The sequence below is a fragment of the Delphinapterus leucas genome, chromosome 1 (assembly GCF_059928025.1).
Source record: "Delphinapterus leucas isolate spDelLeu-1000000601 "Yukka" chromosome 1, BTC_Dleu_Yukka2, whole genome shotgun sequence".
NCBI classification, from domain to species: Eukaryota; Metazoa; Chordata; class Mammalia; order Artiodactyla; family Monodontidae; genus Delphinapterus; species Delphinapterus leucas.
In genome coordinates this window covers 146,470,672-146,614,850 of record NC_143129.1, presented here as the reverse complement: position 1 = coordinate 146,614,850, position 144,179 = coordinate 146,470,672, and the positions used below count along the sequence as shown (strand labels likewise).

General features: G+C 40.5%; 2 protein-coding genes and 1 non-coding gene across 5 annotated transcripts; 2 read left to right on the top strand and 1 right to left on the bottom strand.

Annotated features, from left to right (window-relative positions):
* Positions 1–13,996: 13,996 nt before the first annotated feature.
* Positions 13,997–31,856, bottom strand: COA7 (cytochrome c oxidase assembly factor 7). Its single transcript, XM_022575701.2, has 3 exons — positions 31,415–31,856; positions 27,303–27,443; positions 13,997–15,989 (listed from the first exon to the last, which is right to left on the bottom strand). Exons 1-3 carry the CDS (start codon positions 31,518–31,520, stop codon positions 15,541–15,543), a joined length of 696 nt encoding a protein of 231 aa, XP_022431409.1. The 5' UTR covers positions 31,521–31,856; the 3' UTR covers positions 13,997–15,540.
* A 7,726-nt stretch (positions 31,857–39,582) lies between these two features.
* Positions 39,583–39,689, top strand: LOC115801885 (U6 spliceosomal RNA). The gene has a single exon (XR_004022243.1). It is a non-coding gene; the product is annotated as a U6 spliceosomal RNA (small nuclear RNA).
* Positions 39,690–58,522: 18,833 nt separating this feature from the next.
* Positions 58,523–136,606, top strand: ZYG11B (zyg-11 family member B, cell cycle regulator). 3 transcript variants are annotated; one of them, XM_022575703.2, is made up of 15 exons: positions 58,523–58,651; positions 79,880–79,942; positions 81,976–82,141; positions 87,984–88,738; positions 99,092–99,232; positions 101,811–101,987; positions 103,112–103,176; positions 105,830–105,929; positions 106,179–106,229; positions 108,544–108,705; positions 108,816–108,863; positions 116,944–117,141; positions 117,267–117,319; positions 118,422–118,519; positions 131,708–136,606. In XM_022575703.2, exons 1-15 carry the CDS (start codon positions 58,622–58,624, stop codon positions 131,896–131,898), a joined length of 2,298 nt encoding a protein of 765 aa, XP_022431411.1. In that variant the 5' UTR covers positions 58,523–58,621; the 3' UTR covers positions 131,899–136,606. The 3 variants fall into 3 exon arrangements, with proteins under 3 accessions (XP_022431411.1, XP_022431412.1, XP_089778661.1); XM_022575704.2 differs by lacking the exon at positions 79,880–79,942; XM_089922535.1 differs by lacking the exon at positions 118,422–118,519 and having other exon boundaries at positions 131,708–131,842.
* The last annotated feature ends 7,573 nt before the right edge of the window (positions 136,607–144,179 follow it).

Here is a 144,179-nt window from a genome sequence, read left to right as displayed (position 1 = left end):
CCTCACCACAACCGTCTCTCTGTGTGGCCTTATGTGCTCCTAATCAGGGAGGTTTGTTTTCCCTTTTTTCCTCTTTCTGCATTTTTGGTAGTTTAACTTTTTATTCTAAGGAGATCAGAACGTGTTCTGACTAAACCTAGAGTGATTTGAAGTTCAGTCTTTACATTAGTGACTTTAAATCTATTCTTGGATATGTTGTTTAAGTCCTTTGTTCACTGAAAATAGTGCTGGATGATAAAAGCTGCCAAAAAGCTATCGCAGAATGTACCAGCCCTGATTATGCTGATGCAACAAGGATAATCACATTTAGAGCACTGCAGCATGCCAGAATGCATTAAGAAAAATGGTACATGACCGTGCAGAATTTACACAACAAACATCCAAAAATTTGGACACATTATACCAAGTAGTTAAAAGTGTTTTCACAGCTCTGGAAGACAAGGGTATCAAAACTTTGGCATATGAAAAATAGAATTTTCTCTGCAAAGCTGGGTTCCAGTCCCAACTGGCTCGTTTTGATCTTCTGCACGTTACTTAATCTGAAGGTAGAATACCACCCACTCCAGTGTGATGCAGTGATGTGAAAGGACTTTGGAAGTTGTGATATGTTCAACAGATGTTATTGTTACTAAAAGAAGGTTGGAGAAGGATCTCCTAAATTCTTCCCAAGGGTCTCCAATTGTCAAACGATTAGGTTCCAAAATTTTCTATGACTAACATATGTGATGCTAAAGTGTGTGATTCTAGAATCCTGAGCCTGATTCTAATCCCAGAACCCCGTGAGTCTGACATTTTCTGATTCCATACAAGTGTGAAGTCAAGGTCTGAAGGCCAGGGCAGGATGGAGACCCAGGTGAGCAGTATGGTCCTAGGCCCCTGGGGCAGAGCAGCTGTCCCTGCTGTTCACCTTCTGGGCTCACCCATGGAGCCTTAGGCTAATTCCCATCAGACCTGTCTTCAGTTCATCAGCCTTCCTCTAGCCAGCTTTTGTTGGGGCCTCATTTCCTGTATTATCCATATGCATCACACATTTTCTCCCATTAGGTCCAATTAAGCCATTCCGCCAACACTGCAGGAATCAAAACCCCTGGAGTAGGAGGCCCAGCAGAGGAGGCCCCAGTTCAGGATGATTCCACCACCCACCTCCCCACCCCCACCCTGTACCCCAAACACCCTTATTCCCTCACACCCCAGATCAGCATAGTGGCTTAAGGAGCATTCCTTTCTGTAGGTTCTGGCGCATGATGTTCCCTCCCTGCTGGCCTCACAGGCAGCTTCTGACTCACCCCAAGTCTCTAATGTACCAGGGATCGACGTATTCAGATGGGTCTGCTTCACAGGAGGCAGCAGCATAGGTACCTGTGACCTCACATGCGTGGACACCACCAGAGCACCAGTGCTGGGCTGCAAACTTGAGACCCGAGTTCCAGGCTACTACTGTTTACAGGGTTACCTTGAGGTAGTACCTTCCTCTCTATCTAAAGAAAGGATTCTGGTCCTATGGGCCTCATGGGGTGTTTTGAGGCTTTTGAACCAGCGTATCAACAATGAACTGTTCAACAACAATGTGTGATGGAAAGTGATATATAAATGCACTGTACTACTACAATGTTCATGGTCAGTCCCACATCAGCACCGCAGCCTTGCTGTGTGACCTCGGGCAGATTACTTTACTTCTGTTTTTTTTTTTTTTTTTTTTGGCCGCGCCATGTGGCTTGTGGGATCTTAGTTCCCCAACCAGGGATCGAACCCGTGCCCCTCTGCAGTGGAAGCGTGGAGTCCTAACCACTGGACCGCCAGGGAATTTTCTTATTTTACTTTTCTGAACCTTAGTTTCTGTGTGCGTATGCGTGTGTGTGTGTGTAGTTTTTTTGAGTGCTTACTATATGCTAGGCACTGTGTCTGGCATGTTACATGATTTACTCCATACCAGTTAAGATTCGCAGTTGCAAACAATTGAAACCATCTCTGGCAAAACTAAACAAAAAAGAGCTTTATCAGAAGGCTACTGGATGGCTCACTGAAATGTGGGGAGACTGGAGAACTAGTCATGAATCGGGGCAGCTGGGCACAGCCAAAGTTCTGCCTTAGGAACTGTTTAGGACAGACTCCACCTCAAGCCACACAGCCTCTTGCTGCTCGCCACTGCAATGTTGGGCTCTGGTCCCCACTGCAGCCTCCTCCTGAAGTAATCTCTGACCGTCTTCACCCCTCTAACTCCCACCAGATTCAAGGCCCAGCTGGGGCACCAACCTGGCCCAGCCCAGACCCTCAGGGATCAGGTGAAGAGCAGCTGCCCCCTTCAGCTTCCATGTAGCTTGGAATTCCTCCAGGTAGGCAAAGTGTTTGGATTGGAGTAGCCAAAAGTAGGCAGTGTCCACTACAGGTGTCAGCAATCTTGAGTCAGGTAATATTACACTTTACACATGAAGAGACTGAGTCTCTGAAGGGTTTATCTACTGGTCACCCAGCTAATAAGTGGGTACACCAACACCCACCTCATAGGAATGGGAAAAAAATATGGATGTGGGTAGTTAGCAAAGATTAATCCCCCTTTCCTCCTCAGTAATAGCTCAGCCACGGGGAAGGCTTTTTTTTTTTTTCTTTTTATTATTTATTTATTTTGGCTGCACTGAGTCGTAGTTGTGGCACGCACGTGGGATCTAGTTCCCAGACCAGGGATTGAACCCGGGCCCCCTGCCTTGGGAGCGCAGAGTCTTACCCACTGGACCACCAGGGAAGTCCCAGGGAAGGATTTTAAAACCTTGTTCATATTCCCTATGACTCTGGAGCTCTCCCCAAACTTTCTGGCTATGTGCACAATTGTAATTTATTCCAAGAGATTGACTGCCATGCAGACAGATCATCGTCACCATCCTCATCGTCACCGCTACCACCACCATCACCGTCATAGTCCTTTTAGCTCATTGGAGCCTCACAAAACCCTGTGAAGTAGGTATTACCTCAGTTTACCAAATGAGAAAACTGGGGCTCAGAGAGGTTTAGTGATTGTCCCAAGCTCACAAAGCAAGTCAGAACCCAAATCATGTCTAGGTCTCCTGTCTCCAGAGTCTGCTCTGTCACACGGCCTTTATTTCAAAGGAGCAGGCTGATAGCAGGACATCCAGGATTCAACAGAGACACAGAATGTCAGGGCAGGAAGGGGTCTAAGCAATCTTCGCATCCTTTCCCTCTTTTCACTGATGGCAAAGCCGAGGCCTAGAGAGAGGAAGTGCCCTCCCCAACCTCACACATTGCCATCTATGAAGCCTCATTCAAGAGCCAGGGTTTGAATGCAGTTCCCTTGCCTCCCTGTTTACTGAGCATTCCCCACACCACTCTGGAGCTCATTTTAAAGTTGCTGTAACTGAGATGGACAGCAGGAGAATATGTGGCCCACCCAGCTATTGGGATGAGGGCCTGGCTAAGGTGTGGGCCAGGAAGAAAGGGCATGGCAGCAGGATGGCTGGGCGGTAGGAGGCTTTGCACCTCCAGAACATCCTGTTCTCTCGTAACCAGGAAATGTCTCCAGACATTAGAGCCAATTATTTTCTCCTGGTTGGAAATGATTGCAAGAGACTTAAATTTGTCCGTTATTGGAATAGCTGGGGAGAGGGGTCTGAAGGCGATTATATTAGACCTGGACAGATCAAACTCGTGGGCCCAAAGAACTGGACAGTCTGCAATCGTTAGCACCTTGATCTGAGGCTCCCACCTAGATGCTAGGGATTTTCCACGTGCTTTGGCCCTTGAGGCGGCCTTCCCACCACACACGTGTTCCCCGACTGCATCCTGATTCCAGAGTCAGCTCAGACAGCATTCCTCTAGGAACATTTTTGAACTTCCGCAGCCCCTACAACTTCCCTACATCGCAGCCCTCACCACGCTGGGTTGTCAGTGTCCGCGGTCACTGGTCCGAGACCACTCCGTGGTCTCTTCCGTTACAGACTGTCAACTGCAGGGCATGGAGCTGATGTGGTCTGCCACTGAGGGGCCTCAGCGAATGTTAGCTAATTGAATGAATGGATGGAGAAAAGGAGGAGAGAACATCCAAGAAGCCAGCCCTCACCCCAACTCCTTCTCCATTTCCAGTCTAAACTCCAGGCTAAGGGCAGCAGTCTCTGTCCTAATCCAACTCCTGAATTTGGCCTTTAGATCAGGTTCCTCTGGTAATGAAGCCTCAACTCCCCCGCTACTTATTCTGACCTGGCTTCCCCTTCTCATGACCAACTCCAAGGATCCTGAGTTGCCTTCAGCCTAACATCCCCAGAAGCTGAACTCCAGCCCTGAGAGCCCCATCTGCAGGTGCCCCGATGGCCAGCAGCTTGGCATGCCCTAGAGTAGCCATAAACTGGGCATGCCCTCTGGGCAGACCCTGAGACAAGCACTGAAGACAGAGAAATGGACAAGGTGGTCTCCTGGGGTCCTGAGTCTGCAAGGTATTTGAGATATACCTCAAAGAAGAATAGGCAAAGTCAGAAAGGAATAGGCATCTCAGTGTGAAACTGACAGAAGCCCGTAGGCCAGCCTGGTGCCCATTGGCACAAGGCTCCAGCAACCAATCTTCGCTGGGCTCTTAATAGGACACTGAGTAGGAGATGTGGAAGATATAGAGGCTGAATCAGATAGAAGCCCAACCCTAAGGTAAAACTAAGCAAGGAGGATGCCAGGACGTCTAGAAGGAGGTGTTCTAGGAACCCAGTCACATCAACATTCCAGAAATACTAATATTCTAACACAATAATATCCCAGCACACCACATTCTTTCACCTTGCCATTCCATTATGGGGGGCCACTCCACCCCACCAGCCTTCCTCTCTCTGCCATTCCCATGTTCTGCCCTACTAACATTCCTCCATACCATCACTCCAACATTTTAAAAGACCATTATGTACTACAATTGAAACTTTCAACCTTCCAACTTCCTTCGACTAAAAGCATTTATTTGTTTTTTGGTTCACTTATACCAATGGCTCTTAATATTTTGGGGAATACAGACTCCTTTGAAAAATTAAAATCCATGGCCCCTTCTCCCCAGAAAAACAAAGTATGTGCACATAAATTTTGCAGATTATTGCAGATTTTCAATGACTATGGGCAAGATAGTCTAGACTCTAAATTAAGAACTGTTTACTTTTACCCTATCTTAATCCAGAAAGGCATTTAAGTAAAACAAGATCATTAAGTTTAAGACAGGACAAGATAAGTTTGAGAAAAACAAAATAGGGACAAAGTGGAGCCTGGAATGATGCAAAAAGTGCAGAACATAGTGACGGGCACAGCTAAATTTGCGTCCCACAGTTTTAGCTCTAAGACTTCCAGCAGCCAAGGCAAAAAGGGAAAGCTGTTTACTTACACAGTTCACTGTGTACATGAGATAAAAACAAAGCACTTACTCCTCAGGAGACACACAACTATTCTTGGTATGAAGATCAGACAAGAATTTCTCCTGAGAGCCTCACAAAGAAGGACAGAATGGACCATGATGACCTCGATAGGGCTCTCACGCAGCCCCAGAGATGTGTTATGCAATAGAGAGAACAACTCATTCCGGTTTGCCTGGGACTTGCTCAGTTTTAGCACTGAAAGTCTCGCGTCCCAGGAACCCTTTAGTCCCAGGCAAACTGAGATTGGTTGGTCACCTTATTTGTGAGTTAAAGGTCAGTCAAAGCTTACCTGGGCTAAGGTTCTACAGAACTGTGTGTAGTCAAGATTATCCTTGGAAAGCCTTTCAATCACCCATCAGGTAGGAGTATAGAACCACCTCTCAACAGCACAGCCAATTTGTCCTCTAGCAATGGAACAGGTTGCTGTTTCTTTGGGGAGGTTTCTGACGAAGAGATTGGCTTGCTTGGGGGCAAGAAATACGAGAATCGCACTCAGTGTGGTGAAATGTGCACACACCGTGGATTGTACGAGGCATGTAGGAACTGATACCAACAGAAGGAACAGCAGATTTACCTCTCCCGTGACACACTCATCCTGAGGCATATGCTGAGTGGGTGAAATATTTAATTTATTATTGGGCTTTCTCTTTCCATCTCTCTTTTTATTAACAGCAAGTAAAGTTGAATTTCTGTAAGTTAAATAAAAACAGTACCCACCCCATGGGGTTTGTGTGAGAATTAAAAGAGTTAATATTTACAAAGCACTGAGAACAGTCCCTGACACAGAGTGTTTGCTCTTATTATTAATATAGATACGGTGGCACTTCACTGTATGTCCTACAGCAATCCTGGATATAGGTTGATAGCAATTTGGGAAAAAGATATTCTGTGGCAGGGACCAGTTTTAGGGCCCCAGCCCTCTGTAGTTGGAACTTCATGAAGGGATAATTTAAACTTCTAGAGGAGCTGAGGACTGCCTGCCTTCAGACAATCTGCCCTGAGCACTGGTTCTGAATCCAAGATCTTAAGCGTGAGTGACGGTGAACACTGGTGAGGGCCTTGCCCCTTTCAGTCCACTCCTTGCCTTAGAAGATCCCCAAATAACCACCCAGAGAGCAGGAACTCACCAAGCTCCCCCCATGGTCCAGACTGCACACTGCTCTCATGCAGTCTGCTCTGGTCCTAGGGCAGGTAGCCCTGGCTGTCTGAGATCTGTTCAGAGGCCTGAACAATGCGAAATGCTATGCAGATGTGAGAGACCAGGGTTAATATACAGTGGTGCTAAGTTCAGAGTCCAGACGGATAATGAGACTGGAGCTTGGGCAATGCCCATAGGGAGGAAAGGACGGAACACCTAGGCAATTAATTCAGAAGGCGTAGCGTGGGTCATACTTGATATTTAATTATGTGGAGGTCAACAATTGGTAAGAAATCCCAAGAGAGCTGGGTTCCTGAATCCTCCTCCAGCAGAGCACACATTTCCCAGAGGCTTCGCATCTCAGAGATGAAAGAAATAATGACTAACTGATTAATTTAACAAAGGGTAGATGCTTACTCTGGTCTAAACAATGAGCTAATTGTTATGAAGTCTGACCTAAGTCCTAAGGTGGAAGGTGACACTTCCTTGACTGCTGGCCAAATCCCAGCTCCACCACTTACCAACTCTGTGATTAGCAAATACTGACCTTTTCTAAGGCTCAGTTTATGTATCTATTAAATGGGAATAATGCTAAATAATAGCTACACCACAGGATTGTCTTGAAGATTAAATAAAACAATAACTAACAAACACTTAGATACAAGTATATGTCAAACACTGTTCTAAGTGTTTTCCATATGTAAACTCATTTTTTTTTTTTTAGAAAAATGAATCTTTTTACCCTTTATTGTTAATTGAAGTGTAGTTGATTTACAATGTTGTGTTAGTTTCAGGTGTACAGCAAAGTGATTCAGTTATACATACATATATATACATATATTACATATATATGTATGTGTGTGTGTGTATATATATATATATAAATTTATTTTTTTCAGATTCTTTTTTGTTTTTTGGGGGGATATTTTTTTATTCAAACTGTAAACTCATTTAATAACAATAATGCTAGGACGTTGGTACCATTCTTATCACCATTTTCCAGATGATGAAACGGAGGCACAGAGAGTTCAATTAAGTTACTCCAAGTCACACAGCTAATAAGTGGTGGAGCCAGGACTGAAAGAAGGCAGTATGGCTCCAGAGCCTGCGTTCACGACCACTCTGCTGTCCTCTATGTTTTCAGTGGAGTGCTTAGCACAACTCCTTGCACACTGTAAGCACCCAGTCAATGTTAGCTGCCAGTATTATGATTATATTTTTAACAGTTTTATTGAGGTATGCTTTATATATTGGGGTTATATTTTGACTATTAGAAAAGCCCTTCTCACACTGAGCAGAAACCCCCCCTCAGATCATGCCTCTTCTCTGTGGGTTCCTGCTGTATCCCCAGAACCTCCTTAGAGCCTGTCTTTCCCTTGCCTGGTTATAGCCTCTTAGAGATTTGCAGTCACAGGTCAGACCCGTTACGGTGGGACTTGGTCTGGCTTCTTTCCTGTCTGTTGGTGACTCAGCCATTGGCCCATAGGATTTGATGAGCCTCTGACAAGTCCCAGGACCACAGCAGGTTGGGGGCAGCTGCCTCCCACCCCAGAGCACAGCACCTACACAAATAAACTACAAAATGTGTGGGGTCCAGTGGAATAAAAATGAAAATGCAGGGTCCCTTGTTCAAAAATTATTAAGAATTTCAAGACGGTGATGGCAGAGCATTAAACTGAGCATGGGGCCCTGTGCAAATGCATGGGTGGCACATCCATGAAGCCGGCCCTGAAAAGCACCCTGCATCTTCAGCTCTTCATCGCCCCACCCCAACCTCAGCCCGTCCTACCATATGCCCATGTGGAGACAGGGCCTGGGAAGCTCCCGGCACACCTGAGAAACACAGGAAGAATTTGGCACCAAGAGAGTTAAAGCCCACTTGGGCTCTGGAGTCTATCAGTTAGTTAAACGCCTACCTTGAACCTTACTGGCTATAAGACTCAGTCTTCCCCCCTCCCTCCTTGGCTCCCTTTGTCAGAGACAGCCCTCTGGGTTTAGTGGATGGTGGTACAAACACCAGACTAGGAGTTGGGAACTTACCATTGCCTTGCTAGACCACTGGAGGCATTTCATGCCCTCTCTGGTGTCAGTTTCTTTACCTATTAAATTAAATGGTTAAATTCAGTATCAAATGAAATGTTTTTTCACTGAGCACTGACCAGGCAAGTTCGCATTATAATAATCATATCATTAAACTAACTACTTATTATTTGCCAGACACCATTACATTACTAGACATATGACACCACTGTACATTTCTCCATTTAATCTCCATGACAATCCGGAGGTATTTTCCAGAACTCTAAATTATAAACTTGACAGGGGTAGTGATTTTTGTCTGCTTTTTTCATTGATGTATGCCCAGCTACTAGAACAATGCCTGGCACACAGTAGGTGCTCAAAAGCTATTTGTGGAACAAATGAATGAAGAAACAGGCTCAGAGAGGCAGTGATGTGATTTGTCTAAGGTCTTATCATTAGGAAACGCCAGAGACAGGACTCTAATCCTGCTTAAGTCTATGCTTATGCTTATTCACCTGACATGTGGGTGTGATTCTCATTTTATAGATGACGAAATAGGCTCAAGTGAATGGGGATCTCTGCTGTCTCTCAAATCTTGTGTTTCTAAGCACACGACCCCACTTTGCAGTAATAACATCAATTTGAAAGCTGATGTCATTTGCCCCTTCTGCCTGGGACTCTTCAGGGGTCTAGAGAGTACTCTTCTCTTCTCACAGAAGCAGGGTCAGTGGCAAAGGCACACCAGGCTCAAATCCTGCTCTGCTACATACTCACTGTGACCTTGGGCAATTCTCAACATTTGTGAGCCACAACATCTTCATCTGTAAAATGGGTTCCATACTTCCTAGACCTTCCTCCAAGGGTGTCCCCTCCTCCAGGAGGTGCCCTGCACACAGTGGGCCCTTAATAAACATGGCTGTTATTACCCCACCCCAGAGCAGCTTCAAGGTCAAAGCTTGCTGCCACTGATGGCTAGAGTCCGCTGGGGCCTCCTGGAACCTGATCAGAGGCCACCGGCTTGGGGAGAGTAGGGTCAGCTGCTATTCTTGGAGTTGATGGAGCCCAGCCAGGTTTCAAGTTCCCTCAAGGAGCCCTGACCTGGGCGGCTCAGCTGGTCATGTGAGCCGTGAGCTCTGACCTCAGCATGTTCTCCCCGGCCCTCCACATGGCCCAGGCTGGAGAGAACCCTGGGGCAGAGCATGCTGCAGGGAGACCACATCCCCCTGAAGCTGACCTCAGCCTTTAACTATGTTCATTAGCATCTACTTGGTGCCCAGAAGGGTGCTGTTTGGGGAATCTCCCAGAGACTGCAAAGAATTTTCAACATCTGGATGACAAGGAGGCTTAGACAGAGGAAAGAGGGATTAGGAGACAGGCAGGACTAAATTTTAACCCCAGCTGCACTGCTTTCTGGGTCTGTGTGTCTCTTTGCAAGCCACTTTTTCTGTCTGGGCTTCAGTTGTCTGAAAAATGGTGAGAATAAAAACTTCCTTAGAGAGTTGTTGAGAGGATGAGAGCATCTGGCACATAGTAGATGCTCAGTAAATGATCTTTAGACTGTGAGCTCCTAAATAATGGGGAACTTGTCAGATTCAGCTATGTCTCCAGTGCCCAACCTAGGGCCCAGCCAAGAGGACACTCTCAGTGTTGGTTGAATGAATAATGAGTTACAGAGGCACGGAATGGCAATGCCTCATGGGGATCCCATCTTTCACCACACTCAAACCCACCCCCACCCCAAACCTCACGTAGAATCAGTCATCTCTGCATCAGCCCTGACAGGTGAGCATCCACCCTCGGCTTGCACACGCCTATGATGGGAAGTTCACCTCTTCCCATGTCTTTACATTCTGTCAAGTAAAAAGTTCTTCCTTCTATTCAGACCTCTATGAACTGAAGTCTGTCTCCTTGCAGCTTCCATCCACTGGGCCTAGTTTTGCTCTCTGGAGCTGTACGGAGTAAGCCTAGTTCTACTTCCAGAAGAGAGTCCCTCAGCGACTTATTACACAATTAGAATGTTCCAGGCATTGAGCTAAGCACCTCACTTACTTTATCTCATTTAACCCTTTAACACACTCATTAGCCCTGAAAAGTAAATATTATCCCTACCTCAAAGATGAGAAAAATGAGGCTCAGAGACGTAACGTAACACATTTGTATGTGGCAGAGAAATGATTTAAATCCAGATCCTTCTCCAAAGCACTACCTTTTCAATACTCAATGGACCCACTGGAAAATAAGATTCCCAGAATCCCTTCCCTTCCCTTTCCTTCAATAAAGATTTATTTAGTACCTTATCTGTGAGGTCCTGAGCTAGGCCCTGGGAATAGAGATAAGTCAGACATAATCCATGTGCTTGACACACTTACAGCCTACTCCAAACCATGTGAAAAGAACTAGAGTCAGAAGCACAAGGACTGTCAGAGCATCACAGACATTGGAAGCCCAGGAGGGCTTCCTGGAGGATGTGACATCTGGGCTGAGTTTTGAAGGGCTATTAGCATTTGGCCAGGCTTGTCCCAAATAGGGCAAGAAAGCAGGATGTTTTGGTGGAACTACTGTGCAAAGAGCTGAAGCTGTGGAGTCCAGACTGCGCGGGGGGACCTGATGCCAAGAAGCTCAGACTATATACCACTTGATTGGGTGCATAAGAATCTCCTGGGATTTGCTTATTTAGAATCCTGATTTTCGGGAATTCCCTGGTGGTCCAGTGGTTAAGACTCTGCACTTCCACTGCAGGGGGCCTGGGTCTGATCCCTGGTCAGGGAACTAAGATCCCACAAGCCACGTGGTGCAGCCAAAAAAAAAAAAATCCTGATTTTCTTTTAGTACGTCTAAGTGGACCCAAGAATCTCTGTTTTAAGTAGGTGCCCCAAGAGATTGAGGAGTAGGGGGTCACCACTGCTGTAAGGGCCAAAAAGTCTTTGAAGGATTTCAAAGAGGACAGAATTCTTGGTCCCTATCTTTGGAACCTCATAGACTAACCAGGGAGACAAACAGGAAAATAAGTAATTATAATGAGGAGCAAAGACCATTAATTCTTAGAATTTCAAGAAAGAGATTCTTAGTATTCCAAGAGAAAAGTATGGCATACTTGGACTTGTGATTCTTTAGCCATGAGGATATTAATATTGGTTTGCTGGCATTAAGTTACTGAGCATGTACTTTAGGGTGCCAGGGTGGCCCTGTGTTGGGTCCTTTTCCTTCATTGTTTCAAAAACATTCTTTTTTTAAAAGACATCTTCCTGAATAGAATCCAAGAAAAAGTACCGATCCGTTCACGTGCCACCTCCGGCTTAGACAGGAGCTTTACTTGATGAGCAGTTACTTTCAAACCCAGTACAGTCCTGCAGCCTACACCGGTTCTTGGATGTGCAGAGAGGAGCCTGAGCCTGATTTATCTCGAGCTGGTTGGCTAAGATGCCACTCTGTGCTCTTCATCTCAGCAAGCAGCAACTGTTGGCCTAGCATGTACCCAGGCTCAAGTCCCTGTTCTCCAGGAACTCCACGTCTTGCTGGACGTGGAGACCATAAATACACAAATAACACAACTCGGGGCACTATAGAAAACCTCTATCCTGGCCTGGGGGATGAAGGGAATGCTTCCAGAACCTTAAAAGATGAAAGGCATTCTACTTAAAAGGTAGAAGGGCATTCCAGACAGAGGAACCAGCAAAACAAAAAGCAGGGAAGTAAAAAAACCAGCCTGGGTGTTTTTGTTATTACTTTTTTTTTGGCTGCGGGGGGTGGGGGGGTGGCCGTGGGGAGGGACCGGGGGTGGGGGGCGGAGTGCAGAAAGTACAAGCAGTTCGCTGTTGCAGAAGCCTGTTAGGAACAAGATGGGGCTAAATACAGAGGAGGGACTGTATCATGGGGGTGGGGATACGTGTTGGGGAAAGAATTTTGGCCTTTCCCCTTTAGACAGTGGGGAGGCCTGATTTATAAACTGTAACACAATCACCATTCCTCAAGCCTGGGGAGGGGCACCAGCTGGGAATAGTTTCCACTCTGGGCCCCCAGCAGGTGCAAGTCTTCTCAGGGACTCTCTCTCCACTGGGGCAGCAAGAGAAGGGAGGAGGCAAGGCAGGGCCCACCCCAGCCCCTCATCAGGCCTGCCTCCTGCAGCTGTTTGATGCCTGCACACCCCTAGAGAGCTGAGGCCCATCAGCTCCCTGGATGTGAAAAGAATGGCAGCAAAGGCAGCCTGTTTTAGAAGCTAGACTACCTCACAAGCAAACATTGCCACTTGGAGAGAAAACAATTATCTAATTGTAAAATCTGGTCCCATAAAAATCTTTCTAAAGGAACAGTTATCATTCTGTGATGGGAGCTACTATTTAATCTTAACAACCCTAGTAGAAGGGTTATCTCACATGTTATCCCCATGTGAGAGGTGACAAAATTGAGTTGGGTAACTTGCCCAGGATGGCACAGCCAATAAAAGGCAAAACCCACATTAGTACCCAGGTTAAGACCTTCAGACCTAGGAACTGGAGAGTCTGGTGCCACCAACCTCAATGTAGAATTCAAAATAAGAGATCTAAACTGCAAAACGAATGTCAGGAAGCCAAGGCAGTTTTGATTTTTTTTTCCCCAGTGATTACTTAATGCTTTTTAAATACATAAAATTATTTTTTAATTTGTATTTTCTCATTCTTTAACACTCGCACTCAGTAATTCTTTGACTAAGCCAGAGTTGCCCACATCTGTAGGGCCTGAAGTCTAGGCCTTTTTCCTCTGCCATGCTGCCTCTCACAAAATTTTTCAAGCAATTTCATAAAACTTTGACAAACTAAAATGTAAAGTATTTCTAAATTTAAAAAAAAATTAACAGCTCAAAAAAGTTTTTTTGTTCCCCTTGATCTCAAGGGCTCCAAATCAATACGGGTGGCTCCCCTATCCATCCATGTGCCCAGGCTAGAAATCCGGGTTTTTTTTTAACCCCATGCTTAACTCCACCCTCCTCCTACTCCCACAGGCTCTTTAATCCATTTTCCACACTACAGTGATCTAATTTCCAAATGTCATCATTTCATTCTTCCGCTCAAAACCCATCAGTGACTCTGTATGACAAAACCCAAATCTCGAGACCCCCCAGCCTCCTCCTCTCTCTCTGGGACTCCTGATTCCCTTTCTCACAGCCCTGAGTACTACACTGAGATTTTAGCGAGAACACTAACGAGAACACAAACCACTGGTCAATTATGAAACTTCTTCCCCATTACACCATCCAGCTCAAGCCTGGGATGGAGGAAAAATGTTGGATATAGTTGCCTGCTGCCCAGAAGACGGAGTAATGATCTTGTTTGCTGAGACCAGAGTGTGAAAACCCATTTTCAAACCTTACCTCAAAGGTTGCACAGAAGTGAGAAACTCAACCATGCTGGCTCTTATCAACCTATTCCTTCCCATAGCAACCTGCATATGAAATGGCCTAGGACCCTGCTGGACAATATATTATTATTCTTTGCATTAAAAAAAAATAAATTTATTTATTTTTGGCTGCATTGGGTCTTCGTTGCTGCGCACGGGCTTTCTCTAGTTGCGGCAAGCAGGGGCTACTCTTCATTGTGGTGCACGGGCTTCTCATTGCAGTGGCTTCTCTTGCTGCGGAGCACAGGCTCTAGGTGCGCAGGCTTCAGTAGTTGTGGCATGCGGGCTTAGCTGCTCCGCGGCACGTGGGATCTTCCTGGACCAGGGCTCGAACCCGTGTCCCCTACACTGGTAGGTGGAATCTTAACCACTGTGCCACCAGGGAAGTCCCTGTTTCCACCTTCTGGCTTTTGTGAATGCTATGAACATGGGTGTACAAATACTTCTTGGAGACCCTGCTATCAATTCTTTTGGATATATACCCCAAAGTAGAATTACTAGACCATATGGTAATTCTGTGTTTAATTTTTTGAGGAATCACCATATTGTTTTCCATAGTGGCTACACCATTTTACATTCCCACCAACAATGTATAAGGCTTTCAATTTCTCCACATCCTCTCCAATACACTTTGCAAAACTGAAAGCCCGAAAACATTGTGATGACAGAAATAATGATCATGTCATCAGCAGGCAAATGACAAGCTCGCCCCCTAGTGTCAAGTAAGGAAGATAACAGAAAAAGCAAACATTCTTAAAAGGCACAACCACCACAAAGAACATAATCTCTACCTTACCAAGAATCTGGAGCAAACACTAATAACACAAACTACTAATAAATCAAAATAGTTTATTCACAGGGACAATTAAAAAGGTTCAGTTCTGAGGGACAAAACGTTCACCAACCCTTGCGTACAAATCCCTAGCTGAAGTTACCTTATTAGCTGTGCCAGATGAGTAGCCTGGGGATGTTAATTTTTAACGTGTGAATGTCTCCACTAAAGGAAGGCTTACGTTGTATCCTCTTTAGCAACCCTGAAGCATAATGGCCTTTAACTGTTACGTCACACATAACTCCCAATCTCTGAATTTGCTGAAAGATCTGACTCTAAAGGCAAAAAGGAAGCCCACACCAATGATTAAGTCAGAGGGTGGCAGTCATGACTATTTAACTGTTCTTAGCTCCGTAAACCCACTATTATGTAAATCAAGATACTTTCTGATTTTTTAAGCCCTCCCAACTAAAATAATGATGATAATGATGATGTCTGATTCTTTCATGCCCTGTGGCTGCTAATTTTTCCAACTCCCTGCTCTGTCTCTCCTGCCCACCCCTCCAATCTCTATGGCTCACTGGTTTGCTGTTTTTCACAGAGCTGCAAGAGTTTGAGAACCAAAATCCCATAAATGTGGATGACACCAGATAAAGGAATACTGATTGAAATACACATTTCAGACTACATCCCCGTAGGTGACACTCTGGGGCAATGGGTCTATACAATCAGAGTTATTGATATTAAATCCCAAGTCTTTCTGCTCCGGCAGGTCGACCTCCAAGGGCTGCATCAGAAATAGGAGGTGCCAGCCTCAAGCTGACTGTTGCCTAGGAGGGCGGGCCACACTACCCAAACGTTAAAGGCTGGACATTTTTCTGCTGCTCTTTGTGCAGCTGTCGGGCCCGATTTTTTAGCTCTTCAGCCTTAGCTTCGTCCTTATCGACACCATCCCCCAGCTTGTACATGCGGCTGGCATTGGCACAGGCCCAGACATGGCCTAGGTCACAGGCTTTCATTGAGTATTTGCATGCCAGGCCCATGTCCTTGGGAAAGCCGGGGGCGCCCTGCAGGAACATGGTACTGAGGTTGAAGCAGCTAGAGGCATAGCTGCCATCACAGGCCCTTGTGTAGTAGTCTCTGGCCCTCTCCAGATCGGGCTGGCCATCCTCATTGACCTGTCCATCATGTGCCAGGAGACCAACGTTGTGGCATGCCTCCAAGGACTTCTTTCCCGGCTTCTCACATGCCATCAGAAAGCAGCTGGAGGCAGCTTTCAGATCCTGGGTTAGTCCACCTGGGAGGAAGGAAAAAAAAGTCAACCTAAGCCAGGGCAGAACCTGAATGTCTCAGGCCAAAGTCAGGGAGCAATTCCTGAATACAGTTTATAAACTTTGAACTAAGGCAGCATGAAAAGAAGATGGCCTGGTATACTGCACAGACTTTCCAGCTTTTTTAGCCATGGAATCTTCTGTTCAAATGGTATCTTATAAGGAAGCTTAAACAGGTAAAAAGGGTGAAATGATAATATCTACCTCTGGGGGTAACAACAAGATCATAGCATCTTATAAGCACTTCATTAAACGCTTAATTTTAATATATACTGAATGTGTGTTATTTGCCAATTAATATGCTAGGTTCTAAGGAACAGATACTGTCACTGCCTTTGTGAATCCTGTGGTCTAATGAGACAGACATTAAACAAGCACACAAGTAAATGTATGATTATAAGTGTGACAAGCATATGGAGAAAAAGTACAGAATGCTATGAGAATGTATCAGGGCTCTGAACTAGGAGGCAAGGTCAAGGAAAGCTTCCCCAGGGACTTCCCTGGTGGCGCAGTAGTTAAGAATCCGCCTGCCAATGCAGGGGACACGGTTCAAGCCCTGGTCTGGGAAGATCCCACATGCCTCCGAGCAACTAAGCCCATGCACCACAACTACTGAGCCTGTGCTCTAGAGCCCGTGAGCCACAACTACTGAGCCCGTGTGACGCAACTACTGAAGCCCACGTGCCTAGAGCCCGTGCTCCGCAACAAGAGAAGCCACTGCAATGAGAAGCCCGCGCACCGCAATGAAGAGTAGCCCCCGCTCGCCACAACTAGAGAAAGCCCGCGTGCAGCAACGAAGGCCCAACGCAGCCAAAAATAAAGTAAAATAAAATTTAATTTAAAAAAAGGAAAGCTTCCCCAAAGAAGGGACATTTGAGCTGTGATATAATGGGAAAAAGAAGGAAGAGAAAATAAAATATGTAGTGGGAAAAAAAAGAAAAGAAAAAGGCAAAGAAAATTGTTCCAGGCAGCAGGAATAGGATACAAACAGAAAAGGAGCCCATGTGGCTAGAACCCAGAAATCGCTAAGGAAGGGAGGCTGGAGAGGCAGGCAGGGGCCAGATCATGGAGTGTCTGATGGGTCTCCTTAAGGACCTTGCACTTAATCCTAGGAGCAATGGGAAACTGTTAATGGATCATTTTAAGGAGAGGTGGTGACCGGGCTCACTTTTTCTTTGTTTTGTTTTTTAATGGAACATTTCAAATCTCCATTCTCAAAAAGAGAAACATTTTAAGTATCTCAACGTTTAGTTTTTAAAGTCATTCCAAACATACCACCTAGAGGTAACCATCATTATCATTAAGAGGACACCATTCCAGTCATCTTTATAGCATGTGTTCGAATTAAATGTCGGCTGGCTGAATGGACAGCTAGACAGAAGCAGAGTTGACCCTTGAATGATATGAGGGTTAGGGGCGCCCACACAACCAAAAATCCAAGAATAACTCCTAAATGTGGCTCCTCCACATTGGCAGACTCAACCAACAGAGGATTGTGTAGTACTACTATAGTATTAATTATTGAAAAAAAATATACCTGTAAGTGGACCTGCATAGTTCAAACCCATGTTGTTCAAGGATCAGGTGTATTCTGAAAAACTGGATTACACATGCTACTTGTAAATAAAAAATTTAACTTTGATTTTACTTGTATTTATCGTTAAGACAACCAAACTGAAGTGAAACCGAAGAAACTGCTAACTTCAAATGAATATTTAAACAGAGAAATTTCCTAAATGAGCCCCTAGAGTTATAGATTATTAAAAGGTTAGCATCACTGTTTTGTTTTTTTTTTTAACCAAATTTCAGACAGTATTGACTCATGAGGATGTTGTCACCTCTCACTTCTCCCTACCTCTCTTGCCCTGCCTTCTATTTTTTGTTAGATATGTTATTTCAACTTCGCGAGACACAGAGCACAGTGGTTACCAAAGCCTGGGCTCTGCAGCCAGAAAACCTAGGCACCAGTCCTGGCTCCGTTACTTGCTGGCAGTGTGACCTTAGACAAGTTACTTAAACTCTACAAAGCCTCAGTTTTCCTCATCTGTAAAATAAGGACAATAGTATCTACTTCATATTCTGGAAGCTTAAATGTGTCATTACAAAGAGCCTAGTACATAACAAGTGCTCAGTAAATGCTGTAGCATTTTTATGCCATAAAGGTTTATATTATTTACATTCTATTCAGTAACCCTAATTAGCCCAACATTCATTCTAAATGGGATTCTGCTCATCACCAGTCTTTTCATCAGAGCTCCTCCATTTCTGAATTATTTCTCTTGATTCACCTACTTACTGATTATCAGATAGATTTTTCTAGAAAAGCATATAGCTTTTACAGCCTCTGAGTTCTTTCAGTTTTGAGAATGCATTCTTGCCACCTTTCTATTTAAACAGTATATAATTAGGTCTTGCTTTTATATCCAGCCTGATAAATCTATGCCTTTTACTGGAATGTTTACTTAGATTTAATGCAATTCTTGATATAGCTGGGTTTAAGTCTACAACCTTATTTGTTTCCCATTTGTCCCAAATGTTTTTTGTTCCTTTTTTCCCTTTCTTACAATTCTTTTGAATTGTATATTTCTAATAGTCCATTTCATTCTCATCATTGGTTTTTTAGTAATACTTCTTTTATCAGTGGTTTACCTAGTGAAAATACTATGTATACTTAATCACAATCTACCAAGAATTAATATCACAGCACTTCACATATAATGTAAGAACCTTACAATAGTACACTTTCATTTACCACATTTCTATCCTTTGTACTACTGCTGTCATGTTTTACTTCTAAATATATTACTTATTTGTTTGACTTCTATATAGTGTAAGCCCCATAACATATAACTATTATTTTTTTAAGTCAAGCATTTTTTTTTTTTTTTTTTTTTGCGGCACGCAGGCCTCTCACTGTTGTGGCCTCTCCTGTTGCGGAGCACAGGCTCCGGACGCGCAGGCTCAGCGGCCACGGCTCACGGGCCCAGCCGCTCCACGGCATGTGGGATCTTCCTGGACCGGGGCGCAAACCCGTGTCCCCTGCATCGGCAGGTGGACTCTCAACCACTGCGCCATCAGGGAAGCCCATAACTATTATTTTTGCTTCAGTTTTTTAAAGACATTAAGAAATGAGGAAAAAATTCTTACATTTACATGTATATTCCAGTGTGCTTTCTTCTTTTGTATGGATCCTAGTGTCCACCTTTTTATCATTTTCCTTCTACCCAAACAGCTTTTCTTAACTTTTCTTGTAGTGTAGGTCTGCCAGCGACTCATTCACTCAGCTTTTGTTTATCTGAAAATGAATTTATTTCATTTCATTTATTTATTTATCTTTTTGGCTGTGCCACGCAGCTTGTGGGATTTAGTTCCCTGATTGGGGACTGAACCTGGGCCCTTGGCAGTGAGAGCATGGAGTCCTAACCCTTGGACTGCCAGGGAATTCCCCATCTTCATTTTAAAAAATATTTTCAGGGGTGGGATAGGGAGGGTGGGAGGGAGGGAGACGCAAGAGGGAAGAGATATGGGAACATATGTATAACTGATTCACTTCGTTATAAAGCAGAAACTAACACACCATTGTAAAGCAATTATACTCCAATAAAGATGTAAAAAAAATATTTTCAATAAAGTAGAATTCAAGTTTGACAGTTTTTTTCTTTCAGCATTTAAAAGATGTTCTTTTGTTTTCTGGCTTACATTACTTCTGATGAGAAGTCAGTGATTATTCTCACCAATGTTCCCCTCAATGTGTCTTTTTCTCTGACTGCTTTTAAGATTTTCTCTTTACCTTTGGCTTTCAGCAAATGGTAATAATGTGTCTAGGTATGATTTCATTGGTTATCCTGTTGGGATCCAGTAAGCTTCATGGATCTGTGGAGTGATATTTTTCATCAAATTTGGAAATTTTATACTGTTATTTCTTCAAATACTTTTTTCTGCCCCAATCTCTTCTCTTTCTGGACTCCAATATACGTTATGTTAGATTAAGGGATAGTGAACCCCACAGAATGAGACTCTGTGTTTTGCTTTTTCTCTCTCAGTGCTTCAGTTTACATAACATCTTCAATCCTGTCTTCAAGTTCACCGATCTTTCAAATTCACTGATTATTTCCTTCTGATGTGTCCAATTTGCTATTAAGCCTGTCCAGTGAATTTTTCACTTCAAATATTATGTTTTTCAATTGCAGGATTTCATTTGGTTCTTTTTAATAGTTTCAATTTCTGTGATGAGACTTCCCATCTGTTCATTCATTGTGTCCATCTTTTATTTAAACCCTTTAATAAATTTATTTTCCTTGTTTCAAAATATTTGACTGCTAATTCCAACATCCCTGTCACATTTGGGTCTGTTTCTATTGACTGCTTTTTTTCTGTTAAGCAATTTCTTACTTTATGCTGGACATTGTAGATGCTACTTTGTTCACTCTGGTTTTGTTGTATTCATTTAAAGACTGTTATACTCTGGTTTCTCTTCAGATCATATAAATCTTTCACCTTTTACTAAAGACTGTTGAGTTTTGTTCTCACAAGTAACTAATTCACTGGTGAATCAGCCTGATCCTTTTGAGGCTTGTTTCTAAGTTTTGGAACCTTTCTGCAGTCTGTACTCAATGAGGTCTCTCCACTCTGGCTGGTGGAATTCAAACAACTCCCAACACTGTGAAACCTCTGGAGTCTCTTTTCAGTTCACACCTCCCCAGTAGCTTTTCACTGCAAGGTCTCTCAGAGTCTCCTCCTATGCATGTGCAGCTTAACACTGAGCCAAAGACTTAAGAGCACCCCTATGTGGCTATCTGGAGCTCCTTCTCTGTGTAGCTCCTTCTTCTCTGGTATCCTGTCCTGCAAACTCTGGCAGCCTCAGTGGCCAGAAACTCTGACCTCTGCCTCATCGGTTCAGCAAGACTATCATACTCTACTTGGCTTCCACCTCTTTGTGCCTAGTCCGAAAAGTACCTCCAGGCAAAAAGCCAAAGCAATCATTCATGGGGCTCATCCTGTGTGTTTCCCTTTTCTCAGGGATCACTGTACTGCACTGCCTATTTTCCAATGTCTGAAAATAGTTGCTTCATATATTTTATTGAATCCATGGTTTATATCCTTAAAAGTTCATTTTAGTTGCCTTATGGAAAGATTAGATACCTGCATTAATGAAGCAGGAGACGAAGGTGGCTTGGATAAATATGGTAGCAGGAAAGGGAGAGACAGGACAGATCTGAAACATATTTTAGAGCTAAACTGGCCACAAGCTACTAGGTAGGGAGAGATACCACTTGCTAAACTGGAAGACAAAAGGGGTGCAATATGTGGGAGGAAAAGAAAACAATTAAGATTTCTATATTGGATTTGTTAAGTTTGCGATGCCTGTAAGAACTCCAAGTCAAATTTTCCAGTAAACAGTCAACTATATGCAGTCTGGAGTGGTTTTGCCTAGAGATAAAGGTTTGTTTGCAATTATCATCACTAACTTATTCACTGCCACATCCTAGAGACCACCACTATTAATTTTTGGTGTATTTCCTCCTACTACCTTTTCAATGTAGTTTGGTCTTGTTTTTACATGTTGTAATCATGTGTTTGTTCTTCACTCCCCATTAGAAACCCATCTTCATATGTTTTATTAAGAACATTTCATCAAAGAGATGTATCAGAATTACTTTCCACTTCCTTTTAAATGGCTTCACAAAAATAGTTCAAAGCTGATTTCACTGATGAAAACACCTGGGCAAAATACCTTGGGACACTCTGAGTGTCCCATCCAAGGTAACTTCTGCAGCAGCCAGCACAAACCAGACCTGTTCACACTGATAGAATGTTTTGCAGTTTAACAAAGCAGTCACGTGTGAGTTCATTTGATGCTTAGAAAAATCCTATGAATAAGGTGTGAGCTGACCTTATTACTCCAATCTTGTCATTGAGGTATTTGTAGCTCAGGGAAGGAAAATGCCTCGCCTGATACCACACCAGTCAATTAGTGCTCAGGATGAAAAGTGACCTCCCACTCTTCCCCCCTGCCCCAAGCTATCCTTGATAAAAGGAGAGTTATTAACCAGTCTTTGTCAAGAAAGGACACTGGGTGTGTTTTCAGAACAGAGGGCAAATTCTTAGGCTCAGAACTAGGCAGGGGGGTCAACAGTATTGGCTTTTAGACGTGGCAGGGCCCAAGGTCTCCTAACTAACAATCCAAAAGAGTCTGAGTAGCAAAGATCAGCTAATGGGATCTCCTGTGACACCCGACCTCGAGGAAATTATTTAACAACGTCAGCTTAACAGAGGATTAAGTATTATTCTCTAAACACTCTTGTGTTCTTTCACCTGCTTACCTGCTCTCTATTCTGAAGAGAAGACATAACTCTATTCTACCTCCAGCAAATAAAATCTGCTCTGTCCTTTAAGAACCAGTTTCAATGCCTCCTCCTCTCAGCACCCCCTGATGACGACATGCTCCCAGAACTGAACCCCAAAAGTACTTTACATGTCTCTCTATAAAGATACTTATCGGGGCTTCCCTGGTGGCGCAGTGGTTGAGAGTCTGCCTGCTGATGTGGGGGACACTGGTTTGTGCCCCGATCTGGGAGGATCCCACATGCCACGGAGTGGCTGGGCTCGTGGGCCGTGGCTGCTGGGCCTGCACGTCCAAAGCCTGTGCTCAGCGGCAGGAGAGGCCCGTGTACCGCAAAAACAACAACAACAAAAAGATACTTATCAAGCTCTCCCAGGTTAACAGGTATTAGTATAAATACTTCTTCCCTGGGGAGGGGGTAAAACAAAAGATTTCTTCCCCCACACTGGTCCATCTTTGCTTCACTGTACAGAGTAAATACTAAAAATTTGCTCAACAAAGGAGCACTTAAGAAAGAAAAAAGTCTCAGTGCACAATCATTAATCATATAAGTTTGTCAAAGAGAAGGGAAAATAATTTCACAACCTCCACAACCTCTTTTGTTCTCCTTAATTCAATAAGGAACTAAAAGTCCCTGTGGAAAATGTAGTAAAATATGATATAAAGACAAAAGGAACCCAAAACTTTACCAAGACACAAATTCAGAGACTAAACAACTAGGAACATTTTTATTTTTGCACAGTATATTATATAGCTGAGTTCACATCATACTTAACTTTGTGCTCCGCTTTCTTCACTGAACATTGTATCATAAACCTTTCCTGATGTCAACAAAAATTATTTTAAAATATTATTTTTTTTCTTTTTTCACATCTTTATCGGAGTATAATTGCTTTACAATGTTGTGTTGGTTTCTGCTGTACAACAAAGTGAATCAGCTATACATATACATATATCCCCATATCCCCTCCCTCTTGAGCCTCCCTCCCACCCTGCCTATCCCACACCTCTAGGTTGTCACAAAGCATCAAGTTGATCTCCTTGTGCTATGCAGCAGCTTCCCACTAGCCATTCATTTTACATTTGGTTGTGTACATATGTCAATGCTACTCTCTCACTTCATCCCAGCTTCCCCTTTCCCACTGTGTCCTCAAGTCCATTCTCTACGTCTGCATCTTTTTTTTTTTTTTTTTAACGTCTGCATCTTTATTCCTGTCCTGCCACTAGGTTCAGCAGTACCACGTTGTAGATTCCATATATACGTGTTAGCATATGATATTTGTTTTGCTCTGACTTACTTCACTCTGTATGACAGATTCTGGGTCCATCCACCTCACTGAAAATAACTCAATTTCATTCCTTTTTATGGCTGAGTAATATTCCATTGTATGTATGCGCCACATCTTCTTTATCCATTCATCTGTTGATGGACATTTTGGTTGCTTCCATGTCCTGGCTGTTGTAAACAGTGCTGCAATGAACATCATGGTATATGTCTCTCTCTCTCTTTTTTTTTTTTTTGCGGTACGTGGGCCTCTCACTCTTGTGGCCTCTCCCGTTGCGGAGCACAGGCTCCGGACACACAGGCTCAGCGGCCATGGCTCACGGGCCTAGCTGCTCCGCGGCATGTGGGATCCTCCTGGACCGGGGCACGAACCTGCATCCCCTGCATTGGCAGGCGGACTTCCAACCACTGCGCCACCAGGGAAGCCCATGTCTTTTTTTGAATTATGGTTTTCTCAGGGTATATGCCCAGTAGTGGGATTGCTGGGTCATATGGTAGTTCTATTTTTAGTTTTTTAAGGAACCTCCATACTGTTCTCCATAGTGGCTGTATCAATTTACATTCCCACCAACAGTGCAAGAGGGTTCCCTTTTCTCCACACCCTCTCCAGCATTTATTGTTTCTAGATTTTTTGATGATGGCCATTCTGACCAGTGTGAGGTGATACTTCACTGTGGTTTTGATCTGCATTTCTCTAATGATTAGTGATGTTGAGCATATTTTCATGTATTTGTTGGCAATCTGTATATCTTCTTTGGAGAAATGTCTATTTAGGTCTTCTGCCCATTTTTGGATTGGATTGTTTGCTTTTTTGATATTGAGCTGCATGAGCTGCTTGTATATTTTGGAGATTAATCCTTTGTCGGTCGTTTTGTTTGCAAATATTTTCTCCCATTCTGAGGGTTGTCTTTTCTTCTTGTTTATGGTTTCCTTTGCTGTGCAAAAACTTTTAACTTTCATTAGGTCCTATTTGTTTATTTTTGCTTTTATTTCCCTTACTCTAGGAGGTGGGTCAGAAAGGATCTCGCTGTGATTTACGTCAGCAGAGTGTTCTGCTTATGTAGAAACATTATTTATTTATTTTAAATAAATTTATTTTTAAAATAAATTTATCTATTTTTAAAATAAATTTATTTATTTTTTAAATAAATAAATAAATTTATTTATTTTTAAAATATATTTATTTATTTTCCGCTGCATTGGGTCTTCATTGCTGCACACAGGCTTTCTCTAGTTGCGGCGAGTAGGGGCTACGCTTTGTTGAGGTGCGTGGGCTTCTCAATGCGGTGGCTTCTCTTGTTGTGGAGCACAGACTCTAGGCGTGCAGGTTCAGTAGTTGTGGCACGTGGGCTCAGCAGTTGTGGCTTGCAGGCTCTAGAGCACAGGCTCAGTAGTTGTGGTGCACAGGCTTAGTTGCTCCGCGGCATGTGGGATCTTCCCAGACCAGGGCTCAACCTGTGTTCCCTGCATCAGCAGGCAGATTCTTAACCACTGCGCCACAAGGTAAGTCCCAAAACATTATTTTTTAATGGGCTAAATAACATTCCAGCTGCTGGAAGTAACATTATTTATTTAACTAAACAGCTACTGTTGGCACATAGATTTTTTTTTTTTTTGCGGTACGTGGGCCTCTCACTGTTGTGGCCTCTCCCATTGCGGAGCACAGGCTCCAGACGCGCAGGCTCTGCGGCCATGGCTCATGGGCCCAGCCGCTCTGCGGCATGTGGGATCTTCCCAGACCGGGGCACGAACTTGTGTCCCCTGCATCGGCAGGTGGACTCCCAACCAATGCGCCACCAGGGAAGCCCAGATTTTTTAAAAAAATAATTAATATAATGTAGTTATATATTACTTATAAATTATAAATTAATGAAAATAAAATTCTGCCAGATAGATAATGCTCGGGTGAGAATCTTTGCATATAATCTTTATTTGCATTTCCAGTTATTTCCTTAGGAAAAGATACTAGGAGAGTTACTAGGCCAAAGAAATGCTCCTCTGTTCAAGCAAGGGAACCTGATATTCCTATTAATGCTAAACTTTCTTCAACTTTGAGACTACCACAGACCCCAAGTCCCATGTGAAGGGAGAAATAGCCCACATAGCTCCAGAGATTTAAAAAGACATCCTCTTGATCAAACTTTCACTGAACATCCTTCTAACCAGGCTTCACTGGGTACTGGGAACAAGGGATCATCCTCAAGAAGCTCATGATCTAGTGAGCAAAAAAAGAATTGCCTGTCTAAAGTCATATTCCCTATTTGTGGTGGTTTTAAAATATGCCCATAAATTCTTTTTTTTTTAATTTATTTAATTCATTTATTTAAATAAATTTATTTTTGGCTGCATTGGGTCTTCGTTGCTGTGCGCGGGCTTTCTCTAGTTGTGGTGGCGAGCAGGGTCTACTCTTCGTTGTGGCATGCAGGCCTCTCATTGCGGTGGCTTCTCTTGCTGCGGAACACGGGATCTAGTCGTGTGGGCTTCAGTAGTTGTGGCACGCAGGTTCAGTAGTTGTGGCATGCAGGTTCAGTAGTTGTAGCTCATAGGCCCTAGAGCACAGGCTCAGTAGTTGTGGAGCAAGGCTTAGTTGCTCCACAGCACATGGGATCTTCCTGGACCAGGGCTTGAACCCGTGTCCCCTGCACTGGCAGGCCGATTCTTAACCACTGCGCCACCAGGGAAGTCCCAGCCCATAAATTCTTGATATTCCTTCTTTCAACAGGTGGAATTTAAGTTTTCTCCAATTAGTGTAAGCTAAACTTACTGACTCATTTCTAATAAACAGAGTGGAATAGAAATGAAAAGTGTGTGACTTCCAAGGGTATAGTATAAAAGACACTGTGGATTCCATCTTGCTCCCTCTTTGGATCACTCACTCTGGAGGAAGCCAGATGCCATGTCACCAGGACATACAAGTAGCCCATGAAGAGATCCATGTGACAAGGAACTGAGGTCTCCTGACAACAGCTGGCAAGGAACAGAAGCTTTAACCAACAGCCGTGTGAGTGAGCCAGCTTAGGATTGGAAACTCTGGTTCCAGTCAAACCTTCAAAGGACTACAGCCCTGGCTCCCTGGCTAATGTCTTGGCTGCAACCTCACTGAGAGACCCTGAGGCACACAGCTCAGCCACTCCCAAATTCCTGACCCACAGAAACTACGTGAAATGATAGGTTTGTTGGGATAATCTGTTATTTAGCAATAGATAACTTAAACACTACTGAATACCAACTGCAATTAGGTCATGAGGAGAAAAGCAGATGGAAAGGAATTAATTATTGGTCCCTTCCTCTGTGCCAGGCACATGCTGATGCCTTTACCTACGTTACCTTATTTAATCCTCACAACAACCCTATGAAGCAAGTACTATTTTTTTCTCCATTTTACAGGTGATATAACTGACGCACAGAGTTAACGTGACCGGCTCAAGGTCCCACTACTTGCAAACAGCATTCCTTAAGGTCTGCCTGACTTGAAAGGCTGTGCTCGTCCCTCCATCACTTTGCTAAACTCTTGACTCCAAATTTTCCTACAACATGCTTCCCCAATGCCTGTGAGGACCCTTCTGTAAAGAGGGCTCAGTATGAGCCTCAGGATGTGATGTCAGCACTACCATCAATGATAAGGACCAAAGAAAGCAGGCCCCTCCTTACCTTTCCCAGTCACATAATAGGCCCCCAGTTTGTAGCAGCTATCACTGTGTTTGTTCTCTTCACAGTTGAACTTCAACACCTTGGCAGCCTCATCAAAATTCTTCTGGATCCCTTCCAAATAGTCCACCAGCCGATAGCAACCTGTGAGGGAAGGGCAAAAGCCGCTGTTCAAGTCTGGGGCAGTGGGGAGGGTCCAGGTGTGGCAGGCCAGAAGTGCCTTTTATTTAGGACCAGCCTCTCTCCTAAAGAGCGCAGGTAGTGTTCAGCCACTCCTACAAATGGCACTGTCCGCCCTCAGCCTAGGACTGAGCAATGTACAGACTGTGCAGACCTTGGCCCCACACTGGCTCCACCACTCACCGGCCCTCTGTTCCCTGTCAGCAAGGCCCAAAGATGCACTGGCTTCCATAATGAAACTCTGCTAGCTTTGGAACTTCTCAGGAAGTTTAGCAGTAAAACACTGAGAACCAACAGGGTCCATGGGCTAGTCTTCACAGCTGCAAGAAAGGGATGCTTTGATGACTATACCTTAATCCTTGGCCAGGCTGGGTACATTAAGAAGAAAGAGTCGAAATGGCAGCTACCAAAGGAGTTGGAAGCAGACTCCCTCTCCTTGGCAGTCTCTGGTCCCTCCTTAACATCTCTCTCCTCTGTCCCTTTTTTTTCATCCACAATAACACCCATCTCTTGTTCATTTTCATTCAACAAATATTTGAGCATCTTTCTGCATCAATGTACAAGACACTGCTTTAGTTGCTGGGAATACAGTCACTTGCCTGCCTAAAAATTACATTGTAGAGGAGGAAATACAATAAATAAGTAAATAGGTTAGCAAGATGCATTCAAACCTTAATAAACAAATATGACTGAACTATAACAGGATGATAAGATAGTTCATTGTGCATGTTGGGGGAATGGTTAACACAGACTGGGCAAGATCAGGGAGGGCCTTATTGGGGACTTCGATGCGTGAGCTGAGATGTGAATAACATGAATGAACTAGCTATTTAAAGACAATGAAATGGGAAGGAGGCAGAAAGTCTCAGGCACACGGAACAGTAAATAAAAAGACCCAAAAGAGGGAATAAGCTTGGCACAAATAAGGTATAATGTGGCTGGATCCAGGAAGAAAGAAGCAGGAAGTGAGGAGAAGGTAGGGACCAATCACAGGGCCTTGTAGAAGATAGGAAGAAATTGGGATTTTACTCCAAGTCAATGGCAAACCACTGGAGCATTTTAAGAAGGGAAGCAATATGATTCGATTTGCTTTTTTTTTTTGCCGTACGCGGGCCTCTCACTGTTGTGGCCTCTCCCATTGTAGAGTACAGGCTCTGGACGTGCAGGCTCAGCGGCCATGGCTCACGGGCCCAGCCGCTCCTCGGCATGTGGGATCTTCCCGGACTGGGGCACGAACACGTGTCCCCTGCATCGGCAGGCGGATCCTGAACCACTGCGCCACCAGGGAAGCCCCCGATTTGCATTTTTAAAAGGTCATTCTAATATATGTTTGTATGTGTCTGGATGAATATGGAGGAAGTTAAGTGTGAAGGGACACACTCCAACACTGATAATAACAAAAATGTGTTATTTTGTCATTTAAAAAACTAATAAACATTTAAAATAACAAAATAAAAATTTAAACATCAGTCTGTGAGTTGAGAATAGATCTTAAGGGAGTGACGGTGCAAATGGAGAGCCAAGTTAGAAGGCTATTTCAGTAATCCAGGTGAGAAATGATGATTTTGAAGACTAATATAGAAGTAGCTATAGTAACTACAGCCTCCTCTCAGGCTCTCCTTCTAAAGTGCCGCAGCCTGCCCTTCTTATATGCCCACCCTCCCCTACTTCACTGCTCCGTACATCTCCAGAGTACATGTATGGCTCTCCACTGCCTACAGAATAAAGTCTAAATGCCTTTCCGTAGCATTCAAGGTCTGAAACACTCCATAAACAAGACGAAAAGACAACCCTCAGAATGGGAGAAAATATTTGCAAATGAAGCAACTGACAAAGGATTAATCTCCAAAATTTACAAGCAGCTCATGCAGCTCAATATCAAAAAAACAAACAACCCAATCCAAAAATGGGCAGAAGACCTAAATAGACATTTCTCCAAACAAGATATACAGATTGCCAACAAAAACATGAAACGATGCTCAACATCACTAATCATTAGAGAAATGCAAATCAAAACTACAATGAGGCATCACCTCACACCAGTCAGAATGGCCATCATCAAAAAATCTAGAAACAATAAATGCTGGAGAGGGTGTGGAGAAAAGGGAACCCTCTTGCACTGTTGGTGGGAATGTAAATTGATACAGCCACTATGGAGAACAGTATGGAGGTTCCTTAGAAAACTAAACTTAGAACTACCACATGACCCAGCAATCCCACTACTGGGCATATACCCTGAGAAAACAATAATTCAGAAAGAGTCATGTACCACAATGTTCATTGCAGCACTATTTACAATAGCCAGGACATTGAAGCAACTTAAGTATCCATCGACAGATGAATGGACACAGAAGATGTGGCACATATATACAATGGAATATTACTCAGCCATAAAAAGAAACGAAATTGAGTTATTTGTAGTGAGGTGGATGGACCTAGAGTCTGTCATACAGAGTGAAGTAAGTCAGAAAGAGAAAAACAAATACCGTATGCTAACACATGTATATGGAATCTTAGAAAAAAAAAATGGTGCTGAAGAACCTAGGGGCAAGACAGGAATAAAGACACAGATGTAGAGAATGGACTTGAGGACATGGGGAGGGGGAAGGGTAAGCTGGGACGAAGTGAGAGACTGGCATGGACTTATATACACTACCAAATGTAAAAGAGCTAGCGGGAAGCAGCCGCATAGCACAGGGAGATCAGCTGGGTGCTTTGTGACCACCTAGAGGGGTGGGATAGGGAGGGTGGGAGGGAGACGCAAGGGGGAGGAGATGTGGGGGATATTTGTATATGTATAGCTGATTCACCTTGTTATAAAGCAGAAACTAACACACCATTGTAAAGCAATTACACTCCAATAAAGATGTTAAAAAAAAAAAAAAAAAAGGTCTGACACACTGTGGCCCAGGGTTCCCGTCAATCTTATTTCTGACTACATTCTGACTTCAACCTTTCAAAAGAGCATTTTCTTCTCTTCCTCTGCTCCATTTTATCAACACTACTTGCCTATCCCTCCTGACCTCTTCCAGAAGTCTTCCCCAACCATTCTGCTCCTCAGTGACTCCAACTCCTGTTAAATCTCCCTACACTCAGGGCATAGACCAGCCCTCAAAGAACAACCCTGGGTTCTTTTTAAGCCATCTTACACTGCAGAGCAACTCTGTGTAGTTGGTCAGCTTCAAGCTAGACTGCAAGCTATTTGAAGGTAGGGCCAGTGCCATTTTTTTCCCCCTTTATAAAAATGAAGTAAGAAGAAGAAAACCACCCAAAGGTACTGGCTGCTCTGGGTGGCCCCTTCTGGACATCACCATCCACCCACACACTGAAGTCAACTCAATGTTCCCAGAACACACGGGGCACATTCACGCCTCAGAGCCTTTTCACTAGCTGTTAACTCTGCCTGGCATGATTCTCCCTTACCTTCTTCAACACTGTTCAAATGCCACTCTCCCAATGATTCTCCCTGACGTCTCAATTTAAAATTGCCCTCCTGAACTCCTGATACCTCTCAGTCAGTTCTTCTTCCCATTGCACTTACTACCTTCTAACACACTATCTCATTTATTTTCTTATGTTTCTTGTCCAATACCCCCCACTAGAATGTAAGCTCCACGAGGACAGGACGTTTTATCAGTTCACTGATGTAGCCCCAGTCCCTCTACTCCAAACGCCCGCGCGCTTCTCTTCCTTCCAGCCCGGCCTCAGGCTCGGTGCCGGCAGAGTAAGCCCCGGCTGCGAGCCCGGCAAGTCACGTGGAACCCATCGTGCCCCTCCCCAACACACAAAGAGCCGTCCGCGTCCTACAGACCCCGCGTGTCCGGCCCGCGGCCCCTTCCAGATCCTCTCAGAGGTCGCTCGCGCAACCCGTCCAGCCCCCCGCCCCTGCGCACCGAGCCCTCACGTGTCCTTAAGGCCGTGCAGGCGGCGCTCACCGTCCGGGTTCTTCTCACGGTAGCACTGGTAGTTGCACTCCACCTCCATGTTCTCCAGAAAGGACTTCACCTGCTCCTCGTCCTGGAAGTCTACCACGCCCGCCATCGCTCTTGCTCGCCCAGCCAAAATCACCCAGCCACTCTGCCCCTGGCCACGCCGCCCGCCCCCCCCCACCCCGCCTCACGGTCACGTGAGCCGGCGGAGGGGCGGGGCCTGGGAGGGGCGTGCCGCCGAGGTCCGCGGTCACCCGGGCGCCCGGAAAGCACTGTTCCCGGAGCCTAGGCTCTCCTCTGTCCTCATGCTGTTAGTCTTTGGCCGTCCCATCTTTCCCTCTGGTCAGCCCACTCCTGAAAGTGGTAGCAGTCTTTCTGCAGCACTTTGTCCCAGCCTTGTGGTCTGAATGCTTCTCTGCCTGCAGTCATTTATTCCATTCATTCGTTAATTCGGTGTTCCCTAAGCGCCTCTGTGTGCGTCACCAAGTGCTTGGTTTTAGTAATACAACAGCTAGGAAGTATGGCCCCTGCCTTTAAATAGCTTGCAGTTTAGTAGGAAGGCATTTGTTTATTCATTCAGCAAGTATTTTGAGCACCTACTATGTGCCAGGTGTAGCTAGACAAACCAGTGTTCATAAGTCTGTACAAGTGCAATGAAAAATCTGGTTCATCTCTGCTTTCCTCCCAGACCTACCCCGTGCCTCCAACATGAATGACCTAAGGAATGAATGGCTATGGAAGATGATAACTGGAACACAGTAGCTGTACTGGTTGCAGTAATAATACTGTTATAATAGCTAATGCTTAAACAGTGCTGAACTTTGTTCCAGATTCTATTCTAAGAGCTTTATACTAATTCTCATGGCACTCATTGTGACCCTATGGGGTAGGAATTATTGTTATCCCCATTCCCCCAATGAGGAATCTGAGGTACAGAGAGGTTAACTTGTCCAGGGTCACACAGGAAGTGAGAGAGTTGTGCTGTAAATCTTTTTTAAATAAAAGAATGAGGTACAAGAGGAACATGTCAAAGACATGGGAAAGAGGAGAGGAACTTCAGCTGGTTTTTGCTTTTTCTCCTGCTCAGAATCATTGGTTCCATAGAGCCTAGACTGAAAGCTCTCCAAAGACAGTCAGTTCCTATTCATCTTTGAGTCCCAGCCATTCCTCCTCTAGAGCCCTCAGTGGAGCTCAATCCATGGTTTCCCATCACCTATAGCAATGCTTCCCAAATGGCTTCATTATTAACCTATCCCTAATGGCATCAGAGAGTGGACTACTTCCAACCACGTCCTTATTGTAGAGCAGCTTACTGTACATGGGAAACGTCTTTGAAATCCCAGTTTTATTTTAAAAGTTCATTTGTTTTTACATTCAATTCCATAATACATCCTTCGTAGCATAACACATTCCAGTTGCTATGCCACATTTACTAGTGGTTTCTCAAACCCCCAATCACCTTGGGAGATTCCCTCAGTACACATGTCTCAGATAGAGAAGCCCTGACCTTTGATTTTGAGTTCACCTTCCTTTGGCTGGCCTCCAAAGCCCTGTACAATCTGATTCTAGCCTCATCTCCTGCCTCTCCTCCCCCATATCCCGCCCAACTTTCTGTTCTCTGGATGGGTCCCAGGTTTGTGTCCCTGTTTACTATTGCTCTTGATGCATAGACTACCCTTCTCAAATCAGAGAACTTCTCCTCTGTAATGTCTTCCCAGATGCAACAACTGTACACTCCTAGAGTAGTTTTATATCCTCTAACTTCAGTGTTCCACCCCACTTGGTCTATTCTGATATAATGTAGTAGGGGATGACTGACTGGCTTTGGAGGGCAGACAGATCTCACTCAGAGTCTATGTCCTATGTTTACTAAGTTGTGACCTTGACCCAATCACATTTGTGAGCCTGATTCCTCTTCTGTAAATGAAGATCCCTTGTGGGCTTCCCTGGTGGTGCAGTGGTTAAGAATCCACCTACCAATGTAGGGGAAGATCCCACATGCTGCAGACCAACTAAGCCCTTGTGCCACAACTACTGAGCCTGCACTCTAGAGCCCGTGAGCCACAACTACTGAGCCCACGTGCCTAGAGCCCATGCTCTGCAACAAGAGAAGCCACCACAATGAGAAGCCTGTGCACTGCAACAAAGAGTAGCCCCTGCTCACCACAATTAGAGAAAGCCCACACACAGCAATGAAGACCCAACGCAGCCAAAAATAAATAAATTTAAAGAAAAAGAAGATCCCTTGTATGGCTGTCAGTAGGACTAAAATTGCATGTATGCAGTATACTTAGCACAGTGCCTAGCTCAGAGTCATTCCTGTTCTAGAAATGTTTCTTGTCAAGCCCCAAAAGTCATGAAAGTCTGTGTCCCAACCAGACTGTGAGCTCTATATCTGTTGTGCTGGACACGGGACCAAAAATAGAGCAGAACTTGGTTGAGGGTAATGTAGATAACTAAAGTCAGGGACTGGGCCACAAATACGTAATATTTTTTCCTTAATCATATTTGCTGAGTTGAACTGCATTGAAATGAGACAGCCTAAGCAGTAGAGGGCGATAGAGAGTTGGAGAAAAGATGGAAGAGAGGCTGGGCCAAGTTGGTCACATATTTTTAAATGAAATATAACGTCATCAAAAGGGCAGCTAGCTTCTTTTTTAGGCCTGTCCTTATCTCTGTAGTTTTATTCCCCTATATTCTTATAAATGCTTGCACTTACTTTTAAAAATATTTATTTTAATTATTCAAGTGATACATGAATATATGTTTATTGTAAATTAATCTTATGTTTTTCACCTAATAACCCTTTTTGATAAGCATGATACAGCTTGTAGACTGTTGCAGAGAAACTGAAGGTCCGAGAAGTTAAGTGATTTACCCTAAAACACACAGTGAGAGGACCAGGAGAAACCAGGCCTCTTGGAATCCTAGCAACCATCCCAGATCCTAGAAGAAAGAATTCAAGGGCATTATAGTTCTCACTTCCTGACTCCAGACTTAGATTCAACTAATAATATTAATTGGTCACTAATTATGAGTTTAGTACTTTAGATATATTATCTCATTTATTCTTCACAACATTACACTTCATTCGTTCAACAAACATTCCCTGGATGTTTAATAATATAATGACTAGGGCTTAAGGGATGCAAAATTGAAGAATGCAAGATTTCAACAAGAACATGCAATTCTTAGAAGAGCAAAAGCACTTGTCAACAAATATATGGTGAGATGCTCCTCGTAATCATTAAAGGAAGGCAAAGTTAAAACGGTGCAATATTTTTCATTTCATATTAACAAAGATTGGCATCCTGTGTTTGTGATGGTGCTGAGAAACCAGCGTTGCCATACGCTGTTGGTGGGAATATAAACTGATGCCTCCTCTTTGGAGAGCAATTTGGTAATATTTATTAACATTTAAAATGTGATTATAGGACTTCCCTGGTGGTGCAGTGGATGAGAATCTGCCTGCCAATGCAGGAGACACAGATTTGATCCCTGGTCCTGGAAGATCCCACATGCCGTGGAGCAACTAAGCCCGTGCACCACAACTACTGAGCCTGCGCTCTAGAGCCCACGCTCTAGAGCCCGCGAGCCATAACTACTGAAGGCTTAGCTCCCTAGAGCCTGTGCACCGCAACTACTGAGCCCGTGTGCTGCAATTACTGAAGCCCGTGTGTCTAGAGCCCGTGTTCTGCAGCAAGAGAAGCCACCGCAATGAGAAGCCTGCACACCACAATGAAGACCCAATGCCACCAAAAATAAAATAAAATGTTAAAAAAATAAAAAAATAAAACGTGCTTATATATTTTGGGAAGGGTGGGAGAAAATATTTGCAAGCCGTCTTTACCACAATGGACTTGTATCCAGAACATATAGGGAACACCTACAGCTCAACAATAAGAAGATAACATTTAAGAAAATAGGCAATGTATTTGAGTAGACATTTCACCAAAGAAGACATATGGATAGGTAACGAGCACGCAAAAAGACACCCAGCACGGGGAAATGCAAATAAAAATCCACAATGAGATACCACTATAAAATTACTAGAATGGCTGTAATCAACAAGACAAACAGTAGCAAGTGTTGATGAGGATGCAAAAAAAACTGGAACCCTTATACGTTTCTGGTCAGAATGTAAAATGCTGCAGTCACTTTGTATTTTTGTTTGTTTGAATTTCACTTTGTTTAAGGACGCTTAAAATGAGATCTATCCTCTTAACAATTTTTTTTTTTTTTTTTTGCGGTACGCGGGCCTCTCACTGTTGTGGCGTCTCCCGTTCCGGAGCGCAGGCTCCGGACCCGCAGGCTCAGCGGCCATGGCTCACTGGCCCAGCCGCTCCGCGGCATGTGGGATCTTCCCAGACCGGGGCACGAACCTGTATCCCCTGCATAGGCAGGCGGACTCTCAACCACTGTGCCACCAGGGAAGCCCTTAACAAATTTTTAAGTGTACAAATATATTATCGTTGACTATGTGTACAATGTACAGTGTTGTACAGCAGATTTCTAAGAGCTTGTTAATCTTGCTTAACTGAAACTTTATGTCCTTGATTAGTAACTCCCAGTTTCCCCTTCTGCCCAGACCCTGGCAATCATCATTCCTCTCCTAGATTCTATGAATTTGTCAATTTTAGGTTCCTCATATAAGTGAAATCATGTAGTCTTTGTCTTTCTATAACTAGTTCATTTCACTTACCATAATGTCCTCAAAGTTCATCCATGTTGTAGCATATTGCAGAATTTCCTTCTTTTTTAAGGCTGAGTAGTATCCCATAAATAAATAAATAATATATATATATATATATATATATATATATATATATATAAAAGACTTTATCCATTCACCTGTCAATGATATTTAAGTTGTTTCCACATCTTGGTTAGTGTTGTGGAACCAAACTAAAATGAATCACTTATGTCAGGGACAAAATGGAGATGGTCAAAGCAAGCACATAAAGAAAACTTAATCTAACCTTACTGGAATTTACAGCTCTTCTCAGAAATCAGCAGAGGATACCACCCAATCCTCAAACACCAAGTCGGTTCACACTATTTCTAGACTTTGTTCCCCTGACTCAGCTACCTTGATCCAAATAAGAAAGAAGACCACTAGGCAACCAATCAGCTGAAAAAAACCAAATAACTTCCACACATACACCATAAAAATCCCTTAGTCTGTGAGCAACTCAGAACTCATCGCTCCTTGTAGCCTTGAGTTTCCTCACTTGCAGGTTGAAAGCCTTGCAATAAACTCATCTTTCTGCCTTGTTTTATTCAGTATGCAGGGTTTGATTTTTGACACTGTGAATAGTCAAAAACAAACTCTGTGAACAGTGTTGCAATGAACATGGGGAGGTGCTAATATTTCTTCAAGAGGCTGATTTCAGTTCTTTTGGATAAATGCTCAGAAGTGGGAACACTGGATCATATGATAATTCTATGTTTAAATTTTGGGGGAATCTCCATGCTGTTTTTCATAATGGCTGCACCATTTTGCATTTCCATCAACAGTGTTCAAGGGTTCCAATTTCTCCATATCCTTGATGTCACTTGTTGTCTTTTGTTACTTTTCATAATAGCCATCCCAATAGATGTGAGGCAATAACTCACAATACTTCATTGTGGTTCTGATTTGCATTTTCCTGATGATTAGTGACTTCTGAGGCATCTTTTCATATACCTGTCGACCATTTGCACATCTTTGTGAGCTAAGGACCACTCAAGTCCCTAGCTCATTTTTAAATCATGTTATAAGTTTTTTGCTATTGAGATGTAGGAGTTCCCCACATATCCGGGAGATTAACCCCTTATCAGATATCTGGTTTGCAAACATTCCCTCCCATTCCATAGGTTGCCTTTTCATTCTGTTGGCTGTTTCCTTTGCTATGCAGATACTTTTCAGTTTAATGTAGTCCCACGTGTTTATTTTTGTTTTTGTTGCCTGTGCTTTTTGTGTCATTAAAATGTGTTTACATTTTTGACCCAGAAATTCAACTTCCAAAAATGTATACTACAGAAATTCTTACACAAATAAATAAAATTTGCTGCAGGTTTTGTTGTTGCTGCTGCTGTTATAATAGAAACAACAAATATCCAGGGATAAGGGCTTTGACTACAATGTAGACATTTTAAAAAAATGAGAAAGGTCTTTTCTACCAACCTTGAAAGATGTTCAAATATATTATTAAGTGAGGAAAAAGTTGTATAGAATAACTTAATTTTTGTTTAAAAATAATCTTTTTATATTCATAGAAAAAAAACCTGAGAGAAAATACACTGAACTGTTAATAGTTAACTTTGAGCTGGGAGAAAGGGAGGAAATAGTGTACAAGGAACTTCCAGTGTTTGTATTCTATCTTTATTTTTATAATGTTACTTTTGTAAGCAGAAGCAAACAATAAAAGAAAATTTTATGGAGATGATGTCTTTTCTGGACATGTTCACTGTCTTATGGGTCATTTCAGGATAGGTATTAATATATCCATTTTATAAACGAGGTTCAGAGAAGTAAAGTGATTTCTTCAAGGTCACGCAACCCGCCAGTTCTCCCCCAGAGGTCAGTTGACAGTGAGCTGACAGGACGCGCCCGGTGCTGAGAGAGGACCAATCACATCTGCTGTGAGGTCACTTTAAAGGCCTGGGATTGGCGCTAGTGTCTAAGCTGAGCCGGCAGTCAGCAGCCCATGCAACCGCGGGTGGCAGGAGGCTCGGGATGATTACGCTTTCCTGGGGTTGTTCCGGGGGCACTAGTTCTGTCCTCTATAGGTCGCCTGGGGACCCTCAGCACCGGGTGGGTTAGCCGTGGAGACGCCCTGCCCTTCTTGCTGTTGCCAGTCAACCCCCAAGCCCGTGCTGGCCTAGCCTGCAGCTGCTCTCCCTGCATCTCTCCCACCGAACACAGGAAAAGGCCGTGACAGGTGCCAGTCCTGCTCAGACTCCCGTTTCAGCAGCGGTGGTTGCATATCATAAAGTCCCCGCATGACCTGCCTGGAGCCAGCACAAACAATCAGAGACAGGCTTCATGCAACCTCTACTTCTCTGCCTGTCTTTGATGGTCCCAGGCTGTGCTGCAAGCTGGAGAGGGCCCTGCTTTATAGAGGAAAAGAAGGAGGGAGGTCCAGAGAGAGGAAGGGGTTTGGCCCAGAGTACACAGCAAGTTAATGACAGAGCCACAGACCCCTCCTTCAGGACAGTAAATTGGATGGTAAACTTTCCAAATTTACCCTCACCTCCTCCTAACAAATACCTTCACTCTTCTCTACCTCTGGCTTCCTCTGTGTCTCATGCCTGTAAAGCATCACCTGAAGCAGCAAGGTTTATCAGGAACGATAAGGACTTTAGAATCACACTAACCTCGGAATCCCACACTTGCTGTAAGACCTTGGACTTACCTGGCCTTATTTTCCTCTCTGCCATGTGCTGTTAATCTCTACTCTACCTTAAGAATAAATGAGAAATTGGGAGGCAGTTTGGTAACTTAGTGGTTTTCAAAGTATGATCCCTGGACCATCAGCATCAGAATCACCTGGGAATTTGTTAGAAATGAATATTCTCCAACCCTACTCCAGATCTGCTGAATCAGAAACTTGGGGGCCCAGCAATCTATGTTTTAACAAACTCTCCAGGTGATTCTGATACATGCTAAGGTTTGAGAACCACCAGTACACAAAGGGTAAGACTCTTGGGTTTGGAGTTGGGCATTTATGGGTTCTTCTGAAAGTGTCTTTGTTCTGCCTGTTACTATTTGGGAGTCCTCAAGCAAAGCATTTCACCTACATGCTCCTTAGTTTACTCATCTGGGAAATGGAGGTAATGGTTCTCTCTACATAACAGTGTTGTTTATTTATTCATTCAACAAAATTTTTTTGAGTGCCTATTACGTGACAATCATTCTTCTAGGTTCTAGAGATACAACAGTGAACAAAACAGACAAAAATCTCCGACCTCATGTAATGTACATTCTAACGAGACTTTGAGGATTAATTAATATAATTATAATAATGTATAAAGCTTAGTACGACATGGGCACATATTAAGCATTCAGCAAATGGCAGCTATTATAAATGGTGGAGAAATTGCTTGTAAGCAGTGAAATGCTCTATTAGACTAAATTGTGAACTCCTAAGAATTGTCTGATTCATGCCTGTGTCATCAAAATCTAACATAGGGTGCTCGCCTCGGTAGCACATATACTAAAATTGGAATGATACAGAGAAAATTAGCATGGCCCTTGTGCAAGGATGACACACAAATTTGTGAAGCGTTCCATATTTCTCAGAAACTAACACACCATTCTAAAGCAATTATACTCCAATAAAGATGTTAAAAATTTTTTTAAAATATATCTAACATAGGACCTGGAGCTGAGTAGGGCTTGGTAAATATCTGATAAATGTATGTACAAAAGTCAGAGATTAATGATATCTCTCTTGTCTGAATGGGTTTCTTTTATAATCCTTTAGAGTTGACGGCTCACCAGTAAGCCATACCCTCCATAAACCTTCCTCTCTCCCTATATTTGTATATTTCACTTGGTCCAGTGTAGTGGAATAGCTGAGGACATGGAAAGGAGACGTGACCCATGAGCCCCCCCCCGGCAAACTGGGGGCTGGTGAATAAGCCAGAACTGCAAACAGTCCTGATTGCTTTGAGCACCCCCGGCAAACCGGGGGCATGCGAATAAGCCAGAACTGTGAACAGTCCTGAATGCTTTGAGCCCCCCCCCCCCGGCAAACCGGGGGCCTGCGAAGAAGCATTGAGTACTTTGGGCACTGATCCATGAGATGTCCTCAGTCTAATCAGACTGGTGGGAACGCAAGGAAATGTCCTTGTGCTACTTCAGTGTAATCAAAATAATGGTGGGAACTTTGTGCTGCTTTTGCGCTCAAGGACGAAGCACGGCATGTTTTCAACAAAGCCAATTATTGCTTGTATAATTAATAAAAACATAGTTGCTGCTTTGGCATTTCTGAAATGTTAAGAAAACAAGTCTTGAAGTGTAAACCTAGATAATGCTTTAATAAAAGCTACCACAGCAGGACAGACGGCGCTGTTTTGCCTGAGCGAGCGGCAGCCCTCTACTGCTGTGCTTCGGCACAATGCATCTCGTGTGATGAGCTTGCTTTCGGCCCTGTCATAAGATAAACTACAACAGTCCAGTTATTGAAAGGTAATTCTTTCCACATTAACATGTTGTGATGGGTCTGAAATGTAGTTGTTCTATGATAAATCTGTATAGAGTGAATGAGTGGATGCCGGAAGAAGCATAGAAATATACTGGAAATAGCACTGAAATATGAGCCAGGAGGCTTCAATTATAATTCCGGTTCTGCCACTTCTATAGTGTTTGGTCTTAGCTAAATCCATTTTCTTTTCAGATCCCCAGTCTCTCCATCTGTAAAGGGGGGCTTAGAATCCCTACCCCACCACAATGCTGGAAGAAGACAGACTAACTTTGGTACCTAAGTTTTAAGGAGGTCTCACACAACCGTGAATGTGTTGTCTCCTTATCATACCTCTCAAGAAGGATTGCTGAAAGCAGTAAAGGAGATAATGTATATCTCTTTGCAAACCTTAAAACACTGTAAAAATTAAATAAGATACTATTTCAAATCAGATAATCTACAATTTATAGATTATAGGTTGGAAACATCTGCTAATCCTTGATACTGAAAGTGTGATCTGCAGCATTGACACCATTTGAGATCTTGGTAGAAATGCAGACTCTTGGGCCCCAGCCACACCAACTAAACCAGAATCTTCATTTTAACATCCCCAGGTGATTCAAATGCACAATAAAGTTAGAGAAGCACTGCTCTAAATCAGACTCATAGGACCTACGCATTGAAAAGATTTTGAAGATCATCTTCAACTCCCTCATTTTACAGGTGAGTACACTGGAGCCCTACAATGAAAGGGACTTTTTCTAAAAGGCAGATCTAACTGTGTCACCCCCCACGTTGGAAACCAATGGCTCCACACTGCCCACATCCTTAGCTCAGCAATTAAAGTCCTCTCATCTGGCTGCTGCTGACCACTTCACTTAATACTTCCCTACAGATGCTAGACAAACCAATCACTCTGATCCCTGCTCCTGTGCTCTGAACTCCTCAGGCTATTTTCTCAGTGTGGGCTGCCCTTCCCACTTCTCTCCAGCCTCTTGACACCAGCTCAGACTATGACACCCCTGGTCCTTATTTAGGACACTGGTTGACAGTGGGCATGGTTAGCCAGCTGAGATCTCCTCTACCTCCTGAAGCACTGTGGTCATTATCTATTTTTACATTACTTGTTTTACCAGACTGCGAGCTCCTTAAGGGTAGAAACCAGGTTTCAGGTCCCAACACAGAGTCAGGCACTTTGTAAGAGCTCAATTTATCCCATATGACTAATGATCTCTAACGTGTCTTCCAGGTCTAACTTTCTGCATTTTTAGACTGTGAAACCCCAGACAGCAGGGACTTGATAGTCTCTTCTTTTTCCATCTTGCTCATGAGCCTCCATGTGTGTGAGCACAGCAGGCACTCATTCACCACCCAGGCTGACTGGTTCAGCTGTTGCGATAGTAGTCATTCCCACGATGTGCCCCACGACCTGGTTCACTGCAGCATGTTCAGGGAAGTCCAAGTGACCCAACGGGTTGCAACACCAAGGGTAGGGAAGGGATCAGGTTTCAGAGTAAATCATTTCAACTCTGGGCTGAGATTTAGTGCCTTCTAACAATGCTCACAAGGGTTTCTCTGGTGGCACAGCAGTTGGGAATCTGCCTGCCAAGGCAGGGGACATGGGTTCGAGCCCTGGTCTGGGAGGATCCCACATACCACGGAGCAACTGGGCATGTGTGCCACAACTATTGAGCCTGCACTCTAGAGCCCATGAGCCACAACTACTGAGCCTGCGTGCCACAACTACTGAAGCCCGAGTGCCGAGAGCCCGTGCTTCGCAACAAGAGAAGCCACCACAATGAGAAGCCCGCGCACCGCAACGAAGAGCAGCCCCCACTCGATGCAACTAGAGAAAGCCTGCGTGCAGCAATGAAGACCCAACACAGCCAAAAATAAATAAATAAAGTAAATAATTTTTTTTAATAAAATAAAAAAATAAAAATGCTCACAAGAAAAGGGAACCCTCCTACACTGTTGGTTGGAATGTAAATTGGTGCAGCCACTGTGGAAAACAGAATGGAGGTTCCTTAAAAAACTAAAAATAGATTTGCCATATGATCCAGCAATCCCACTCCTAGGCATATATCTGGAGAAAACTATAATTCATAAAGATACATGCACCCCAGTGTTCATTGCAGCGCTATTTACAATAACCAAGACATGGAAGCAACCTAAATGTCCATTGACAGCTGAATGGATTAAGAAGATGTAGTAGGGGCTTCCCTGGTGGCGCAGTGGTTGAGAGTCCACCTGCCGATGCAGGGGACACGGGTTCGTGCCCCGGTCCGGGAAGATCCCACATGCCGCGGAGCGGCTGGGCCCATGAGCTGTGGCCGCTGAGTCTGCGCGTCCGGAGCCTGTGCTCCGCAACGGGAGAGGCCACAGCAGTGAGAGGCCCGCGTACTGCAAAAAAAAAAAGAATGAAATAATGCCATCTGCAGCAACGTGGATTATCATACTAAGTGAAGTAAGCCAGAAAGAGAAAGACAAATACCATATGATATCACTTATATGTGGAATCTAAAATATGACACAAGGGACTTCCCTGGCAGTCCAGTGGTTAAGACTCCATGCTCCCAATGCAGGGGGCACAGGTTCAATCTCTGGTCGGGGAAATAAGATCCTGCATATCTCGCAGTGTGGCCTAAAAAAAAAAAGATCAACTATCACACAAGTGAACTTATTTTCAAAACAGAAACAGACTCACAGACAGAAAAATTTACAGTGCCTAAAGGGGAAAGGGGGTGGGGGAGGGATAAGTTGGGAATTTGGCATTCGCAGACATAAATTATTATATATAAAAACAGATAAACAACAAGGTCCTACTGTATAGCACAGGGAACTATATTCAATATCCTGTAATAAACCATAATGGAAAAGAATATGAAAAAGAATATGTATATATATATGTATAACTGAATCACTTTGCTGTACACCAGAAACTAACACAACATTGTAAATCAACTATACTTCGATTAGAAAAGTAAAATAAAAAAGTAAATAAAATTATGTACTTTACAAAAATAAATAAATACCATAAAAAATACAAAGGCTCACAAGATTTCACACTGTGTCCCAAAAGTCAGTTCCTGAGGCCTCCTGTCTCTACATACGAATTGATACAATAGGTGCTCAGTACATGTTGATAAGTGAATAAATGAATGAATGGGTAAATTGTTCTGGACTTCTAAACATAACCAAATGCTCTCAAAAAAAAAAAAAAACAGTTGTGCAGGAAGAGAGTTATAACCAAAGGTCACATAGCATTAAAGATGAAGCATAAGTTCTTTACCTTTGTCCACAAACCCTGGTGTAATCTGGCCCAGCCTGCCTTGCCAGCTTTGCCTCTTCCCCTCCAATACATACTCTTTTTGCCTCATCCCAAATGATTTGTAGACCCTAAACATGTCATCTGGTTTCATGCTCCAGTGCCTTTGCATGCATGTTTCTCTATACCTAGAGTACTTTTTTTCCCCCTCTTAATTTAGGTAATTCTTATTTGTCTTTCAAAGACCAGGTTAAGTTGTACCTCTTCTAGGAAGCCTGCTGTCACCCCTCAAAGGGGCTAGATGCCTCTTCTGTGCTCTGGTAGGTGCCATGCTTCTTTTTATGAGTACTGATCATAGTCTTTTGCTGTTGTCTACCTTTTCCCCCCAAAGACTTGAGCACCTTGAGGACAGGGACTAGGTCTTATTTATTTCTGTGTCCTCAGTGTCCAGCATATGACATGACACAAAGGAGAGATATTTATTGGGTACATTATCCAGTGGAAAGAATGGAGAGTAAAAGAGTTATCATTAGTCAGGAAATTTGCCACCCATAGAATTCCAGGTTTAAGAAGGGCTTTGCAAAGTCTCATTATTTAATATTTGTTAAAGAATAAATTATTTACATGCATATGACCTCCTAGAAAAGGGCTAGGGCAATGAATAGTAAATGACAGGCAGGGATGCCTGGGGAAGTGGAATTTTACCACCCTCCCCTCCATGTCCATGGTACATGCATGAGTAGAAGGACATGGACAAATGACCCGCTACAGAAAGATACAGTGGAGACAGGTCCCAACAGTCTGACTGGAGTGACTATTCCAAACTAGCTGCCACTTTTTCCTTTCTCCTACCCTTCCCTGGCAGAGAGTGGCAGAAAGTTTAAAGACAAGAAAATGTGCACCCAAAGTATGATATCTGGATCAGTTACCAGACCCGGGAATTAAGTTAGTTCTATAACCTGGGGAAATTCATTCGTCTAAGCTTCAGTTTCCTCATTGTAAAATAGGAATAATAATATCTAGCTTGCAGAATTGGCAGGAAGATTTTATAATGATAGTTAATACTTATATAACACATATCATGCCAAGTCCTGTTCTAATACATAGACATTACAGCATATTATATATATATATATGTATATATACACATATATAGTAACTCAATGAATCTGGAACTCTATGAGGTAAGTACAACTTTCATGCAAACTTTATAAATAAATAAACTGAGACACAGAAATGTCACATAACTTTTCCAAGATCATACAGCTAGTAAGTATGGAGCTGGGAGTAAAACCAAGGCATATTGGTTTGCTCCAGAGTCTGTGCCCTTAACAAGTACTGTACTCTATTTGCCTCTTCAGTAAGATAATTGTGTGAGAGTGAAGGTATCTGGCCCATAATAGTACATAAGAAACAATGACAATAAGCAAAGTAATCCAGTACTTGTAGTTGATGAGATAGCATAAAATGGATTAACATTAAGAGGTACAATATTACCTTATTACTCTTTTTAAAAATGTCTTATCTTTAAACTGTTACATACTCCTGAGATTGGAAGAAGGTTTTCTGTATGAACAGTCTGGGCTATTTTAAGATGCCCTAAAGGTAAGGTGGCTTTGCCTTCTCCTGAGGAACTGGAACAAGTTCTTAGCACTTCAGCCAGAGGGCATTTGAGGGACATGAAGATCCCATGAAATTAATTCCTCCAGTCAGATCCTGAAGACAGAGACAAATTGAATCCAGTCAGTGCTCTCAAGGAACTCACACGTAAACTAGGAAGGCAAACAAAAGAGACCATCTCAGTATAGCACTGCTGTGGGGGGAAGCTCATAAAGGACATGTAACTTAATTATGGACACAGCAATCAGGAAAGGCTTTTCGGAGGAGGAGGAGACACATGAATCTAGTATCAAAGGGCAAGTGGAAGACATATTTGAAGAAAGCAAGAAGGGGTTTCTTGGCAGAGGGAATGCTATGAACAAATGCACAGGGGCTTGAAATAGCACTCTATATTCCAAGAACTACAAGTAGTTCAGTGTGGTTAGAACAGAGCAGGAGACACGAAAATGGTAGTGCCAAGACATAGGCACAAGCCAGATGGGGAAGTGCCTCACTTGACAAATTAAGGGGTTTAACCCTTATCTTACAGGTGATGTAGAGCCACTGACTCAAGTTCCAAACAAGAGTATAATATTAAAAGATAATCTTAGTAGCAAAAGGGGGTTAAATTAGAGGTTTAAGACTAGAGGCAGCTTTTAAGCACATGAAAAGATACTCAATATCAGTAGTCATCAGAGAAATGCAAATTAAACCACAATGGATACAATTTCACACACTGGGATGCCTGTAATGAAAAAAGATGAACAACAACAAGTGTTGGCAAGGATGTGGAGAATTTGCAACACTTACACATTGCTGGTAGGAATGTAAAATGGCGCAGCTGCTTTGGAAAACAGTTTGGCAGATCATCAAAAGTTAAATATAGAGTTACCATATGACTCAGCAATTCTACTCCTAGTTATATACCCAAGAGAAATGAAGACATACATTCACATAAAAACTTTTACATACAGTTTCTTTTTTCTTTTAAATAAATTTATTTATTTATTTATTTTTATTTTTGGCTGCATTGGGTCTTCGTTGCTGTGTGCGGGCTTTCTCTGGTTGTAGTGAGCGGGGGCTACTCTTCATTGCAGTGCACAGGCTTCTCATTGCAGTGACTTCTCTTGTTGCGGAGCAAGGGCTCTAGGCGCACAGGCTTCAGCAGTTGTGGCATGCGGGCTCAGTAGTTGTGCACATGAGCTCTAGAGCGCAGGCTCAGTAGTTGTGGCGCATGGGTTTAGCTGCTCTGCGGCATGTGGGATGTGGGATCTTTCCCAGGCCAGGGCTCGAACCCGTGTCCCCTGCATTGGCAGGTGGATTTGTAACCACTGCGCCACCAGGGAAGACCCTACCTACAGTTTTATAGCAGCATTATTCATAATAGCCAAAAAGTGGAAACAATCCAAATGTCCATCAGCTAATAAATAGATAAACAAAATATGCTACACCCGTATGGAATATGTAATAGAATACTATTCAGCCATAAAAGGGAATGAAGTTCTGATACGTGCTACAACATAGATAAGCCTTGAAAATATAATGCTAAGAAGAAGGAGCCAGACAAAAGAGCCACATATAATATGATTCCATTTATATGAAATGTCCAGAATAGCCAAGTCCATAGAGATATGGATTAGTGGTGGCCAGCGCTTGGGGGTAGAAAGGGATGAGGAATGACTGCTATTGAGTGCAGGTCTCTGGAATTAGTGGTGATGGTTGTACAAGTTTTTGAATATACTAAAAGCCACTGAGTTGTATTAAAAAAGGGTAAGTTTTATGGCATGTGAATTATAGAAAAAAAAAAAAAGACTGGTGGCAGAATGACCAGTGAGGCTACTGAAATGGCCTAAGCAACAGACTTCAAACAGGGGAATCTACACTCTTGGAGGTTCATGAAGACTTTCCAGGGGCCACACAAGCATAAATAATTCCTACATCCCCAACTTTTACGTGTACATTCTTTTCGAAAACTAATCAGCCTGATAATGTGCCTTTTATTTCTCCTATTTCACAATAGCTATTCTCTCATCTTCAAAGGAAAGATATGCCACTGAACTATCTTGACTATTACTATGGGAGTACTGCCCTGGGAGTAAAAATGTCTGGAGCATCATTGAAAGGATGATTTGAATATACAGGGCTTCTGATGGAGAGTCCCAGGACAGCAAAGCAAGAGTGTTCAGTAAGCAATAATTAAACTGATAATAAAAATGTAGATGTCAAATTAAAAATGTATGAGGAGGACCATAGTTTCTCAAAATTCTTCTGGAGAGTACCAAAGGATAAAATCTAGAATTAGCTTTACCTTAGGATCCCCTGGGGTGCTTAACATCCAAAACTCCAGTTTTGTGGTATATCCAGGCAATGGAGCATTACTTAGCATTAAAAGAAATGAGCCATTAAGTCATGAAAAGACATGGAGGAAATGTAAATACTTATCATTTTCATCAAGTAAAACAAGCCAACCTTAAAAGGCTATACAGGGGCTTCCCTGGTGGCGCAGTGGTTGAGAGTCCGCCTGCCAATGCAGGGGACACGGGTTCGTGCCCTGGTCCGGGAAGATCCCACATGCCGCGGAGCGGCTGGGCCTGTGAGCCATGGCCGCTGAGCCTGCGCATCCGGAGTCTGTGCTCCGCAACGGGAGAGGCCACAACAGTGAGAGGCCCGCGTACCACAAAAAAAAAAAAAAAAAAAAAGGCTATATGTACTGTATGATTCCAACTATACAACATTCTGGAAAAAGCAAAACTGTGGAGAAAGTAAAAAGATAAGTGGTTGTCAGGGGTTGAGGAGAGGGAGGGATAAATAGACAGCGCACAGAGGATTTTTAGGACAGTGAAACTACTCTGTATAATACTATAAGGGTCCATACATCTAATTATACATTTGTCCAAACCCATAGAATGTACAGCACCAAGAGTGAAATTCTAATATAAACGATGGACTTTTAGTGATTATGATGTGTCAATGTAGGTTCATCAGTTATAACAAATGTACCACTCTGGTGTGGGATTTGATCATCTGTGAGGCCATGCATATGCAGAGGCAGTGGGTATTTGTGAAATCTCTGTACTTTTCTCTCAATTTTGCTGTCAGCCTAAAACTTCCCTAAACCAAAAAAGTCTTAAAAAAAAAAAGTCTCCTGTTCTAGAGGCCCATCCCAATCCAGTTAAATCAGATTATTTAGGTGGTGAGCAAAGGCCTTATAGTTTTGAAACCCTCCTAGGTGATTCTGAAGTGAAGTCAGGGTTGAGAACCACATAGACACTGGTGATAGGGATATTAAGGAGTTGGGAACAGGTTTGAGAAATCACCCATGGAATTCTTCGTCTGGGAAGAGCCTTACAAAGCCTCAATATTCATTGAAGAATAAATTGATAATTTACATATGACCCTGTAGGAGCTAAATTGGTGGAATTTGGGTGATTGCTTGGTTGCAAGGGGTGAAGGAGAGGAAGGTGTCAAGAATGACTCCCAGATCACTCTTAAAAACTCATTTGTGAGCATCTGCTCCTGATAGAGGGAGCACAAGAAGGGGAATAAAATTTTGGGAAAGATAGGGAATTAATCTTTGAGTCTGAGGCTATGAGATATCAGTGGGATATCCAAGTGGAGTCTGCATTTGACATTAGATATGGAAGCCTGGAGCTTGGAAAAAAGATTTGGGAGAAAAGTTTTGGACTCATCAGAATACAGGGCTGGTCTCCTTGTCTGCATAAAGCCATTGGAGAGTTTGTCACCATTCAAGAAAAGCATAGAGATGTACAAAGATAAAGAGATTGTGATGCATGTGTAGGATGTTTTCAGACTTCACACATGAAGGAATTTTGAGTTTGACAAGGTTCAGGGTGCAGTCATAGGAGTGGGTGGCTGAAGTGGAAGGGGGTGTCATTAGAACTGAGGTGGTCAAGGAGTAGAGAGGCCAGAGAGCTGGATGGGTCATGAAGGTGAATGTTGAAGTCACCCATGTTGTTGTAGGATTGCAATAGCCTAGTGGATTTCAAACTTTAGTGTGGATCAGAATCAGTTGGAGGCCTTGATAAAACAGACTTCTGGGTCCCACACCCTGAGTTTCTGATTTAGTTGGTCTCAGTGGCCCAAGAATTTGCATTTATAACAAGTTCCCAGGTGAGGCCGATACTGGTGTCTGGGGACCACACTTTGACAATTACTGCAATAGAGTGAAGACTGGGTCAAGTGTCAAGGTCTTCTATGAATGTGTTTAGTTGGTGAGAGCAATGAAGAGGGAGTGATACCAACCCTAAACAGTTGATTTAGAATGTGGTCCTGACACTTGGACACTTCACCTGATGGTCAGTTCTTTGCCCATCTTGGGCATATATTTCTCCCTACCAACTATACCAGAAGTTTGGGGAGCCTTTATCTCCCCTTCCTGGCTTAAAGTTTTAACCTCTACCTCCTAGGGCTTTGATTTCTTGTTTGAATCAAACAAGTGCATGGAATACATGTCACCTTGATGTTTGAATCAGAAATAGCTAGAGGTACCTTTACTCTAACACCAGCAACTTTAAGGGAAAAAAAGAAGACTGAACTGCCAAACTGCTTTCTAACCCCAGAGGTTTCACTATGTGTTGGGGAGTGAAAAAAAGAAAAGGTAAAGAAAACACTACAGAGGCCATTTATAGATTACATGAATAATAGCTGGCATATTTCTCAAACTAATGCTCTTTCTCACAATAAACATGTTTTGCGCCTTTATGCAACTCTCTGAAACATATTTTACAAACTTTAGAAGTTAATCTTATCTATTCACATGAAAGGTCAGGAAAATACAGGAAGGACTCATAACTTCTAATAGAAGAGAATGGTAGGGAATTCCTTGGTGGTCCAGTGGTTAGGACTCTGTGTTCTCACTGCTGAGGGCAATTCAATCCCTGGTCGGGGAACTAAGATCCCACAAGCCATGAGGCGAGACCAAAAAAAAAAAAAGAAAGAAAGAAAGAGAAAGAAGTGTAATCTTACTGGTTAGTCACATTAGAAAGCTTATTTTACATCATTGTACTTATAGGTCCAAGGAGTTTGTTTCCTTTCTGAACAAAAACCTCTGTTCATTGTTCCTTTTTAATTAAGACAAGAAATACTTAATTGATTTTTAATCCACATTTCTCTTCTCTGGAGACATAATTTCTGATTCCACAGTCAGAAATGCTCACCAGCTCCCCCATGAGGGCTTGGAGCATCATGTGAAGAGGATTTCTCATGGACATTCTAATTTTTCAGAGTTCCTGTGGCCCATTAAATACTACCTACTCTCTGTCCACCCTGGAGGCATAGGTATCTAGGGAAATCAAGACTCTGGCTAGGTAAGTTCAGAGCCAGAATGTTAGAACTGGTAGAGGGACCTGGGAGGTCACCCTTCCTGACCACGTACCCCCTCAGGACATTTTACAGATGATCACATTGAGCCCCAGAGAGAGGAAAGATTTGCCCAAGGCCTCAGCATTTCAGGGTTCCAAATGGAATGATAAACTGGGATTTGATAAAGGTCACAAATCCCACCTCTCCGGTGTCAGAGCCAAGGACTGGAAATCAGCCCTTCCGACTTCTGGCATAGTGTTCCTCAGTCTTATCCTGAGTGTACACTTGTGTCTCAGCAGCACAGAGAGCTATAAAATCATCCTGTTTTTCTCCTCAAATCACCCTCATTTGCCTTCTGGCATCTGATAGAAGATACTAGGAAGGAAGGATAGAGTGGGAGAGTGACTTTCCCAGTGTCTTCCTGGACCAGTATCATCAGCATCTCCTGGGGACATGCTAGTGATGCAAAATCTTGAGCCCCAACCCAGACCTAATGGATCAGAAACTCTGGGGGAGACACATAGCAAACTACTTTCACAAGTGCTCCAGCTGATTCTGATAGACACTAAAGTTTACAACGGATTCTGATAGAAAATTAATTCCACCTTAGAAAGACCTCCTGTTCACCTGGTCCTTCCTATCCTAAAGAGAAATTCCAATTCTTTCCAAGGCTCTGAGGTAGTGGAATGAGCTCTGGGGTCAGAATTAGTTCTTACATGGCTGACTTGTGAGGTTTCCTATCTCTGAGCCTGTGTTTTCTCATCTATCAAATGGGATAGTCACCGCTTTTACCAGCCCCAGGGGATTGTTATGAGGTTTGAATGTGAGGCTGGCTGATAAACTGCTTTCTAAAACACTGCTGTGACTTTGTAAGAGATTGCTAGATTTAACATTTGTATCGCTACTTTCAGCTTGAAAAAAATCCCTTGGATACAGCCTACCTCTACACAGAGAATAGCCAGCCCACCAACTAGGGTGGACTTCTCTTAATAGATAATGCTTATTGGAAACTTTTGCCCTGAGTCTTGGGTTCTGATGAGTGGTTGGAATGGAGCTCAGCACCTCATGCTGAAATTTCATCATACCCAGTAAGTTTGTTTTCTCCCATACTGTTAAGGAGGAACTTGTTTATTTCTAACTGGGAGTCTTTTTCATTATCCAACAGAGTAGTACAAAAGGCAGTAGACCTTTAGAATGGTCCCCTCCCTTAAAGATTCAGGGCGCTGACTATTAAAAATAACAGGAAATACTGCCTTGGAAATAAGTGAGTTGTAATGAAATTCCTATTCTTTGCTTTTGTCTTTTCCCATTTAACTTTCTTGAGCTACTGACTTTCAGAATTAGGAGGAAACTGAACAATCATCAAATCCAGTTTAAAACTCATTATAGAACTCCCATCTATTATATCCCCAATATTTTGTCTCTTAGCCCCTTTTTGTACACCTCTGGTGACCGAGAGTTTACTGCCTCACGAGTACACAGCCCATTCCATGTGAGACAGTTCTTGCTCTTAGAATGTTCTTCCATTTTTTGAGCTAAAAATCTACCTTCCAATAGTTTCCCATCCTCTCTTTGCCTCTAGCTTTGCCTTCTAGAGCAAAATTGATATTCTCCTCATAATAATAATAACAATACGGTTATCATTTAAGAATAAAGGAGGGCTTCCCTGGTGGCGCAGTGGTTGAGAGTCTGCCTGCCGATGCAGGGGACACGGGTTTGTGCCCTGGTCCGGCTGGGCCCGTGAGTCATGGGCGCTGAGTCTGCACGTCCGGAGCCTGTGCTCCACAACGGGAGAGGCCACAGCAGTGAGAGGTCTGCGTAAGCAAAAAAAAAAAATAAAAAAAAATAAAGGAATCTTCCAAATTCTGTAAACAATTGACTTTCTAGAGAAATAAATTATCATAAACCCTGAATACCTTAGATTCAGCCTTGATTATAGTCAGAGACCAAAGGTCACAAACTTCAATAGCAGGAATTTTTAAGGATACAAGTGTTTTTGAGAGGGTGAAGCACTCACTGAATTAACCATTAACTTCTGTTTACATAGATAAGAGGAAAGAATAGTGTTTAATTATATGCCATTTATCACTGAATTTAAGTTAAAGCTATACTTAGTCTGAATCTTTCCTCATGAAATTGAATTTCTATGTTTATAAAAGGAACAGACCTTCCCAATAATATCAAAAGGTTTATTTTGATGGTTCCAAAGACTGTTGATTTGTAATCTTGAGATTACGAGCAGTTATAGGAAACTACCTCTGTTGTAGAAGGTGACATTTGTTCACTTAAAGTTATAAACTCTGTTTGCCAGAGGAGGTTGATTATATTCACCAAACATGATGAGTAACTACTGATCTAGTTCTAATTAACTCAACAATAATAAAAGATTGTACAGAATCTCTTAAAATTAGGAACATTGATAAGTCATTCCTCATTGTAAAAAAAATGTTTTAATTGTAAAATAAATAAGCGGCTCAATCTTTTAAATTTTATTTATTTACTTTTAGAATAGGTAACACATTCTCATGATTAAGAAAATCATAAGATACAAAAGGCTAGTCTATGAAGAGTCTCTCTTCTACCTGTCTGCTGCCATCCACTTGTCCTCCCTAGCAGCAATCAGACAATCAAGGATGTCAGTTTCTGTTAGATTCTTCCAGGGATATTTTCTGCATATACAAGCAATCATGAATACATATTACTACCACCACTTCTTACAGGAAAAATAGTATGCAATATACATTGCTTAGGACCTTGCTTTTTCACTTAACAGTAGACCTTGAAGATCATTCTATATCAAAAAACTTTCTTTTTCTTTTTTATGGCTGCAGAGTAAGCGTCGTATGAATACACTATTACCGTATTTAACCAGTTTATTAATAAACTCTATTAATGTTTATGAATAAACATTTGTTTCCACTCTTTTGCTATTACAAACAAAACTTGTACATATGCTTGAGCATATCTGTAGATTAAATTTTTAGAAGTAGAGGGAATTCCCTGGCAGTCCAGTGGTTAGGACTCCACACTTGCACTGCAGGGGGCACGGGTTGGATCCCTGGTAGGGGAAGTAAGGTCCTATATGCCTCACTGCGAAAAATAAAGAAATAAATAATTTTAAAAATTAATAATAAAAAAAAAACACGTCCTTGTGACAAACATTCTTTTAAAAAAATTTTTTTAGAAGTAGAATTGCTGGGTCAAAGTGAATGTACATTTAAAAATTTGATAAATACCACCTCCGAACTGTCCTCCATAAAAGTTCAAATTTACACTCCCACCAACAAAATGTGAGACTACCTGTTAAAACCACCACCACACAGTGTCTTATTAGACTTACAAATCCTTGTCAATCTGACAGGTGAAAAATAGTATTTCAAAGAAATTCTAATTTGCACTTCTCTTCTTGGGCAAGAGTGAGCATTTAAGAGCCATTGCTATTTCTTTTTCTGTGAACTATTTTTTTTTTTTTTTTTTTTTGCGGTACGTGGGCCTCTCACTGCTGTGGCCTCTCCCGCTGCGGAGCACAGGCTCCGGACGCGCAGGCCCAGCGGCCATGGCTCACGGGCCCAGCCACTCCGCGGAACGCGGGATCCTCCCGGACCGGGGCACAAACCCGCGTCCCCTGCATCGGCAGGCGGGCTCCCAACCACTGCACCACCAGGGAAGCCCCTGTGTGAACTATTAATTCATGTCTTTTGCACTTTTTCCCCGTGGATTTTTGTTCTTATAGATTTCACCTCTGTTTATAAATATGACAATTACCCATTTTCCTATGATACAAACTGCAAACATATATATATATGTATAGTCATTTTCATCTGACTCTTCCTATGGTGGCTTTTGCTTTACAGATTTTTTTAATTTCCACATAGTTGAATTTATCAGTCTTTTATAACATCTAAGTTTTGTTTTATACTTTAAAAGACCTTCCTCACTTTGAGATTATAGAAACTTCCATGGTTCCTTCAAGAAGTTTTTTGTTTTTTTTTTAACATTTAAATCTTTGATGTATTTGAAATTTCTCTTGGTGAACAGTGTGATGTGTAGATCCACGTTAAATTTTTCTAGAATAACTGGCTATCCAGTTATTCTAACACCAAATGTAATGCCACATTTTTTACTGATTTGATACCTTTATTATACAAAATTCTCATGTATATTTGGCCTTTCTATTCTATTTCATTGATTACAGGTCAACTGTGCTCCATTCTTTCTTTTTTTTTTTTTTTTTTTGTGGGACACGGGCCTCTCACTGTTGTGGCCTCTCCCATTGCGGAGCACAGGCTCCGGACGCGCAGGCTCAGCGGCCATGGCTCACGGGCCCAGCCGCTCTGCGGCATGTGGGATCCTCCCGGACCGGGGCGCGAACCCGTGTCCCCTGCATCGGCAGGCGGCCTGTCAACCACGGCGCCACCAGGGAAGCCCCTCTCCATTCTTTCTTGATGGCAGAGTACTGATTTTTTTATGGTGATTTCCCTCCACTACCACCAGGTCCTCATGGGAAGTGATTCTCAGTTCAGACACAGACAGTAAATCATTATTGGTCTAAGCTAATATTAGTGGTCTTATTCCCTTTGCTATTTGCTGGTTTACTCATGGCCAGTAGACTTGAGGGGAACTCTATTGAATGGCTACTAGGAATAATAAAATTCTATTAGACATACAAAGGGGGATGTTTACAAGTTGGCAGTTGGATATATAAGTCTGAAATTCAGAAGAGAGGTCTGGAATAGAGGTGTAATTTGGGGAATTATCATTACATAGATCGTATTTAAAGTAATGTGATAGGATAAAATCATGAAGGAGTGAGTATAAATGGAGAAGGTGAGAGGTCAAAGTATTGAGCCCTGGGGCACTGCAGTATTTAGTGTTTTTTTCTTTTTCTGGCTGCACTGAGAGATCTTAGTTCCCCTGACTCGTGCCCCCTGCAGTGGAAGCACAGAGTCTTAACCACCAGACCACCAGGGAATTCCTGGCACTGCAGTATTTAGAGGTCAGAGAAATGTGGAGAGACCAAGAGCAGCCAGTAAGACAGAAGAAGAACCAGGGCAGTGGAGTGTCATAGTAGGCAAGGAGGAGGAATTGATAAGCTGTGTCTAGTGCTCTTGGTAGGTCAAATAACACTGATGACTGATCGTTGTGAGTAAATGGACATCACCGCTGACCTTGACAAGAGCATTTCAGTGGAGTGGTGAGGAGAAAGCTCAACTGGACAGGGTTCCACAGGAAATGGGAAAAAGGAAGTGAAGACATCAAGTACAGTACAGACCACCTTTGTGAGACATTTTGCTGTAAAAAAGAGCAGAGAAATGGGGGCTGGAGGGTCAAGCTCAGTCAAGAGAGATTTTGTTTGTTTTAAGATGGAAGAAATACATTCATTTTGGTATGCCAATGGGAAAGAAAAACAGAAAAATCATGACGTAGAAGAGAGGAGAATTGCTGGATAGATGTCTCTGAGAAAGTGAAATGGTAGGAACCTAGCACTGTGCTACTCAAAGTGTGACCTGTATACTAGTGATGGTCCACAAAAGTTTGTCACCAGTTTGTGACAGAAATCAAGAGTAAATATTTAGAAACTTTTATAGCAATTTGACAGAAAAATGTTATGTCTATTGGATCTAATAAAAAACAAACAAAAAATCTGACTGGAGTAGTCAAAATTCATAGAGACAGAAAGTATTATAGAATGGTTGTTGTCAGGATCTGATGGGAGGAGGGAATGAGGAGTTATTGTTTAATGGATGCAGAGTTTCAGTTTTGCAGGATGACAAGAGCTCTGGAGTTGGATGGTGGTTATGGTAGCACAACAATGTGAAGGTAGTTAATGTCACTGAACTGTACACTTAAGAATGGTTAGGAGGGTAAAAAAACTATATCTATATCTATATTTGGGCTTGCATTTTGTATGTCTGTTTTTAAATTTAATTTTCTAGTAATTTTTATTGCATTTTACAAAAATATAGGTTTATGGCTAATTGCGGGAAGAAAACAAGTCCTTTTGCACGAGTTTGAGAAGAATTGAGGAGGGTTTGACCTTAGCTAAAAGGCAAATAGTTCGTTTGTAGTAAGGAAAGGAAGGCAGAGTATAGGAGCAGAGTTACAAGCAGAGCAGAGTTATAGGTAGGTTGCAAGTCATGGTGGTGGTAGTGGTGGTGGGAACTTATAGATGTTCTCTTTTGTTTGCTTTATTTCACAGTAAATTGGAAGTGAAATCATCAGGTAAGTGAGATTGGGGGCTTCCCTGGTGGTGCAGTGGTTAAGAATCTGCCTGCCAATGCAGGGTACATGGGTTTCAGCCCTGGTCCGGGAAGATCCCACATGCCATGGAGCAACTAAGCCTGTGTGCCACAACTACTGAGCCTGTGCTCTAGAGCCCGCAAGCCACAACTACTGAGCCCACGTGTCACAACTACTGAAGCCTGCGTGCCTAGAGCCCATGCTCTGCAACAAGAGAAGCCACCGCAGTGAGAAGCCCGCGCACCGCAACGAAGACCCAATGCAACCAAAAATAAATAAATTTATTAAAATAAAAAGAAGTATTGGAAGTTTGAAGAGAGAGATATGAAATAGTTATCTGGTGGGGTGCGGGAGTGATGAAACTGGAGAAATGTAGTAGGATAGCCAAGCATTAAGGGCTTATTTGATGATAATGATATCAAATGTAGGTGGAGGCCAGTCAGTATGATTTTGCATTTTTTTCCACTCTACCCCCTTTTGTTTGTTTTTGTTTTTGTTTTTTTGAGGTACGCGGGCCTCTCACTGTTGTGGCCTCTCCCGTTGCGGAGCACAGGCTCCGGACGCGCAGGCTCAGCGGCCATGGCTCACGGGCCCAGCCACTCCGCGGCATGTGGGATCCTCCCGGACCGGGGCACGAACCCGTGTGCCGTGCATCGGCAGGCGGACTCTCAACCACTGCGCCACCGGGAAGCCCTCTACCCCCTTTTGCTACAGGATTACAGTTTCCTCAGGTGAGTACAGGGAAAGGAAAGAAGGACTGGAGAAATGAAGATGAATACCTAGGACTGACTGATTTTCATAATGGACATAGAAGCTGAGCTGTTCATGAAAGGAAATGAGGACATAGGATAGTGCGAAGAATAGTGAAAAGGTAGTAAGATTCTGAGTCTTGGTGGAGCTGAAGAGTTTTTGGAGCTGGGTATTAGAGGAAGTGAGCTAGAAAGGAAGGAGGTTGAGGTGGGAGAGTTGGGTGATTAAAACTGAGATTATAGAGGAGTTACAGTTACTGGAAATGCGAAGACCTAAAGTATGAACAAGGAAATGAGAAGCTGAGGCAAGGGTGATCCCTACAGGAGAGGAACCTGAGACGTTAGGGCATTGGAGGAATCATCTAAAACAACTGAAATCACCAAGAATTATGACAATAAGAATAAATGACAATAAACCAGAGCACAGGGGTCTATAGGTGACCGAAAGGAGTGACAGCTCTAATCTCCTGTTACGTCGTGTATTTAAAGCTCTTATTTATAAGCTCTAGTTATTTGAGTAAGTGTGGCTCCTTTAAGGGCCTGGGAGGGGGAGAAGCCAGAAATCGGGGGCGGGGCAGGTGGGGGGGGTTATTGTTGGTACTCCTCCGCCGAGTCTGCGCAGTGAGAGAGAGGAGGCGGGGCCAAGCTCCTACTGGCGGCGAGGGCGGGGCCTAGGGGGCGGAGTCTGCGCTCCGGGTCGGGCTGCGGCTGCGGCTGCTACCCTTCCAGCTTGTGAAGCAGGGAGGCCGAGGCCTGGGCCAAGCCCGGAGCCGCTGTTCATCGGAGCCTCCTGGAGCCCCCGCGCAGGTTCAGCCTGGGGGCGGGCTCAGGCCCGGCCCGCCGCGGAGCCCAGGACAGAGGTTGCATGCCCGAGGACCAGGCCGGCGCAGCCATGGTGAGGGAGCGAGGCCTGCCTGAGCCGCAGCCGCCAGCCACCCTGGACCCCGCAGCCCTGCCCTCCCCAGCTCTGATGCCCCGTCTGCTCCTGCCTTTACCTCCCCACCTTGTTACCTCCCCCTCGGGGACCGACTCCTTCTTCCCCTTGGTCTCCGGCCGCCTACTGGGGTGACAGCCCTCCCCCCCTTAATCTCTCTCCACTCGGTGACACCCTTTTTTTAAATCACCCCCAGTGACAGCTTCTTTCGCGTTCGCCTTTGCCTATTCCTCCTCGTCCTTTAACCCGACCTTCCTTTTCTCCTCTACCATTTTGCCTTGTTCTCTCTTTTGGGAAGTCTACGCCGTCCTTCTTTTTCCTCCCTCTTTTTCGCTCCTGCTCTTTGCTCTCGCTTCTTACCCCCTTTCACCATTTTATTTCCACTGCCCTCTCCTCTCTGTATCCTTTCTCCTTTTCGTCCTCCACCATCCACATTTCCTCTCCCCCTTATCGGATGTCCTCTCTTCCCCGCTCTCACAGCTGTCCCCATTTCCTTCTACGGGATTCAAGGGTTTAAGCAGGAACAATTTGAGGACGATTGCTTCCCAGGAGCTGTAGGGCGGGCAGATAGCGGGTCGCAGGCTTTCTTTCTTCTTCCTTTTCTTTTTTGTAGAGGGAAGAGGGAGATTGGAGGTGTTGGAGAGAGTCTGCAAGCCTTATTACCTAATGTCAATGCAAAACCTGAGTTGATAGTGTGTTTTGGAGTGATGGAGTGAGGCATGGGGTGAGGGCCGGCATGCATACTATGGCCTTATGAGATATCTAGCCTTTTGACAGAAATAACTTAAAACGTTTTAAAATGAATGTTTTTTTTTTGAGTATCTTTTAATGTGGAGTTACAGTTTGGGAAATTAAAAAATATTTATTTACAAGCTTTACTATTACTCAGAACAAATGGTTTTTGTTTGGAGGCAGAGACCAGAGCATCTGGAGACCGAAAATCAGCTTGGCAGTCAGATTGTGACAGCCTCTTTAATACCTTGTATTATCTTCATTTGTTTTGCCCTCTCTGCTTTTAGTTGGGAGAGCCTTACATTTGCAAATTTTCTCTCTCCTTCCTGTTTCTCTCTCTTGCCTGTTTGAAGCTTCAGTGGGTTTTTCATTGAGTTGGGTTACACATGGTTTGCAGTTTATTTAATGAACCTTTTGCTCCATTATATGCAGCAATCTAAATTTTGGTCTCTGGGAGGAATAAGACATTCTAGTCAAAACGAAGTCCTGGTAATTATGTTCTCCTAGGAGGTTAGTTAATTTCTGTTTTTTCCCCATCTGCTTTTTTGGAAAGTGGTTTATTATAAAGCTATTTAATCGGTGAACTTTCCCTAACTCACTGACTCTGCATTTTTAGGTTGTCATTCTCCAGTGTCTGACTCCACAACAATCCTTCACATTCACAACTCATCACACTGTCATTGTATGTTAACCTGTTTCTTCCCCTGAAATGTGAGTTCTTCTAGGCAGTGACTATGCCTTACTTAACTCCTGTTATTACCAGTGCCCAGGCCAGGTAGGTGCTTGAATGATTTCACTTTATGGTCTCATTTTCCTATCTGACAAATATAATCTTGAACTGAAATTTGAGGCAACTAGTGGACTACACAGAAAGAGTGAGTTTGAGAATCTTATTTTTGGTGCAAAAAGGAAATTTAGTAAGATGCGATGATCTTCTTTTCAGAATAAAGAGCTGTCCCATCAGATACACCAAATGGCTAGATTTTTGGAAGTGTTAGCCATCCCACTGAGAATGAATGTATGAGTACAGAGGGAGTTATGAACTCCTTTTTGGGTATTTAGGATCCAAAAGTGCCGTTTGAGCTGGGCCTGAAAGGTGAGTAGGATTTATATAGATCATTTTGGGTAGGGGAAGAATGCTTTGTTGTGAATGTGAGTAGAAAGTAATTAGGATGTATTGTAGGTAGCAGGATTACCTTTATGTGACATGAAGAATGCAGGAATGAGGATGTGTAGTAGGAAATGAGACTAGAAAGACATTAGACATGGTTATGGTTTATTAGACTTTGTCTCCAACTAACTGGATTTTTCCTTACTTGTTAAAACACATGCACACAGTGTAAAAGTATATGTATGGGAGAGGTGAAGAGAAGGCAAAATATTAGCTTATTATGAGCTAGGAATTATTCGTAGAGGCTACTTTAAAAAATTTCCTTGTGTAACAGGTGTAGTAGGCACTCAATAAATAGAACCAAACATTATTATAAAGCTTCGTATTTTATATTTTTCAAAATTTTCATTGTTATGTTGTGTTTTGAATAGCTAGGGATGGCTTCCCAAAGGATCCTACTTTCAGGAAGAAACCTAAAGGATTAAATTACAGGAGTTGTGTTGTGGAAAACCAGATAGAACAAATAGCACATGTGAATGACCTGTAATAGTACTCTCTCTTGCCTGTTAACCCTGCATATCCTGGAGTTCTCAGCTCAAGGAAGTCAGGGAAACCCCAACTGCCCTGCCTACTCATCAGAAAAACTCCCAAACAACCCTAAGTCACACACCTCCATTATGTAACTCTCTTTCATAGAATACACATCAATTGTAATTTTGTATTTCTTGCTCTGACTTTTTGGTTAATGTCTGTCTCTACCCCCAGACCATAAAAGTCAATGATACAGAAGTGGCTTTTGACTAGCTTCTGAGGGCCAGGTAATGTTCTAGGCATTGTGGTTACAGCGGTTTTAAAAAAAAGGCATGGTCTCTTGGGGTAAGGAAGATAGACAGTAAACAAATGTGTAATGAGAATAGTTATAAATGCTAAGAAGAAACGAATCAGGGTAAGGGATAAAGTGATATCTATTTGTGTATGGCAACTATTTAAAATAGTATGGTTAGGCAGCAACACTAATAGCTAATATTTATTAACATGACTGTGTATAGGCCCTGTTTTAAGTGCTTTACATATTTTATCTCATTTAATCCTCATAGCAACCCAATGAGGTAAGTATTAGCTCTTTGAAGGTAGAGACCGTGTTTGTTTGGCTCATATTGTATCTTTTTTTTTTTGCGGTACGCGGGCCTCTCACTGCTGTGGCCTCTCCCATTGCGGAGCACAGGCTCCGGACGCGCAGGCTCAGCGGCCATGGCTCACGGGCCCAGCCGCACGTGGGATCCTCCCGGACCGGGGCATGAACCTGCGTCCCCTGCATCGGCAGGCGGACTCTCAACTACTACGCCACCAGGGAAGCCCCTCATATTGTATCTTTAACACCTACATAGTGCCTGGTGCATAATAAGTGCTTAATAAATATTTGTTGAATGGATGGATGACTTTGGGGAGGGTCAGAAAAAGTCAGGGAGGCTTTGTTGAGAAGGGACATTTGAATTGGAGTTTTAACTTCTGGGTTTTATTGGGTAAGAGTTAGAAAAGGAAAGCCATTCTTTTTTTTTTTTTTTTTGTGGTACGCGGGCCTCTCACTGTTGTGGCCTCTCCCGGTTGCGGAGCATAGGCTCCAAACACGCAGGCCCAGCGGCCATGGCTTACGGGCCCAGCCGCTCCACGGCATGTGGGATCTTCCCAGACCGGGGCACAAACCTGTGTCCCCTGCATCGGCAGGTAGACTCTAAACCACTGTGCCACCAGGGAAGCCCAGGAAAGCCATTCTTGGCAAAGGGACTAACTTGAGCATAGAAGCTGAAACTGAAGGATGTATGCAGGGAAATGTATGATTCTAGCATTAAGGGTGTGATAGGATGCAAGACTAGGAGAGCCTAGGGGCAAATTATGGAGGACCTTGAATCATAGGCCCAGGAGTTTGGGCCTCATTGTAAAAACCTTGGGTACCTTGAAAGATGTGAAGGAATTATCATAAGAGATTTTGAGGATGATCACTCCAAATCAATATGAAACATGATTTGGAGTGGCAAGAGCTGTTGCACTAGTCTGGGTGAAAGGGAAGTGCATGAACTTTCACCCTAACCCTGTGGTGGTGGTGGTGATGATTTAAATTGGAGGAAGGTGAGTATAGGGAAATGAAATAGGAAGATCTGGCACACCACTTTTTGGCTAAGTGAATTTTCCACAGAGGCATTACTAAGGAGTTATAGAATCACTAACAGCTTTGCAATTTTGCTCTCTGGGCCTCGGTTTTCATATATTATGCTGCCTTTAGGGATTTATGAGAATATGAAAACAAGGTAAATTTACCATACCAAAGTCCTTAATTTACAAACAGTAAGTCTCCCAAAGGTCATGTGTTAGGTCATATAGAGGGAGAATTAGCACTTCCCAACATTATTTAATTTTTTAAAATAGTTTTTGTATGATATGAGAAAGGAGTAATTTTAATATATATATATTTAATATATTTATTTTTGAATTATATATATAGGTTATTTAATAATATACTGAACAAAATACCTTAAATTTCAGCCATTACTGTTCAACAAATGACACATTAACATAAGATAAAGCATATTTTTAAATGAATATATATTATAGTGTAGATTGAAATTAATTATGCTTATGGCATCAAAATAGATAAGAACTGACTTTTTAACCTTAAATTAGGAATTCTTGCTTTTTTTGTACTTTAAAAATCAGTGGGTGTTTTTAAATTAATTTTTATTGGGCTATAGTTGATTTACAATGTTGTGTTAGTTTCTGGTGTACAACAAAGTGAATCAGTTATACATACATATATCCACTCTTTTAAAAATTCTTTTCCCATATAGGTCATTACAGAGTATTGAGTAGAGTTCCCTGTGCTATACAGTAGGTCCTTATTAGTTATCTATTTTATATATAGTAGTGTGTATATGTCAACCCCAATCTCCCAACCCCCTACCCTGCTTCCCCCTTGATAACCATAAGTTTGGTTTCTACATCTGTGACTCTATCTCTCTTTCGTAAATAAGTTCATTTGTACCGTTTTATAAGATTCTACTTATAAGCGATATTATACGCTATTTGTCTTTCTCTGTCTGACTTACTTCACTCAGTATGACAATCTCTAGGTCCATCCATGTTGCTGCAGATGGCATTATTTCATTTTTTTATGGCTAAGTAATATTCCATTTTATGTATGTACCACATCTTCTTTATCCATTCCTTCGTCAGTGGACATTTAGGTTGCTTCCATGTTCTGGCTATTGTAAATAGTGCTGCAATGAACATTGGGGTACATGTATCTTTTTCAATTATGGTTTTCTCTGGATATATGCCCAGGAGCGGGATTGCTGGATCATATGGCAACTCTATTTTTAGTTTTTTAAGGAACCTCCATACTGTTCTCCATAGTGGCTGTACCAATTTAACATTCCCACCAACAGTGTACGAGGGTTCCCTTTTCTCCACACCCTCTCCAGCATTTGTTGTTTGTAGATTTTTTTTTTTTTAGATGTTGGGGATAGGAGTTTATTAATTAATTAATTTATTTTTGCTGTGTTGGGTCTTCCTTTATGTGCGAGGGCTTTCTCTAATTGTGGCAAACGGGGGCCTCTCTTCATCGCGGTGCGCGGGCCTCTCACTATCGCGGCCTCTCTTGTTGCGGAGCACAGACTCCAGACGCGCAGGCTCAGTAGTTGTGGCTCACAGGCCTAGTTGCTCCGCGGCATGTGGGATCCTCCCAGACCAGGGCTCGAACCCGTGTCCCCTGCATTAGCAGGCAGATTCTCAACCACTGCGCCACCAGGGAAGCCCTGTAGATTTTCTGATGATGGTCATTCTGATTGGTGTGAGGTGATACCTTATTGTAGTTTTGATTTGCATTTCTTTAATAATTAGACATGTTGAGCATCTTTTCATGTGCTTTTTGGTTGTCTGTATGTCTTGTTTGGAGAAATATCTATTTAGATCTTCTACCCATTTTTTGATTGGGTTCTTTGTTTTTTCGATATTGAGCTGCATGAGCTGTTTGTATATTTTGGAGATGAATCCCTTGTCAGTTGCTTCATTTGCAAATATTTTCTCCCATTCTGTGGGTTGTCTTTTTGTTTTGTTTATGGTTTCCTTTGCTGTGCAAAAGCTTTTAAGTTTAATTAGGTCCCATTTGTTTACTTTTGTGTTTATTTTCATTACTCTATGAGGTGGATCAATAAAAATCAGTAGGTTTTTATAATTTTTCTGTTTCTAAGTGACAAAACAAAAAGAATGGTTCTAGGCTGTTGCTTGCAAGCTTGTCTCCACAGATAAAACATTGGAGGTACGGATAGTTTATTTCTAATATTGAAAATCCAAATTGGATATAACTGTCATCACATTTCTTTTTTTAATACTTAAAAAAAATACTGAGATACCTTGATGTACCATTTAAGAATCCTGATAAGATAAATGCACTCATTTACTCTTATTTCATCATCAGTGCAGCTTGTGTTTCCTGTCTTTAACCAACAGTTCATTCTAAGAATAAAAATAATTTAAAATTACTGTGTTGCTCTGTGTTCAGATGAAGTTATAACAACTGAGTGACTATAATATGATGAGCCAGTTTTCTCATTTCCACTAATTCACACATGTTCAGTGGATAAATTTTTGGACACTCTCAACTATTCTGTTTTTACAGGAGAACAATTGAAATAATTATTTTATTAGATGGTCAAAAATATACAAATTGGTGTTTACATGTGTATAACTGAGTTACTTTGCTGTAAGCAGAGATTGGTACAACATTGTAAATCAACTATACTTCAATTAAAAAATATTTTTAAATATACAAAATGAAATAGGTATCAATGTTGAATTTAATGATTGAATCATCCATGAATTAGGAAATGCTGGCTAGAACACTACTTTTTGCATAGGTTCTAAAGCTAACCCTTAAAAACATATAACCAATAAGTAGCAGAAATAGTCATTATCTGCAATAGAATAAAAGACATTTTTAATGCTAATAATTAAAATGGAAAATAATGTTAAAACAAAATTCTTTTTCTTTTTACAGAACTTTGTTTTTGTTTTTTTAGTTTTGGCTGTGTTAGGTCTTCGTTGCCGTGCACAGGCTGTCTCTAGTTGTGGCGAGTGGGGGCTACTCTTCGTTGCGGTGTGCGGGCTTCTCATTGTGGTGACTTCTCTTGTTGCAGAGCACAGGCTCTAGGTGCACGGGCTTCAGTAGTTGTGGCATGCGGGCTCCAGAGCGCAGGCTCAGTAGTTGTGGCACATGGGCTTAGTTGCTCCACGGTGTGTGGGATTTTCCCGGTCTAGGGATCGAACCCGTGTCCCCTGCGTTGGCAGGCAGATCTTAACCACTGTGCCACCAGGGAAGCCCAAAACAAAATTCTTAAATGCTGGGACATTTATTTAGAGAGCATGATCTCAAACATTTAGTGAGCACACAGTGTATCAGGTGATATACTAATTAATCTTTACAGTTCCATGAGGTTGATGATGCTTTCTCATTGCACAGTTAAGAAAACTGAGGCTTTGAGAAATCAGGGAACTTTCCTATAGTCATATACCTAATAAGTGACAGAACAGGATTCAAGCACAGGTTTGTCCAACCCCTAAGTCTGTGCTATTTCAAACACCTTCCCTGTACTCTATGAGACTGTAGGAATCTAAACTGAATTCAGGCATTTAAAATATTTGTACTGTTGTTTCCATTATAAAAGTAATTCATATTTATTGAATATGTCAAAGGGTATATATAATTTTATGGTTCTTGATCCATATTGCCAAATCGTCTTTCTACAAAGCATTTGGAGAGTATCAGATGTTGGTGGCATTCTGTGTTTAGCATTTAGATACCTTTTTAACATTGAAAAGCTTGAGACACGTGACAGGAATATGGTTTTAGAATACATCAGCTGGGGGAGAAAACCAAAAGGCTGGTAGAAATTAAGTATTATTTTAAAGTGATACTGCACTCTTAATTCTAACAGTATCTACTGTGCACTGAAAGTGTACATTTCAAGATATTATTGTGGACAGAGCATACTTGGTATTCATGTAAATTTGTGGACTCTTCACTATGCTTAAGAAACCTACAGTTTAGGCCCCACTAGTTTATAGTGGTCTTATAGCCCTGCTGCAGCCACACAGATTGTACTGCACAACTCAGGTGGCAGCTGTACATATGGCCAGCAATGGGTCTACAAAGACCTGTATCCTGTGTACTTGGCAGCATCTAGCACATAGTGGGGGCTCAGCAAATAGTTTTGCATAGTATACTAGGATTCTTAAGATCTAATTCTATTTTTTTTTTTTTTTTTTTTTTGCGGTACACGGGCCTCTCACCGCTGTGGCCTCTCCCGCTGCGGAGCACAGGCTCTGGATGTGCAGGCTCAGCGGCCATGGCCCACGGGCCCAGCCGCTCCACGGCACGTGGGATCTTCCTGGACCGGGGCACGAACCCGCGTCCCCTGCATCGGCAGGCGGACTCTCAACCAGTGCGCCACCAGGGAAGCCCTTAAGATCTAATTCTTTAATGAGCTAATCATTTTATGAGAAAAAGTCGTTTCATTTCCTGCTCAGTAATACTGAGCACACATGCTATGTATCGTGCCTCTAGTTTTGCTTACACTGTTACTTTAACCTAGATGCTGTACCCTTCTTGATTATTTAACCTTCAGGTGTCCCCTTAAACCCTACCTCCTTGTGAAGCCTTCATTTACCCTCAGGCAGCCTTGGGTTCCTCCTTTCCTGTTTGCCTCCCCTGTACATTATATGTGCTTTGGTTACAGCAGTTACCCGGTGGTGGTATTTTTGTTAAGGAGGCTGGCTTTCTCTCCAGATTATGAGCGCCCTGAGGGTAAGAACAGAGTTGTATTTTTTCAGCTTCATGTCTTAAGCACTTGGCATAATGCATGAGACACAGTAAGTAAATAAATATTTGTTCAATGAAAGAATGTGTGTATTTTGTAGAGAAGTGCGTAAGGTGATGTTAACTGAGATGTGAGTCATGAAAAAGGGGAAAAAAAGGTGACACTCTGTACAGGTCCCCTGAGGGGAAAAAGAGTTTTGATGGGTAAGAAACTTTGGATCAGATAGTTTCTCTTACTAGCGTTAAGTGATACTTTTGACCTAGGATAAACATTTCTGTACAGAAGAGTTCATCAGAAAGAGTTGGGGAAGATGCCAAGTGATTTCAAGATGAATTGCAAAGCAATATCCCTTTGTATAAAAATTTACAAATTATTTGTCTGTAATTTGTGGAGGTATCCTTCTGGAGAACAGAATATTTAAATACAGATAGTAAAGAATCAGTGACTGGTAAATGTAGAGGGGTGGTTAATTATTTAAACATTTTGTTAGCTCTGTATAAAGATCTGTTTTCTTTTTTCCAATCTCCAGTTCTCCCTCGTATAAACACTTTTCTTAGCTCTCAAAAGCATCTTAATGCCTGTTCAATGTCATATTCTCCTTTTCTAAGGGCATTTTTAAAAAGTTTCAATGTTCTTAGTTACATAATATCAGTTATATTCTTTTCATAGGCCTTTTAACCTATGGCAAATCGTTTTATCTCTCTGTGCCTCCATTTTTAAATCTCTAAAGTGAAAAGGTTGTATTAAATCCTCTCTGTGATCCCTTCCACCTCTTAAAAAAATGTAGTAAGATGCTAGCATGTTAAAGGTAAATATTTTAGTAAAGTAGATATATTCTATTACCTATAGTACTGTGGAATCAGGGCATGCCGCTTTTTTTTTTCCTTTCTTCTTTATAAATTTATTTGATTTATTTTTGGCTACATTGGGTGTTCGTTGCTTTGGGTCTTTGTTGCTGCGCGCCGGCTTTCTCTAGTTGTGGTGAGCGGGGGCTACTCTTCGTTGCGGTGCTCAGGCTTTTCATTGCAGTGGCTTCTCTTGCTGTGGAGCACAGGTTCTAGGTGCACGGGCTTCAGTAGTTGTGGCATACGGGCTCAGTAGTTGTGGCTCGCGGGCTCTAGAGTGCAGGCTCAGTAGTTGTGGCACATGGGCTTAGTTGCTCAGGGGCATGTGGGATCTTCCCGGCCCAGGACTCGAACCCGTGCCCCCTGCGTTGGCAGGCGGATTCTTAACTACTGCACCACCAAGGAAGTCCCAAGCTGCTTTTATAGGTTTTAATTTTGTGTAAACTCCATTAATATATTACCCAATTTTTCACACCAGAAACCCTTCATGCAATTATGTTAATATTCCCGTGGTACTTTAGTATTTTAAAGACACGTTCATACACATCCCATTTATTCCTCACTGCCATTTTGTGAGGTAGTCAAGATGGAGGTTTAGCATTGGTTTTACAGATAAGCAAACTGAGAAGTTAATTTATTTGCCTAAGGACACACAGCTACTAAGTAGCAGAGCCAGGACTGACTGCAAGCCCAGTGCTCTTTCCATTATTAACTGAGCTTCTCTGTTTACCATATTATATTTCAAAACTAATGCTAGTAGTTTAGAGGAAAATAATGCTTAAGTATATCTTTGAGTTGTTGATTCCTATGATCTGCTCATCTGCTCAGTGATTACTGACCTGAATTTTTGTTTTGTTTCTTAGAATAGCTTTATTACATGAGCTAAGATGGACGGGAAGGGGATTTACTTACCTTTGCAGGCCTTGATCTTTTTTAGATAGAAATCTAGCTCCTTGCCCTATAACACACAGCCATTTGCCACACTGCCCAAGCCTTGAAGTGACACATGCAAGAAGCTTGCCTTACCTGCATTTTTATTTGGTGTCTAGGGATCTCTGAAGAGTAGTTGGTGGGTTTTTTTTGGTGGTGGTTGTTTTTTCTGGCTGCACCACATGGCATGTGGAATCTTGTTTCCCTGACCAGGGATCCAACCCATGCCCCCTGCAGTGGAAGCGCAGAATCCTAACCACTGGACCGCCAAGGAATTCCCTAGTTGGTGGGTTTTTTTAAAAAGAAAAATAATTCCCCTCTGTCCATGCCAAATAATTCAAAAGATCTGTACCCTTGAGCACAATATATCTGTGCCTTTGGTACTACCTTCTTGACCTTCTCCCTCATTTGTAAAATGATTGTATTTGGGGAAAGAGAAGGTAAAGGGATTAAATCAAATCTAAGGTTACATTAGGTGTTTGTTCCTGGAAGTCTAACTTGGTTGAATCAGTAAAAAATACAAGGGGAAAAAAAACCCATAAACTAAAAAGAGATTTCCCATGGAATACTACTAAAATGAGGAATCACAGATTGGTCCAATATCTGAACTTTCTTATATCAAAATGAACTCAAATGACATTTGTCTGCTTTTCAATCCCATTGTTTAATTTCAAGGCTAGACTTGGGACTTAATATTTCTCTCTAGACATACAGTCTCTTTCTCTAGGAGCAAATAAGTATTTTAAATACACCTAATAATAAATTTGTGCTTGACTGTTCGTTTATTCATTCAACAAACATTTAGTGCCTACTATGTAGCAGGCATTATTGTTGGCTCTGGGAATACAGCAGTGAACAAAACATAGTGTTTGGTCTATGGAGTTTATATTGTATAGTAGTAGCTAACGTTTATTGAGCATTTAATATATGCCAGTCACTGTTCTAAGTGTCTTTCACCTAAAATTTATTTAATTCTGACAACAATCCTGTAATGTAGGTACTGTTATTGTCTGTATTTTACAGATCAGGAAACTGAGGTATGGGGAGATTAAGTATTTATGCCTAAAGTTATATTGTTTTGTAAGTGGTAGAGCTGGCATTTTAATCCAGGCAGTCTGACTCCCAAACCCATGCTTTTCATTGCAGTGTTACATAGTCCTTCAGAGAGATGTCAGTAAAAAAATTTATTTCTAGTACTGAAATTGTCCAGTTTGTAATCTTTGTAGTCACCTGGTTTCTGGTCCAATCTTTAGGAAAAAATCATCCAGGGTTACAAAAAAAAGGAGTACTGTCAGAGCCATTACCTTCTATTGGAGGATCTGTCAAGTCCTAGGAGCCTTTCAGGTAGGAGATGAGATTTTTTAGCCTGTCATATGAATCGGAACTGAGACAACTACATAAAGCCAGGACCCTAACACCTAACAAAATGCCCACACTGTTGGTGAAAATGTAGACTAAAAAATATCTGCTTGATGGTGTAGGGAAACAAAGGAACTTATTTATCTTGACATGGTCTCTGGATGGGAAAATTCTCTCTTGAGAATTTACAATCATGAACCTTCTGCCCTGTGTGTCTGAAACTTGAATTTATATAACTTGTGCAAGATCATGACTATTAAGTGAGAAGGGAACATTTACTGAGTAATTACTCTGTTAGGCATTGTGCTGGGGGCTTTAAACACATCTTTGCCCTTCATCCTGACAGTAGCATCACGAGATAAGTACTAATATTATCCCCATTCTACAAAGGACAGGACTGAGGATCAGAAGAGCTAGGTAATTTGCAGTATAGCAGCACTGAATTCAAATCTTGGTCCAGTATTCTTGCTGCTAAGCACAATGCCTCTGGAAGCGTCACTTCATTTTTGTGCCTCAGCTTCCTTAACTGTAAAATGAAATTTGTAATATATTTCTTTTTAATTCCTTTTGCTAAATAAAGTTCCTTTTTTACTTCATAAAGTTATCAATTGAAATAAAGGATGTGAATTTGCTTTATTCACTGTAAGCTGCTGTTACTGGCATCATCCGTAAAGTGTATTTTTCCTTTTAATTAAGCAAAAGAGAGACCTCATTATTCATCAATTTTGAAGTCCACAAGGTCTGTCTTGAGAAATTAAGGCAATCTTAATATTTTTTTTTCTTTTTTTTTTTTTTTTTGCGGTACGCGGGCCTTCCACCGCTGTGGCCTCTCCCGTTGCGGAGCACAGGCTCCGGATGCGCAGGCCCAGCGGCCACAGCTCACGGGCCCAGCGGCCCCGCGGCATGTGGGATCCTCCCAGACCAGGGTACGAACCCACGTCCCCTGCATCGGCAGGCGGACTCCCAACCACCGCACCACCAGGGAAGCCCCAAATCTTAATACTTTTTGTGTCAGATATTTCCTGAAGTAGTTTCATGAGGAGAAATAAAATGAATTTTGAGATAAGTTACCATCTAGTAACTTACTGATTCATTCAACTATTAATTTATTGGATACATTTTTGAGGACTTTAGTTCCCAAATATAAAAGATGCCTGATCTATTTCATTTTTTATCATACCAGCAACAGTGGAAGCCCCAGTCTCCTCCAACAGTAGACTACAATTGCAATATGTAGTCAATTCTCAGTGTCCCCCACCTCCCCACTTGCTAGAAATAAGTAGCCCACTGCTCAGAATGCTGAAATGCTTCTTTGTCATGACCCTGGCAATATAGTCACAGAATGAAGCTTTTAAATATATAAAACAAAGCAACGAGCAAATTATATAACTAAGTCACAGGGAAGTGACTGAGTATGCCTCTAGCTGAGTATTGCATAGATGACTAAATACTTCAAGGAAGGAGAGTATAAGAAAGAAAATTTTAAATTTAGGAAGATTAAAAGAAAGCCATGAGAAGAAGGTTAGGAAGAGCTAATGAGTATCAATGTGTGATTCCTCAGAGACTGCTTATGAAGAAGTCTGTCTGATACTTGGAAGTGTTGCAAAGCTCCTACCAAATATGTACCATACAAATATAGCTTGTTGGAGTTCCAGTAATTTCTTGGAAGAGAGCTTTGTAATCAGTGCCTCAGCAATGTTGTCTTGAGTTGATAGTAGTTTTTTTTATTGTTACTAGTTTTTTTTTTTTGCGATACGCGGACCTCTCACTGTTGTGGCCTCCTGTTGCGGAGCACAGGCTCCGGACGCTCAGGCTCAGCAGCCATGGCTCACGGGCCCAGCCGCTCCGCGGCACGTGGGATCTTCCCGGACCGGGGCACGAACCCGTGTCCCCTGCATCGGCAGGCGGACTCTCAACCACTGCGCCACCAGGGAAGCCCTGTTACTAGTTTTGTATCTTAATTGTGAATTATCATTGATATAACTTTATTATTAATCTGGTGTGTGGTTATATAAATTTGCATTAATAGAACTTTTGACATAAAAATTTAGACTTTGACAATGTATTGTTATTCAAATAGGAAACATCCATTTTATTTTTTATTTTATTTATTTATTTATTTATTTTTTTGCGGTACGCGGGCCTCTCACCGCTGTGGCCTCTCCCACCTCGGAGCACAGGCTCCAGACGCGCAGGCTCAGCGGCCGTGGCCAATGGGCCCAGCCGCCCCGCGGCACGCGGGATCCTCCCAGACCGGGGCACGAACCTGCGCCCCCTGCATCCGCAGGCGGACTCTCAACCACTGCGCCACCAGGGAAGCCCGGAAATATCCCTTTTATTGTTAAAGCAGATGTTTATAAAAGTCCCTTGTAGTGATACTTCTTTGTTAATATGGTTCTCCACTGGAACTTGGGAACCAAGAGGGATGGGTAGGCTGTGAGGTTTTTTGCCCCACTTAAGTGGGCCATAGACAAAAAGCATTTGAAAACTACTAACTTTCCTTGAATTCATAGTCTTAAGGGGGAGACTGCCATCTAAACAAATAAGTTATACAGTGGCTAATTGTAATAGAACTATATAGAAACTGTAGTGTGATTAAATCTGTGTTTTGGGATATGAGGAACAGCTTCATGGAGGAGTGGACATATATACTGGCTCTTGTAGTGTGAGTAGGAATTTGATAGATGGACAGGTAGGGAAGGGCACTCTAAGGAGAGGGGACAGCATATATAAAGAAGGGGAGGCATGACTACCACTGGTAACATTCCTCCTCTGAACCTCAGCTTCCTCAACAAAAAATAATTTCTTTTCTCCTTACTTCATAGAGTCATGATTGTTTTGAAAAGGCTTTATAAATTGAACTGCTAGATAGATGTTTAATGATGAAGGTTCTCATTATTACTTTCTTTTTTTCTTTTCTTCAACATTTTAAAGCCTTCTATGTCTCTCCTAGGTGGTGTCATTTCAAGACCTCTCCTAACCTTTCAGCTTAGTTGTTCTTTTCTTCAATGTTCTTTGTTTTTTTGTTTTGTTTTGTTTTGTTGTTCCTTCAAGGTTCTGCTTTGTGACATCTAAAGACAGGAGCAGAAGAGCAGATGTTTGTGTATATACCTAGCTTTAATAGCAGGAGAAATTCTTTTAATTGCTTATGTATAACTATTTAAGCTGTGATCCATGTAGTTTAGAGCAGGGTCATAATCCATGGAACATAATCCTGCAACCAAAAGTCATTTGTAGTAACTCAAAGTCTTTATTTGCAGATTTTTGAACATTGTAAAATAGAATAAAATTCACATATGTGCTTCTTAAAATTCCCTTTTTATTTCCTATCTACTTCTCTTTATACATCATAGCTGGTCCCTTGCCTTTCCCCTGAAAACCCTGCCGAGACTCCTTTTCCAACCCAGTCTACCATTATTAGATGGTAAAACCTCTGGAGAATATAAGACTGGGAAAGGGTATAGGAGCTGTGGTAAGATGTTACATTATGGCCAATTTAGGAAAAATAAAACTGTGTGTATATAAATACACAAGCACATGTTTTCATTCAAAATTAAGATAGTTTTATTGAGTCTAATAAAAAATGTCTATTTTTACTAGTTTGAATACATATATTATTGAAAAGTATGGCTATCATTGATTCAATTGACACTGATTTTTGGTTATCTTATAATATTTGAAAAGCAGAAACATGAATATATCTTTATTTACATTTCCACAAATTTTTACTTTTGTCTTTTTTCATTTTTAATAATTTGATAATTTAGAAAACTATATGAAACATTTATGTAAGCCATGGAACATAGTAAACAAATATCTAAAGACCAGCTTAGATTTCGAAATTAAGAAATAGAAGATAACCACTGCCATTTTTTCCCTTGTGTGCCCCATTCTTCTATTCCACTTCCACCCACCCCCAAGGTATCCAAGGTATTCACTATCCGTTTTTTTGGGGGGGGGAGGGGCCTTGCCAAACCTACGCCCCCTGCATTGGAAGCTCAGACTCTTTAACTACTGGACTGCCAGAGAAGTCCTGTCAATCATCCTTTTTTATTTTAAATCTTTCTCTTGCTCTTTTCTATAGATTTATCATAACATATTGTTTAGTTTAGAGGTAGCTTTATAATCTTCTGAAATAACTTTTCAGGCAATATCAATAACTTTTCAGGCAATATCATTTCCTATGCCTGTATAGATGTTTAAGTGAAATCCTGCTGCACATACAGTTTTTATTTTGCTTAGACTAACTTTATTCTTAGCATTTTACTGTCTTTAAAAGTTATTCAGAAACATACATATTGCTATGTAATTATCTATAGAGTTGATATACCATAATTTGCTTGCCATTTCCCCCCTGCTTTAGACATTTCTATATGTGGGTTTATTTTAGGGGGGGTCAGAAAAACTGTGATTAATCCCTTTGTGTAAATACCTTTGTTAATATCTCTGATTATTTCCCTTTGCTTGTTTTTTTGGGGGTTTTTGGGTAAATTCTTAGATGAAGTACTAGATCCAGAGACTGGGTGTTCTTTGTTTTTTTTTTTGCGGTACGCGGGCCTCTCACTGTTGTGGCCTCTCCCGTTGCGCCACTCTCAACCACTGCGCCACCAGGGAAGCCCAGAGACTGGGTGTTTTTAAGATTGTAATTAAGTCTTTTCTATCAAGAAAAATTGTGCCAATTTATACTTTGACCAGCATCATTTGAGAGGACTAATCTGGGTACACTTGATTTGAATGATTCACAATGTCAGGATTATATCCTGTTCTAGAAAACACTGTGTTAACCAAAAAAATTAAATAAAGGGCTGTGCTGTTCTTTCAGACTGGTGGTGATTTTGCTGTTTTCCATAGGATATTTTTTCAGCCATTGTTCAGGGACCATGTCATTCTGCCTGCTGTTACATGTGATATAGTTAATTACAGGGCTTAGTTATCGCTTCTGGTCACTTCCCCTGAGAATTTATCTATTCTTATGACTCCACTGTCACCAGTAGGGGATGATATTTTAATCTGTATGTTCAGCTGAATTCTCTCACAGAAGCATTATTAGTTCCTTTTCTGTACTTGCCTAAGCAGGCAGACTCTCCACAGCCTTAACAAATTCCCCTGATGAAATAATTCCTTGTCTTGTCTTCTTATCAGTCTTGTCAGTGACCTCATGGGAGTATTAATTACTATTTCATTTTTTATTTTTATTTTCTAACTTTTTATTTTGACAATTTCAGACTTATAAAAAGTTGCAAAAATAACACAAAGAATTCTCATGTAGACATTCACCCAAATTCCCCAAATGTTAGCATTTTATCCTGTGTGCTTAACTGTGCTCTTTAGACACACACACACACACACACACACACACACACACACACATTTACCCCTGGTTAACTACTACTTTAAATCATGGAGGTTTTTTTTTTTTTTTAAATCTCGACTTCTCCTTCCTCTAGCCTTTTCCCTCCTTCATCTGAGCGGCCTATATGGGATAGGAAAAAGGACATGGTATTTGTAATTAAATACTTTGGTTCAAGGCCCAATTCTGCCACATTTTTAACTAGATGAACTTGGGTACACTTCTTTCTGATCTCCAGTATCCTCATACACAAAATGGTGTCTATTATACCAGCTCCACAAAACTGTTGTGAGGGCTAAATGAGCTAATGTATGTAAAAAGTATGCTGTATGAATGCTGGTCAGTCCTTCAGAGAATACTCGTGTATCTAGTACAGTGCCAGGCATTGTGCTAAGTACTGGGGATTCAGAAAAAAATCAGCATCTATTTCCTATTCGGTCACTTACTGTATTTTGCCAATTCTTCCTTCGAATTATTTTTCACTTCTGATTTTTTTCCCATTTTCTTTGCTTCTATCCTAATCTATAGCATTATCACCTCATGTGTGAGTCACTGCAACAACCAACAGGTCTCCAAGTTGTTTTTTGGCATTTATGTCAGTGACAAACTAATAATTGTCCTGAGGTATGGTACCGTATAGTGGAAAAGATATGGACTTCATAATCAGTAGACCTAGGTTTGCATCTTTGCCCCACTTCTTACAAATACTCTAACTCTGGGCGAGTATCTTTACCACTATTCTAATTTGAACTCGTTCTTTTTTTCTTTTAACAGGTAAATATCAGGGAGTGTTTTGGCTGCTAAGGATATACAGAAAGGGTTAATATGTTCCTTGAACTTGAACAGCATCATGGTCTAGTGGGGGAGACAGATACAGTCATAAGTAACTATGGTGTAACATAGAATTATAAAAGAAAACTAGCTTTGGAGTCAGATATAAAGGGCAGCCTATGTAGTGGTAAAAGCACAGACTTAACTCTAGAATCAGATTTCCTGGGGTCTAATCCTGGCTCTGGCACTTATTAGCTGTATCATCTTGGGCAAATTAATAAACCCCTTAAAGCCTCAGTGTCTTCGTCTTCATAGAATGGGGATACTGATAGAACTTACAGAATTTTAATGAGAAGTAAATGAAATTATATATGTAATGTACTTAGCATAGTTTATTGCATATAGCACATAGCATATGTTAACAAATAATGAGCCCAATAATTATGTTTATGATATTATTATAGTATAGTGGCGTAAGAGCTTAAAAATATAAGCTTTGGCCTCATTTTTGAGTTGGAGTTCCAGTTTATCAACATGCTAGCCATGTGTATATGGGGAAGATATTTAACCTAAACCTCAGTTTCCTCATTAAAATGCATATTGTAATGGTGCTTGATTCATAGAATCTAGAAATTGAAAGAGCTCATGTATCTAAAGAGCTCTGACCCAGGACCTGAGACATAGTGTTTCATGAATGATAACTCTTGTAATTTTTATTCTTGCTCTGCCATCTGCTGGCTCTGTTATCTTTCATAGTAAATTAATCTTTCTGAGCCTTAGTTTACCTACTTTGTTCAAAACAACGTTGTCTGGAAGATTGCAAGTATATATAAAGTTGCTGGATTGGTGCCTGGTACCACACAACTGTCATTCAGTACATAATAGCTAATAGTTAATGGTGCAGATTAATTACCCAGGTGCTGAGGGTCAAATTAATTCTGCCCTGGAAATTAGGAAAGATATTCACAGAACTGAATGTTGAAGGATGTGTGAGATTTTGCCACATAGAAGGACTAATCTAAAAAAAGGCTCAGAGGTGTGAAAGTGCCTGTTAAAGTGCTTAGGAAGTGATGGTAAATAGTAGGTTGCTTTAGAGAACACTCAGTTTAGTATATCTAGTAGGTAGCATGTTTGGAGGGAGAAGGAAAAAGTGGAAAATGCGGCTAGAAAGGAAGGTTGGAGCCAGTTAGTAAACGTTTCGAATACCTTACTAAATTGTTTACACTTTATTCTTTAGGTCTCTGTTTTTCCAACTTCTAACAGCAGAGGGAACTAAATTTGCTGTGGGATAGAAAAGGGTATTACTTGAAACCAGTGTTACAGACAGGAATTTCTTGGTAATCTTGTGTTTTATCTTAAAATTCATATAGTGTTTGCCTTTTACATATTTGTTTCAGTACAAAAATATTTTAAGTTATTTACTGGTTGCATAACTTGATTACCTCTCCCCCAACCTCCCATACTCTCATCCCCTCAAATAAGCTTTGAGTGTGTTTGCTATTCTAAAATGTGCCAAGTTAGTACTGTAGCTTTAGTCCCCTGGCACACTTCTGCTAGGAACCCCTTGAATGTGTTCCCAGCATGAGAACTGTGCTTATAGATGATATGGAGCCTTTGAAATTTTTTTAAGGAGAGTGATAGGATAAAAGCAATGCAGTGAAGAGCTGGGTTGGTCCAGATTGAGTAGAAGCCATTTCAATTAATTAGAAAGAACTTTCCTGTTTGTTCTTCCTAGAAATTGTTTAGTCTTTGAACTGTGTGGATCTCCTTATGATCCAAATTAAATCAGACTTGACCTTCTCTCCCTTCTGCTTTTTTTAGTAGGAACTTTGTTTTTACTTTGCCTAGGGTATGCCTAATTGGTGAAGGGAAAAATCTTTCTGAGCAGGAATTTCCAAGAGATGAATTGTTTAGACATGGAATTCCAGCTTCTGCTTTGTCCTTTCTTTGTTGGTCCTCCTGTACTGCTGCTGTGTGTTTAAAAATAAGGGGAATTCCCTGGCAGTCCAGTGGTTAGGACTCGGCACTTACTGCCATGGCCTGGGTTCAATCCCTAGTTAGGGAACTAAGATCTTGCAAGCTGCAGCACGGCTTCTTCTACTACTACTACTACTACTACTAAAATAGGAAATACTGATCTATCAGTACTTCTGTGTTAGCTTAAAGTACTGGAATTTGGAGAGTCACAGATGGCAATATGGTTTTTGGAGTAGATCTCAGATAATCTGAGTACAGTTCTAGTCCTGCCCTGGCTTGATATATAACGTCTCTGTTTTCTTCTTTAAATGGAGATGATTATCCTTGTTCACATCACAGACCTTCGAGTATCAGGTGAGATAACATATTTAGAATTTGTATATAAAGTTGAAAAGGTAGTATATTATGGTGGATAAGGGCATAAGCTTTTGGAGCTACATTTCCTGGGTTTGAATCCTGCCTCTGACCCCTACAAGCTCTGTGTTTCCAGACGCACTGCCATTATTCTAAGTTCTTTGGTTCCTGTTTTATCTCATTGAATCCTCACAGCAACTTTATGAAGTAGGTATTATTATTATCTACATTATAAGATGAGAAAACTTAGGAGCAGAAAGGATAGGTAACTTGTGTAATGTCACACAGTTAGTAAATGAAAAGTTGGGACTTGCACTCTAGCTCCAAAGCCCGGGTGGATTAACTATTAGGCACATGTACTTCCCAAAAGAAGAGCAGCTGACTAGAAAAGTCTTATGCTTACTAATCGGAATTAACATAGAGATAAGGGGAAATTTTCTCTGAAAAGGAAAAATTTGTGGGGTCTAAAAACCTGTTTTTGTTTGTGGACATATTTTATCAATTGGAAAAAAATTTTTTAGAATGATTAATTAAATATTATAAATGTCCATATGTTACTACCTGGGTTTGTTCTGTTAAAATGACTTCTAAAAATTATGTACTCAGAAGGTTCAGATGTCTCCCCTCTGATAGTTACCCAACTTTCATTTATTTTCTCTTTTGTAAAATAAATAGATCATTTTGAAACTTACCAACGGAGGTCAAAGGGCATCTTGTTTCATCTGGGTGATGAATTTTAGACATTTAGAAAGATGGTACAATGAAGAGTAGAAAAAGCAGAAAGAATTCATACTTGCAACACAGGAAATAAGACAGAATAGGCAAAGTTCTGTGATGCAGAAGTTGAATTTGAAGAATTACTTACTCTGAACTTTTTCTTATTTGTCCTAGCTACACCTAGCTGCAGAGGATACAAAGATATATAGTCTTTGTTACAAGTGGTCCTGTGCCCAGGTAAAAATAAAAGGTTTTATTAACATGGAAGAAAAGAAGAACAAGTTTTAGGGTTGGCAGCTCACAGTCTCTGCTTCATTGGGCCAACCATTTAACTTTTGTGAAGTCTGTTTCCTCATCTTAAAAAATAATGTCTTTGTTGTCCATCTTACTCAGTTATTACAATATCAAATGTGTCAATGTGAAAGCGCTTTGTAAACTGTAAAGTATGTAACCATTTTAATAAGTTAAAAAATTATTTATTTATTTATTTATTGGCTGCATTGGGCCTTCGTTGCTACACGTGAGCTTTCTCTAGTTGTGGCGAGCGGGGGCTGCTCTTCCTTGCGGTGTGCAGGCTTCTCACTGCAGTGGCTTCTCTTGTTGCGGAGCATAGGCTCTAGGCGTGCGGGCTTCAGTAATTGTGGCACATGGGCTCAGTAGTCGTGGCACACAAGCTCTAGAGCGCAGGCTCAGTAGTTGTGGCTCATGGGCTTAGTTGCTCTGCAGAATGTGGGATCTTCCTGGGCCAGGGATCGAGCCTGTGTCCCCTGCATTTGCAGGTGGATTCTTAACCACTGTGCCACCAGAGAAGTCCCAATGCTATTTTCAATGGAATTGTTGCCTTAATTTCATTTTCGTATTTTTAATTGTAAGTGAATAGAAATATAGGTATTTTTATATATTGATCTTATATCCTATAACCATGATGAACTTGTTTTTGGTTTTTCTTTTTTAGATCTGATAGTTTTTTTGGTGTGAATTCCTTAGGATTTTCTTTTGCAAAATTATGTTACCTGCAAATAGAGACAGTTTTACTTTTCCTTTCCAATCTGTATGCTTTTTATTTCTTTTTATCTTTTTCTTTCTTTTTGGTTTTCTTTTTTTTTTTTTTGCCTAATTCTAGGACCTTCAGTACAATGTTGAATTTGACGTGGTGAGAGCAGATATCTTTGTCTTATTCCTGATTTTAGGGGGAAAGTATTCAGACTTTCAACATTAAGTATGATACTAATTGGGTTTTTCATGGATGACCTTTATCAGGTTGAGGAAGTTCTATAAACTATGTAATTTTTAAAACTTACCTTTTAAAAAATTATTTATTTATTTATTTATTTGGTTGCTCCAGGTCTTAGTTTACACTTTGTCACTTACTGTGTGTAGAATACTGAGAAAGATGTTAGTTTTCTGAGCCAGTTTTCCGTTATTCAAAAATGAAGATAATCCTTCACTGCTTTGTAAAGTAGGGGTGAGGAATAAATGAAATAATGGATAATTCATGTTAAACACTCAGCAGAGTCATATAGAAAGCACCTAACGGATGGTAGCTACTGTAATTATATTTTAGTTATATTATTGTTGTTGGGGACATTTAGAGTGTTTATTTCTGTAATTAAAACCCTTATACTTAATCTTTGTGCTTATTTGATTAGTTCTTTATTCCTCAGATTGGAATAACTGGGTTAACCTTTTTCTTTTTTGAGGATAACACCTACAGCACATTCTTTTACCCAAATAAACTGATCATATTTGAACTATTAGGTTGGGATAGGAATTTTGTGGGAGATTAACTTGGAAAGTAAATTGGGGCTAGATTTTGGAAGGACTCAGGCATCGTCTTTCTAACAATCTAAGAATTTTGTCTTTTGTCTCCAGCTCCATGAAGTCCATTGACATTTTGAGCAGTAGAGGGTAATTTAGGGCTGGTAAGTTAGGAAGATTAATCTGCTGTGCCTCTGAGGTCTTCCCTGACCATCCTTGACTGATTAGGGTACTCTGCTATGTGCTTATGTGACTACCCAATATATCCTCTATATTTAGTATTTAATAGACTTTATGTAAATATTTGTTTAAATGTTTCTCTTTTCCTGCTTCTTGAGAACATGGACCACATGTTGTATTCCCACTGTCTAACACGGTATCGTATCTAGCACAAGGTAGACATTTGAATAAAAGTACTTGTTGAACAAGGAAATGAATATTTTTGTTCTCCACTTTTCTGGAAACTAACTTGTTGGCTTTTGTTTTCCCTTTGTTTCTTCCTGGGATCCAAGGAGGAGGCATCTCCTTATTCCTTACTTGATATCTGCTTGAATTTCCTGACTACTCACCTTGAGAAGTTCTGCTCAGCAAGGCAAGATGGAACACTGTGTCTGCAGGAACCTGGAGTATTCCCACAGGAGGTGGCTGATCGGCTGCTTCAGACCATGGCTTTTCATGGTAAGAAATGAAATAAATAGAGGAAACAAAAATTATGTGCTGTTAATTGGCATTGGATTTTGAAGTGCTACTGTGGCCATTTAATGATTTTCGTAGAAATAACAGAAAACCCTAATTCTAGGAAAAGGAATTCATTTATTTTTGCCAATCCTGCCATTTACTTTATAATTTGTGATAAGCATTTTTATTTTCTAATGTGGCAAATCATTTTTTTGTTTGTTTCTTCTATATTGTTTTGTTTTGAGGAGCCATTTTCAAGGCAAAAATAACTTCTCTTCCAAAATAGCAGTTTAGAAGTCTGCTGGTCTAAGACACCTTACATTACCATTTGGCAGCAGGAAGATCAATAAATACTACTATGGAAAAACTAGTTTCTGCTTTTGACCTTTGAAATGGGAAATCATAGCTAATTTATTACTTCTGTTTTCAAGAACAAATTCTGAAAATAAATTATGAAAGATTTATCTGTGAAATTCTGGTTATGTATATTGATAATTTTTGTTACCTCTATATAAGTTTTAAGCTGAAAGAGATATAATGCCTTTATATATTTAGGGTGTATAAACTCTTACAAGTAAGAAACACAATTTTCCCACAACTGTAAAATAGAATGAAAATGTGGCAGTAATGATAATTATCATTTATTGATTGCCTCTTTCATGTAATAATGCCAAGCATTTTATATGCTTTTCTTGAATTTGACTTCTCTCAAAAACCTGTAACATAGCTATTTTTATCCAATTTATATACAGATAAGGAAACTGAGGTTCAGAGATGTAACTTGTTAAGAGTCACAGTGTTAATAACTGTCGTGGTTCAAATGCAGATCTGTTTGATTCTAAATCTATGCTATTTTCACTGCCACACAACCTTCCTATACCTACATTAGAGGTATTCCTGCTCCTAGATGCCTGATGATGGTATACACTTTTGTTGTGACTTTAAATATGTAGATACACACAGACACATACACATCTATTGGGTTGGCCAAAACATCTTACAGAAAAACCCGAACAAACTTTTTGGACAATCCAATAACATAAATATATTTATAAATATATTTTATTAAATATAAATATATAAATTTATTATGTATACTTAAAGTCGCAGCAAAAGTGTATACCATTATCTGGCATATATATTTAAAGTTGCAGCAAAAGTGTATACCATTATCTGGCATATATATATATATAGAGAGAGAGAGAGAGAGAGAGAGAGGAAGGGAGGGAGAGGGAGAGAGGGAGGGAGGGAGAGGGAGAGAGAGAGAGGGAGAGAGAGAAGGAGGAGAGCGAACACAAATGCAGATAATGCATTCCAAGGAAAGGTGGGAGAAATAAGGCTGTAATTGAGGTATTTTGGAATAATTTAGGGAAGAAGAAGATACCTACATTCCTTGGTTTTCACTAAGCTGCTCAAGTCTGTAGTGTCTTTGAATTCTTCCAACCTGCCAAAGGAACTAGGGTAAATTTCAGTAGATATTATCCATGTTAAAGTTAAAGGTCCCTGGACTTCCCTGGTGGCGCAGTGATTGAGAGTCCGCCTGCCGATGCAGGGGACACGGGTTCGTGCCCCGGTCCGGGAGGATCCCACATGCCGCAGAGCGGCTGGGCCTGTGAGCCATGGCCGCTGAGCCTGTGCGTCCGGAGCCTGTGCTCCGCAACGGGAGAGGCCACGACAGTGAGAGGCCCGCGTACCGCAAAAAAAAAAAAAAAGTTAAAGGTCCCCTACAAAGCTGCACAACAATTTAAGAGATCATGCCAGTGCTAACATTTCTTTCTGGTCTCAATTGAATGATTACACTTACCAAGCTCAATTTAAATATTTATATATATAACTGGTCTTGTCAATCAAAAGAATAAATGTTAACTGAAGTTTTAACTTTGCCAGATTCCTTTTGAAATATGACTACTATTGGTTAATAATAGCAGCTAACATTTATTGAATGCCTATTATATACCAGGGACTGTGGCAAATGCTTTATGTGGATAAAATAATGAAAGTAGTTTTTAAGTAAATGTAACTAAATAATTGTCCTCCAGAGTAATATCTTGGGGAGGCTATATGCTTGATCAAAATGTGTTTTCTACCTCTTTTTTTCAAACTGCCTCCAGATGAGGAAAGTGAGAGTCAGAGAAACAATGTGCTGTCCCCATTTGTGTTTCCCCAGTGCGATTACCTGCCTTTTTCACCAAAAAGTGTTCTGAATTATTTAATCCCTTTGTAAAAATCATATCCACCTTCAGTCAGGAGTGGATACTGCTAATATGTAAAAGAACAAATTCTTGTCACAATTTTAAAAAGTTGTTTGATAAATGTTTGTGTGTTTGAAAATTTTCATAATAAAATGGGAAAAAAGTTGTTCTGTGAATTTTTTTTTTCATTTTTTTGCTGTGCCATGTGGCTTGTGGGATCCTAGTTTCCTGACCAGGGATCAAACCCAGGCCCCTGGCAGTGAGAGCGTGGAGTCCTAACCACTGGACCACCAGGGAATTCCCTATGAATGCTTTTAAAATTGATAATATATTTTTTCTAATAGCATAATGATTTAAAAAAATAATTTATTTACATTAAAAAATTTTACTTATATACCCGACTCAAAGGATTAATGATATTGGTGGCAATCCTTATTAAAATAAGACTGACACTAAAGAGTTTTACTTATTTGGTTCTGTGATTCTCTTGTCATAATCTTTGCTCATTGTGTCTGTTGTCTCAAAGTTAAAAATCTTCCAGGAAATGTGTGGATAAAAGCTAGGAATCAGAATAAGAATTTTACCACCTAATGATAATGCTATTTAGCTATTATGAATAAAATGTCTAACTATTAGCTATTATGAATATAATATCTATTAGCTATTGTGAATATAATATCTAATATTATGAATATTATAATGCTGTAGTCATCCATGTACAGGTCTTATTTGGACATAAGTTTTAATTTCTTTGGGATAAATACCCAGGAGTGCTACTGTTGGGTTCCATGGTAGTTGCATGTTTAGGTTTTAAAAAACTGCCAAACTGTTTCCAAAGTGGCTTCGCCATTTTACACTCGTAACTATATAAGACTGACCCAGTTTCTCTGCATTTTGCCAGCATTTGGTGTTATTACTATTTTTTATTTCTGTCATTTTGATAGGTATGTAGCCATTATTTCTTCAAATACTTTTTCAACCCTACCCTGTTTCTCCTCTGGGACAAATAGCTCTGTTCCATTTTTTTTTTTTTTTTAGCCTATTTTTTTTCTTGTTCTTTAGGTTTGGGTAATTTCTATTTTTTTATCTTTTAGTTCACTGATTCTTTCCTCTGTTCCTTCTGTTCTGTTGTTTAGCCCAACCATTACTGTATTTTTCAATTCTAAAATTTTCCTTTGTTTATTTTATTTGTTTATTTTTGGCTGCATTGGGTCTTCATTGCTGCACGTGGGCTTTCTCTAGTTGTGGTGAGTGGGGGCTACTCCTAGTTTTGGTGCGTGGGCTTCTCATTACAGTGGCTTCTCTTTGTTGCAGAGCATGGGCTCTGGGCACGCAGGCTTCAGTAGTTGTGGCATGCGGGCTCAGTAGTTGCGGCTCATGGGCTCTAGAGTGCAGGCTCAGTAGTTGTGGCGCATGGGCTTAGTTGCTCCGCTGCACAAGGGATCTTCCCAGACCAGGGCTCAAACCCGTGTCCCCTGCATTGACACGCGGATTCTTAACCACTGCACCACCAGGGAAGCCCTCCCTTTGGTTCTTCTTTATATCTTCTATTTCTTTTTTGAGGCTTTTTGTTTTCCATTTGTTTCAAGCATGTTTGTAATTGCACACTTTAGCTTTTTTATGATGGTTCCTTTAAGATCTTCATAAAATAATTGTAACATTTCTGTTATTTCAGTGTTGACATCTATAGATTGTCTTTTTTCAGTTTGAGATTGTACTGGTCCTTTGTATGATGAGTGAATTTTTATTGAAATCTGGACATTTTGGAGACTACTGTTTTGGAGACTACATGACACTACTGTTTTAGTCTGTGTTTCTGACACCACTTTAGCAGTGGAAGGTGGAGGCACTGCCTTGTTATCGCCAGATTGGGATGATATTCTGGTTCCCCACTTGACTTCTGTTGACACCCAAGACTTGGGGCTCCTCATTATTGCTGTGCAGGGGATTGGCGTTCTGTTTCCCCACTAGGTCTCTACTGATACTGCCCTAGCTGACGGAGGTATGAGTACCTCATTTCTCTTCTTCAGTTGGCCTCCACTGACAGCATGTTGGGGTGAGGTGACCTCATTACTTACTGTTGGGCAGTGATGAAGTCTCGACTCTCTACTAGGCTTCCTTTGATACCACTCCAGCACTGAGGGGGAGGAGCACCTCATTACTGCCAGATGGACGTGAAAGTCCTGGCTCCCTACTCAGCCTTCTGTAACACCTCCCTGTGGGGAGACTGGGGCAACTAGTTACAGCAAGATTGAAAGTCTAGGTTCCCCTCTTGGCATTTGCTGGTGTGAATGAGGGTGTGGCCACAGTTTTTTCTTTGGTGTTTGACTGAAGTAAAGTAGTTACTGTCTAAAAGTTGCCTGCCTTGCTAGGCTGCCCCATTCCTGATACTTTGGCTAGAGTGAGCAGATTTTGGGGGGGAGCTACTTTTGTGTGTGCTTGTTGGTATTTACCAATTGTCCACTTCTTTGACTTTAAGCCTGGGATGTATGGTGCAAGGAAAAAACCCAGTATCCAATGTATTGTTCTTTGTGTCCCAAGACCCCTAGCTGGTCTGGTTTCTTCTCTTCACCTTTCAGAGTGATCTAGCCTCATTTCTTTTCTCTTCCCACTTCCATACTTAAATTTCCAGAAATGTACCATGTTCTCACTCATATCTAGGTTTTCCCCTATAATTCTTTTTCCTCTCTTTACCAGGGAGACACCTTATAGCTCTGTTTCTTATGTTCAAGCAGTGTAGAACTACTTGTTGTTTTCTAACTGTGTGCTGGGCTTTCACATCTCTAAGGCTGTTTTTTTTTTTTTTCTATTTTTTAAATTGAGATATAATTGACACGTAACATTATATTAGTTTCAGGTGTACAGCATAATGATTTGCCATAGGTATTCTAAGGCTTTGTTGATGCTGTTTATTCTTCATTTAATTCCCCTCACCTTCTTTCTCTATCTTTGAACTTTTCCTTCATCTTTGAAGGACTTTCTCAAAGATCGCCTTTTCCATGAAGTCTTTTTCAGATCTCCAGGCATCATGGATTATTTCCTTTTCTTTGCTTTCATGATACTTTGTACTTGGCTCTGGTATACCATTGGCTAGATCTAGGCACATAGCCCCATCTAAGTCCAAGGGTAGGTTGGGAAACGTAGTTGTCCGTGTGTCCAGGAAGGGGAGGAGAACCAGATGTTAATAAATATCAGTAGTGTCTACCACAGTCCTGATTCTGCCATGTGCTATTTCTGTGCTCTTGGAAGGCCACTTTTTTTTTTTTTTTTTTTTTTTTTTTTCAGTACGCGGGCCTCTCACTGTTGTGGCCTCTCCCGTTGCGGAGCGCAGACTCCGGACTCACGGGCTCAGCGGCCATGGCTCACGGGCCCAGCCACTCTGTGGCATGTGGGATCTTCCCAGAACGGGGCACGAACCCATGTCTCCTGCATCGGCAGGCAGACTCTCAACCACTGTGCCACCAGGGAAGCCCGGAAGGCCACTTTTTTGAACCCCAGTTTACTCATCTATAAATTGTAGATAATCATATTCTTACCTCACTGAATTGTTATGTCAGTTAAATGAAATATTGTTACATGGGAGTGCTTTGGAAATTTTAGCTATCCTTTAACCGTTTTTTGAAGTTAAAATGTTGCTTGTTTTTTCCTAGGTCTCCTGAATGATGCAACTGTAGGTATTTTTAGGGGCAACCAGATGCGCTTAAAACGAGCTTGCATTCGCAAAGCCAAGATCTCTGCCGTTGCGTTCCGGAAAGCCTTCTGCCACCACAAGTTAGTGGAACTTGATGCCACAGGTGTGAATGCTGATATCACAATTACAGACATTATCAGTGGGCTTGGCAGTAACAAATGGATCCAGCAAAATCTCCAGTGCCTAGTGCTGAATTCATTAACTCTCTCACTCGAAGATCCTTATGAACGGTGCTTTAGCCGGCTTTCTGGCCTTCGAGCATTAAGCATCACCAACGTTCTCTTTTATAATGAAGACCTGGCTGAAGTTGCCTCATTGCCAAGATTAGAGAGCCTGGATATTTCTAACACCTCGATCACAGACATCACGGCTCTGCTGGCCTGCAAAGACCGACTCAAGTCTCTAACCATGCATCACTTGAAATGTTTAAAAATGACAACTACCCAGATACTGGATGTTGTTCGGGAACTAAGACATCTGAATCATCTTGATATTTCAGATGATAAACAGTTTACATCAGACATAGCTCTTCGATTACTAGAACAAAAGGACATCCTGCCCAACCTCGTCTCCCTGGATGTCTCTGGGAGGAAGCATGTGACAGATAAAGCTGTCGAAGCCTTTATACAACAACGGCCCAGCATGCAGTTTGTAGGTTTGCTGGCCACTGACGCTGGCTACTCTGAATTCCTCACAGGCGAAGGACATTTGAAGGTTAGACTTTAAAAATATATTCCTTTGTCTGGCTCACCAATGTTTTAGTTGCATAAGACTCCATTAAGGTGAATGTCTAATAACACATGGAACATGTTCATGAAACAGGACATTATGTAGTGGAAAGGGCTTGCTTTAGAGTTAGAGTCCTAATTAAAATCCAGCTTACTTGCTTCACAACCCAGAGCAAGCTATGCTGTAACTTTTTTGAATTTACATTTATTTATAAAATAGATATGATTCGTACCTTGCAAAATTCTTCTGAAGATTAATAATTATATATGTAAAGTGAAAGTCATATAGTAGGCCCTGGATAAATGATAGTTCACATGATGATAATGTTTAGATATTTTGAACCACTTAAACATACCATTTCTAAAGGATCACTTCAAAGAAACTAGGGATGCTCCTTGTTGAATTGAGTATCTGATGGGAGAGCAAGTTCTCCAAGGAGATGTCTATTGTAGAAATGGTAAAATTTTGTTTTTCTTAAGGTTTCTCATGCCTAATTGTTTAAATTCCGTTTAGGAAACATCTGTTGGACTTGGTACAGCTTGGGATTCAAAGATGAAAAAGATATAGGATTTGCCTCCAAGGAGCCTGATGGTAGTAGTGATGTTATAACTATAAAGCCAAGGATCAGTGTAGTTGCTGTAAGAAAGTAGGAGAAATTTTTTCTAGCTGGAGAATTTTAGACTTGATAGAAGATGGTATCTGAATCAGACTTTGAAGGATAGAATTATAACAAGTTAAGGAAAACTAATATTCTTCTAACATACATTGTATCCTATATGTGCTTTATATTGTATATGCTAATATCTATAGATAGATATTAACTCTATTTTATAGGTGAGAAACAGAGTCATAGAAATTACATGATTTACTTTTTTTTGTGTGTGTGTGTGCTACGCGGGCCTCTCACTGTTGTGGCCTCCCCCGTTGCGGGGCACAGGCCCCGGACGCGCAGGCTCAGCAGCCATGGCTCACGAACCTAGCCGCTCCACGGCATGTGGGATCTTCCCGGACCGGGGCACAAACCCGTGTCCCCTGCATAGGCAGGAGGACTCTCAACCACTGCGCCACCAGGGAAGCCCATGATTTACTATTAGTTAGAACCAACATTTGGATCTACATCTGTCTAATTCCAGAGCCCCATTTTTCTTCCCCTACTTCCTATACCGCTTAAGCAGAAGTATCATTTGATCCTACCAGGGGCAGAGTCAGGGATGGCCTAGAAATGAATACTGTGACCAAAATTACAAGGTATCTTTTTTGAGCATTATTTTATTTATTTTTTATAGAAGTATAGTTGATTTACAATGTTGTATTAGTTTCTTATATACAGCAAAGTAATTCTTTTTTATATTCTTTTCCATTATGGTTTATTACAGGATATTGAATATAGTTCCCTGTGTTATATAATAGGACCTTGTTGTTTATCTATTTTATATATAGTAGTTTGTATCTGCTAATCCCAAACTCTTAATTTATCCCTCCCTCTTTCCCCTTTGAAAACCATAAATTTGTTTTCTATGTCTGTGAGTCTGTTTCTGTTTCATACATAAGTTCATTTTTCTCATATTTTTTTAAAATAAATTTATTTTATTTTATTTTTTGGCTGCGTTGGGTCTTCATTGCTGTGCGCAGGCTTTCTCTAGTTGCAGCGAGCGAGGGTTACTCTTCATTGCTGTGCACGGGCTTCTCATTGCAGTGGCTTCTCTTGTTGCGGAGCATGGGCTCTAGGCATGCGGGCTTCAGTAGTTGTGGCACGTGGGCTCAGTAGTTGTGGCTCGCAGGCTCTAGAGTGCAGGGTCAGTAGTTATGGTGCACGGGCTTAGTTGCTCTGCAGAATGTGGGATCTTCCTGGACCAGGGCTTGAACCTGTGTCCCCTGCATTGGCATTTGGACTCTTAACCACTGCACCACCACGGAAGCCCCTGTCTCATATTTTAGATTCCACATATAAGTGATATATGCTATTTGCCTTTGTCTGTCTGACTTACTTCACTTAGTATAATAATCTGTAGGTCCATCCATGTTGCTGCAAATGGCAATATTTCTTTCTTTTTTATGGCTGAGTAGTATTCTATCGTGTATATATACCACATCTTCTTAATCTATTCTTCTGTTGATGGACATTTAGATTGCTTCCATATCTTGGCTATTGTAAAATAGTGCTGCTGTGAGCATTGTGGTGCATGTATCTTTTCGAATTATAGTTTTCTCCAGTTATATGCCCAGGAGTGGGATTGCTGGATCATATGGTAACAGTATTTTTAGTATTTTAAGGAACCTCCATACTGTTTTCCATAGTGACTACACCAATTTACATTCCTACCAACAGTGTAGGAGGGTTCCTTTTTTTGGTGCAACCATTATTGATCTCAAAAAAGGAGAAGGAAAGTTTAGTTATAAACATTTTAAAACATTTCAGTTCTTAGATTATTTGTAAATGTAGACTTTAAAAAATAGAATGTAAGAAATTATTTTGAGTCACTCTTTTTTATTCATTCAATAAATATTTTATTCAGTGCATACTCTGAACTGTGCTGGACATGGGGATTTGATGGTGAGGCAAAACAGGCATGCTCTTGCCCTCATGGAGCTTGTAATTTAGTGAGGGAGTCAAACAATGAAGTTTCATATGTCATGGATATATGCTTTAAATATATTTATATTTCATATACATATTTTTTTGTATTTTATTTATTCATTTATTTATTTATTGGCTGCATTGGGTCTTCGTTGCTGCGTGCAGGCTTTCTCTAGTTGTGGTGAGTGGGGGCTACTGTTCGTTGCAGTGCGTGGGCTTCTCATTGCGGTGGCTTCTGTTGTTGCGGAGCACGGGCTCTAGGCACGTGGGCTTCCGTAGTTGTGGCTCGCAGGCTCTAGAGTGCAGGCTCAGTAGTTGTGGCACATGGGCTTAGTTGCTCCATGGCATGTGGGATCTTCCCAGACTAGGGCTCGAACCCGTGTGCCCTGCATTGGCAGGCGGATTCTTAACCACTGAGCCACCAGGGAAGTCCTCATATACATATATTAACATATAATATGCATACATACATATGCTTTAAACTGCATAGTGCTAAGAATCTAGAAGATATACAATACTACTTTTGAGAATGTTTAACAGAGAGACTCGACTTAGTTTAAGGCTTCTCTGAGGACTTGATGAATGAGTGAAGATCTTATGGATGAGTAGCTTGGTAGAGGAAATTCCAGGCAGCGAGAATGATATATGCAAAAGATGTGTGGTAGGAAGGAGCATGGTACATCCAAGGAACTGCAAGAAGGCCACTGTGGCTAGAGTTCCAGCGTAAGAAGTTGAAGTTGCAGAGTGATAAAGTGAGGCTGGAGAAGTAGGTGCCTGGGCCAGATTTCGCAAGGTCACGTAAGACAGGTGCAGGGCAGCAAGAAGTTTGAGGAACTTACATACAACTTGTTATGGAACAAGATAGATTTCTAGCACAGGGCTTGTTGGTAAAGGAAATATAAACATGTAAATTACTATTTTAGTGTTACTTAACTCCCTAAGAAGTGGGTCAGACAGTAAAGAACTGTAAAAAATCAAAGGGAAAGAATTCTTATCTCTGTGTACTGGGAGTTTCGGAAGGATTTCCCAGAAGAGGTGAGCTTGACCTGTGTCCTGAAGGATGAAAGGAAAGTGTCCCTAGTACACTGCACAAAATAATCTTCTCAAGGCAAAGATCCTCTAATAGTTGTGATTCCTGAGCAGTACAATTTTTACTGATTGTTCTTACCACCAACAGACCCTAGAGTGAATTAGCCTGAGTTTTTTTTTTTGCAGTACGCGGGCCTCTCACTGTTGTGGCCTCTCCCGTTATGGAGCACAGGCTCCGGACGCGCAGGCTCAGCGACCATGGCTCACGGGCCTAGCCGCTCCGCAGCATGTGGGATCCTCCGGGACTGGGGCACGAACCCGCGTCCCTTGCATCGGCAGGTGGACTCTCAACCACTGTGCCACCAGGGAAGCCCTAGCCTAAGTTTTTTAGTTGAGGCTAGTAGGCCATCTGTGTTCCACAATGCCTCTGTGAAACAAGTTTGATTTCACAAATGGAACTGTTATTACTTTGAAATCTTGGCTTTAGGAAACACCTACTTTATTTGCTATCATCTAGTTTCTACCTCTGTAAACATTGAAGCAGTGATTCTCAGCCTTGACTGTAATTAAAATTACCTGGAGTGTAATTATTTGAGATGAAGGATGTGTTAACTAACCACATCATGGTAATCATTTTGCAATATTTACATGTATCAACTCATATTTTACACATTAAACTTACATGATGTATTTGTGATATATGCATTATAATATAAATCTTGGTAAAGCTGGAAAAAAATTTTAATTAAAAAAAATCATCTGAGGAACTTGAGCAATTAAATCAGAACCACAGGGAGGTGGGACCCAGACATCAGTATTTTTTAAGGCTCCTTGGGTGATTGTAATATGCAGCTAAAGTGGAGAATCATTGTTTTAAAATAATTTTTTAAAAATAGAGATCATTGGAACTTTGTCCTTTATTCAACTATACACAAAAGTTGATGTTTATTTTTTTTTCAATAGTTATCTGTTTTATATGTATTAGTGTATATATGTCAATCCCAATCTCCCAATTCATCCCACCCCTCCTTTCCCACCTTGGTGTCCATACGTTTGTTCTCTACATCTGTGTCTCTGTTTCTGCCTTGCAGACAGGTTCATCTGTACCATTTTTCTAGATTCCACATATATGCGTTAATATACAATATTTGTTTTTCTCTTTCTGACTTACTTCACTCTGTATGACAGTCTCTAGGTCCATCCATGTCTCTATAAATGACCCAATTTCGTTCCTTTTTATGGCTGAGTAATATTCCATTGTATGTATGTACCACATCTTCTTTATCCATTTGTCTGTTGATGGGCATTTATGTTGCTTCCATGACCTGGCTATTGTAAATAGAGCTGCAATGAACATTTTGGTACATGACTCTTTTTGTTTTTTTTTGTTTGTTTGTTTGTTTTTTTAAACATCTTTATTGGGGTATAATTGCTTTACAATGGTGTGTTAGTTTCTGCTTTATAACAAAGTGAATCAGTTATACATATACATATGTTCCCATATGTCTTCCCTCTTGCGTCTCCCTCCCTCCCACTCTCCCTATCCCACCCCTCCAGGCTGTCACAAAGCACCGAGCTAATATCCCTGTGCCTTGCGGCTGCTTCCCCCTAGCTATCTACCTTACTACGTTTGTTAGTGTGTATATGTCCATGACTCTCTCTCGCCCTGTCAAAGCTCACCCTTCCCCCTCCCCATATCCTCAAGTCCGTTCTCCAGTAGGTCTACGTCTTTATTCCTGTCTTACCCCTAGGTTCTTCATGACATTTTTTTTTCCCTTAAATTCCATATATATGTGTTAGCATACGGTATTTGTCTTTTTCTTTCTGACTTACTTCACTCTGTATGACAGACTCTAGGTCTATCCATCTCATTACAAATAGCTCAATTTCATTTCTTTTTAAGGCTGAGTAATATTCCATTGTATATGTGTGCCACATCTTCTTTATCCATTCATCCGATGATGGGCGCTTAGGTTGTTTCCATCTCCGGGCTATTGTAAATAGAGCTGCAATGAACATTTTGGTACATGACTCTTTTTGGATTATGGTTTTCTCAGGGTATATGCCCAGTAGTGGGATTGCTGGGTCATATGGTAATTCTATTTTTAGTTTTTTAAGGAACCTCCATACTGTTCTCCATAGTGGCTGTATCAATTTACATTCCCACCAACAGTGCAAGAGGGTTCCCTATTCTCCACACCCTCTCCAGCATTTATTATTTGTAGATATTTTGATGATGGCCATTCTGACCGGTGTGAGATGATATCTTATTGGAGTTTAGATTTGCATTTCTCTAATAATTAGTAATGTTGAGCATCTTTTCATGTACCTCTTGGCCAAAAATTTGATGTTTCTTTTCAACTATTTGTTTGACTACTAATTTGAGAGCTGAAAAATAATAGGTCATGTTAAGGGAAGAGAGCTGAGATTGCTTTGTCTCCTTTTTTAGGATTTTCCAAGTTAGCAAAGTTGATGAAAATCTTGTCTGAAATGATTGTCTTAGTATTGTGATGCTTTAAATTAAACTAGTTTAGGTTGACATTTTTGGCTTTATATGTTTTTTAGACCACACTGAAAGATGCAGGAAATAGAGACAGTGTGACTCCCCAGTATTCCTTATGAGGCATTATATTATACTGTTAGTGGGTGGTTATAAGAACAAAAGTTTTGTTTTTTTCCACTTTCGTATATATTATTTATTTTGATCTCTTGACTCTGTGTGGGAAGTATTGTCCTCAGTGGGAGGGAATGGCTTTCTTAAGGGTCACAGCCAGCTGATGAGCCTGGTATGTGTCCTTTCTACTACATCTCATTGCCTATATTTGAGAATCTTAGTTCTTTCCTTTACTCTCTGTTTCTAGTCCCAACACAGATGGTTTTCTTACCACAGAATTACCAACTCTGTCATCTCTGTTTCCCTACCCAATTTATTCATCTGTAAGCATCAGTTTCTTGAACCTTCCACTTCTCCACAATTAGGACTCTTATGTTTTTTGGCTGCCTCATTCCTAGACTCTGGGGTTATTTACCAAGCTGTGGTTCCCAGTTCCTGAGAATCACTGGTTGTGTGCTAAACCCAATATTCTCAGTTGTCATCTTATTTGATCTAAAGTGGCATTTGACACAGTTGATCTTGTCCTCCTTCTTGAAATACTTTTTTTACTTAGTTCCTAGGATATCAGACTTGTCTTGTTTTTTTCCCTACTTTTTGGACTCACCCTCAATTTTCTTTATTGGTTCTTCCTAATCTCCCAGGACCTAAACCTATATGCTGATGACTCCTAAATTTATATCTCTAGCCTAGACTTGTCCCTTGAGAACTAAGACTCTTATATTAAACTGCAGTAATCAACATCCAGTGAAGGTACATATAAGTTTTTTTAAGCAAAGGAGTCAATCCATTTTAAAAAACTCTAAGAACTTTTTAAAGATGTCTGAGCTAAGGCCTCTGCCCTTGAGGAATTCTAGTCTCGTGGAGAGGAGGCAGACCAATTTAAAAATAGCTTTAATCCATTGTAAGAAATGCTATAATAGGGTTATATACTGAGTGCTACAAGAAAGTTTTTCCTTAGAATATACATTTTAGTTTTAATCCATATATTAAATATTAATAAGGCTTAATTTAGTGGTTAGGGATATTTTCTCTGTTTTAAATTGTTTGCAGAAACTAGTGCATACAGACACTTGTTTGTTTTGTTTTGTTTGTTTTTTTTTTGATCTAGCATACGAAATTGATTGAATTGAAGATGCATTTAGTTTGGGGAGCCAGATTGCTTGATTTGAGGGTTTATCACTGGCTAGAGAAGTGTTGATCACTGAATAAACATACAGGCAATGAAATTTGGTTTAGAGTATTTACATTCCAGTAACAAAAGTTCTTTAATTTTGGGCTTCCCTGGTGGCGCAGTGGTTGAGAGTCCACCTGCCGATGCAGGGGACACAGGTTTGTGCCCCGGTTTGGGAAGATCCTACATGCCGCGGAGCGGCTGGGCCCGTGAGCCACGGCCGCTGAGCCTGCGCGTCCAGAGCCTGTGCTCCGCAACGGGAGAGGCCACAACAGTGAGAGGCCCGTGTACCACAAAAAAAAAAAGAAAAAGTTCTTTAATTTTATATTTAAAGGTAACTTGAGGTTACATTTCATGTAAGTTAATATAAAGCTGTTGGAATCAACCAAATGTGGACTGATGAATTCTGATGAAGTTATTGTTAATGTGTTTTCCCTCATACAATCTTTTTTATCTCATGTAATAATTCAGTGTCTTTCCAAATCTAAGAAAATCTAAGAAAAAGTTCAGGGTGATTCCAAAAGAACTGAACACTTGGAAAGTTTTTATTATTCAATAACTGCTTATATATGTGAATACATAGTCAAGACCAATGTTTATGTATGTATATTATACATAAATAGTTTAAAAAGCATTTTGTAAAGAAACTTCCACTGTTATTCCTATAATCTTACAGATGCTCAAAACGTGCCTTTGTGTCACTTGGTACACATCTGTACTGTAGTCTAATTCTTATTAGACCTTTGTAGCATATCCTATCAGTGTTTGAAATGTCAGCCATGATGCAGCCCTTCATTTCCTCAAAGCTGCATATTCCTGCCTGAATACTCTATGTTCATATAAAACCTAGTTACTGTGTAATATATTTTAAAAGTGTTTATTTTTGTGTCACCTTTTATAATGGTACTGCCAAAAAAAGACAGTCTTCCACCTTAATGAGAAGATTCTCTCTCTCTGAACAGCAGGGTTTTGGGTTTTGTTTTTGTTTTTTTGTGTGTTTTTTTACCTCTTTGTAAAATAAGACAGATGCAAAGACCATAAATAACAAATGTATACCTTAATGAGTGAAAATAAGGTGAACACACTTGAAACCATCACTCAGGCTAATAAATAGAACTTGTCAGCTACAAGCTGATCACAACTCCCTCCTTCCCCACAAAAGTAATCTCTGTCCAGACTTTAATGATAATCATGTCCTTGCTCTTTTAAATAGTTTATCATCCAACTGTTTACCTTTAGTCACTTAATCTTACCCATTTTTCAAAATTATATGTCTTTTGAGTATCTTTTATAAGTTCCCTCTCCATCCCTTTCCTTTCCTTATAATTTGTGTATTAACGAATCCAGCCCTTTGATTTGTAGAGTCTCCCTCAACCTGGGTTTTCTTGATTGTATGCTTGTAGTGCATGTTTCACTGACTTTGTATTTTCTGCAGATTGGTAGTTGGATTTAGTGACTTAATCAAACTCATGTTTTATCCCTTTGGCAGGACCCTCAGGTGTTACGCTCTTTCATTAAGGAAGTACATAATGTCTGGTTGTTTTTCTTTCCGTGATTTTTAGCAGTTGTTGACACTCAACACCTAGTTATTCATTGGAGATCATGGTGATATTCTAGAAGTTTCTTTTTTTTTTAAGAGTTTTGTTTATTTATTTTTGGCTGCATCGGGTGTTCATTGCTGTGCATGGGGTTCTTTAGTTGTGGCGAGCGGGGGCTACTCTTCGTTGCAGTGCACAGGCTTCTCATTGCAGTGGCTTCTCTTGTTGCGGGGCACGGGCTGTAGGCACGCAGGCTTCAGTAATTGTGGCATGCAGGCTCAGTAGTTGTGGCTCACGGGGTCTAGAGCTCAGGCTCAGTAGTTGTGGCGCACAGGCTTAGTTGTTCCACCTCATTTGGGATCTTCCCAGACCAGGGCTCGAACCCATGTCCCCTGCATTGGCAGGCGGATTCTTAACCACTGCGCCACCAGGGAAGCCCTCTTTTTTTACTCATTAGTTGGATTACTTTTCTAAAAAGCCACTTCCTGTTAATATACATTTCATTACCCAATGGTATATGAACCACAGTTTAAGGATATTAACCTGTATAAATGGGAAATTCCTAGATAAACTTACTTTTGAACAGCACCTCTTGATGCTGAGTGGGAGCTTGATAAATCTGGGAAAATTAATTAATACATTTATTTGATAAGTATTTATTGAGTGCTTATTATGAGCCACACACAATGCTCCCTGTTGAGGTACAGTGGTGAATAGGTCAGTCTGCTAGGGGGGTCATGATAATGGCTATGAAGGAGGTGTTTCAAGGGAGACCTGATTTAGATTGGTGGGTCAGAGAAGGCCTTTCTAGAGAAGTGTCGTTTAACTTGAAATGGGAAGGATGACTAGAAATTCGGTAGAGAAAGAGAGGAAGATTTCACTCAGAGAGGATATTATATTTAGTAGCCTTTTCCTGGGAAAGAGCTTGGCTTATTGAAAGATCAGAAAGAAAGGCCACTGTAGGGTGCGGGGGAGGGATAGATTGGGAGTTTGGGATTGACATGTACACACTGCTATAAAAATAAAAAAAACATAAAAGAAAGGCCACTGTAGTTATAATATTGTGAGTTAAGGGGAAAGGGTTACCTTAAGAGGCAGTAGGAGCCTAATCATGGGTAGTAAGACCTTATAAATAGTGTTACATATCTTGAGATTTATTTTAGGTACAGTATAGAAAATTTTACCCATAGACTTATAGTAGGGTCTTAGCCTATCTAATATACATCTCTTTAGCATATGTACACCTCCGTAGGATGACTTTTCTGGATGGATTGGAAAGTGATCATTCCCATTTGTTTCAGGCTTTGCAAAGCTACCGTGGATGCCATCCACACAAATGATGTTTGGATAGAGACAGTTAGAGGGTTGAAAAGAATCCTAAAAACTCATCTTCTGTCTATGTTCAAAGGTGTCTGGAGAAGCCAATGAAACTCAGATTGCAGAAGCATTGAAGCGGTACAGTGAACGGGCATTCTTTGTCCGGGAAGCTCTATTTCACCTTTTTAGCCTGACTCATGTGATGGAAAAAACAAAACCAGAAATTTTAAAGGTAAGAATAAGAAACTGCATATGAGAAATTAGAAATTGTCTTCCTAGATAGATGATGGTTTTGTGAAGAAACTTAGTGAAAATTTGCATTTAGTTTGTTTTTTTGTAATGGGGTTGATAATGTATAATTTCAGTTATTAGCCATAAATGAGAATGAGAGGAGGTAGTTCCATAGTGTTACTGAAGTTTTATAGTAGTCTCACTTAAGCAATATAAATGCCTTCAAGTTCATATTTAACTATCTAAAACCAGTAATCACTGTGATATGTTTTCACCAGCTATAGTAGAAAATGGAATATATGACTGGAATCAGGACACTGCTTTGTATATTACCCCTGTATTGCTTCCATATAGGCTTTTTAAAGAAATACAATATTGGAATTTTATAAGGTTCATAAATTTTCCATGCAATTTATGAACCTCCTGTGCTTTTGTAACTAATCTGCGTTATTCCTCAATTAAGATATTTTAACCAGGACAGCTTTTGAAAGGCAAGAAAGGAGGATTCTTAATTTTGTTGATTACTTAGGGCATTGTTTGTCAGAATGTGGTCCTCTATCCATCAGAAGTCTGGGATACTGCTTATTTTAAGAAGCATATTTGTGAGAGGCTTCCCTGGCGGTCCAGTGGCTGAGACTTTGCCTTCTGATGCAGTGGGTGCGGGTTCAATCCCTGGTTGGGGAGCTAAGATCCCACATGCCTCGTGGCCAAAAAAACAAAACATAAAACAGAAGCAATATTGTAACAAATTCGGTAAAGACTTTGAAAATGGTCCACATCAAAAAAAATCTTGAAAAGGGGCTTCCCTGGTGGTGTAATGGTTAAGAATCCACCTGTCAATGCAGGGGACAAGGGTTCGAGCCCTGGTCCGGGAAGATCCCACATGCCACAGAGCAACTAAGCCCCTGTGCCACATCTACTGAGCCTGCGCTCTAGAGCCCGCGAGCCACAACTACTGAAGCCTGCACGCCTAGAGCCTGTGCTCCACAACAAGAGAAGCCCCCGCTCGCTGCAACTAGAGAAAGCCAGCGCGCAGCAACGAAGACCCAACGCAGCCAAAAAATATATAAATAAATAAATTAATTAAATAAATCTTTAAAAAAATAAAATAAAAAGTATATTTGTGAACCTCATGCCAAGAAATTTAGATTCAATAGGGCTGGGTACAGGAATTATAAGGAAAATTAGAGTACCTCAGGAATTCGTGAGGTACAGGAATCTGCATTTTAATAATCCCCCAAGATAATCCTTATGCACATTCAGTTTAGAAACCAATGAGTATAGGACTATATTAAATTTGATACCTCGTTTAGTGGGCATGACAATCCCAAGAGATAAGTTTTATCTCCTGTTTTACAGATTATGTACCTGAGGGTCTGTGAGGTTAAGTAACAGAAAGTTAGTGTCAGAGCCAGAAATGCCTTAACCTCCCAGTTTCTTAGATTTTGAGAATGGGGTGTTTGGAAAGGAACCAGTAACATTTAAGTCCTAAGGTGTTATCCCCAACATCTGTCACCTCCTATGTACATACCAGAGGATGTTGGCACTTGGTATATGCATTATCATTTTTTGGTTTTGGTTACTGTGAACCTGAGTAACAAAGGACCAGACCTCTAGTCCTGATCTGAAATATTTACTCATTCATTCATTCATTCATTTAGAGAATGATGCAGAGAGAAATGTGATTCTTGCAAAGGAGAGCAAAGAAAAAAGGTGGTAGCTGGCTGAAGAAGTGTGTGGTTTGTTTTTTTTTTTTCTTTTTTTGGATGGGAGAAAAAAATAGCTTGTTTGTATGCTGATATTAATGATCCAGTACAGAATAAAAAATTGATACAGGAGTGAAAGGGGAGAACAGCTGAAGCAGTGTCCTTGAGTAGACAAGAAGGGAAGAATCTAGCATATAAGTGGAGGGATTACCTTTAGAGAGGAGCCCCAAAAGGTCATTTATGGTAACAGGCAGGAAGACAGCATATGCACATGTATATGCTGGTAAGGAGGTACATGTGGAAGTGAGAATCTGAAGTTCTTTATGATTGATTCTGTTTTCTCAAGGTAACTGGAAGCAAGGTCTTCAGCCAATAGTGAGGAATGGGGAGGATTTGTTGGGGATTTGAGGAGAGAGGAAAAGGAGAGAAGTAGTTATGTCAGCCAGAGGGAAGTGAATGGATTTTATGGTACTCTAACTTTAGCAGTGTTCTTAAGGAACTGAATGTTGGAATTTGAAAGTGAAGGTTGCTACTGGTTTACTCTCTTCAAGTCAGTAAGAATTTGTTTAGTGCTTAGCATATAATAGGCCCTGAACTAGGTCTTGGAAATACAAAGATGTTTTCCCTGAATAGAAAAGATTCTTTAGCCTTACAGAAAAATCTCTGGACATGAACAACTTGATACCTACCTTGACCAGGTGAACAGGAACTAAATATTGGTGAGTAATTGCTATGTCCTAGGCTCTGCACGTGAGGATAAAAAAGATACTTAAGACATCTTAGAAATTATTATAGATCAACAAAGTAATGTTGCTATATGAAGAGAGCTTATATTTATAAGTTGGATCAAAAGAACTAATTTTTTTTTTCCAGCTTGTGGTTACTGGGATGAGAAACCACCCTATGAATTTGCCAGTGCAACTTGCTGCAAGCGCTTGTGTGTTTAACTTAACGAAGCAGGATCTTGCTGCAGGAATGCCTGTGCGACTCCTGGCTGATGTGACCCATTTGCTGCTCAAAGCCATGGAACATTTTCCCAATCACCAGCAGGTAAGCATATGGGAACTCCCATTCAAATAGTCCTTTTAGTGTCTCTTACCCATCTCCCACCTCCATACAGTTCATTTTAGTAGACCAAGGCTGGAAATTCAAATGCCTTTGGAGGCTGTGAAGTAATAAATTTATGGTGTGACTGAGTGCAGGACAATAGAGAAGTAGAAAACTAGAGAATGCTTTCCTTGCCTAAAAGTATTTCAGTCCAAATGTTAAGGGAAATAAAGCAAGCCATACAAAACATCTTGCACCTAGACCTTGAGTTAGTGATAATTTCAGCAAACAGGCATAGGCGTAGAGCTTTTGTTCTGAGCCAGGTACTGGTTCAGTACTCAAGTACTCAGTACTTAAGTACTGAGATAGAGAAATGAGTAAGACATGGATTTTCTATTTCTAGCAGTATAGGTAGACTACCAAACTTGTCCTGTCCTCAGGACAGGACTGTTCAAAATTTGAACAGTTTGGCAAGTTAGTAAAAAATACTCAAAGGTTCAAAACCAAGTAAAAATGGCAACCCAGATAGGTGAGTGGGTCATTAAAGCCAGCTTCCCTCATTGAGAGCAATTGCCAAACTAGATGAACTTTAGGCTTTGGTGTTCATGGACTCTGGAAGCCAGGTGAACAGAAGACAAAATAGGACCCACCCAAAGGCCACCAGAAGGGAGGGAAATTAGCTGGAGTTATCCTATTTATTACCCTAGTTCTCACGTAATAGAAAAGATTAAAAAAAATGTGCGGGCTTTCCTGGTGGCGCAGTGGTTGAGAGTCCGCCTGCCGATGCAGGGGACGTGGGTTCGTGCCCCAGTCTGGGAAGATCCCACATGCCGCGGAGCGGCTGGGCCCGTGAGCCCTGGCCGCTGAGCCTGCGCGTCCAGAGCCTGTGCTCCGCAACGGGAGAGGCCACAACAGTGAGAGGCCCGCGTACAGCAAAAAAAAAAATGTGCAAGTAAACTTATATGGGCCCAGTGGAAGTCAGTCTTTGAACAGTAGATGGGCAGAATAAAGGTTTTAAGAAATAAGTGGTGTTTTATCAATCTTTCTTTTTTTTATAGAGTCTACCCCTGTTTAAAAAATAAAATAATATTTTATTCAGGATTTTTTTTCTCCGTTTGGTTCTTTAGTTACAGAAGAATTGCCTCCTTTCACTTTGCAGTGACCGAATTCTTCAAGATGTTCCATTTAACAGGCAAGTGATAGCACTAGAACTTAAAATGGGGCAAAATGGAATTCTAGAAATATGTCTTGGGTCATTTCTTACCATTCAGGATATTCGTGGTGTACAATTAGTCAAGTTGGTGGGATTGTGCGTTGCCTTGTAGAATGCTAAATCTACTTTCTCTAATTTAGTGCTTTGACGTTCATGATAACAGATTGGCCCCTGTTTTCATAGCCCTTTGCATAAGAATTTATATTGATTATAGTTTTTAGAATATCTGTACAATATTGTGGGCTGAAGAAACTGAGGCATATAGACATTCAGTGTCTTGCCAGTGGTTTTGTGACTAGTAACTGCTAAGCTAGAAAGACTCAAGCCTTCTAGGTCCAGTGTTCTTTTCTCTGTATCATACCTCATTATTATTGTTATTTGATATTTAATTATAGAAGAAACTTTTTAAGCAGAGGTTAAGGGAGACCATATAGCTGTATTCCAGTAAGTATAAAGGGTTTCCTTGTTTTCTAAGATGTGATTTGGGAGCTAAACAGGTTATTTTTTTTTTCATTTTACTACTTTAAAATATAATTTTTTAATGATGGTATTTTGAAGAAGAAATTTATACTTTATGATTTAGTGAGAAGTGTCTTTCTCAAGCAGTAATTTTACTGTGAATTACTTTTATTTGGGTAACAGTACACTGTTATCTGGCATGGCTGAGGCAATGAAGTATTCCATTTACTATTTGAAATAAATAGTTTGGATAAAAATATAACTACATATATCTCATGTAGATTGCTAATTTTATTTTATAAATATATTGAGCATCTGTATTGATCTCATGAAGTCATAGGTAGAAAAGACATAATCTCCTAAAGAAAATTATAAACTACCCCAGGGTTGGCAAACTTTTTCTTAAAGGACCAGATAATAAATGTTCTAGGTTTGTGAGCCATTGGGTCTCTGTTGGACCTACTTAACTCTGCCGTTGTACCTCCAAAGCAGGCATAGACATTTTATAAACAAATGGGGATAACTATGTTCCAATAAAACTTTAGAAAACAGGCAGCTGGGCCCACAGCTATTAAGATCACTCAAGGTAGGCTATCATTTGCCCTTGATGTAGCCCGTGCACTCTGCTAGAATTGAGCTTCTCTGTGGTGAGAGACGGTGATTGGTTAATCTTGCCCCTAGTACTTGGTACTTAAGTGGATGTTTAATGGAAGGATGGATGAATGAATGAATTATGAGTATAATAGAAGACAATCATTCATAGAAGAGGATGACAGAGTGTACTGGGCCCCCAAGCAAAGAGGGAAAGATTCCATCTGCTTGGTGATTATTAAAGATTTCATGTTAGTGATGGTATTTAAGATAATAAAGATAACAACTAATGTATGAAGCACTTATCAGGCACTGTGCTAAGTGTTTTACATATGCTTATTCAGTCCTTACAACAGTCCTGTGAAATTGTTACTCTTGTAATCTTCATTTTACAGATGAGGAAACAGAGGCACAGAGAAGTTTAGTAACTTGCTCAAGGTGATAAGATAGTAAGTAGCAGAATTTAGATTTAAATCCAGACTGACTCCAGAGCTTCTACTTTTTATATCCATGCCATATTGCCTTGAAAATGAAAGCTGGTTGAGTGATTGTTTTGTGTTTTGGGAACTGCACAGATAAAGGCACAGAGGAAGACAATACTAGTAAAAAATTAACCTTTATCAAAAGTTTGGTATGTGCCAAGTTCTGTACTAAGTCTTAAGCTTTATGTGTGATATCATATACAGCAGTCCTACGGAATAGATCATATCATTTTACAGACAAGAAAATTGAAGTTCAGAGAGATTAAGGAAGTTGCCCAGGGTCCCAAAGTTAGTAAATGGTGAAGGTGATATTTGAATGCAGGCTGATTCCAAAGTGTATCATGTTCTTAATGACCTGACTGCATTGCCTCACATGATAAAATAGTTTATTTTATTATTGTCATTAACATTAGATAGAGCTAGAATTCCGACCCCAAAATTCAGAGAACTTTGGAATCTGCTCTTAACTACCAAGCTATATTACCTCATAATTATGGGCATGCTTGGGGACTAATAAAGTTTCCATATGTCATATCCTCTCTTTCCCTGCTTTCTTTTTTTCTCTAAAGCATATGTCAGTACCTAAACAAACCATATATTTTACTTATTTATTTATTATCTGTCTTCCCACTATATGTAAGCTCTAATGAGAGTAGAGATATTTTCTGTTTTGTTCACTACCCTCTCTCCAGCACCAAGAACAGTATCTGGCACAAAACAGGAGCTCAATAAATGTTTCGGAGTGAATGAATGAATGTTCCCATTGTGCTAGGTACTGGGAGGAACCCAGAAAATACTTTAAATTATTGCTATAGTATAGAAATCACTACAGAATAGAAATATGTTGTAATTCTAGAAGATGAATGCCAGATATTTTTGACCATATTTTCCAAACTCTTATTCCTTTACAAAGTGTTGTCAGAATTAATAATGACACCATCTCCACAACACTAAGTGCACTTGTTATTCTCTTATCAATTAGGAGGAATTTTCCCCTTCCTTCTCACCTACCTAAATTGTAGCATCAGTTCCCAGCTGGAGCTTTGGGAAATGCCTGGGGCCTCCAGGATTAATTCATGAAACTCTTTGTGTGTTTTCAGGTTTGAAGCAGCCAAGCTTGTCATGCAGTGGCTCTGCAACCATGAGGATCAAAACATGCAAAGGATGGCAGTTGCAATCATTTCCATCCTGGCTGCCAAGGTGCCTGAACTCTTGTTGAATAATCTTCTGTAGGAAACTATTTCCCATGACAGTTACTATTTTTCCCCAAATCTGTGTGCCAGTGAGGTTTTAGTAAGCCAGGTAACTTACTCAAGCTGTATTCGGTATTGTGGAATTCCAGGTTGATCAGAGATTTTAGTCTGACCTTCGGAGTCTGTTACAGTGAATGATATTAAACTCACACTGGTGAATTCTTGGACATTTACTTTGTCTTCTGCTTGCTTGCAGCTTTCTACAGAACAAACTGCACAGCTTGGTGCTGAACTCTTCATTGTCAGGGTAAGTCTGTACAGACTCCTAAACAGTTTTCATTTGCATTATTTTCAGGCAGTGTTGTGTATCTTCTGACATTTTATATTTTAAAAGATTATTTTTGTTACTTCTAAGTGAGTGAATTAATTTCTCTTCATTGAGGCAGATTTACTCCTTAACAGAGATGGAAAGAGCCCTGAACTAGGAGTCAGATGACCTGGGATCTAACTTGTAAACTCACTTTGTGAATTTAGATAAATTACCTGGACCATTGGGGCCTGAATAAACCTTAAGATCCTATCTAGTTCTAAAATTCTGTGATTTTGTTATTTATGAAGAAAATGTGGAGTCTCTATTTTAGGCATAAGGTTGTGCTAGATGCTTTAGGGAAGAAGATAATGTAAATAGCTGATATATGATTTTACTTGCTTCATTTGAGGAATTAATATAGTGAACAGTGAAAAGTTAAAAGCTTTAAAGAGAATAAATTTAAACCATGCCTTAGGGGGGACTGAGGAAAAAGTCCACTTAGGAGCTGCTTGTTACAATCCTGGCGTGAGATGTTTGAATAATAATAGTAGATGGAAAAGTCAAATGAAAGACTCCCCTTTTCTATAACTTACAAGTTATGTATGTAATGAGAAAGTAAGTCACTCATTTGGTAAATATGTATAGGATACTCATCAGGTACCTACCACCTTACTAGGTGTTAGGGATCTACACTGAATTATAGCTATAATTCCTGCCCGTAAGAAATTCACAGTATAGTAGAGAAAATAGCTATGTAGACCTGGTCGTAATACAGTAATACAGTCTAATAAATATGTAATAATAAGAGTGATATGAGTGAAAAAAGCAGTGTAAAAAGAGGAGGAGGCTGTGATGGTACAAAGGAAGGAGTAGTCAATATATCTGGGCTTATTCCCAGTTCTATCACTTACTAGCTGCGTGATTTAAGACAAGTCACCTAAGTTTTCTTAGGGATGATAAAATGCTTTATACAGTTGTTATGAAGATTAAATATAAAGGAAAAAAAGATTAATTGAAGGAATATGCTAAGTGCCTAGCACAAAATACGATACGTATGTTAGATGAATAGAAAAGGATGCTGATTTGATTTATTTTTACTCTTTTAGGGATGACATTTTAGTTTTAAAAATGGCTTTTTATTGCTGTACATGTGTTTCAGTAATTTTGGCGGGAGGTGTACTCAAAGATATTAAGGAAGTAGTGCACTCATATGCTTTGGGAGAAAATTGTTTGGTTTAAAGTAGGAATTAGCAGGAATTAATAGTAGTAGTAATGATGATGCTAGCTAACTTTTTTTTTTAAGCCCTTAATTATCACCCACAATTTACAGATGAGGAGACAAAGAGTTAAATTGGCAAACAAGGTTATTACACAGTTAGTCAGATGCAGAGATTATATTTAAGCTCAGGTAGCCCAATTCTAGTGCCACACTCTTAGCCACTATGCTGTTAAGTTACATAATTGCAGCTAGATGTTTGTGTTTCTTAAAAATTTTTTCCTGAATTGTACATAACTTTAAGTAATAGTGTTCGTTAATGTTACTTGTATCTGTTGTTGCAGAGCTCCCTTTTACCCTCAAAAGTGTAAACTAAAAATGGAATTATGTATGCCCGTGTAGGTCTTAAAATATTTCTTTTTCAAGCTTAAATTTCTTAGGTTAAAGCTATGATAGAAATAATTTACAAATGGAATTTCAAAGCTATTATCTTATTTAAATCCAATTTAGACTTTAATTCTCTTACTATTGTATGTAGTTTGTCCTTTCTTTTTTTCTTAAGGAAAACTTGGAGTTAGAGAGAATTAGGTCTTCCAGTTCTTACTTTCTCTTACTAAGTTGACTCTGATCAAATTACTTAATATTTCTCGGACTCAATTTCCTCTCCTGAAAAATGGGGATGACAGTATTACAATATAGGATATGATTTGCTGATGTGTAGTAAATATTAGGTTCATTCCCTCTTCATCCCCTCCACCTTTTTTATCCCAGGATCTGAAATGAGTATATGTTGTGACCCGTTGGGTAAGATAGTTGGTCCTAAGCTTTAATCATCTTGCTTTTCATTTTATGTACAGGCGATTAGATTTTAGGTATGATCAGAATATTTTAAAAGTATTTATGAAAATCCTCTATTTTTTTCTTGTTGAAGGAAAAGTCTGATCCAAGAGGCTGTTTGTTGTCCTTGTAAGAACCTTTATAGGAAATGTTTGAAGCCCTGAAACTAATCCTCATGGACTTATTAGTCAGTGTTATTACCAGTAATTGTAATAACAATTCAGTAATTAGAAATTAATTCTATTTTCCTCTTTTCAGCAACTTCTTCAAATAGTGAAGCAGAAAACCAATCAAAATTCAGTGGACACTACTTTGAAGTTTACTTTGAGTGCACTTTGGAACCTCACAGATGAATCTCCAACCACTTGCAGACACTTTATTGAAAATCAAGGGTTGGAACTCTTCATGAGGGTTCTAGAGGTTAGAATGGGAATTTAGCCTACAGTTTTTGACATTCATTTATTGATTGATTTGAGCATTTATTTATTATATTTGGTTCTTTAGTTATAGGTTTCTCGTTCTTTTTACAGTCATTCCCAACTGAGTCATCCATTCAACAGAAAGTCCTAGGACTTTTGGTAAGATATAAGTATTTCCTGCTAATTTCAAGCTGTAATTATTTTCCATCTGAGGTAATACATAGAAAGATGCTACTCTATTTGTAAACACTTAATGACGTTAGAAAATATATATAATATAATTAAGGGAAAAAAGCAGGCTACAAAATTATATATACACATTAAGATTTTCACCACACTAAAAGGAAAAATATAAATTACATACTTTTATTTATATATTTTGGTATAGTACAAAGCTTCACTGTGAGTGTATTTTACTTGTATAATCAGAAAAAAAAAATCTCATGAAAAATGTCACTAACCTACAAGTGTCCTTAGATTCTATGTTTGGTAATTGATAATTACTGCTTAAACAACTGTTTAACAAATCAGATGTTCCATAAATACACTGGATATATGTTAAAGTGAGACCTCTAGGATTTTGAGACAAAGGTGAGGATCAGATATTTTATCACCTTTAATCACTGCAACAGGAAAAGTACCCGTATGGTAAAGCCCATTTCAAAGCAGACCTCTGCTCTCGAGGAATTAGATCACAGGAGGCATAGATTAGTGTTTGTTTTCTAGATGCAGGAGTATGAAAGATGGATTTTGGGGAAAGTTGAGGGCTGGCATTTAAGGAAGACTATCTATTTACTGTAGTTTTAGTTATATAAAGCAGAAAATGTAAAACTACCTAAATGCCCAGTAATAGAGAAGTATTAAGTAAATTATAGTATTTGAGTGTTTTATTCTGGGTTTGTAGATTATTAGATACAGAATTTGAGTCAAGTCATTATAAAAGGAAAAAGGGAATTGATTTTAAATATTCAGAGAGAACTTATAGGGCTTTAAAAATGCTTTTTAAAAAATTTCATAAAGAATACATTCTGGGGACTTCCCTGGTGGCGCACTGGTTTAAAATCCACCTGCCAATGCAGGGGACATGGGTTCGAGCCCTGGTCCGGGAAGATCCCACATGCCTCAGAGCAACTAAGCCCGTGCGCCACAACTACTGAGCCTGCGCTCTAGAGTCCGCACACCACAACTACTGAAGCCCACATGCCTAGAGCCCACGCTCTGCAACAAGAGAAGCCACCGCAATGAGAAGCCCATGCACCTCAACGAAGAGTAGCCCCCGCTTACCTCAACTAGAGAAAGCCTGCGTGCAGCAACAAAGACCCAATACAGCCAAAAGCAAATAAATAAATAAATTTATTTTAAAAAAAAGGAATACATGCTTATTGTAGCTAGTGAAACAGTGCAAAATGTATTTTAAAAGTTTAAGGTTTTGTCCCCAACATCTCTTTATTTTCATCTCTGTGAGGTAATTAATATTAATACAACTTGGTGTGCTTCCTTCCATATCTTTCTCCATTACTTTGTGATTGAATTTTTTCAATAATTTATTTTGAGATATAGACTCTAATTTAATTTTTCATGGTCAGAGAACATACTTTGTTTTAAGTCCTTTTGAATTTATTGAGACTTGTGTGTGGCCCAGGATATGGTCTATCCTGGTAAGTATTCCCTGTGCACTTGATAAGAATGTATATTCAGGGCTTCCCTGGTGGCGCAGTGGTTGAGAGTCCGCCTGCCGATGCAGGGGACACGGGTTTGTGCCCTGGTCCGGGAAGATCCCACCTGTCGCAGAGCGGCTAGGCCCGTGAGCCATGGCCGCTGAGCCTGCGTGTCCGGAGCCTGTGCTCCGCAACGGGAGAGGCCTGAGAGGCCCACGTACTGCAAAAAAACCCCAAAAAAACAAAAAAAAAAGAATGTATATTCTGCTATTGTTAGAGTGTTCTATAAATGTCAGTTGGGTCTAGTAGGTTGATATTATTCAAGTCTACCACAGACTTACTGATTTTCTGCCTACTTGTTCTAGCAATTATCATATTCTATCAGTTTCTGCTTCCTATATTTTGAAGTTCTGTTATTAGGTTCATAAACAGAATTGCTATGCCCTCTTAATTGACCCCTTTATCATTATGAAATGACCTGGTATATTCTTTACTTTGAAATCTCCTTTGTCTCCTTAATATAGCTATTCCAGCTTTCTTTTGAATAATGTTACCATGATTTATCTTCTTCCATCCTTTTACTTTTAACCTATATTTGTCTTTATATTTAAAGTGTGTTTCTTATAGACAGCATATACTTTGCACCCTGCTTTTTTATCCAATATGAGAACCCGTGTCCCCTGCATCAGCAGGCAGACTCTCAACCGCTGCGCCACTAGGGAAGCCCTTGACTTACTTTTAAACAGTTTGATCCTATTTGATCTTGCTTTTTTTTATTATTAAAAGTTTGCTGTATTTTTCTGTTGAACCAAGTACTACCTCCCAATTACAGTTAGATTTTATGCATTACAAACGTTAGCACAGTTAGCATCACCTCATTGACAACTGAATAATAATCAAACTAGGTCCCAGCGGTTATGTCCACATCTAGGTTGTTAGGGTGATCAGAACTCTTATTTGTTTGCTTTAGCTTTTAATCCTTGGTTATATCTCCAAATACGAAAGAGCTGAGAGGCTCCTGCTGTCCCAGCAAAGAAATTAACAGCAAACAGACTCCAGTTTTTGGGAATAATTACAAGTGAGTATCTTGACCAAATAAACCTCATAGCCATCAAAACAGCAGATTGGGCTGTGCTGAGTTTTTCTGCAGGTCTGACCATGTCAGCCAATCCAGTACACACCAACCCCCATTTCATAATTGGAGCCCAGAAAAATACTGTTCTGGGGCCTGCTGGTTGGTTGTACAACGGCCTCAATTTCTCAGGCAGCAGGAGCTCCACTTTATCAAGTACCCGGTGGTAGGTGCCCCGCAGGCCCCGGGCGCCAGCGGCTGACATTTCTGCAGACGAGTGATCGTGGGCAGCCAGGTGGGGCAGCGGCCGCATGCTTGTCCCTAGCTGGTAATGAAGGGCAGCTGGTCACTTTCCCCTGCCTCAATGCCTTGCGCCCTCCTCTCCCCCAGGGTTCCCTTCCCGCAGCTCAGCCTGCTCCGCTGAGAACCACCCGGTGGCCCGCGCCCAGAGAAGGTTGTGAGGGCGGAGCTGATCATGCTTTTATGATCTGTTAGGAGGGTCCAGAGCAGTGCTGAGACTAGGGCTGATTATTCTGTACTACTGAAACAAGACCTTCCTGAGTACTCTGCTCAATGCCCTGTGGATGAAGAGTTTTTCCAGAATGGATGGTGAGAACAGGCACTATTCCTGGCCCTTTGTGAGTGCTGGGAACTTTTCTCTAATCTTTTTGATGGCTCTTTTTCTTCCCTCAAATAGTTTTCTCACAGTCATGCTCTGATCAGTACTCTGCTGAATAGAGTGCTACTCCCTGCGGCTCTCTGGATTCTCTCCATGTACATTGTCTTCTCTCTGGTACTCTGTCCTATGAATTGCCTTGGTCTCCCTGGACTCTCAGCTCCATCTCTTCAACTCCATGAGCCCACTGGGCTCTGCTTTTAGTTCTATATCCCTGTGCCACAGCCTGGAAACTCTCTCAAGGCAGCATCTCACCTTGTTTGTTTTCCATCTCTAAACGTCACTGTTCTTTATTACCTAATGTCTAGTATCTTGAAAACTGTTGTTTCATGTTGTGTTTTTTCAGTTGTTTTAGAATGGAGAGTAAATCTGGCCCCTTTTAGTCCATCTTGGCCAGAAGCAAGAGTCCTCATCAATCTTTCATTAAATAGATTTAAGAATGAGAAATTTGTCTTTTATACTTAGCCACGTATTTCTCATACTACTCTTTTTTTAAAAAAAACATTTAGTGTAGGTAAGCTGGCAATGAATTTTCATTTAGGTTTTGTTTATGTGAAAAAGTCTTTGATTTAATTTTCAAAAGATAAATTTTTGCTCACTATTGAAGCCCAAGTGGATATTTTTCTATTGGGTTTTGAGGTTTATAATTTTCATAAATTGAAAAAATTTTGGCCATTATTTCTTCAAATATATTTTTCTGTACCCTCTCTTATCTCCTCTCTTTCTGAGACTCCAATTACAAGTATGTTAGATTGCTTAAAATTGTCTCAAAAGTCACAGAAATACTCTGCTGCCTTTTTTGGCAGGTTTCTTTCCTTTTTTCTTTCTGTGTTTTGACCTTGCTGTTTTCTATTACTGTTTTTTAGTTCACTGATTATTTTTTTCCTGCAGCATGTCATCTGCTGTTAATCTCATCCAGTATATTTTTCATTTCAGGTACATGTATATATTATTTCTAGAAGTTACATTTAGATCTTTTTTATATCTTCATTTTTTTTCTCCTCAAGCTTATATTTTTCTTTCATTCGTATCATATTTATAACATTTATAATAGCTGTGTTTTTAAATTAATTTTATTTTTTTGGCTGTGTTGGGTCTTTGTTGCTGCGCATGGGCTTTCTCTAGTCACGGTGAGTGGGGGCTACTCTTTGTTGCAGTGCTCAGGCTTCTCATTGCTGTGGCTTCTCTTGTTGTGGAGCATAGGCTCTAGGCACATGGGCTTCAGTAGTTGTGGCATGTAGGCTCAGTAGTTGTGGCTTGCGGGCTCTAGAGCACAGGCTCAGTAGTTGTGGCACACGGGTTTCGTTTCTCCGTGGCATGTGGGATCTTCCTGGACCAGGGCTCAAACCCATGTCCCCTGCATTGGCAGGCAGATTCTTAACCAGTGTGCCACCAGGCAAGTCCCTATAATAACTGTTATAAATCCTTGTCTACTGATTCTATTATCCCTGTCATTTCTGGGTCTATTTTTATTGATTGACTTTTCTCCTGTTTAAGGATCATGTTTTTCTGACTCTTTGTATGCCTGGTAATTTTTAGTTGGTTGCAGTCATTGTGAAATTTAATTTACTTTGTTGATTAGTAGTTTTGTTGTTTTCCTTTAAAGAATCTTGGACTTTGTGCTGGCATTCAGTTAAGCTACTCACGGATCAAGCTGTTCCATTCAAAGCTTATTTACAGGCATACCTCATGTTATGCACTTCACAAATACTGTTGTTTTTTACAAATTGAAGGTTCGTGGCAACTATGTGTCGAACAAGTCTGTCTGCACCATTTTTCCAACAGCATTAGCTCACGTTGTATTTCTGTGTCACATTTTGATAATTCTTGCAACATTTCAGAATTTTTCATTAGGATTATATTTGTTATGGTGATCTCTGATCAGTGATGTTTGTTTGACTTTACTACTGTAACTTGCTGAAGGGCTCAGTAATGGTTAGAATTTTTTAGCAATAAATATTTTTTAATTAAGGTATTTACATTGTTTTTTTTAAGACGTTATGCTTTTGCACACTTAATAGACTACAATATAGTATAAACATAACTTTTTATGCACTGGAAACCAAGAAATTTGGGTGGCTTACTTGATTGCAGTATTTGCTTTATTGTGGTTGTCTGAAATCAAAGCCACAATATCTCCAAGGTATGCCTATATTTGCTTTGTTAAAGTGGCTTCAGTTCAAACTTTACCCTACTACTTTATCCTAGTTACCCCACTACTATCAAATGTTTTGTTTATTATGAGATCTCTTCACTCTGGCTAGTGAGAATGTGAATTATTCCTAACCCTGCGTGACTTTGGGATTTGTTCACGTACTGCTTTCTGGTGGTTCTTTCCCTGGCCTCATGGAGTTTCACTCCGTATCAGTACTCAGCCAAAGATTTTAGGGGATCCCTCTGCAGATGTCTTTCCTCTCTTTCTCTTTCTCTGGAACTTTTTCCTCTACATTGCTTTGTTCTGCAAATTTTTGCTGCCTTGGCCACCCTGAAGACTGATCTCTGTCTCCTCAACTTAGCAAAACTGTCAACTCTTTAGGTTCCCCTTATATGCGTAGCAATCTAGAAACTGCCCCATTTGAATATCTTCTCTCAGGGATTACATTCCTGTATAGCTAGTTGTCTGCTGTCTGAAAACAGTTCTCTTATATATTTTGTCTGATTTTCCAGTAACTTGTTTATGGCAAGAAAGAATGGCCATAATTCTTTTGATGCTCTATTCCAAATCTTTCCTTATCTGTTGTTTTTTGTTTTAATGGTGTTGTCTTTTGCATTTTCATGTGTATGTGTGTGTGTTTAACTTTTTAAAATCACGTACTATCTTATATTACATGAGGTTCTTGAGAGAGTCTAATTTTCTACTGTATTTGATGATTTCACTCATTATGGATTGTTTTCATTGTGAATTGTAATTTACCACCATCTGTGGGGCTTTGAGTACAAGGTGTGTCCTTCTCAGAGGGTCTTTATATTTCTTTCTATCAAGCTTCCCCAAGCTTGAAGGAGACAGAGGACTATCTTTTTTTAATTTGTTTATTTTAAAAGGCATATCTATCTTTCCTTTTCTTGTCACTATAAAATGATACATGCTGTGTTAAAAAAACATAAATAGGGAAGAGTATAAAAAATGAATGTGAGAGCTTCCCTGGTGGTGCAGTGGATAAGAATCTGCCTGCCAATGCAGGGGACACAGGTTCAATCCCTGGTCCGGGAAGATCCCACATGCCACGGAGTAACTAAGCCCGTGCACCGCAACTACTGAGCCTGTGCTCTAGAGCCCGCGAGCCACAACTACTGAAGCCCGCGTGCCTAGAGCCCATGCTCCGCAACAAGAGAAGCCACCACAATGAGAAGCCCGAGCACCACAACAAAGAGTAGCCCCCGCTCACCACAACTAGAGAAAGCCCACACGCAGCAACGAAGACCCAATGCAGCCAAAAATAATTAATTTTTAAAAAATGAATGTGAAATTCCTTTTCTTGTTTGAATATGTGAGATTAGAGAGGGGCATAGGAGACATTGATTTATCACTAATGCTGATGGAAAGGTACAGGATTATACACATTCATGTAGTGAGTAAAGTTACACTTGTCTCTTCCATCCTCACTCTTCCATAATTGGAAAAGAAAACTTGTTAGTCGTTACAGAGAATACATTTGGACACGATAGCTTTCATTTTCATTTGTTATAGAATGACAAGCTAGGGAGTGAATAGTTTCTTACCAACGAAAAGGCCAGGGTTTTTGGTTCCTAAGAAATGGAATCAGTGTGTTAGGAAGAGAATTATGATTTCATAGTAGATCAAATGAAGTTTTAAGAATGAGGATTAGGGACTTCCCTGGTGGTCCAGTGGTTAAGAATCTGCATTCCAGTGCATGGGATACAGGTTCGATCCCTGATTGGGGAACTAGGATCCCACATGCCATGGGACAACTAAGCCCATGCGCCACAACTACTGAGCTCGCGTACCTCAATGAGAGAGCCCGCGTGCTGCCAACTACAGAGCCCACAGACTCTGGAGCCTGCACACCACAGCTACAGAGCCCGCGTGCCACAACTAGAGAGCCCATGCACCGCAACTACTGAGCCCACTCACCAGAACTAGAAAGAGATGCCTAGGTGCTGCAACAAAGAGCCTGTACGCCACAATGAAAAATCCCGCATGCCTCAACGAAGATCCTGAATGCCGCAACTAAAACCTGACACAGCCAGAAATAAATAAATTAAATAAAGAATTTTAAAAAAAAGAATGAGGATTAATCTTCAGAGTAGTGAGATAAGTTGAATCTTAGATCGTTTTGGAGAAGATCAAGCACAATCTAAATTGGCCAGAGCCCAGATTACTTCTTTTTTATGTATCTATGTCAATCCCCTCTTTTACTGAGGTGTAATGCTTTGAAAGTTCTTGCCTTGTATTAGTTCCAATCTCTGGCCCTTACTTTTGCCCTTGCATGTCTATTAAAACCCAGTTCTCTTGCCCCTGCAGGCCAGTGATAGCCTGTTATGCTCTAGTTTGATTCCCTGTTTACATTTTGTCCCACCAAAAAAGTTACATATATAAAGTTTGTTTGCCTGTTTTTACTCAGCACTTCTAGATATTTTATAGCAGGACATTTTTAGGTTATCTAGTTTACTGTTTTACCTGAAACAGAACTCGCTACTGTTTCTTTATTATTTTATTGTTTGGGGAGAAGAGGACTAAAATCACCTGTAATCCCACTGTGCTAACATAGCAACAATATTCGCTTTTGTCCATACATATTTAAATCGTTGCAGTGTCATTTAGCCATTTATTATACATATTATTTTAATTTTTATATCTTCTTTTTTTTCCAGAACAATATAGCTGAAGTACAAGAATTGCATTCTGAATTAATGTGGAAGGATTTTATAGACCACATCAGTAGCCTTCTACATAGTGTTGAAGTGGAAGTCAGTTACTTTGCAGCTGGGATTATTGCCCACTTAATATCTAGAGGAGAACAAGCTTGGACATTGAGTCGTAGCCAGAGGAATTCTCTTCTAGATGATCTGGTAGGGTAATTTGGTGTTTTTTGGAAGCATACAAACAACATTCATAATGGTTAAACTGTCAAACCCTCAAAATGCAATGCTAAATAAATATTGTAACCCTTTCTTGTGTGCTTTGTGTCTTTCAGCATTCAGCAATTTTGAAATGGCCAACTCCAGAGTGTGAGATGGTAGCATACAGGTAACTAGCAAGATAATTAATATTAAGCCAGTAATCTAGTCATTTTGCTTGTGTAGAGGTCATTCCTATTAGATGTAGATTTTACCCTTTGGCATCTATCTTCTATCTGGCTTTAAAATAAAGTATTTTTAATTTATTTTGCTACCTGTCATTCATCAGTCCTTCCTTCATTCTACATTTATTGAAAACAGGTGCCAAGGTCTTGTTCTATGCTCTTGAAATTCAAAGATGAGTAAGATATGGTGCCTCCGTACAAGAACTTTACGGCCTAGTGATGGAAACCAAATGTAAATCAGAAATAATTCACTCCTATGCTAGTTATGTACATAGAATGCTCTGAACGTGCACTGGAAAATGGTAAAAAGCTTCCAGAGGAAGTAGATTGTGAGCTGAGTTTTTAGAGATAATTAAGTAGAGACAGAAGATTTTAGGTAGAGTATTAATGCAAGGAGGTCTAAAACGAGAACACATTTAGAGAACTAGAAATAGCACCTGATTTTTTCAGGGAAACAGTTTATAATAATTTACTGAAGGGCATACTAGATTCTAACTCTGTTTATGACAGTTAGGTGACTTGATAGATAAGTTACTAATATACCAGAAGTATTCCAGATTGCTGCATAAATATTATTATTGCAATTTATTTTGTTGTCTACTTTATAAATGCTGATGCTGCCAGCACTTTTGATTCCCACTTACGTTCTGTACATTTTTGGGCAGAAGACTTGTAGAAATAGAAAGGCTAATTCTAGAGCTCCGTCATGGTGTTGTTCTGGTTAGTTATCAACTAACTTCTCCTTATCTAAGTTTCCAAACCAAAGTCTGCGATTCTTCAAATGTGTATCTTCAAGACCAACAGGTGCTTTTGAGAAAAAATATGTTGTTCTGATCGCCTTCCATCTTCTGTACCAAGACTTTTGTCTGAATATACTCGTTTATCAAATGGCTAAGACAAAGAAAAGATGTTCTATAGAAGCTCATTTATATTATAGTTTAAAAATAGCAGGATGAAATTTCTGTAGCAAAAAGCTCAGGAATCATTGCTTTAGAAAATGACACTAAGTATAGGATGTAACTTTTATTCTTTTCTTTGAACGTTTAGGTCCTTTAATCCATTTTTCCCATTACTTGGCTGTTTCACAACACCAGGAGTCCAGCTATGGGCAGTTTGGGCCATGCAGCATGTCTGCAGCAAGAATCGTATGTACCAAAAAGAGAACTGTGTTTTTCTTTTTCAAGTGAAATTCTCCTTGCACAGGAAAGCCATTTCTAAATTGTGTTTGATTTTTAAGGACACAGACTTTTAAAAATACAGTGTAAAGAGAATCTTAAGTTATGAACTAAATTTATACTTTCAGAATGAGCTTGGCAATATTAGAAATCAATGACAGTGGTGAATGAGACTTACACTGTTCTAAGAAAGAACTTCAGAAACCTTCATAGGAGTTTCTTGAGTCTTAGGCTGTGCATGCCTAGGGTGAGACTTCCTGAGGCCTGAAAAAGAACAAATACCAAGGAGCTGCTAACTGAACAACACATGGAGCTTACACAGGTTAGAAAATATTCGAATTCCAAACAGTGGAAAGAACTTAATACCCAGGACATTCACTACAGATGCCAGAAAAGATTAAGCTAGCCCTAAATTAAAGGTTTCTCTAAGGCAACCCTGTGAAGCTTAAAAGCAAGTCTTAAAATGATCAAGCTGCTCTGCAAGTAACCTGTCTGTCAGAAAAACTAAGCACTCTGTTAAAAAAGACAACAAAATCTATACACTCAACAACACGTTTAGTTATATGGTAAGAGTTGCTAGAGGAAAGACGAAGCAGAAAAATATGACCCATAACCAGGAGAAAAATTAGACAATTGAAACAGATCCAGAAATGGTAGTGATGATGGAATTAGCAGGAAAAAAAATTCAAACTTTTTTTATAGATATGATCCAAGATTTTAAAGAAAACATGAAATTAAGAGGAGGAAAAAAATAAAAATTTGACATGAAAAATATTTGGGTGAGCTTAAGTGTAGATACAAATAAGAAGAGATCGGTGAAATTGAATACACGGCAATAGAAAATATACAAACTGAAAGAAAGCTGGTTAAAAAAAAATTAGAAAGCAAGAACACCAGAATTATCCTGATATCAATACCAGGCAAAGACATAAGAAAAGAAAATTACTGAACAATATCTCTCATGAGCATAGATGAGGAAATTCTTAAAAATTTTTTAACAAATGGAACCCAACAGTATATAAAAAGGACGAAGGAGGTTATTCCAGGAATGCAAAGTTGGTTTAACATTTGAAAGTCAATGTGTTTCATCCTATTACCAGACCAGGAAAGAAAAACAATCTGATCATCTCAGTAGATGCAGAAAGAGCATCTAAGGATATCCTACAGCTAACATCAAAATTAATAGTGAAAAATTAAATGTGACTGTTTCCCCTCTAAGATCAGGAACAAGGCAAGGATGTCCAACCTCACTGCTATTGAACATTGTAATGAAGGTTCTGTCCAGTGTGATCAGGAAAGAAACAGAAGGCATCCAGATTGGAAAGAATGAAGTAAAGCTGTTTTTATTCACAGGTGATGTGATATCTATGTAGAAAAAGCCCATGAAATCTACAAGAGGGCAACTAGACTTAATAAGTGAGTTTAGCAAGGTTCCAGGATACAAGATCAATATACACAAATCAGATGCATTTCTTTATATTAGCCGCAACCAGTATAAATGAAAAAATGACATTTACAGTTTTACCAAAAACTATGAAATACTTAGGGATATATCTGGCAAAGATGTACAAGACCTGTACACTGAGAAAAACAAAGCATTGCTGAGAGACATTAGAGAAGGCCTAACCAAATAGAAGGACGGCACTTATGAGTTGGAAGACTTACTATTGTTAAAATGGCAATTCTTTCCAAATGTATTGTAGATTTATATAGTCCCAGTCAAAATCTTAGCAGTCTTAGCAGAAGAGAAATTCACAGGCTGATTCTAAAATTCATACAGAAATGCAAAGGACCTAGAATATTGAAACAACTTAGAAAAACGAAGAACAAAATTGGAGAAGTTATACTACCTGACTTCAAGACATACTGTAGAGCTACAGTAATCAAGACAGGTGTTTTGTGGCTCCAAATGTGTGTTTTTTCCATACCTCATCAAGCAGTTCTCTAATTCTTAGCAGACACCGACTGGGTGTCCAACAAATTTAACTCAATTCTGACACTGTCTACTTGGAGATAGTGTCGGATCCCACAGGTTCAGGGCTCAATCCCACAATACTGCTGTCCCCACTTCAGATGCCAATCCCAAGTTTATGTTGTTACCTGTGCTTCTGACTGACTAGCTGTAGATCTGAGGTTCCCACAACCCCCCCTCCTCTGGTTCAATTAATTTGCTAGAGCAGCTCACAGAACTCAGAGAAACATTTAATTATATTTACCAGTTTATTATAAAGGATGCAGATGAGCGGCCAGGGTTCTGAAGGATTCTGAGCACAGGAGCTTCTGTCCCCATGGAACTAGGCTGTCCCACCATCCAGGCATGTGAGTGCATTCACCAACATGGTGAATGCTTCCTTGCCCTGAGAGACATTTTCATATGATAAACTGACTAATTATTAATGACTGAATGGGACTCTAGTAATGTGCTAGTATCTGTTAACTGTTACAGTCATTTTGTTTTAAGGGATCTGTCATCAAAGACCAGAAGATATAATAAGAACTATATTTGGTCTTTGTTCCTGGTTCCTAGCACAGAACTCCTCAAACCTTTATAATTTCCTGAGTGATAGGAGTGTCTTTTGTCATTCATAAGGATCCCCTTTTGACATACGGTAATGAGGTGACAGAGTGGGATGCCTCCCAGGGCAAGGCCACTGAGGTTTGCAGGCTTCCAGTAGATTTTGTAAGGCTCCAAAAGCAGAATGGTCTTAGGGTGAAGCCATATATTGCTCTTTAACTAAGAAATAATATCATCTCTTGCTCTGAGCCTTTTTTTTTTTTTTTTTTTGCATTACACGGGCCTCTCACTGCTGTGGCCCCTCCCGCTGCAGAGCACAGGCTCTGGATGCGCAGGCCCAGCGGCCATGGCTCACGGGCCCAGCCGCTCCGCGGCATGTGGGATCCTCCCGGACCGGGACACGAACCCATGTCCCCTGCATCGGCAGGCAGACTCTCAACCACTGCGCCACCAGGGAGGCCCTGCTCTGAGCCTTTTTTGATGTGTTAATGTCATATTGAATTTCTCTTATTACATAGCCTATTTATTCATTCCTGTACCCTCAGCTCCTGTTCCTCCTTCTCTTCATGTACACTCAAACTTTTCCACCTTTGGAAGGGACATTAATTTTGGCCACTGTGTTGGTCTAGATTGCCAACAGCAATACTAGTCTAGCAAGTGTCTCCCCCTCAGTCCGCTGTTATTCAGATAGGGTAAGATTACATAGGTGCAGAACTAGCGGGCTGTTTTTACCACGAGGCAATATAGTTGCAATCGGTGTTATTCCCAATTTTGCCAGATGGAGTTAAGGCATAACCCAACCCATTAGGCCCTTGGGAATCCTGACAAAAAGAGTTTACAACATAGTTACAATTTCTTGCTTAGGAATCATCCCTGCTTCCAGCATTTGTAGTTGCAGCCCTGGTTCTGTGACCACTGCACCAGGTAGGGGAATTAAAAAACGTTGTGATATGGGGAAGAAGAAGAAAAAAGTATAGTCATTATACCAGTATCCTCCCTTAGCAAGAATTACATAATCATATCAACATCCTTTCCCACTCCCTCTTCCCCAGGTTCCCCAGAAAAACAGGAGAATATCTAGTGGGGACGTTCTATCTATCTATCTATCTATCTAGTTGTGCCGGGTCTTAATTGCAGCTCACCAGATCCTTGGTTGCAGCATGTGGGCTCCTTAGTTGCAGCTCCAGGGCTTCTTAGCTGCGGCATGTGGGCTCCTTAGTTGTGGCATGCAAACTCTTAGTTGTGGCATGCATGTAGGACCTAGTTCCCTGACCAGGGATCAAACCCGTGCCCCCTGCACTGGAAGTTCAGAGTCTTATCCACTGCTCCACCAGGGAAGTCCCTAGTGGGGACATTCTTTTAGCTCCACTCATATACTCGTGAAGGTGTGAAAGCTAGCCCTTCAGGCCTATATCTCCCCCCTCCCTCCCATCTCCGATTTTAGATAACTAGTGTTTTAACTGCCCATTCCAATTCTCTGTCAAACTATTACTCTGAGGAGGATGTCTCTCTGCCCATTGTTGGACACTGTAGGGATAGAAAACGTTTTCCTTGACTCTGGCGCTTTGTGCCTCAAAATGCAAGAGGAATATGTCTAGATTCAGTCCATTTCTGCACTGCTGAAGTTCCTCCATATCCACTCATCTCATGGACTCAGGTGGCCACCTCAAGCAAGCACACTGGGATATCTGCTTGTCAGTTCCAGTCAGCTTCTGAACATGGAAGAGAGTTCTTCTGATGGGCACAGATATGTCCTGCCTTAATGACCAGGTTTCCATTGCCCTTGTATCCACCTACACGGCTAGACCATTGGCCACTGCCCATGAAAAAACCCAAACAGAGGCTTTTACCACTATTCAGTTTTTCATCCTTGGGAAAGGATGGGAAAACAGCGTGCAGTTCAGTCCACAGAGCTGTTTTGGTTTTACCTTTTTCAATCAGAATGGTGGCCTTCCAAACAGGATGTTGTCTGTTTACCTTGGAACTGCTATCCATAAACCAAGCAGCTGTTTGTTGGTTGTTGGAGAGCTGTTTATAGGGCACTGTCCAAGTGACTATACAATCTGGCAGCTCCTTGTGCAGTTCCAAAGTCAGTCCTAGGGACTGACTAGGGAGAAAGAGGCTCCCTGCTCATGAGTATCTCCTTGCATTCTCCAGGTAGCACGATCCTGTATAAACCAATTCCGTTTTATCATGGAACTCTTCTGGGCACTGCCATCCCCATTAGAGTGTTTCTCTGACATCACTCAAAACGTCCTGGGTATTTCAGGTTTGAAGATCATTTTTTGTCCTTCAGTCATGAGGGTAGCTTCAATTAATGTCAAATAGCAAGGTAGTAAATGCCCCTCAAATGGAAATTCTCAAGTCCAAAGTCCCAGCAATCATCTCTGGTAGGCACTCACAGGCTTTTGCCATAAACCCCAGTCAGTCCTTCACATAGGGCTATGGCACAGAGAATTTGTCCCTACCAGCACTCCAGCTTCTATTCTACATTGCATTGGCTTGGGCAACCTTACTGGTTCCCATTTAGCATGCCCAATTAACATTGCTTGAAAGGTAGATTTACATGCTTTCTGTTTTATGATGTTAGGTAGTGGAAACATTTCCCAGTCAATAAAATGTTCATTCTCATAATACCATCAGGTAAAAGAAATGTAACCACTTCACATAAAGTCTGTTCAACCATACCAATTCCCCTACAAACTTTTACCTTAATTCTTTTAACCCTTATATTCCTAACTAATCATCCACAGATTTTGGTCTTACAGTACTAGGTAGGAGAGTGTTCCCCAGCCAGACATGATACTCATTTCCGTAAAATATTGAGGCAAAGGAGACACAACTTCTTTACATAAAGTCTGTTTAAACATTCCAATTTTCAGGACTTCCCTGGTGATCCAGTGGTTGAGTATCTGCCTACCAATGCAGGGGATGTGGGTTCGGTCCCTGGTCAGGGAACTAAGATCCCACATGCCTCAGGGCAACTAAGCCCACAGGCTGTAGAGCCCGTGGGCTGCAACTAAAACTCCATACAGCCAAGTAAATAAATATTTTAAAAAAAACACTCCCAACTTTCATAATCCTGTCAATCCTTACATTTTTTTTTTTAAACTCTCTAATTGTAGCCCACATCAGGACTTCACCAGGAACTTCTCCACTTCCTAAGTTACCCACTCTTGTGCAAAAGGCTTTAAGTCCCCAGTAAGGAGTCAAGCCAAGGAATCCTGGCCTTTTGTCAATCTTTGCCTTGATTAGATAAAAAATTGCAGGTCAGGTTTGGAGTCATCTCTAAATTCCATTGGTTGGGACTTCCCTGGTGGCGCAGTGGTTGAGACTCCATGCTCCCAGTGCAGGGGGCCCGGGTTTGATCCCTGGTTGGGCAACTAGATCCCACATGCATGCTGCAACTGGGAGTTTGCATGCCGCAACTAAGGGGCATGCCTGCTGCAACTAAGACCCAGCACAGCCAAATAAATAAATATTTTTTTTAAAAAAAAACAAACATTGGGCTTCCCTGGTGGTGCAGTGGTTGAGAGTCCACCTGCCGATGCAGGGGACACGGGTTCGTGCCCCGGTCCGGGAAGATCCCACATGCCGTGGAGCGGCTGGGCCCATGAGCCATGGCCGCTGAGCCTGCGCGTCCGGAGCCTGTGCTCCGCAACGGGAGAGGCCCCCGTACCGCAAAAAAATAAAATAAAATTTAAAAAATAAAAAAACAAACATTTAACAAAACTCTTAAAAATATAAATAAATAAATAAATAAATTCCATTGGTAACTTTTACTGTTAGTAACTGATTGCAGCACAGCTGCTACTCCACATCATGGAGTAGCCACCCAAGAACCAGAGGTTCCTTATCCCTCACCTTTTTATCCTTTCTGTTCCCTAATCACATGTTTCCATAAGCCAGGATGAGGATAGCAAATCCCACTTCTGACACCAATTCTGATATGTGTTTTTTCCACATCCCACCTAAAAGTTCTCCATTTCTCAGCCGACACTGACTGGGTGTCCTACAAATTTAGTTCAATTCTGACACTGTTTACCTCGAGATAGTGTCAGATTCCACAAGTTAAGGGCTCAGTCCCACAAAACTGCCCTCACTTCAGACACCAATTGGAAGTCCAGGCATAAGCATAAACAAAGAATGTTCAAAGGACCAGAATAGAGAGTACAGAAACAGACCTATACACATATGGTTAGTTAGGTTTTTTTTGTTCTTTTTTTTTCTCTGTACACTTTGGCTTTTTTTTTTTTTTTTTTTTTTTAGGCGGTACGCGGACCTCTCACTGTCGTGGCCTCTCCCGTTGCGGAGCACAGGCTCCGGATGCACAGGTCTAGCGGCCATGGCTCATGGGCCCAGCCGCTCTGCGGCATATGGGATCTTCCCAGACCGGGGCACAAACCCGTGTCCCCTGCATCGGCAGGCGGACTCTCAACCACTGCGCCACCAGGGAAGCCCCTGGTTAGTTAGTTTTTGATATAAGTTCAAAGCAATTCAATAGAGAAATAAGAGTCTTTTCAACAAACAGTACTGCATCAAGTGTATCTCTATCTGCAAAAAAAAAAAAAAAAAGAACTTTGATTCATACTTTGTATACAAAAATTAACTCTTGGGACTTCCCTGGTGATCCATTGGCTAAGACTCCAAGCTTCCAGTGCAGGGGGCCCAGGTTTGGTCCCTGGTTGGAGAACTAGATCCTGCATGCACGCTGCAACTAAGAGTCCACATACCACAACTAAGAAGCCCACATGCCACAACTAAAGATCCTACATGCCACACCTAAGTCCTGGCACAGCCAAAATAAATAATTAATTTTTTAAAATTTAACTTTTAATGGATCATAAGTCTAAATATGAAACCAAAAACTATTAAAAGTTTCTACAAGAAAATGTGACAAAATATTTGTAACCTTGTCTTAGGCAGATTTTTTTTTTTTTTAACATCTGTATTGGAGTATAATTGCTTTACAATGGTGTGTTAGTTTCTGCTGTATAACAAAGTGGGTCAGCTATACATATACATGTATCCCTATATCTCCTCCCTCTTGCGTCTCCCTCCTAACCTACCTATCTCACCCCTCTAGATGGACATGGCACAAAGCATGGAGCTGATATCCCTGTGCTATGCGGCTGCTTCCCACTAGCTATCTATTTTACATTTGGTAGTGTATATATGTCCGTGCCACTCTCTCACTTCGTCCCAGCTTACCCTTCCCCCTCCCCATGTCCTCAAGTCCATTCTCTATGTCTGCGTCTTTATCCTGTCCTGCCCCTAGGTTCTTCAGAACCACTTTTTTTTTTCTTAGATTCCATATATATGTCTTAGCATACGGTATTTGTTTTTCTTTCTGACTTACTTCACTCTGTATAACAGTCTCTGGGTCCATCCACCTCACTACAAATAACTCAGTTTCATTTCTTTTTATGGCTGAGTAATATTCCATTGTATATATGTGCCACATCTTCTTTATCCATTCATCTGTTGATGGACACTTAGGTTGCTTCCATGTCCTGGCTATTGTAAATAGAGCTGCAGTGAACATTGTGGTACATGACTCTTTTTGAATTATGATTTTCTCAGGTACATGCCCAGTAGTGGGATTGCTGGGTCATATGGTAGTTCTAATTTTAGTTTTTTAAGGAACCTCCATACTGTTCTCCATAGTGACTGTATCAATTTACATTGCCACCAACAGTGCAAGAGGGTTCCCTTTACTCCACACCCTTTCCAGCATTTACTGTTTGTAGATTTTTTGATGATGGCCATTCAGACTGGTGGGAGGTGATACCTCATTGTAGTTTTTTTTTTTTTTTTTTTTTTGCGGTACGCGGGCCTCTCACTGCTGTGGCCTCTCCTGTTGCGGAGCACAGGCTCCGGACGCACAGGCTCAGCGGCCATGGCTCACGGGCCCAGCCGCTCCGTGGCATGTGGGGTCCTCCCGGACCGGGGCACGAACCCGTGTCCCCTGCATCAACAGGCAGACTCTAAACCACTGCGCCACCAGGGAAGCCCCCTCATTGTAGTTTTGCTTTGCATTTCTCTAATGATTAGTGATGTTGAGCATCCTTTCATGTGTTTGTTGGCAATCTGTATATCTTCTTTGGAGAAATGTCTATTTAGATCTTCTGCCCATTTTTGGATTGGGTTGGTTTTTTTTTTGATACTGAGCTGCATGAGCTGCTTGTATATTTTGGAGATTAACCCTTTGTCAGTTGCTTTGTTTGCAAATGTTTTCTCCCATTCTGAGGGTTGTCTTTTTGTCTTGTTTATGGTTTCCTTTGCTGTGCAAAAGCTTTTAAGTTTCATTAGGTCCCATTTGTTTATTTTTGTTTTTACTTCCATTTTTCTAGGAGGTGGGTCAAAAAGGCTCTTGCTTGTAATTTGTGTCTCAGAGTGTTCTGCCTATGTTTTACTCTAAGAGTTTTATAGTATCTGGCCTTACATTTATGTCTTTAATCCATTTTGAGTTTATTTTTGTGTATGGTGTTAGGGAGTGTTCTAATTTCATTCTTTTACATGTAGCTGTCCAGTTTTCCCAGCACCATTTATTGAAGAGACTGTCTTTTCTCCATTGTATATCCTTGCCTCCTTTATCAAAGATAAGGTGACCATAGGTGTGTGGGTTTCTCTCTGGGCTTTCTATCCTGTTCCATTGATCTATATTTCTGTTTTTGTGCCAGTACCATACTGTCTTGATTACTGTGGCTTTGCACTATAGTCTGAAGTTCAGGAGCCTGATTCCTCCAGCTCTGTATTTCTTTCTCAAGATTGCTTTGGCTATTCGGGGTCTTTTGTGTTTCCATACAAATTGTGAAATTTTTTGTTCTAGTTCTATGAAAAATGCCATTGGTAGTTTGATAGGGATTGCATTGAATCTGTAGAATGCTTTGGGTAGTAGAGTCATTTTCACAATGTTGATTCTTCCAATCCAAGAACATGGTATATCTCTCCATCTGTGTCATCTTTAATTTCTTTCATCAGTGTCTTATAGTTTTCTGTATACAGGTCTTTTGTCTCCTTAGGTAGGTTTATTCCTAGATATTGTATTCTTTTTGTTGCAGTGGTAAATGGGAGTGTTTCCTTAATTTCTCTTTCAGATTTTTCATCATTAGTGCATAGGAATGCAAGAGATTTCTGTGCATTAATTTTGTATCCTGCTTCTTTACCAAATTCATTGATTAGCTCTAGTAGTTTTCTGGTAGCATGTTTAGGATTCTCTATGTATAGTATCATGTCATGTGCAAACAGTGACAGTTTTACTTCTTCTTTTCCGATTTGGATTCTTGTTATTTCTTTTTCTTCTCTGATTGCTGTGGCTAAAACTTCCAAAACTATGTTGAGTAATAGTGGTGAGAGTGGGCAACCTTGTCTTCTTCCTGATCTTAGTGGAAATGGTTTCAGTTTATCACCATTGAGAATGATGTTGGCTGTGGGTTTGTAATATATGGCCTTTGTTATGTTGAGGTAAGTTCCCTCTATGCCTACTTTCTGGAGGGTTTTTGTCATAAATGGTGTTGAATATTGTCGAAAGCTTTTTCTGCATCTGTTGAGATCAAATTCTTAAATATGCACAAAAGTATGATCTACAAAAGAAAAAACTAGGGACTTCCCTGGCAGTCCAGTGGTTAAGACTCCACACTTCCACTGTAGGGCACACGGGTTCAATCCCTGGTTGGGGAACTAAGATCCCGCAAGCCACACAGAACAGCAAAAAAAAAAAGAAAAAGAAAAACCTGCTAAATTGGACATGAACAAATCAAACTTAAGGATTTCAGCTTTTTGAAAGACATTGTCAAGAAATTGAAAAGTCAGTGCACATACTGGGTCAAAATTTTCAAATCACATGTCTGATAAAGCGTTTGTGATCAGAATATACCATGTACTCTCAAAACTTAATGATAAGAAAAGAATACAAGAAAATGGACGAAAGAGTTGAACAGACTTTTCACCAAATATTTACAGATGGCAAATAAACACATGAAAAATGCTCAGCATCATTAGGATAGTTGAATAGATCAATGCAATAGAATTGAGAGCCCAAAAATAACCATGCACCTATGGTTAATTGATTTTTAACAAGGGTGCCATGACAATTCAGTGGGGAAAGAACAGGTTTTTAAACGAATGGTGCTGGGAAAACTGAGTAGGCACATGTAAAAGAAAGAACTTTGACCCTTACCTCATACCATATACAAAAATTAACTCAAAAATGGATTACAGGCCTAAGTATAAGAACTACATTTACATATACATAAGCATATAAAACTTTTAAAAGAAAGCATAGGTATAACTCTTTATGATGTTGGATTAAGCAGTGATTTCTTATATAGGACACCAAAAGCATGTGACAAAAGAAAAGTAGTCTAATTGGATTTAATAAAAAATTTTAAAACTTTTGTGCTTTAAAGGACACCATCAAGAAAGTGAAAAGACGACTCCCAGAACGGTTGAAAATATTTGCAAATTATATACCTGATGAGAGATTTGTTTTCAGAATATATAAACACAATAGTAAAAAAGAAAATAACCCACTTTAAAAATTGGCAAAGGATCTTCAAAGAAAATACACAAATGGCCAATAAGCACATTAAAAGAAGTTCAGAACTTCCCTGGTGGTCCAGTGGTTAAGACTCCATGCTTCCTCTGCACGGGGCACAGGTCTGATCCCTGGTCGGGGGACTTAAAATCCCGCATGCCACAGGGCGTGGCCAAAAAAATAAATAAATAAAATTAAAAAAATAAAGATACTGTCATGATGGCAAAAAAAAAAAAGTTCAGCATCGTTAGTTATTAGAAAATATAAATTAAAACCACAGTGAGGTGTAAGCCACTTTACACCTGCTAGGAAGGCTGCCTATAATCAAAAAGGTGGACAATGACAAGTGTTGATGAGGACATGAAGCAACTTTCTCATTCATTGCTGATGGGAATGAAAAATTATACAACCATTTCAGAAAACAATTTGGTGATTTCTTATAAAGTTAAACATACATTTATGGATGGATCTAGAGACTGTCATACAGAGTGAAGTAAGTCAGAAGGAGAAAAACAAATATCGTATATTAATGCATATGTGTGGAACCTAGAAAAATGGTACAGATGAACCGGTTTGCAGGGCAGAAATTGAGACACAGATGTAGAGAACAAATGTATGGACACCAAGGGGGGAAAGTGGTGGTGGGGGGGGATGGGTGTGCGATGAATTGGGAGATTGGGATTGACATGTATACAGTGACGTGTATAAAACTGACAACTAATAAGAACCTGCTGTATAAAAAAATAAAATAAAAATCAAGAATAAAATAAAAAAATAAACATACATTTAGCATTTGCTCATCATTTTAGGTATTTTCTCAAGATCCAGGAAATGAAAAGTTCCCAAAAAACTTGTGAAAGAATGATTATAGCATTTTTAGTCATTGTAATGAAATGCTCAGGGAGAGAGAACATCCAACAAATGTCCATTAAAAACGTGACGTATTCAATGCAGTGGAATACTCAGCTTAGAACAACAAAAAAAGATTACATACAGGTAACAACTTGGAAACATCTCGAAAACATCATGCTGAGCAAAAGTAGACACAAAAGGTTACATGCTGTCCATTTATATGAAGTTGTAGGCAAAAGTCTGTATCACAGAAATTAGAACAGTGGTTACCTGGGATGAAGGGTGCAGGGGAGATTGACTTCAAAGGTGCACAAGGAAACTTTTTAGTTGTTGAAAATATTCCATATCCTGATTGTGTTGGTGGTTACACAAGTGTATACGTTTGGCAAAACTCATAAAACTATAGATTAAATTAGGTGTGTTTTATTGTGTGTAAATTAGACTTTATGACTAAAACTAAAAAAATAAACTTTATTTATAAATTTTATATATGACTAAATAAATATGACTAAAACTAAAAAAACTTTAAAAGGCATGTGTAAAAAAAGGCAAAAGGAAAAAAATATTTAAAAAGAATGAATACTGCATGTACAATATGACTGCTATTAAATATTTATTTATTTTTGGCTGCGTTGGGTCTTCGTTGCTGCATGCAGGCTTTCTCTAGTTGCAGCGAGTGGGGGCTACTCTTCATTGCGGTGCACAGGCTTCTCATTGTGGTGGCTTCTCTTGTTGCAGAGCACAGGCACTAGGCGAGTGGGCTCAGTAGTTGTGGCTCACGGGCTCTAGAGCGCAGGCTCAGTAGTTGTGGCGCACGGGCTTAGTTGCTCCGCGGCATGTGGGATCTTCCTGGACCAGGGTTCGAACCCATGTTCGCTGCATTGGCCGGCGGATTCTTAACCACTGCGCCCCAAGGGAAGCCCTAAATTTTTTTTTTAACATAGGAAATGCATAAAAGTGTAACAGTACCCATCTTACTCATGATTTGGGGGTCAAAGAAGATTGTCTATGTCTTATGGTTATGATTTTTATATATATTATATATATATATATAAAATGGTATGTGTATTATCTATGATCTATGTGTGGGCCTTGTAGTGTAGGCATAACATCATTACAGAGATATTTTTCAAGCTCTAGCTTATGTTAGTGAGCAATAGCAAAACAGCTTAAATTTAAGCAAAAAAATAAAATTATTCCACAAAAAAAGTTAAGTTTTTTAAGGAAAGGTCTTTCTCCTGTTTTCTTTCAGCCTCAAGGTATTGCAGCATGCTGATTGAGGAAGGAGGATTGCAGCATTTATACAACATCAAAGAACATGAACAGACTGATCCTCATGTCCAACAGATTGCTGTGGCCATCCTGGACAGCTTAGAGAAACACATTGTACGCCATGGAAGACCACCTCCCTGTAAAAAGCAGCCCCAGGCCAGACTAAATTGATAGCTATAGGTAATTGGATAATTGAATCACAGAAATTCTTTTTGTGATAGATTCACTTGGAATATCTTACCCTCTCTGATGTTTTGGGGGTTTCTGCAACAAGAGTCATAAAGTGAGTATGGGATTGATAATGTACAGTACTGCCCATGTGAACAGTCTCTGATTTGTCTTGTGATTTTTAACTTATCAGATGAGAAGAGTCTCTTCCTTGATCATTGCCTTTTAGGAAAATTTCCACATCCTTCAGTGTTTGAACTTACTTGTGCTTAAAATTCTACAGTTTTATGAGGAAGTTTGCACGGACCCTTAGGCCAGACTTTTCTGATCTTAAAGTCCCTTCAGTCAATTTGCAGCTTCAGATAAGCTGTTAACCTGATTTCTGGCACTGCTTCAGTTGTAAATTTTATATTGCTTCTGTATAAAATGCCTTTATTCTCTGTCTGTGTATCTTTTATAAGATGTCCTTCTTAGTGTGAAAGAATGGAAATCTGAGTCCTCTCCTTGTGAAAGCTACTCACTGGCTGGTGCTAGGATGGCTGGCAGAAAATATATTAAAAAGAAAAACTACTAAGGGAAAATAGAGTTTAGGAACTGGGAAAAGGTCTGCTCTTGTGGTATATAGTTTTTAAACTGGGACTGGCTAATCTTCTGGGGCCCACCTCTCCTGAGGCATTGCACAGTAGCTTGTTCTTCATATTTATTCCTGGAGGCATGGGCTGCTGCTTCCTACACAGACTGCTGGTTACTCTCTAGAAATATTTCCCCAAGCACCACAGTTTAAAATATTACAGCATTCTGCGTTAGAGATTAACTGTCTGAATTTCTTTATGTCATATTGTTGTGAAAATGTGAATTTTACAAAAATCGTCTCTTCCTCAAACAGACCATCCTTTTCCCTCTATTTCAAAGTCATTTTGTTCAGTGGAATAGAGACTACACATGGTATTACCTGCTCACTTAAAATACAATTAACAACAGTAGATTTTGCCATGAGAAGTTAATTTTCTTTTGTTTCAGACTACATGTATCTTAATATTTTCATGTTGGGGAAGGATATCCACATCTCACTGCCAAAAGTAAACAAGAAGAATTAGACTATTGTTAAATGTAATGATTCTAGTTGCAGTGCATAAAAGGAAATATTTTGTGATGGGTTATTTTTCAGACAGTTGCCTTTCCTTTAAGAGTTGTTACAGTAAAGAATCAGTTGTCAATAATGGCAGTTGGGAGGCAGCAAGTCACCAAGAGAGTTATTTTTCATTAAACAAAAAAAAAGGCAAAAGATTTATACGATCTGAAGAGAAACCAGAGTATCCACCTTAAATTTTAGTTTGTGAATAAAGTTAACCTGCAGTCTTAGATGACTGCATCTTTTTCATAGATGGCCAAAATGTTTTCAATAGAGATTTTAAATAATACGTTTAAAATCATGGTGATTATTCAGAAGCATTTTTATTTAGAAAGGAGCTGGCTTATTAGTATGCTGATAATATTTTTGACATACACGTTTCACACCACTATCACAGTAGTCATACTTGAATTATTTGGTACTCCTTCACAGGAGTCAAAACTTAAACTAAATGAAAATAGATATTTAGAATCATTAAAAACCATATTAAATTATGGGTTAATTCTGACTTAACCAGTTTAAGGAATTTTTATAGGTGTGAGATAAATTTTCACAGATTATTTCTATTTCAGAGGAAATGGAAAATCTTTTAAAAATTTCCCCCCTTTTCTGGGTTTTAAATATCTAAGGCAAAATGTAGAAAATAGGATGGCCTACAAAAGCTTGGAGTCGCTAGCTATGTAGAGCATTTCTAGGTCTTCTAGCTTGTGTAGCTAAGGAAAAGCCTATTTGAGAAGTTTGGCTTCAAGTTTCTATTGTATCCTATTCAAGACAAAAGTACATGTTCCTTCTAGGCTAATCCTAGGTTTTTGTCTTTATGAATTGTTTTCAAAAATGGCTAAAAATGTATGGAAAACAAATCCCTTCATTACTCAGAATAACTTGTTGATAGATGAAGACTCAAATATATTTAAATTGAAATTGAAATTTGCTACTTTGAGCACTGGTAATGGCCAGATACTTTTGAATCTTAAAAGCAAAATAATTAGGCACATCCCAAATATATAAAAAATTTAGTGCCTTTGTGGTTGGGATGGCTCTTAAAATTGTGTACCTAATTATGGCACTGAATTGTCTATAAGGTCTTGAATCTGGCTATAATACAGTATATATGTATATGTATATATACATATATATATATATAAAAATTGAAATTATGAGGTGTAACTGGCCTGTCTCTACAGAAAGAATCTATTAGGCCTCCCATTTGCATTTGTACACTAGAATGTAACAGAACTTGGTGCCTTCAAGGGTTACCTCTTCAGTGGCTTAGAGGTGCTGTTTCAAGCACAATTTAGACTAGGGTTGAACCACTCATTTCTCAAATCATTGGTGTGCTCAGATATTGCAGATTATCACTACATCAGTCCACAAGCAACAGCAAGGTTTAGATCTACTAAAGGAAAAAGGAAATAGATCTACTAAAGGAAAAAGGAAATGGAATTAGACTTTTTAAACTCTAAGGATGCATGTGTAAATTTATTGAGTAAAACAAGAACAGTCTGAAATTAAAGCAAAAATAATTAGGGTATCTCATTCTTTCCATCAAGTCAGTTTTGCTGTTCTCTTTATACTCTAAAAAATCATTTTTTCCTTTTGCAGGTGAAAAGGAACATAAATCAAGTAGTAATAAGGGGTTAATTTACTCTCTGGCCAAGGACTCAGTGGTTACTGATCTTAGTTGAGAATTAAAAAAGTCATATCAGACTCACAGATCCAGGAATTGACCTTAAATATTGCCGCTCCTCACCCTTGGACAGAAATGCCGTTTAGTGGCACTAGTCAATTTAAGTGAATTACCCAAGGTAGAGATGAATCCCACAAAGCAACTATGGGAATTTAATTTCATGATATCTTTTGTTTGCAAGCTTCCAAAGAATCAAGGATTCATGTTTTAAAATATCAGTGCTGTATATCCAGCCTAGGAAGTTGATCTTGCTAGTGGGACCTTTTGAGTTGGCCCTTTTTCTCCCCAGTCACTTTCATTTGGCTATATTTTAAATTATGCCATGCTCAAGATAGTATTGGGCCATCATCTAGACCTTTGGAGCACATTTTGATGAAAACATATTTTATTATGGTTCATTATGTGCTAAATTAGGGTGGAATCGATTAATGAACCATGGTTTTGGCTTAGTGCTTTAAAATGCCTGACACCCCACCCTGTCCCCCCATAGAACAAGGTGCAGCAATACCCAAGGTTGAAAAGAGGTCATGAGTAGCCAGGAAAATAAACTTACTTTGTTGTATATGTTGAAACCCACCCCTTTCCTGCCCTCTAATGGTCTGTTTACATTATTTGGTTATTGTGCAACTTTTATCTTGAGATAAGCAGTATTATTAAACTGAAGGTGTAAGTTAAAGGCAATATCATACTGTTGGCTGACGTGGGCAGTTTCATCTGTATGTTACTTATTTGGGGGCTTTATATGGCTAGGGCTTCAGAGTAGTGTTCCGAGATAGCTTACAGAGAGGTTTGCAAACTTATGGTTTCCCTCTCAAATCCATTGTAGCAGTTTCAAATGATTGTGTGGATATTGGATATTTAAATTTTACCATTTGCTTTGTATTGACACATTTTTCATTTTTTGTATTAACTCACGAACTGTTTATTTAAGTAATAATGCAAATCCAGACTTCATCCAGTGGTGAAAATAGCGGTATGATAGGAAATTTTGCTGAGTGTGCTTTAAATGAGTAACTGCTTTATCTTTTTTTAGTATTTCACAGATTTTGTGTGACATGTACACTCCTAATTATGCATTCTTTGGTTTCCAAATCTTAACCTAAGACATTCTTATGTTAACTGATTGATAGCCTAAGAGAGAACTTTCTCTGCCTGTTTCTCCCCCTCCCCCAATTTTTTTGGGTAAATTATGGGAAAATCAATGCTATTTCTCGTTTCTCTGGATGAAGCAAAGCTCCTTTGGACAGCACAACCTAACTGCATAGCTAGATAGAATGGCTATTGAGAATATTTAGAAAATCCAAATTAATCAAATTATGAGAAATCATAAATGTAGTTCATTAATAATATGTGCTTAATTTTGAACTTATTTTGGAAAATTGTTCAAATTGGGTTCTTTTAAGCTTACTTTAATCAGCTTAGAAGCAAGAAGCTACTTTGCTAATGAAAGCTGAGACATACTTTCATAAAAGCAGGAAATTCTTGAGAGCATTTAAAAATGGGAGGATGTTATGTCAAGATTTATACTTTCAGATAATCTGTAAGAATAAAATTTTTAAATCCCTGACTTTTGTAGAATTCCCACTGTCAAATTCTCACTGACTTGTGAGTATGGAAAAAGCTATCTTTTGCTTGAATTCTGATGGAAGAGTTTAACTCCTTTTAAAGGATATGAAAAATTCATTGGAAAGTGTAATGTGTATACATTTCAAAGGCTGTCAATTGTCTGGACTGAAGGCACTGTTCTTACTGTGGCCAGATGAATGGGAGTGTCCTGTACATGAATCATGGTGTTTTAAATCAGGACATCACTTAGGTATTACTGTTGTGTATACAGATTTTTGTTTTGGGGATTTCTTTTTTTTTGGCCTAAATAAATGTTACAAATTTTATGTAAAGTGTGTCTTGTCTACATTTATTCTGGGCATTTGCTTTAAAATTTAAAACTAATGCTTCAAGATTCAGATTCCTTGGTCATCCGTTTGTAACAGTTGCTTTCTGGAAAAGGCCAGTGGTTTTACTGCAGAAATTTCTAATTTTTTTGCAGGACCTGGAACTCCGTTCATTCATTTCATTAAATACCTATGCTAGGTACTATTTATGTGCTGGAACTTGCATAATTTATAAATCCTTCAGAGAACTTAACAGTTTTGTGGAGAAGAGGAAGTGTCAAATAAACAGATAAATACTACATAACATTGTATTACAGACCAGTCCACGGTACTTGTTATAAAGCCACAGAGACTATACCTAATCCAGACTGGGCACCCATCAGACAGCCCAAGAACACTTCCTAGAGAGCATATCTAGGTTGACAGTCATTCACACAACTATTGAGATAATTAACTGATATAATATATATTGTATGAGTGCATTTAGTGAGGGAGGTTACCAAAAAACAAAGTATAATATAAGAACCCCATGACGAGGAAGAATTCTTAGTGACTTTAGTTTCAGAAACGTCATTTTTATAGTTGAAGAAACTAAGTCATAGGTAAAATGACCTTGCCCAAATCACACAGCAAGTCAGTAACAGACTCTGCATTACAATTCTTATTTCCAAATTTACAATCCAATGGGCCCCCTCTCCCCCTATTATTGCATAATCGCATGAGATTGCTTAGCTCTTAGGGAATATGTGATTAAACATCAAATGAATGGTACAGAAAAGAATGTGCGCCAGATGGTCAGAAGTGGAAGTTGACCATCCTTACAGATGGTGTAGGGCAGCATTAGTGTTTAGATGCTATAGAATTGTTAATGAATGATCACTACAAATACTAATGCTTCACTAATACACAAACATGAGATTAGATGTGTTAGTGATAGGGTTTTTAATAGTAGTTTTATTATAATTTTTATAATAATTATTAGCTTAAAAAATTATTTATTATTTTTGTTTATTTATTTATTAGTTTTGGCTGTGTTGGGTCTTAGTTGCTGTGCGCGGGCTTTCTCTAGTTGCCACGAGCAGGGGCTACTCTTCGTTGCGGTGCGCGGGCTTCTCACTGCGGTGGCTTCTCTTGTTGCAGAGCACAGGCTCTAGAGTGCACAGGCTTCAGTAGATGTAGCACGTGGGCTCAGTAGTTGTGGCTTGCGGGCTCTAGAGCACAGGCTCAGTAGTTGTGGCGCACAGGCTCAGTAGTTGTGGCGCACGGGCTTAGTTGCTTTGCGGCATGTGGGATATTCCCGGACCAGGGCTTGAAACCATGTCCCCTGCATTGGCAGGTGGATTCTTAACCACTGTGCCACTAGGGAAGCCCAGCTTTTCTTAACCTTTTATTGTCTCCAATAATTCACTCAATACTAACATGGTATTACTATGGGCCATACATACTGAGGAAGATAAATACCTTTGGCCAATATTTAACCAAACAAGTTGTTGAGCTGTGTTGTCTATAGCCTATCTTCAAAAAGACAAAATCAGGGCTTCCCTGGTGGCGCAGTGGTTGAGAGTCCGCCTGCCGATGCAGGGGACACGGGTTCGTGCCCCAGTCCAGGAGGATCCCACATGCCGCGGAGCGGCTGGGCCCGTGAGCCATGGCCGCTGAGCCTGCGCGTCCGGAGCCTGTGCTCCGCAACGGGAGAGGCCACAGCAGTGAGAGGCACGCGTACTGCAAAAAAAAAAAAAAAAAAAGACAAAATCAAACCTTCCAACATTCTTCCCCTCCCCCACCCTTTCTCAGTTTTTATTATGTAGATCAACCCAGTCTCTTGGCTAAATTTAAATTTCTTCCTTTCCTCCTATCTTTCCATCTCCTATTCCCCATTCTTAATCTGCATCATAAGACTCCAGTGCACAGCTCTGAGTAACTGCATAACTCCTCACATTGAGAAGAGTAGGTGAATGGCAGAAACCATGAGCACTCACATTAATCATTTTTGTCTTTTTATAATTTAAGATTCTAATGCAGTCTGAAAATTCAGCCTATAAAAGAGCAAGTCATAGGGTGGGCGTATTGACTGAGCTCTTGGCTTCCAGAAACCAGACTTCACAGCAGGTTTGGGGAAATCATACCAGTGGCCAGATGTTGCAGATGAATGGCTTACTCCTGTGCATTCAGTATGACAGCTGTTTAAAATCATCTTGCAATGACTCAGTCAAGGACTGTCACTAAAGAGTGTCTCTCCTAGACTGTGATGAGGCAATAAGAGCTAAGAACAAAAAAACAAAAAAAAAGCCCTCAGCTCTCCTGTTACTTTACATAAAAACACATTACAAAAGGAACTGTTTTGGGGCTTCCCTGGTGGCACAGTGGTTGACAGTCTGCCTGCCGATGCAGGGGACACGGGTTCGTGCCCTGGTCCGGGAAGATCCCACATGCCGCGGAGCGGCTGGGCCCGTGAGTCACGGCCGCTGAGCCTGCGTGTCCGGAGCCTGTGCTCTGCAACGGGAGAGGCCACAACAGTGAGAGGCCCGCGTACCGCAAAAAAAAAAAAAAAAAAAAAGGAACTATTTTCAATGACATATCTAGAGTGTGATTGTCATGTTTGAATGTGGAGATTAAGGAGTTACCAAACACATTTTCTACCTAATTCTTGGTCTCATCAATTCAGTCTTAAATAAAGCCCTTTCGAAACTGGATATATTATGAGTAATGAGTCAAGTGCTGTATTTAACCCTCAAACATCTTGTAAGGGAAGATAATTATCCCCTATTTTACAAATGAGGGGAAGCCTAGTGAGGTCAAATGAGTTGCCTCACATCACACAGATAGTAAGTAGAGGAATTTGTAGATTAAACCTAGATACTGCTTTAACACCAGCGTCCCCACTCTGAAGAATCTTTGCTGCTTTGTACAATCTCAGTAGTGATGTCTTTGAATAAAAAGACAAATGTATAATCAAAAGCCCTCTGAAACTGGTTCATGAAATAAACCACATTATTGTTTGTGGGTACTAGCAATGGATTTAGAGTCTTCTCTTTTCAAGACCTATGGGAACAGATCAACTATAGTTTAGGATTTGGGGTCAATCAATTACCACTATGCGCCAAATTCTATTGTAAGGGGTCTACAATTTCAAATAGCATTAGTTATTCAGTACATTCCAATGCAGTCAGAAAATACATCGAGGCAAGCACTATGCTAAGCATTTTTTTTTAGTGTATATTTTTTCAACTAAGCCGTGCAACAGCCTTGTAAAGAAGGTAATCATGGGCTTCTCTGGTGGTGCAGTGGTTGAGAGTCCGCCTGCCGATGCAGGGGACACGGGTTCGTGCCCCGGTCTGGGAAGATCCCACATTCCACGGAGCGGCTGGGCCCGTGAGCCATGGCCACTGGGCCTGCGCGTCCAGAGCCTGTGCTCTGCAACGGGAGAGGCCACAACAGTGAGAGGCCCGCGTACAGAAAAAAAAAAAAAAAAAAAAAAAGAAGGTAATCATTACATTTTATGGATAAGGAAATTGTGAGGTATTAAATAACTTTGTCAAGGTCACAAGTTATTAGGTTTCATTGTCACACATGAGACTTAGGTCTGTCAGACTCTGAAATCTATGCTCTTAATCACTGTGCTATAAAGGGGAAAAACCAATTTTACCATTAAGGACAATCCCAAATCCAATTTAACCATTAAGGCCGTTCCCATGCACACTTTTGGCCTGTCTCAGAGAATGGAGAACATTGACAGCTTTACAAGTTCATGATTTTCAACCTCACTGGCCCTCAGTGTCATTATTGTAGTGGCTCCTACAATAAAACATAAGATTTTACAAATTTGGGGAGAAAATTTCCTCCCCCAAATAATGGGGCTAACGAGACCAACAACCCATGAAACTGATATAGATAGAGATTACTTCAATGTGAAAACATCTGAACATGGCTTATCTAACTAGTATAGAGCTTTAGGAGAGTCAGCTGCCACAAACCCCATTTCTAGGGAGGTCTCCAATCAGAGAGGCACTGACCTTGGGCATCAGGACATTTCCAAATAATTGTACAAACAACACTCATAACTTTCCATCCTTTGAAGCCCTAAACCAACTCCCCTGTCTTACTAAGCCAGTATGTAAACGTTTCCCCATAGCTGTACGAGGAGTTACTTTCTATGTAGGATATTCCACTGTGTGTAATAAATTTTTCTCTGGTTTATCTGTTCTCAGTTAATTTACAGGTCTCCTTCCACTTCCAACAATCGGACCTAAGTTGGTAGAGGAGTTTTTCCTCGCAACAGGGTTCACAGTAAGTTCATTAGAAAAAAAAAAAAATCGTTAAAACCAATAAATAGGAAGACATAATGTCAGAATAAAGGACAGTACTTTAAATGGATGCATGTAGTTTTATATGTATCACTTGTCCTTATTTTACTCATTTTGATGCCCACCTGTGATAAAGACAACAAGAGTCTTTGGATCAGCCTTAGGGAACCATTTTCTTAGTTAATTTGGTTCCCCAGGAGTGGTTTCTCTTTCTTCAAGTTCACTACTTCAGTGTGTTACCTTTTACTAATTAAGTTAGTAAAGAAGGAGACTAGTCAAGAGGGCGCTCTCTGAACTCTAGACTGCCCCTCCCTAAATAGAGGCAACCTTTTCTTTAGGGCCATTGATGATTTGTACTCCTCTGTGGTTCCAGTTTCTTTGTTTCCTAAGCAGGCTTTTTCTATGATAATACAGGTTTTACTGCTGATCACTACGGTAGGAGAAATAAACCGAATCTACAGACGTAGATAAGACAAAGACTTAGTAGCTAGTCTCTGTGTTTCTGATGCCCAGAAAGAGACAAAGACTTGCTCGAAGTCACAGAGCTTCAAATGACCCTTAGAAATCATCCTGTCTACTTGAGAACACAAAAATAACACATGGGGTGTTAGACAATCTCTTAGTTTTTGAAATTCTGCAAGTTTGGTATTATTCTTTATTTAGCTCACTTTCCAGAAGAGGAAGCTGAGGCTCATAGGTTAAGTAACAACCCAAAGGTAAGGTGGAGATGGAATCTGAATTCAGGCTTTTCGGACATCAGAGCTCATGATCTTTCCCCTATACTTCATGCCAACAAAGCTAAAGAAATTTTACCAAGTCCTTAAAGATATCCAACCATGATTTAAAGAAATCTTGACTCTGGTTTTCTAATTTCATTTCAGAAGTTTAATTTCTTGAAACTTCCCAATTTCTATGTTTCTGCACTATCCTTCCCCTACCTATTCAGAGTTTTCAGGAAAAGGGTGGGGCATGTCAGTGAAGGCTCTCTAAAGGAAGTGACATCTCAGTGAGATCAGAAGGATTAATAGGAATTACTTAGTAGGGGGAGGTGGCATGGACAACAATGAATGTGCAAAGGTACATTTCTAGAACTGAAACAATTTCAGTACCTAATTTTTTTTAAATTTATTTTTGGCTGCATTGGGTCTTTGTTGCTGTGTGCGGGCTTTCTTTAGTTGCAGCGAGTGGGGTCTACTGTTCGTTGTGGTGTGCGGGCTTCTCATTGTGGTGGCTTCTCTTTGGTGCAGAGCACAGGCTCTAGGTGCGTGGGCTTCAGTAGTTGTGGCTTGCGGGCTCTAGAGCGCAGGCTCAGTAGTTGCGGCTCATGGGCTTAGTTGCTTCATGGCATGTGAGATCTTCCTGGACCAGGGATTGAACCTGTGTCCCCTGCAATGGCAGGCGGATTCTCAACCACTGCTCTACCAGGGAAGCCCAGTAGCTAATTTTTTAAAATATTTATTTATTTATTTATTTGGGCTGCGCCTGGTCTTAGTTGCGGCACGCGGAATCTTTAGTTGCGGCATGTGGACTTCTTAGTTGGGCATGCATGCAGGATCTAGTTCCCCAACCAGGGATCAAATCCAGGCCCCCTGCATTGGGAGTGCGGAGTCTTACCCACTGGACCACCAGGCAAGTTCCAGTACATAATGTTATAATGAGAATACTGAGGGTTTAAACTAGAGATGTAACCAGGAGCCAGATCATGAAGGACCATCTAAAACCATCCTAAGATGTTTGGATTTTATTCTGAAGAAAATGGGGATCCATGGAAGTGTTTTAAACTGGGGAGAAACGTGATCAGATTTGTGTTTTAGGTAGAATACTCATTTTAGGTGGGTAAGAGACTGGAAGGGATGAGTCTGGTAATGCGTCAATTAGGAGCATGAACTAAATCCTCAGAAACTGTTAAATTGAAGTGGAAAACTGGAGAATAAGTAGCAGATGGGCATAGAGGAGATTAGGGGAAGAAGAGGTGGAGGCAAAATTTGTCACAAAAGTTTGCCCTTCTCTGAATAGCTGCAACCTTTGGAGACAAACTTCCTTTTACAACTACAATTCATTTTTTCTAGGTAGCCATTTCATGTATTTTTTTCAACAAATATTATTGACCACCTTCTTTTTTTTTGACCACCTTCTATAAGTTAGGCACTGTTTTAGGCCTGGGGATAACAAAGTCCTTGCCCTCACGTGGCTTATATTTTTTTCCTAGTGGGAGGGAGCAGAAGATAAACAGAAACAAAATAAATATACAGCATGACAACGTTAAATATAAAAGCAGAACAAAAGGAACAAGAAGTATGGGGAGGGTGTGGTGATGGCGGTGAGGATTGCTGTTTAATGTAAGTCCTGAGCAAAAACTTGGCAACATTTGAGCAAAAACTTGAAGGAAGTAAGAGAGACATCCATGAGGGTAACAAGGAGTCCAATAGTGCTGGAGTAGAATAAACAAAGGAGAGAGTGGCAGAAGATGAGGTGAGAGAAGGGCGTGGAAAGAACAGATTATGTAGAACCTCATAGAGCACCATCCTTACGAATTTTTAAATTCTGCCTGAGATGGGAAGCTATTGGAGATAGCTTTTGAGTAGAAGGGTGACATGATTGTTTAAAGTGATCACTCTAGCTGCTATGTTGAGAATAGATTTTAATGAAACAAGGCTGGAAGCTGGGAAACCAGATAGGAGGATATCGTAAGAATTCAAGTGGGTTATGACAGGGGCTTGGACCAGGGTAGCAGTAGAAGAGATAAGACATAGAGAGTCTCTGGATATATTTTGAAGACACAGTCAACAGGATTTCCTAAGAGATAGGATATGGGATATAAGAATAAAAGAGGAGTTAAAAATTATTTCGAATGTTTTTGTCATGAGCAACTGAAAGGAAAGAGTTGCCATATACTGAAAAAGGAAAGACTGGCAGGAAAAGCAGGTCAGGGGGAGGACAACAGGAGTTTACTTTTGGACACATAAGGCTATTTTGATAACCAGATGAATATGTTGAATAGACAGCTGGATGTATCAGCCTGAAGTTCAAAAGCAAGGTACAGGATAGACACATAAAATAGGGATATATCAGCATATAGATTTCTTTTAGTTATGAAACTAGATGAAATTACCACAAGTAAGAGAGAATGGGTAGAGAAGAGGTATGTAAGTACTGAGTCTTGGGGGTACACAAAGATTTAGAACTCTGGGTGATGAGAAATCAAGAGGATGAGAAGGAGCAGACAACGAGGTAGGAGGAGAAGAGAAAGAAAGAAGGAAGAAGGCAAG

Coding starts and splice junctions, on each gene's coding strand:
- COA7 (XM_022575701.2), bottom strand. CDS start 31,520: ATGGCGGGCGTGGTAGACTTCCAGGACGAGGAGCAGGTGAAGTCCTTT. Junction 27,444..31,414: donor CCGTGAGAAGAACCCGGACG/GTGAGCGCCGCC, acceptor CTTCCCTCACAG/GTTGCTATCGGCTGGTGGAC. Junction 15,990..27,302: donor CTATTATGTGACTGGGAAAG/GTAAGGAGGGGC, acceptor CCTTCCTCCCAG/GTGGACTAACCCAGGATCTG.
- ZYG11B (XM_022575703.2), top strand. CDS start 58,622: ATGCCCGAGGACCAGGCCGGCGCAGCCATG. Junction 58,652..79,879: donor ACCAGGCCGGCGCAGCCATG/GTGAGGGAGCGA, acceptor TATTTGTCCTAG/CTACACCTAGCTGCAGAGGA. Junction 82,142..87,983: donor TCAGACCATGGCTTTTCATG/GTAAGAAATGAA, acceptor GTTTTTTCCTAG/GTCTCCTGAATGATGCAACT.